The sequence below is a fragment of the Neltuma alba genome, unplaced genomic scaffold (assembly GCF_004799145.2).
Source record: "Neltuma alba isolate B1F8T4 unplaced genomic scaffold, ASM479914v2 tig00012615_pilon, whole genome shotgun sequence".
In the NCBI taxonomy this organism is placed as follows: domain Eukaryota; kingdom Viridiplantae; phylum Streptophyta; class Magnoliopsida; order Fabales; family Fabaceae; genus Neltuma; species Neltuma alba.
The window spans coordinates 116,195-259,860 of record NW_021637057.1 but is presented as its reverse complement, the minus strand read 5'-3'; the positions used below and the strand labels follow the sequence as shown (position 1 = coordinate 259,860).

Genomic DNA, 143,666 nt, shown 5'->3' with positions numbered 1-143,666 from the left:
ACCTTTCCCCAAATCCTATAAGATTTGTGTGCGCTTTGAGATTGAAAGTTCCTGAAATTTCCATTGTTGCTGGCAAAACATTGCAGTTAAAAAATTAATTCTATTATCCAGAAACAATAATCCCCAAATCGCTGCCATGTTTCTTTTGGCTCTTGATTCCAATGCCCAATGATCAATACGTTCCATATGGTTTTTGGGATTAGCGTTTGGTCAACTTGAACATTTTTCTTCCCATGTGATGTGTGATTATCTTTGGAATGTTTGAGGGGGAAAGAAAATTATGGCTTAAACTATTGATGATTGATCACGATTTTGATTTTGAATCTTTCAAAACAAAATTATGAGTTAAACAATTGATGATTGATTTCAATTTTGGTTTTGAATCTTTTTGGTATTGATTCTATCAACTTAGTTTGATTTTTTTGATTTTTATCTTTTATGGGTTTTGGTTTGTATTTCAGATTCAGATTTTTCATCACATTATTATTGTTAATAATCAATTACTGATATATTGTCGTAGCTATTCAATTTCATCTATTCATAATCAATCAAATTTATTACTCTTAAAATTTGCTATTCAACCTTACTTGTTCATAATTTAACTTTCAGTTTAATGACTCTTAAAATTTATGCCCTTCTTAATTGTAACATCTGGGTAGAATAATTGTAGCTTCCTTCTTGAATGTACAAGATGGACATATGAAATAATTTAATTCAATTCAATTATTATGTTATGTAATTACATTATGTAAATGGTATACTAATAAAATAATTAATAATCAATAATTGATAATTGATTTATAATTAGTTTTTATTTAGTGCTCATGGACATTCATTTCACCATGTTTAAATATTGCATGATGTACTTGACAGTGCAGTTTTGTTACATTCACATTTAGCATCAGGTAATAATTTCATTTTCCTAAGCTCCATTTTAGCTTTAGATATGTTTACATTTTGCCAACAGTAATCAAGGCAATTGTTGTGCTTTTCTTCTTTAGTGGGTGATGAAAAGATCATTGTCATAATATGGCTAGCATTACGTAGGATCACATCAAAGATATCGACAACAGTAAAGATAGATGGGCTATTGTTGCTCGTGTTCTCAAAAAGTGGATTGCCTATAAGAAGACTCCATCATACGCTCCCTGGAGGATTGACTTGCTTTTTGTGGATGAGCATGTGAGCTAGAGATTGGCATTGCTTAACTATCTAAGATTTACTACTATAAATCGACCCTACACAATTTGTATAGGGTTATAGGATAGAAGGTTTTGTAACACAAAGAGGACTATTTGAGTGTTACAAAAATGAACCCAAAGAGGGTGGAGTATACGGCTTCGAAAACATTGAGGTTGTTGACAATGGAGATCAATATAGAGTTATAGCACATTCTTGGAGGCTTAATTTTCATACTACTACATGCTTTGAAGAATTAGGTTTGCCAATTCTTAGTGAGGCATACAACTTCGTCCTCATAAAAGATATTGTTGAATTCGCCACAAAGAATGAAGGGCTAATTGGTTAGTATTCCCTTCCATTTCAATCATGTGCTAAACAATTTATGTGCAGATATGATGGGCTCCCTCCAAGGATTTGGCACCTTTGCAAGACTAGAAGAATGAGTTTGGAATTTCTAAAAGACTAAACCTCATTCTTGCTAACAAAAAGTAAGAACCACTCCTGGAAATATTTTTAAAATTATTCCATTTTACATATACATTTAATTTAACTAGAACACTCACACACACTTCTGTATCGGTTCATAGAAGATCACGCAATATTGTAATTTATTTGTATAAATGCCACATTTTTATGCATATTTGTTTCTAATGGTATGTAAAACTCACTGTAGAGTCTCTGTTAATGTGTACACCTCAACAACATTTTCTATTTTTCTCCTTCAAGAACATTTTAAAAAAGTCAGATTCCTCACATGATGTTTAATTTATAGGTCAAGTCACATAGTGTAATACTATTAAAAAAACACTTAAAAATCATTGTTTATAACTGCATACATAAAATTCTTAATCAATTTGAGAATTGGATAGAAATACATATTAGATATAGAGCACAAGAAAAAGCCTTATATATGTTGGATAAGATTTTAATATATATCTATATATATTTTTAATATGTGAGATTCTACATATATTTGGAAATAAATGCAAAATAGTTCTATTTTCCTTGGGTTTGAGTGTTCAAATTTACATATTTTGTGTATATTCAATGAGATTTCAATATGTAAGATTCGGCATATACTTAGAATTATATGCAACACATACTTTTATTTGCTTTGGATGCTATTAGTATCAAGTGCCATTTGTATATATGTGTGGGCCATGTTAAAAAAACATTGAAATTTAGCATTGAAAATCAAGTGACAATACTTTTTCAGTGGTGAAATTATATTGCTGAGAGGCTAAAGGCAGTGGATTTTCTCTCTTGCTGTGTCATATTGTTCTTTGTTACAAAGCCAGAGGTGAACTTAGCCAGAGATTTGGGATAATTTCTATCATATCGATCATTAGACTTACTATGATACGTTTGTAATTAACTCTCCAGCCACCATGGTTTTTGTCATTTCTCTTCTCCTCACTTAAGTAGCCAAATGTGACCCGCATTGAGCGCACAATGAATGTGGTGCTATTCAATACTTGCGCAGTCAACACATTTAATAGCAAGGGTCATGAACTCCAACCCCCCATTGTTTTGATGGTCAGGTTTGGCAACCTTAACAAACCTACAAGTAAAGAATTTTGTCTTTAAGACATTTTTAATGTCAATGTCTGTACTCCCTATTTATTAGTAATAATATGTGTCATTATTAGCACATGGCCACATTACCAATGTATTTGAAGCAACCAAGGTTCAATCCTAACATTCCAAAGGCTCAAATTCTACTCCAAAGGTTACATTTAATGAAAATCTAATTACGCATTATAAAATTGCTATTCATTTAAATTTATTTATCTAGGAAAAAAAATTAATAATCTATATTAATGTTATTGCTAGCCTTGATGAAACACTTGGAGGGAGCCAACATTTCTCTCAAGTAAAAAATGCTGATAATAAGCTTCTTGACAATAAGTCCTTGTTAACTTTCCCAACAAGGATACATGTGATTAAACTCTCTAAAATTGACAAGGTTAGAACATATCTCCATTTATATAATCGTTCTGTTGATCCCAACAAGGATACATGTGGCTAAACTCTCCAAAATTGACAAGGTTAGAACATATCTCTATTTATATAATCATTCCGTTGAGACATTTTAGAATTGGAATATTTCAAAACATGTTTTATAATACTAAATTTAGATTCTCATATGAAACCGTTGAGCTACTTTGCCATCAAGGACTTACTTTTATTTGGGTAAAATATTGAAGGAGCAAAGTTAAACTGTTTGGTTCTTAAACATAAAATTATGCGATATTCAAATGTAATTTGCCCTTTAGTTATTCCTTAAGCACATAATTGTCATCATAAAATATTTATTAACACCATTCTCTCCTTGATAATAGGCATCTAAGGTTGTGACCAAGGTTTTTGTTCAGAAAATTGAGATCGCTTATGGCTGGACCTACAATGGATGCGCGTGTGACAGTAAACTCTCACATGAAAATGACAAACTTAAATACAAAAGTTGTAGCAATGACGTTTTGGTCACTAAACCTAAGTATGGTTCTTTGTTATTTTCTATCTACAACAACCACACTTGTGTCTCATTTATTTGAAGCCTATTAATGAAAAATGAAAATCGAACTGAAACACTATATCATATCAATTCACAGATTTAAGGTCCATTACAAGGTGTTTGATTTAACGGGCAAATGTTTGGTCATATTTTTCAATCATCTTGCTTCTAATCTCATTGGCTTCTCAGTTGAGGAGCCGAAGAAAAAGTTAGCAGAGGTTTAACTCCATAATCACACTAAATTTCCAACTCATTGGCAATATTCTAAAATTCTCACTGTTTGTTTCTATTTCAGGAGGAAAAAAAAGGTTCTTTTCCTGAAGAACTAAGCAACTGCATTGGTAAAGAAATACCTATCAAGCTTAGAATCAAAGAAAACAACATCAAGTTTCAAAAAAGCAGTATAGGAGTAACCCAGTACACTACTAATAAGAAGTTGCTACATGAGTTTGCTCACTCTGACATCAAGGCATGAGGACAATTCTCCCTTATATCTTGCCCCTAAATGTTTCAATCTAACGTGTCAAAACTACTGTGCACAATTATGTGGGGAAGCCAACTTTACATAACTAATAATGTTACTCTTGAGCAATCCACAATTGAATCTTCTATCTCACAGCAACTGACAACATCATCGTCAAGTGGCATAATGAGTGAGGATGGTGATGCTCCAGTATCACAGTTGCCTGGCTCTCCTAATTTATTGTGTAAGTGTTAAAAAAAAAAAAACACACACACACACACAACTGATTCCTCTACTGATGTCAATGAGACGAGATTGTATGACTACTCAACTCTAAACTCCAGCTATATGAAGCCATTAAAGAACATTAAAAGGGAAAAATGAAGTTCAAGACTGATTTCTGACCTTTCAATCGACACCGTTGTCAATTGCTTATCTTATGGGATTTATGACTCGTGGTTTAATAAGGTGTTTTAGTGTTTTGATTATGTATTCATGGATTTATATTTTTATGACTGGTTTTCCCTTTCTAATTTAATTTAACAGTTTTATAAGATTTTAATTTAATTGTTAAATTTGTTTAGGAAAGCTAGAATGCATTTTGCTCTGTCTAATGAATTAAAATAATAAAAATCAATACTAATTTAATAAATTTAGATATTGTTTATATCTATCTAATTTATATATTACTCAATAAATTAATTAATTTTTTACAATTTGTTACTATTACTATTACTCATTAATAATTAATTTACAAGTTGGAACATATCATTTTTTAAATATTAATAATAATTAATTGATTAATAATGTATTTAGAAAAAAAAAAAACTATTAGACTGTTTGTAGATTGTATCTTGTGGTCTCTTATTTGCGTAATAAACTATTTATTTGAACAATGCTTATTTTTCACTAATTTGATTAGGGAAAAAAAATCCTATTCTTTATGTCCTTGATATAAAATTCAATTAACTAATTTAAGCATATCAACGATCTTAGTTAAATTATTAGTTAATATAATATATTTTTTTTCCTAAAACAAGCCAAACATCTTTAATTTCCTCCCTCTTTCTCCCAATTGAAAAGGAAGATAAAGATTGATTTCTTAGCTCTCTTGGTGTTGACATTGTCAACTACGAACACTTGTGTTATTAAAGGCATTCCATTGCAAACATTAGTTACAAGGTATGATTTAATTTAACAATTTTATTAAGGGAAAATTGCAAAAAGACCACCAAAAATTACAAATAAGGACCCATTATAATATTAGTATAGGTTTTGACAACAATTTTTGTGAACGAATCTTTGTGTGTAATTTCTTTAATTTGGGCGGTCTTTTTTTTACAATTTTTCCTTTTATTAATAGGTTGATAGTAAAATTGGTTTACAAAACTAACAGCAAATGAATTAAGGAATTCCAAGGTTAAAAAAAATCGGATCAGACTGGCCAATTCAACTGAAAAACCAGTAAACTGGACTAAAGTCCGGTTTGGTTTGCTTGTTAAACCAGATGTGAAATGAGCTAATAGCAAACCGATTAAACCGGTAAAAACCGATTCTAAACTAGATAACTGCCAGTTAGAATGGGTTACCAATTTATTTTTTTGGTCTCCCAATGGAGGAAGAAGAGGCAAAAGAAGAGCCATAAAGAAAACATATCAGATCTGAAGGAAGAAGGATGTTGAGGAGGAAAAGGAACAGTGCAGAGTTTGAAGAAAGACAGTAGAAGAAGAAAAAAATGAAATAGAAAAATTGAAAAACAAAAGAGGAGAAAGAGACGAATTGTACTTTGTCTTGAAACAACAAAATAAAAAGCTAGTCTAAAGTATTATGACCCTATCTATAGACTCTATTTTGTAAGCTTAGCATAATTTTTTTTTATTTTTCTTTTTTCAAGACCTCATATCTGATTTGATTTTTTTTTATCTCTCATGATATGTTCCAAAAAATAAGTAAAAGGAACGTTTGACAAGAAGAAGAGGTGAATGGAGTTTTTTTAATTATATTACACGTGCAATACTTTTATTATTTAAGGATATTTTTAGATATTATTTTGATTAAAAAATTCATATAACTAGCTAAAAATTTTCATATCAAATATAATATTTTGAATTTTAGTGATTGAAAGATTACAAGGATGAATATTTTTGATATTGTTGTATTTTGTTGCAAGTTGTAATTAAATTATTATTATGTTTTTTTATATTTTGTTATAAGGATTATTAATGTTATTATGTTTTATTATCATCAATTAAATTGTATTATTTTAATATAATAAGTCTGACCTTAGTTTGATTTCAGTCTAACCACTAACTCTTAAACTACTTTCTTAACCAGTTTAATATACGGTTCAGTTTTTTTTTTTTTGCCTTGAGGAATTCTAATAACCAAGGTGCAAAGTATTATGATTTACGTATAGCACACGTGAAAACCAAAAATCAAAACATTTTCAACTGTTGGACATATATTTTAGGCTAAATTATACTTTTAGTTTTTTAACTAATAAGGTTTTATTTTGATCTCTTAAATTTAAAAAGTAAACTTTGTTAGGATTATAGTTTTGATGATAACAAAGTCAGAATATCAAGATTAAGTATTTTGATCGATCAACTGATCGATCAATCGTTTATCGCTAAGGTTTCAGATAATTGCTCAAATGTAAATCAGGTTAATAGTAGGTATTCGGATCGAAGAACTATTCGATAAGCAATTAATCGATAAAGTGATAGATTATCGCTAATGTGAAAATCACATAAGAGTATGGTTAATTATCGATAAACTGATCGATAATATCAGATAATCAACCGAGTTACTGATAAGAGAACCAAATCTGAAGTGTATTTATCGATCAAGTGATCGATAAATCAGTCATCAATAACGACTTCGATAGAAGGTAACACAATCTACTTGTTCTGCACATTAATTCTGTTACCAATTTATCGATCATATTCTCGATCATTTGTTTATCGATTACATGTTCGAACTTTATGCTCTAACTCTCTGAATGCAGGTAATCAACTTCACTGATGGATCGATAACCTTATTGATCATAAAATTATCGATCACATGATCGATAATCAATGCCTTTATCTACTCTTATTCAGTTTTTCCTACAACCAAATTATCGATAACATTATCGATAAATTTAACTTGTTTGCTTAAATAACTTTTCACATAACATGATCGATAAAGAGTCTAAGGATTGCTATATTCGCATTAAGTTATGGTGAACTATTTTTCGATCACCTAATCGATCACTGGTTTTTCGATAATATGATCGATCATTCAATTCCCTGGAACTCATGTTTTCACAAAACGTGATCGATAATCATTTTCTTTGTCTTACAAGGTTAAATTCTCTTCTTACTTTATTCGATCATTTGTTCGATTGTTCATTGATCGATCAACTGTTCGATCACTTCAGATAGCCTGTGTCTTTCATTGAATATATACATACCCATAGTTTATCGATGACATTATCCATCATATATTTATCGATAAGATGTTCGATCATCAATGACTGAAGCTTCATTTCAATAACATTTGAATTATCGATAATCTGTTCGATCAAACAAGTGTTCGATCACTTGTTCGATCATGGAACAATTTCCTCTTGCTATGATAATTCTTAGAGTCAATGATCCAACACTTGATCGATAATATTGGTGATCTAATTCGAAAAGTCTTCATTCTGTTTATCGATAACTTGATCTATCATCAAGTAATCGATCATCTTTTCGATCAAACTAAACCAGAATGACTTTCTGTTCTTCTTACTGATAAATGATTTCGTCACAAATCTTTGAATGATAAATTTGTTTTCTCTCTTCGTTCAAGATTAAAGTATTCACCGCAAGACTCTCATTTGTTCAAAGCTTAAAATATGCAGATTAATGAAAACGAGTGCAACGGCTCTTCAACGGGATTACGTAGACTGCAACCTACAGTGTCAGAAGCTCAGACGCATTAATGGCGGAGCCGTTAAAACCAGCAAAACACGCAAACGGAGTCACAACGGCTAGAAGCTCTTCCGTCTAACGGCTACTTAACGATATCAACTATAAAAGGCGCGAAGAAGCATTAATGAAGAGATTGAATACCGGAACTACCACCTGCGATTATTTAGTTTAGCATTCAATACTCTGTTTTTACGTTACTACCGAGCATCAGTGTTTATCATTAAATTCACTCTGTAAGAGAGCCAATTACTACTCTTATTAAAAACCTGAGTGACACTCAAGAGTGTGGACTCTTGAGAGGGGTTGTATCCTTACGGGAGTAAGGGGGAGTGATTGAGCGATTCAATTACTGTACCGAGGCACCAAGAGCCCTGTCGATCTTGGAAAATAGTGAAATACTCAGAGGTGTTCTGGGGACTGGAAGTAGGTCACGTGGTTTAGACCGAACCAGTATAAATCTTGTGTCTCCTCTCTGCGGTTAAATTTCTCCATACTCTGACTCTCTGTTTTTATTCAATACTGACACGTTTTTTATTGTAAATTTTTGTAACTCACCCAATTCACCCCCCTCTTGGGTGAGATTATTTCTAACAAACTTTTAATCCTCTAATCCTGGAACCGTTAACCAAAAACGATAATATTGAGCTCTTAAATGTTGATAAAACATTACTTATTGCTATAATAGTGAATTTAATTTTCAAAATAATCATTATTGTTACAAGAAATCATCATTTAAAACTAACAATTTTAGGATTAAAGGACTAAAAGTATACTTTTTAAAGTCAAGGGAACAAACTGAAATCTTACATAAAGTTAAAAGACTAAATATATACTTTAGCCTATATTTTAATGTTATTCCATATACTCATTAAATTTTTGGAATAGTCTTTACCATCAAATTATTTATCAATTTTTTTATCTATTTAGATGTTCTACAGAATACTTACATAAATTCATATATGCATTCATCTACTTTACAATTAATTAATTTGAAATTTATTATTATTTCAATTTAGATTATAGTTAATTAAATTATAATATAATTTTTTATATCTAATTTCATGTTTTCCAAGACTTTTTAAGTTTTAATAAATTCATATATGCATTCATCTACTTTACAATTAATTAATTAATTAATTTGAAATTTATTATTATTTCAATTTAGATTATAGTTAATTAAATTATAATATAATTTTTTATATCTAATTTCATGTTTTCCAAGACTTTTTAAGTTTTAATAAATTCCTAACACTAAATTTAGCAGCAAAATTTATATACGTACCAAATAGTATGAAGTTTAGATAAATTCCAAAAACAGAACAAAACTACCTCCCAGTAAATAGACGTATATTTTATAAAAATGACAAACAAATTAAACCAACAAGCAAACATCTATATTGATTGACAATTAACTTATTACAATGAAGAAGATGGAATGCATTTTCCTATAGGCGACTGTTACCCCCTTTGAATCAAATATTCTTTGTGCGCCGACTAATGAAGTAAACAGTTTGGGAAAGCTACATTTAACAGTTTTAGTAAGAATTTAATTTAATAGTTAAATTTGTGTGGGAAAGCTAGATTGCATTTTGCTCCAACTAATGAATTAAAATAACAAAATCAATAATAATTTAATAAAATATACAAAATTAGATATTGTTCATATCTATCTAATTTATATATTACTCAATAAATTAATTAAATTTTTACAAATTGTTACTATTACCATTGCTCATTAATCATTAATTTATAAGTAAAAAAAGATCATTTGTTAATATATTAATTATTAGGCAAATAAGAAACCACAGTATACAATCTACAATCTACAAACAGTCTAGTAGTTTCTTCTCCCCTAAATACATTATTAATAATTATACAATCTACAAACAGTCTAATAGTTTCTTCTCCCCTCAATACACTAATTAGTTTATTAATAATGTATTGAAGGGAGAAGAAACTATTAGTCTGTTTGTAGATTGTATATTGTGGTTTCTTATTTGCATAATAAACTATTTTATTTGAACAATGCTTATATTTCACTAATCTGATTAAAAAAAATCCTATTCTTTAAATCCTTAATATAAGACCCAATTAACTCATTTGAATATATTAACAATCTTAGTTAAATTATTGGTCAATATAATATGTTTTTTTTCCTCCCTAAAACAGTCCAAGCATTTCCTTTAATTTTTTGGTAAGCATCACTTTGGATTTATCTAATCATCCTACACATTTTCTCTATTTTTACCCCTAATTAGTTACATTTTTCCATCATCTCTTTTTCTCTGCTCTTTCCATTAAAATTTTTAGACATATTTTGGTTTTTTCTGATTACATTGAGGATTTAATTTGTTGAATATGGACTATGATTATGCACACGCTTTTAGGAAAGATAAAGCGAGATTACTGATGTGTACATATTGCCAGGTTGTAACCAACTATACCCTCACAACTGATAATCCTATGGCTGACTAGCTTGCCAAGCCTTCTCACATTTTACTATTAGAAGGGAATAATTGCTTCTTTTTTCTTCTTTTTTAAATCACGCTGCATCTTTTCTTTCCTCCCGGCAATTTTTTTTCCGTGTTCTCGGATTGTAAATTAATGATATTTAGTTTTTATTAAAAAAAAAACTTTAGAAGTTATTAGTAATCAGCAACTCAAGTTCAATACAATGGTCCCCATTATGCAGCACAAATATTGCAATGGCATGAATAACAAAATATTTGTTGAGTCCCATGTTGAGAAATCCCAAAAGTGAAATGTGGCTGGTAAATTTAAAGAGTTCTCTCCCTTCCAATAAGTTAGTATTTCGGAATAAGCTCTTTCTCTTGGATTTGGCATTATTTTACACAAGTCATGGATTGGTGGTTGGTACCCTTTCTAAACAAGCACAAAACATTCCTTGGCATAAAAGCAAACACAGGATGTCACAAGTCAGAACTAATAGACACGTGCATGTACAGATTTAACATACAAGTGATGTTACCAGATCCCATCAGTAAAAATTTCTGAGGCTTTGTTTGCCTCAGCTACTCGCATTCTAGATTTGCTTATGATGAAACCCAAGCTTAAAGCGAATACTAAAACCTGAAAGAATCTGGCAGTGTAGCTCTAACCAGAAAAGCTAAAAAGAAAATAAGGGGAAAAATAACAGAGAACTCACACAGTATAGTCCCTGGTTCTTACTCTTGGCTCATTAGTTATTCATCGGCTTGCGTGGCAACGAATTGACAGCTTCAGTTTCTTTTACAAAATCGAAAGAGTTAATTACAACATAATAGGCACCTAAACTTTTGGAAGATAGCTGTGCAAGTTATTCCACTGCTTCAGGGAAGAAGAAATGTAGTTCAGTACCTCACAATGCCCACATACGTGAATCAACTACGGGTCTTTAAGGAGATGGAACTTGGAAGCTTTTTACTCCTTGTCCTTGGATTAGCATCTTCTAACTGCTTGATGACATCTCTCATTGTGGGTCTCATGTGCGGATTCTTCTCCGTGCAACTCAAAGCCAGCAAAAGCACTATGGTAACTCGTTCAAGTACATCTGACTTCAAAACCTCCTCTGCAAGGCTTGAATCAACAATTGTATTAATGTCTCCTGTTTCCCTCCATTGAGTTCTGACCCAAATTCCTATCTCAGTTCCATTCATAAATGATGGATCTACTGCCTTCTTTCTAGTTATCAACTGAAGCAAAACTATCCCATAACTGTAAACATCAAACTCCCTGGTATTTGCTGTTGTATATGTGCTCTCTGCCACGGTTTAATGGGAACATGTTATTTTATGCAAGCGTTCAGAAATAAGAAAGAGAGAGAGAAGCTTCACCATGAGTAAAATGAGTACCTGGTGTTATATACCCTTGTGTGCCTGGAACTGGTAAAGATGATGTTGAAGAAGAAGACTGATCCAAAAGCTTGGCAACACCAAAATTAGCAATACGAGGATCCATATCAGAATCCAGAAGTATATTTTTAGGTTTGATGGCACAGTGCACTATGGCAGGATGACAAACATAATGGAGATAAGCCAACCCATGAGCAATTCCAAGAGCAATCCTATACCGGACATTCCACTCTAGGCATGGCGGTGGATTCTTTTCATGCAAAACATCATGAAGGTTTCCATTTGGCATGTAATTGTACAAGATCAGACAGCAGTCCTTTATGAACAAAAAGTCTAGCAATCTGCCCAGATTTCGGTGCCTAATCTTTGCAATGATTTCAATTTCTCTAGCTATCTTTACAATCTTTCTTTTGTTACCAGCAAATGAAACCTTCTTTACAGCATAAACTAGGGATGCTCCTAGTGAATATTTATATACAACACCATGAGCTCCTCTGCCAATAATATTTGAATTGTTCAAATCACGCGCCATCAGCTTGTGAATAATTGGGTAAGAACCTCTATTGGCAGTGATCTTGACTTCCTCCTTGGAGATTGGACATAGGAGCATAGAAAACGTTTAGAATAAAAAGGAAGAATGGTAGCAACTCAGAATTTAAGGATGCTTAATGAAGAAGATGAACGAGTAAAAGAAAGAAAGAGCACTCAACAATGGCTTTTGATGTTCTAACATAATTGGTATTACCAAAACAATTACTCCCTCTAGTCCTTATTACAAGACTTTCTAGAAGAAACTTTCAGTCCTTTTTATAAGATCCTATGCTAGTTTCAATGAGCATTAAATTTTTTCCCCCCCATGTATGCCCATATTTAACAAGGGTAGTGAGAAGGTAGAAATTTATATGATGTTGGAATTTAGTGTAGTTAATGAGGGTGATATTGGAAATCATTTAAATTTAGTGACAAATTTAATGCTTTTAAATGTTTTATTAGTATGTGTGAATTGCTTAGCAATCTCTTATATTAAGGAGCAGAGGGAGTGTAAGCTTCACAATGACCTCAGACTCTTACGCTCAGCCTATTCTTTTTGTTCCCAATAAGGTCTTCTCAAAATAATGCTATTCAAGAGCAAAGCTGGTTTTGCAAAACTATTTTCAACCTAATCCTCGCACACCAAAACCCTACTAATTTGAAGAGGAAGTATTTCTTGGACATTTTGAATTCATCTGCAAGCAGTAAATTAAGATAAATAATGTGAATTTATTATGGGCTTATGAGCAGTTGTTACTTGTCTAAATCAATTTACCTGAAAAAATATAGAGGCTGCTGCATTCGCAAGAGAACAACCTAGATGAAATGCTCTGTCATGCTGAATGAAAATTCCTGCACAAATTTGACGAGCATAAGACCACGGCCCTTTCAACAGCTGGAATTTCAAGCCAAGATTTCAATTCCTTAAATAAAACGAAGTCATGTTTCATGACCAGTTCAGTTGAAAACAGAAAGAGAACGTGTAATGACAAAAATATAGCAGAAAGGAAGCCTGATCACTGAAAAACTAGAGAATATAGATGAAGAAGAAAATTTTTGTGCCTAGAATCATATAACTTGGAAGAGATAAAGATATGATATTTAAACTTAAATTACATATATCTTATCCTATTAACTAACTAGATAGTGGTCAAATAATAAATTAGATAATAGCAGTTGTACCAGCTGCAGCAATCACTTCTGTGATTTCCTTTCAGAACTACCAATTTGTGTGATGAAATGAAACTAAGCCTTTGGGTAACATGCCATGTCAATTAAACTATGGCCCCGTTTGGTACGAAGCATTAAAAATGAGGGATTGAGATTGGAATTGCAATTGAAAAAATCTATTAAAAGAGTGTTTAGTATGAGTAATTGCTTATTATGTGAGACTAGACAAATATAGAGGTAGGAGTGGAGAATACTACTTCCTCCCATGGTATTCTCCAATCTCACATACATGGGTTTGGCTAGTCCCACATAATAAACAATTTCTTATGCTAAACACTTTTTTAATAGATTTTCTCAATTGCAATCCCAATCCTAATCTCTCATTTTCAATACTTCCTACCAAGCGCAACCTGTGTGTCATACATACCAGAATCTGAAATAATATGAACAAGGATCCGCACTGTCATGTATTAGAATTTAATACTTTGTTTTAAGTATGATGTTAATGACACTTGTCCTTGTCAATTGAACACAACTCCTACCTGGATCAGTGGGCGTTTCAAAGAATTCGATGACATCCCTCATTTTCAGTCTCTTTCCTGGATCTGTCTCGGTACAAATTAGAGCCACCAAAAGCACTTTGTTGACCTGCACCTTTACGTCTAAACCTGAAAGCTCCCTTACAAGGGATGAATCAACAATCTCTTCAAGTTCATTCGTTCTCCTCCATACAGATTTAAACCACCCTACCAAAGTGGTTTCCTCTTCCAAAAATGAGGAGTCTAATACTTTCTTTCTAGTTATCAGCTCAAGCAAAACTACCCCATAACTATATACATCAAGCTCACAGCTGGGCACTACCACACATGCAATCTCTGTCACAAGACAATGGAAGCATGTTAAATTATAAAGAAATTATCCTTCTGATCTATTTTCATTTGCTTTCCTATCTTGTTGATTCATCATCTGGATATATATGTTCTTATAGGATGAAAACTATCTCAGTTTTATTAAACATGTTAGAAATAGAAAATTAATCCACTGAGTGCAGAAGAAGAGCAATTACCTGGTGCCATAAATCCACGAGTACCTGCATGATATATTGACCGTATCCGCACCATAGTAGAGGGCTGATTCAAAGCAATCGAAATACCAAAATCAATAATACAAGGTTGCATATCAGAATCAAGGAGTATATGCTTTGGTTTGATGTCTCTGCGCAATATGGGGGATCACAATCATGACGGAGGTATGCTAGCCCTTTTGCAATTCCAATAGCTAGTTTATAGCGGACATTCCATGCTAAATTGGGTAGTGGAACATTTTCATGTAGAACATCTTGAAGGCTTCCATTTTCCATGTACCTGCTAATGGTTAGACCATATTCCTCACCAATCCGGGAGCCTAGGCATCTTGCCACATTTTGATGCCTAATCTTCCTGGTCATTTGAATTTCCCTGATCATGTTTGGTTTCCTCCTATTGCTTTGTGCAAATTTAACCTTCTTAATAGCAAAAACTCCAATATCAAGTTCGGCTTTATAAACAATTCCTTGCCCTCCTTCACCAATTATATGTTGATCATGTAGCTTTTCCGTAGCATCTAGTAGGTTAAAAATTCTAGAAAATCCTTCATCGTTTGAAAACAAAGCCTCTTGTTCTTCATGGTCAATATTGACCTCCCCATTAGATATTTGAGTAAACCAGCGGATTTGAGTGACAGATGAGGGGCAAATTACAAATGACAAGCAAATGACAAGCACTATGAATCCAAGTGCTATAAAAACAATTGATTTTTTACTGGCCATATCACCCGGTTTGTTTTTGCAACCTGAGACATCCGAAGCTGAACAACGGACATAGAGGCCAGGATTTCCCAAGAAAGATGATGGAGATACTGTTATCCCTTCTGGTAAAGGACCAGAAAATGAGTTGTATGATATATTGAATTTTGCTAATGATAAAAATCTGCCAAGGGCTTGTATGTTTCCTGTCAAATTGTTCAGGGATAAATCTAGGCTTTCAAGCATTAACAAGTGAACGAATGTACTAGGGATCACACCTGTTAATTTATTAGAACTCAGATTCAACTCATATAAGTGAATCAATGATCCAATTGATGCGGGAATTACTCCTTCAAACATATTTCCACCAAGTTGTAATTCGAGAAGCTGGGTATAATCTGAGAAGAAAAATGGGGCAACGCCACTGAAATGATTATCCATTAAAATTAATCTGCCTAAAGCTGTCCAGCTCCTCATGCTTGATGGGAATGAACCATTAAGAAAATTGAATCCCACATCAAATGTAAACATTTTGGTACAGTACGACAGATGTAGTGGCAAAGTGCCTCCTAGTTTATTGTAAGCAAGATTCAAAACCTGAAGATTCACAAGCTTTCCTAACTCTGAGGGTAGAGGCCCTGTAATGTTATTTGTGGACAAAATTAAACCAATGAGATTTGTGCAGTTTCCCAAACTTGATGGAATTGCCCCACTGATGTTGTTCTTGCTCATGTCCATGTATATGAGATCATTATTCCCTTCAAACTTAGGAATAGGCCCTGAAAGATTATTGTCACTGAGATCCAACCTTGCAAGAGTTGCACATCTTCCCAAATCTGGAGGTATGCCCCCTTGAAATTGATTAAGACCTAAACTCAGAGTGCGCAGTTGCTTACCAAAACAAAGATTTGGAGGGATGTCACCGGTAAACTTATTATTCATCAAGTCCAGCTTCACTAAACTGCCATTGATTCCCAAGCTTTGAGGAATTGGTTGTCAAACAATGAGATATTTTTCAGATGCTTGAGTTCTGTCATCTCTGAAGGTAGTTTCCCCGAAAGGCTATTATTATGAAGAAGGACATGCTTAAGACTCTGAATCTTCCAAATGGCAACTGGAATTTCACCTGTCAAGTGGTTGACATACAATTTAAGGTCCTCCAATTTACTTAGTCTTCCCAATTCATTTGGAATAGCTCCCTCTAGTTGATTGGAATATAATTGTAAAGACTTCAAAGATTTGCAATTACCAATTTCTGAAGGTATATATCCTGACAAATGATTCTCAGAAAGATCAACATACTCAAGCAGACTACAATTACATAACTCTGGGGGTATTGTACCCGAGAAACCATTTGTGGCCAACCAAAGTTTCTGCAAGTGAGTCAGCTGTCCAATTTCTGGCCCAAGGTGACCAAAAATCTGAGATGCAGTGAGCTTTAGAAAGACCACATTCTGGTAACGGTCACATTGTATCCCTGTCCATGAGCAAGGGGTGGAATCAGAGGACTTCCAGTTTGACTTTAAGGAAGGAGGCACAGAAGTCCAGCGGTTGAGAAGAGACAATAGAGTTAACCCATCTGAACTCAAGGCAGAAGCAACATATAAAGGGGCAAACAAGCATAAGAGTAGAAACTGGAGCTTCATATGAAGAGGGAAATCTCTCTTTTGGAACAAAAAAAAAAGGGGGAATTTTCTACGAAAACACAGGAAAGGTTTAAGAGAAGCAAAAAGCGCTCACCTTGTTGCAACTTAGAACAAGTTAAAGCAACTGGAGGTGGTTGCATAGGTATTTGCGCACTGTTAAGGAGGAAGCTGACTAAATGCAAAGGAGAGGAAGTTTTAGAGTGCTGGGGTAATGAGACTACTAACAATCATTCAACACTTGTTATTTTCTGGGAGATGGAGGGGCAAACTAGAAGCAGATCTCAAAAAGTTAAGATTAAAGGAGCCACACAACTCAGTACTTCAAGAATGAAAGCAGAGTCAACTCATCAGAGCTCAAAGCAGAAGCCACAAATAAGTGAGTTAGAGAAGCATGGGATCAATAATTGGAGTTTCACTGAGAGCACAACAACATGCTTTAGCTGAAAGTAGAAGTTGATGAAAAATGAAATCAAAGTATTCAAAGGACTAAAAAGCAAGGTACTGAAAACTGGACCGGCAATTGAACCGTTTAAGATAATGGGTCAAAGGTCAGTGGGTCAGACCGGAGTCAAAATGGAGGATCAAACCGGTAAGTAATAAAAAAAATAATTTAAATTTTCACTAAGAACTAGATATCTTGAATCACTAGTAAAATAATCACATCCTTACAATTTATTATAATATCATACTACTAAAATCACTAAATATTTATCCCAACAAAATATGAAAATAGATATATGATAACAAAATATTCCCCCCCATAAGTATTCAACCATTGAATCCTAATTATCAACAGCTTTTAAAAAAAATCATCAAAATATTTTTTGTTTAAAAAAAAAAAGGGACCCGGGTTAACCCACCAAACCAGGCAGGCTACCCGAGTCATTACCAGGTCACACCGGGTCACTGTGAACCCGATTCACAGCCTCAACTGGACCGGTTTCCTGGCTGGTTCACCGGTTTCTAGTCTGATTTTCAATACCATGCTAAAAAGTGCTTATTTTGTGGCAGCTTGAAAGAAGGGTCACTTCTTTCGTTTTTCTCCACTTCAACAACCCCTTTCTCGTTTTTTTTTTTTTTAACTTAACTGGTAAAATTTCTATTCGTTTTGTTCTCCAAATTATTTTCATACAAAAAGGTTACCAAATGACCAGCATGGCTTGGAGTTAGGTTTTTCCTTTTTGTTTCCCCGTTTTGGGAGAGCTCTTCTTGTTAGAATCTTGCAAAAGTTTGAGTTAGATGGTGCATTGTGAGTCATGGGGTAAATCAAGCAACCCAAATAGGCCTGATACTACACTCATACTTATAGAAATGCGGCAATTTGGGGAATGAAGTTGCCTACAAATATTTTGTTTCCGACATAGGTAAAGAGTAGAAAGATTAACCCCACTGCCACTTCCATCAATAAAGTTGCGGGGGCTGAAGGTTGTTCATGGTCGTTGGCTGTGTTTTTACGGTGCCTGTGACTTTGGGGGCTGTTTTTTTAGCCCCACTTCTACTTCTATAATTTCTTATTTTATATTTGTAATTTTCCGTTTGGAATTTATAATTTTTTATTTTCAACTTGTAATTTTCTATTTAACACTTGTAAGAATATCATTATAGGCCAATAGAATGTTGTTAAATCCACATAATAAACTTGTAAATTTCAATTCAACATTTGTTACTTCACAATAACTAAGTTTTAATACAAATTGGTATTATTTTCATAATTTAGTTGCCAATAACAAGTTTAGGACGAGAAATAACAAATATTAAAAAGCTATTTATAATAACTTAAGTTTTAACAGAAATTAGCATTATTTCCACAATTCAGTTGTCAATAACAAGTCTAGTGTAAAAAATAACAGGTATTAAAAAATTATTTACAATAATTGAAATTTTAGTAGAAATTGGTATTATTTTTATAATTTAGTTGCTAGTGATAAGTTCTACATACTAAAAACAAGTTATAAATGCAAAATTACAACAATGTTAGTACCAATAACAAAAACCAGTTTGTTTGACAACAATTTTTTGCAATATTTAGTGACAAGTGTACATTAAGATCTATCTACTTAATAATGTTTCCTTTTCACTAAACATATTACTTATGAAAATTGTTGTGCATATCTACTAAAGACCCTTCTCTCAAAAAAATCTAGAACGGTAAGCCTGTATACACCAAATTAAAATTAGTTGTCCCGTACGTATATAAATGAATTTTCAGAGCTTAACCCATTATTGCAATTTATTTTTCATAATAACATGCAACAAGAGAATTTACCTTTAAATAATATATTAGCCTCAATATAATTTTATTTCATCAATTCAATTATAACAACTTCACTTAGTTGAAATAAGAAGTCTTATGTTAGAAATAACAACATTCTTATGACCAATAACCAAAAAAAAAAAACATTATGACTATGATAGCAACTATTTTTTAAAGTTAATTTTTTTTAATTATCAATTACTTAAATCAACATACTCAACCAGTTATTTTCAAATAAAAAATTATTATTTTAACAAATTTGTTATTTCTAATTATAAATTTATTCATTAACATTTTACCTTAGATGGAATAACAGATTTTTACTTGAAAGTAACAACATTCATTGTTAAATTTATGAGATATTCCGACACACAAGCGATCGCAGTTGCCCTCCGCCACAGAACTGACCCAATTCAAAGGCACGTTGAAAATTCAGTGTCAAATGTAACACGGCAAAAAAGATGATTTGAATGAAATAAACGATACACACTAAAACAAGTGCATTAATTCTCACTGCAATCACCTTGTCACAGCCACACTAATAAATGATACACACTAAAACAACTGCCACAGCCGAATCCACACATGGGAATGGCCCATATGCATAGACATGCAAACTAGAATAGAGGTGATGTAGCTGTGCAGAACGTAACAAAGAAATGAACATAAAACCAAGTGGTGCAGAGAAAATGCAACACTCAAGCCAAAATAAGAAAGGAAAATGATAAGGAAATACGCTCCATCACACAGGATTATTCTCCTAGAATATTAAAAACATACAAATGGAAAATAATCCTTTCACTCAGGGGAAAAAAAAAAGTCGAGAGAAACAAGCTTTTTTCTCTCCTAATAGTGAGAGAAAGGAAGAAAAGGAAGCACTCCTCCGATCCTTAATATAAGACCTATTTAACTAATTTAATTAGATTAAGAAAGTTAGGTAAGTTAGTTAATTATAAGAAATATGGCATGTTTTTTCTAAAACTATAATCATCTTTCTTAATATTCTCTCTCCTTCTTCTATTTGATTATGGTTGACGAAGTATCTATGGGTAATTTAAGAAAAATTGATAAATATGAGAAATAGGTCTTATATTTAGGACTAAAATCAACTTAATAATTAGATCCTATATTAAAGACCAAAAGAATACTTTATTAGACCAGCCAAATCCTCCGCAGAGGGCGCATTCCTTCCATAACACATTCCTTGCAAAACACCTTCCAGAATTGCTATCACATCTATGTCAAAAAGGAGGAGGAAAGAGAGGAGGACAAAGAGAGGGAGAGGAAGGAAAGAAGGAAAGAGAGGGAGAGGATAGGATAAAGGAAGAGAAGAAAATAGGGTACTTTGATCTTTCAACCATCTTTTCATAGAACCAGTCTCTTTAAACAATCATGTTAATTCAAAAGCCTATTTTACTATTCCATATTTTTAATGGTCTTTTTTTCCCCCTATTTTTTCCTAACATTTATTTAACAGTGACAACAAGAAGATAAACAAAAGGAAAGGTAATTATACGACTATCAAAGCATCCTTATATGGTAATCTAAAGATAAAAAGGCGCCTAATATTACTTCCGATCCTTAATATAAGATTCTGTTTGATTTTTATTTTGGTCCTAAATATAAGACTCCAATCTACTTTGTCTCTCATATTTAGATATTTTTTTCTAAGATAGTCCTTCTAATAATTGTAGTCCTAGTTAATATAATTAATTAGTAAGGATATTTTAGGAAAAACAACACATATTTATTATAAATAACTAACTTAACTTCTTTCCTTAATCCCCTCAAATTAGTCAACTGGGTCTTATAATTAGGATCGGAGGTAATATAATATTTTAACCAAACAAACAAGGACACAAGACTTTCAACCAAAGGCTAAAGTTTGTCATCACGAAAGCTTCAGGAAGTTTAGTCATAATAAACAAGCTAGGTTAGCAGTTTAGAACCTAGATTCATCAAAGGCGGTGGTTTGGTGGTTACTAGTACCCTTTCTTTCTCCAAATGGATTCTTTCGGTATCTCCCAAGAAGCCAAGAAAAGCACAAAATATTACATGCCATATATAGAAGCAGACATAAAACGTACTCAGAACTCAGAAGTCACAACCAATATATACAAGAGTTAGAACTCAGAATGGAATTGATCCCAATCGCCAGAAATGAAAGATCTGATTTCCATAATCTCCCTACTCAGAGGATGTGTCACTCCACAGTCATTCATCGCCTACTGGAGAGCTTCTGTTTCAATTTCCTTCCTCTCCTCTGCTATTTCTGCTGCGTCAAAGTATTTCCAGTGATTTGTATGCGTATACCTGTGAACTAGCTAGACACTGTACCCGCGCTAATAATTTTATGGGAAAAAGACAGAAAAATGCAACTTTAACTTTAGAATCCCAAAACGTCTGCCGAATTCAAGAAATCCCATTTTGGTACCATGAGACCAAATTGGGATTATTATGTGAAAGGAAAAGATCAAATTGCCCTTCATTTTAAATATTATTTTTAAAATATCACAACCCCTACTGGCTAGCCAGTCACCGGAGCTCCAGCGGCGGTGGTCATCAGAGCTCTGGCGACCAGCCGACAATTGGTCACCGGAGCTCCGTCGGTTGGAAATTGTTTTTTTTGAAAATTTTTACAACTTCAATATAACGGTTAACAACTTTTGTAATGCTATTAACAACTTCAGTATAGCAATTAACAACAGCTTTTCTGGGAAATTCAACAAACTCCGGCAACTGGAAACAAATTTTTTTAAAATTTTTACAATTTCAATATAACGGTTAACAACTTTTGTAATGCTATTAACAACTTCAGTATAGCAATTAACAACAGGTTTTCTGGGAAATTCAATAAATTCCGCCGACTGTTTTGAAAATTTTTATAACTTTAATATAACGGTTAACAACTTTTGTAATGCGATTAACAACTTCAGTATAGCAATTAACAACAGCTTTTCTGGGATTGCTATACTGAAGTTGTTAATGGCATTACAAAAGTTGTTAATCGTTATATTGAAGTTGTAAAAAATTTCAAAACGGTCGCCGGAGTTTATTGAATTTCCCAGAAAACCTGTTGTTAATTGCTATACTGAAATTGTTAATGGCGTTACAAAAGTTGTTAACGGTTATATTGAAGTTGTAAAAATTTTCAAAAAAATTTGTTTCCAGTCGCCGGAGTTTGTTGAATTTCCCAGAAAAGCTGTTGTTAATTGCTATACTGAAATTGTTAATAGCATTACAAAAGTTGTTAACCGTTATATTGAAGTTGTAAAAATTTTTTTAAAAAAATTTCCGACCGACGGAGCTCCGGTGACCGCCGCCGCCGGAGGTCCGGTGACCGGCCGGCCAGTAGGGGCTGTGATATTTTAAAAATAATATTTAAAATGAAGGGCAATTTGGTCTTTTCCTTTCACATAATAATCCCAATTTGGTCTCATGGTACCAAAATGGGATTTCTTGAATTGGGCGGACGTTTTGGGGATTCTGAAGTTAAAGTTGCATTTTTCTATCTTTTTCCCTAATTTTATTGTAAATTTCAATATCGAAATGCCAAATTAATATTACATCAGAAATTAAATTTTAAATTTTGTCAAGAAGTGAAATGATATAGTAGTGAATTGATGACAGGCTCTATATATATATATATATATATATATATATATATATATTTTGCCAACATATATAAGGGCAATGCTCAGCAATTCAAAGGATCTCAAATGCCCCTTGATTAGAATAGTATTTAATAAATTCTTATGAGTAAAAATCGTTAAATTTTAAATCCCTTAAAAAATTGGGATAATCTGAATTTCAACAAACCACCTAATTAAAAAACTAATAAATTGCTAAATATTAGGTTATTATCATTTAATTACTATGTGAAACTGGATAATTACAAGGGTTAAAGTCAGCATCCTAAAATATTTTTCAAAGTACATTTAACATTTAAAAAATACTAGTAGTGCACCTCCTGTTATATTAAAAATTGATCAATCCCACCCCAAGGCACTAATTGCCCAGCATCTCGTTCAACCAAAAAAAAAAAATATCACAACACACGTGTAAATAAGGGAAATATGGTATAATCCTGATTGGAATTTGTGAGAACCTTTTAGTAGTCGCAATCTTGTCTGATACTCTCCTGGTTTTATTTATAATGTAAAGAGAAAATATATTTTTTAATCATATTTATAGGTAGTGAGAAAATTTTTTTATATGGATGTATAATTTTACTCTTCATTTATTATTATGTTGATTTTATTTACATGATATATAATATATATTAAATAAGAATAAAATAAAAAAGTTATTGAATTTTAAATAAGAGTTAATAAAATTTGAGATTTTTCTTGCTCCGTGTGAAATATGTTAAAAGTAATTTGTAAATAGGACCAGAAGAGTATCATTCAATTAATAAGTTGTTTAGGAAAAAATTTTCCCAATAAATAAAGACTTAGAATAAAATAAAAATGTATTGAAGCTAGTATATAATATAATGTATTTACAATAGTTCCAACATAAAATGTTGAGCTGCCCCTGTAAATGCCAAAATAACGTTTGAAACAAATAACTTTAGACGACTAAATATAAGCGAAGAATGCCCAATAATGATCCCTTTAAATAGGTTTTACAACAAAAAAAACCAAAACAAAGAATTTGTAAATGGATTTTTAATTGTTATCAACAAAAATTAAAATTAATGTATAATTTGAATTGGTTTAGTCCAACGGAATACATTTAGATAATTATTTTTTCAAAAAGAATTTGAGAGACACAAATCATCACACGTTACGACTCACCAAAAAAAAAATACAAAGAGACCCTTCCAACTCATCATCCAAGTATATTTATAGATCAATAACTAAAATCATTAATATTTTTTCTCTATACAATACTCTTTTTAATTTTTAAATAAACTTGGAAAAGGCAAAATGGTATGTTAAATAATAATAATAGAGTTCTAACAGTACATGAAAAAAAAATTGGAAAAATAAAAGAAGACACATAAAAAAAAAAAAAGGAAAGAAAAGGCATGAATAGCTCTAACAATTACAGAAGAAATGTGACAAAACAACTTGAAGGTATCTCTATCTAGAATAACTTTAGAAGATGCCACTTTAGATGAAAAGTGAATGAAGCAACACAAAGTATTTCCAAATTAGGCTTGAACTTGTGATTGGAAAAATCTACCCTTTCTATCCAATTGCTTTGAAGACTTATCTGTGCACAATTAATTACATATTAATAATATCTTTTCAATTTCAGTTCCACACGCTTCATCTGATGCAATTTTATATTAACCAAATACAATGTATACAATAGAAGATCCACAGATAAGCACATATCATCATGACACTCGAATGCATTAAAATGAAGAATTCTAAAAGACGAGAAATAAATTTTTTGTTTTTATTAAAAAAAACCACAGAGACCAAAGGGGAAAAGCTTAAACAGTGACGAATCCAAAAGGAAGGGAAGTGAGATCCTTTGGAAAAAATAAAACTGGAAATAAAACTCTAATTGAAAAATCCAAATATAAGCAGGATAATAAGCAATTAAATTTTGAATCATCTAATGAATCGTGATAACTACTCAATTTATGGAGCAAATTTAAATTTAATCAATGAATCAATAAAAAAAATAATAAATATAAAGAATAAACAAAATAAGCGCAATATTTTTTTTCATTTTTCTATGCATTAATTCATTAAAAAAAGGAAATTCTCCCCTAGAAGATAATTTCATTTCATAAAAACCAACCAATTAATAAAATGATAATCTCGATAATTAATTTTAGGTTAAGCACATAAATATCAAAGAATGCTCTTGAAGTAATGGCTGATTTTATCTATTATTATTATTATTATTATTATTATTATTATTATTATTATTATTATTATAAACATTTATGGCTTGAATCTCCAAAAAAATCGCAATAGATCGGCCACTGTGAGCATTTATTTATTTACTTTATGAAACACGATAATTACAACATTTATCTCAACACAATAATTAATCACCAGATTAATACACAAAATAATTAATAATGACTTCACTTCTTAGGCTCCAAACTTTGGCTTACTAGGCATTAAATCAAATTAATAACTTAGTTAGAAAATAAATTGATTAAAAAAAAAGATCAAATATTTGATCACCTTTTAACTTTAAAAAAAAAAAATTCCTCGAACATCCCCACCAATATCGAATGATGCTCTTCAAAGAAATGCCTATTTTATTTACTACCTCCGGTCCTATTTATAAGAGCTAGTTAATTAATTTGAGGAGATTAAGAAAAGAAGTTAAGTTAGTTATTTGTAATAAATATGTGTTGTCTTTCCTAAAATATCCTTACTAATCAAGTGTATTGGCTAGAATTATTATTGTTAGAAGGACTATCTTGGAAAAAAAAGACATAAATATGAAATACAAAGTGGATTAAAATCTTATATTTAGAATCAAAATAAAAATTAAATAAGGTCTTATATGAAAGATCGGAGGTGGTATTATTGTAAGAATTTAAATTTTGAATGCTCCGACAAATTGCAATGACTCCTCCATTTGGTAGTGCTCTTCAAGGGGGATCGTATAAGCTCCTCGATTGGAAGTGAAATTTGGCCCTCCTCTCTTCCAGCATGATTTTAATGACTCTTAACAATCAGCTCGCTATTCATTTCTTCTAAGCGCTGCTCCATAATCATTGCTACAGTAAGAACCCCAAAAAAAAAGAAACATAAGGCAGTGGAAAGAGAACAGCACACCAACCAACAGTCTATTTGGATTCACTTAAAAATGACCTGTAAGGCGGACAGAGAGATTCAACAGGATGCAAGTTGCCCGTTCAGATGCAACCAACCGGAACCACCTATGCACCTTCTTTGTGAGTGTGTTAATGCTAAGGAGAGGTGGAAATCGGTGATCAGACCTTCAATGTGGAATGTATTCCTAGCCAAGCAAGGAGCGGATTGGGTTACTTGGAATCTCACTAAGGAGGGGGGAAAGGACCAAACTAAGAAAATCCCATGGCCTACACTCTTCAACTATATTTGTTGGGGTATCTGAGTGGCTAGGTGCAATCATCTGTTCAATACACCTAGCACAAATAACTCTAACAATGGGTTTTCTAGTTTCTTCAAAGCTTGCCTAGACCATGACCTCTCAAAACAATGCAGTTTTTACAATCTTAATGGAACAAGGGAGGGACAAAGCAGAGGGATAGCAGAAAGTGGAGTCAAGTTGGCAGTAGATGGCTCTGTTTTACAGGATGGGCAAAGCAGATGCGGTGGGGTAATATAGGACAGAGCGGATAATTGGATCTGTGGATTGAACTATAAGCTCAGCAATGCACCACCTACGATTATGAAAATGATTGGGATTATTTATGGTCTTCACTTGTGTTGGAGCAAGAACTTTAAGGATGTCTCACTCTACTCAGACAGCCTAGAAGCCATCAACCTATTTACTAGGGGTTGTGATGGTCAACATGCTTTCAAGGATATTATTGATGATGCTAGATTGATTTTAAACAGGAACTAGATGGTCAATATTTACCATGTGTATAGGGATGAAAATCACTTAGCTCACTATCTTGCTAAAATGTCGCATAGTCTTGATAGGCCCTCTTTTTATCCTTGATCAACCTCCTCCCCTTTTCCAAGAGGCGGAATGTGATGATGAAGTTTAACCTTTCTCTCTCTCTTTTGTTTTGTTAGGGTCTGTTTAGGTGACACCCCAAACCATGGTTTGGGGACTCAAACCATGGTTTGAGGATTTAGTCACCCAAACACCCCCTCCAAAAACCAAAACCATGGTTTTGACTCCAAAACCATGGTTTTAGAAAAAGCAAAATTTTTTTGCTTTTGGAGAAAAAAGGGAGAGTGTGAGGGCCTATATGATATGTATCTTGTTATTTTTTTTATAAACATATTTTTTATAAATATATTTAATCTTATATTTTATAAATATATATACACATTAATTATTTATTAATTATATTATCTTATGTATTATTAATTATGTTGGTAAAAAACATATTATTAACAATTTTATTCCTTCAAATTAAAATATATCATAAAATCTATTTTTTCTGTAATTATCATATTAACTTATATCTTTTTTTTAGTAATTTGTATATATAAAAAGTGCTTTTGATAACAACTATCCAAACACTCTCACTTCTCAGAATCACTTTTTTACAAAATCTATTCTTCATAGAATCTATTTTTCCCAGAATCTATTCTTCAGAATCACTTTTCCAAACCACGGTTTGGTTTCATCCAAACACACCCTTAGTCTAGCTTTTGTATCCATCTTTACACTAAAAAAAAAGAAAAAGACCTATAAGCTTCTTATGGATCACAAGCTAGATTGAACAATTTTTATTGTGTTTGGTTTCACTTTTGGTCCATCTTACTTTTGAGTCAAAAGTTACTTATTTTTCATGATTAGCACAGGCTGATAAAAGCTACTTCTGACTTTTAAAATTATGCCAATTAGTTTGTAAAAGAAAAAGCAAGTGAAAATAGAATGGCATCTCAACCACTAGTTTGTTTGGATTCACTTAAAAATGACCTATAAGCTTTTTATGGACCAAAAGCCAGATTGAACAATTTTTGTTGTATTTGGTTTCACTTTTAGCCCATGTTATTTTTAAGCAACTTATTTTTCATAATTAGCACAAGCTAATAAAAGTTACTTTTGACTTTTAAAATTGTGCTGATTGGTTTGTAAAAGAAAAAGCGAGTGAGAGGGTGATGGAGAACATCTAGACGTGGAGGGAAAAAATAGCCAAACTAGCATGAGAAGATGAAAATGAGACTTCTTAAATTAATCAAACTCTTTTAATTAATGTTTTTTTTATCAAGAATAATTTTAATTTTAATATTTTCCAATAAATAATGTCTAACTTGTTAGAGTTATTTTTCATTTTATGTTTACATAAATAGTTTCTCATAATATTTCAAATTTTTTCAATATATTTCATTCATTAAATACAAAAACACTTAAAATTTATTTATGACTTATGTAAAAACAGCTTCTTAAAATTAAAAAATAATTTTGGCCTTGTATTTACATTGTTGTTATGCGTTTTTTTTTATATATATTATCTGTACTTTCCAATTACTTTTTAGTTATTTACATGAATCGTGTTTATGACATAATTAGAAACTAAATTGCCATAGCTTATCAGTTAATTAATTATGTAATATTATTTCATTTAACTTGTCACAATACTATGAATTTTAATTTAAAATTATTTTATCTATTAAAATTATGTTTTGCTTTATATTTGCAATAATTTTTTATGATATCTCCAATATTTTGAAGTATATTTCAGTCATGAAATTTTGTTTCTTTATATTAAAATAATTTAAATTCATTGTATTATGTAAACTCATTTTTTAATCATTTACCATTATTTAATAAAAACTCATACTCAATTAGGTAATTTTACAAGCTAAACTTACCAATTTAAATTCATTGTACTCCTCCGATCCTTAATATAGGACCCAATTCTTGAGTTGGTTTTGGTCCTAAATATAAGAGCCATTTCTCATATTTATCAATTTTCTCTAAATTACCCCTATGAATACTCCTTCAACCATAATCAAGTAAAAGAGGGAGGGGGTATTAAAAAAGATGATTATAATATGGTGTTTTAGGAAAAATGTGTCACTTTTCTTATAATTAACTAACTTACCTAACTTCCTTAATCTAATCAAATTAGTTAAATGGGTCTTATATTAAGGACCGGAGGAGTATTATGTAAATTTATTTCTTTATTATTTTTTATTATCTAATAAAATTCATACCCATTTTGGTAATTATACAAACTTAACTTCTTTTTATTCAATTATAATCCAAACAACATTCTATCTATTCTAACTTTTACAAACTAACTTTTATAAAATTTTGTCCAAACACAATTTATATCATCCAATTTAAATTTTACTCAATTTAATTGAGTAAAAGTTAAATTGATAATATGGTATTTTTCTAATTGTTAATCCAAACAAAGCCCAAATACGTGAAGTAAAATATTGAGAGAGGGCCTGTAAGATGGGGAAATCAATACAAGGAACAAAATGTGGAAACAAAAAGATCACTGTCATGATTGGGATAGGTCAACTCTCGAAGAACCGCAAAGAAGAGTCTTCCATAACAAATAGTAAAAATTATCTCATTATGTACCCAGATAACTCACCAAAAAGAATTAAACAAACTTCCACTATTTACAATCGGGTTGTCTAGATTGAACACCAAGAAGCATCTGTAACACCTGGCAAGAGAAAACAAAGTATTGAATAGACAAGAAAAGTGAAAGAAGCAGAAAAATAATGGAATAAAAAGGGTTATCAAAGCGGAGAAAAAGCCACGTTCTGCCAAGAGCTGCAGCAGAGCCTCATAATCAGCAACACTGCCATAATCTCGAGTTCCTAAAAAATCAATTCGAGTGAGCCAATTGAACTGTTGAAGGTTGAGCCAAAGAGATCAAAGACGAGAAGACTTCAAATAAGAAAGAGAAACAATGGGGAAGAGACCATAAAGTGAAATCAGAGAAAGAGCGGACAGAGAATACCTATTCCTGCGCCATCAATCTCCAAAGATTAGCATGAGGGAATTATGATATGAAAAGAAAGGGCAAAAATCGAAGAACCATTGCAGAAATCGATCCATTGAAAAAAGGGCAGAAGTTGAAGAACCGTGTGGATACATTTTTTCTTGGTTTACGAGGAATTCGATACGTTTTGGATGCTCTTGCTTGATCCCATGAGACACACAAGCGAAGCACATGTGGACGGCTAATACTCGGTGAACCAATAAATAATAGAAGCAGAAGACAAATACATGCATCAATAATTAAATGACATGGATCAATAGATGAGGACCGCATGGACCAATCACAAAATAGCTCCAAAGTTTATAGATTATATAGATGATTGGTATCCACAAGATTTTTAACATGATTTTCAAACACTATCTTAAAAACTTTAAGGAAAGGGCTATAAATGTACAATATTTTATAAAAGAAATTGAAAAGATAAACGTTACAATACAGCAAAAAATACATTATTTTATAGTTAGACTGAAATGATAAATAAAATTAAAAAAATTTAAAATAATAAGTAAGTAAAATTTATTTATTAAATGATAATTACAATAACATAAACTTTGGAGGAAAAAAAGGATTAATATAATTTTGGGTCTCTTAAATTTGTCCTCATTTTGGTTTTGGTCTCTCAAGCTTCAAACCATAGGTTTTAGTCCATCAAGTTTCTTTCTATTTAAAACATTGATTCTTATAATTCAATAAATACTTAGACTATTTTGTACCTGGAAGGACTTAAGCCTATGGTTTCAAAATTGAGGGACCAAAGACAAACTTAAAAAATCATAAATTATATTAATAATTAAAAAGAAAAGCTTGTACTCCTCAGTTAAAGGAGCCTGATGTAACATTTTAAACATGAAGAGGCTTTAAAATTTTAACCAAAGGTATACCTAAAAATTAACGACGATTTTAATTTTGTTTATTTAAAATCAATGTTATAAGACCTTAAAGTTGTCATCATTAAAACTTTTAGACGTATTTTCGTTTTTTCTGATTACATTGAGGATGTCAATTTGCTGAATATGGACTATGATTACGAACATCAATTTAGGGTCCGCGTAGATGAAGCGAGATTACTCATTTGTACATATTGGCAGGTTGTGACCAACTATACCCTTAAAGTTGACAACCCTATGGCTGACTAGCTTGCCGAGCATTCTCACATCTTACTATTAGAAGGGAATAATTGCTTCTTCTTTTTTTCCTTTTATCACGCGGCATCTTTTCTTTCTTGAGATAAATGATGACGACCGAAGCTTATTCCCGGCAATTTTTTTTTTTTGTGTTCTCCGATTGTAAATTAGTGATATTTAGTTTTCATTTAAAAAAACCTTTAGGAGTTATTAGTAATCAATAACTCAAGTTCAATACAATGGTCTCCATTATGTAGCACAAATATTGCAATGGCATGAACAACAAAATTATGAGTTCCATATTGAGAAATCTCAAAAGTGAAATGTGGCTTATAAATTGAAAGAGTTCTCTCCCTTCTAATAAGCTAGTATTTTGGAATAAGCTCTTTCTCTTGGATTTGGAATTATTTTACGCAAGTCATGGGTTGGCGGTTGGTACCCTTTCTAAACAAGCACAAAACATCCCTTAGTATAAAAGCAAACACAGAATGTCACAAGTCAAAACTACCCCTCTCGTCCTTAATATAAAATCTAATTGATAAGTTAATTTTAGTCCTAAATATAAGACTTATTTTTAAATTACCTTTATGAATACTCCCTCAACTACAATCAAATAAAAGAGGGATAAAGGATATTAAGAAAGATGATTATGGTGTTTTAAAAAAAACATGTCATATTTCTTATAATTAACTAACTTACCTAACTTTGTTGATCTAATTAAATTAATTAAATAAGTATTATGTTAAGGACCGGACGAGTAATATACATGTGCATGTACGGATTTAACATACAAGTGATGTTACCAAATCCCATCAGTAAAAATTTCTGAAGCTTTTTTTGCCTCAACTACTCGCATTCTAGATTTGCTTGTGATGAAACCCAAGCTTAAAGCGAATAATAAAACCAGAAAGAATCTGGCAGAGTGTAGCTTCAACCAGAAAAGCTACAAAGAAAATAAGGGTTTAGTCACTGTATAGTCACTGGTTCTTGCCCTTGGCCCATTAGCTATCCATCAGCTTGCAAGGCAACTAAAAACTTCAGTTTCTTTTACAAAATCGAAAGAGTTAATTACAGCATAATAGCCACCTAAACTTTTGGAAGATAGCCGTGCAACTTATTCCACTGCTTCAGTGAAGAAGCAATGTAGTTCAGTAACTCACAATGCTCACATATGTGAATCAATCTTTAAGGCGTTGGAACTTGGAAGCTTTTTACTCCTTGTCCTTGGATTAGCATCTTCTAACTGCTTGATAACATCTCTCATTGTGGGTCTCTTGTGTGGATTCTTCTCTGTGCAACTCAAAGCCAGCAAAAGCACTATGGTAACTCGTCCAAGTGCATCTGACTTCAAAACCTCCTTTGCAAGGCTTGAATCAACAATTGTACTAACGGCTCCTGTTTCCCTCCATTGAGTTCTGACCCACATTCCTATCTCAGTTCCATTCATAAATGATGGATCTACTGCCTTCTTTCTAGTTATCAACTGAAGCAAAACTATCCCATAACTGTAAACATCAAACTCCCTAGTATTTGCTGTTGTATGTGTACTCTCTGCCACGGTTTAATAGGAACATGTTATTTTATGCAAGCGTTCAGAAGTAAGAAAGAGAAAGAGAAGCTTCACCATGAGTAAAATAAGTACCTGGTGTTATATACCCTTGTGTTCCTAGAACTGGTAAAGATGGTGTTGAAGAAGACTGATCCAAAAGCTTGGCAATACCAAAATTAGCAATGAAGGGATCCATATCAGAATCCAGAAGTACATTTTTAGGTTTGATGGCACAGTGCACTATGGCAGGATGACAATCGTAATGGAGATAAGCCAACCCATGAGCAATTCCAACAGCAATCCTATACCGAACATTCCACTCTAGGCATGGCAGTGGATTCATTTCATGCAAAACATCATGAAGGTTTCCATTTGGCATGTAATTGTACAAGATCAGACAGTAGTCCTTTTTAAACAAAAAGTCCAGCAATCTGACTAGATTTCGGTGCCTAATCTTTGCAATGATTTCAATTTCTCTAGCTATCTTTACAATCTTTCTTTCGTTACCAGCAAATGCAACCTTCTTTACAGCATAAACAAGGGATGCTCCTAGTGAATATTTATAGACAATACCATGAGCTCCTCTGCCAATAATATTTGAATTGTTCAATTTTTCATTACACGCCATCATTTTGTGAATAATTGGGTAAGAACCTTTGTTGGCAGTGATCTTAACTTCCTCCTTGGAGATTGGAAATAGGAGCATAGAAAACGTTTAGAATAAAAAGGAAGAATGGTAGCAACTCAGAATTTAAGGATGGTTAGTGAAGAAGATGAACGAGTAAAAGAAAGAGAAAGCATTCAACAATGGCTTTTGATGTTCTAACATAATTGGTATTACCAAAACAATTACTCCCTCCAGTTTTTATTATGAGACTCTTTCTAGAAGAAATTTTTGGTCCTTTTTATAAGACCCTATGCTAGTTTCAATGAGCATTAAATATTTTTTTCCAATATATGCCCATATTTAACAAGGGTAGTGAGAAGGTAGAAATTAATATGATGTTGGAATTTAGTGTAGTTAATGAGGGTAATACCTCAGACTCTTATGCTCAGCCTATTCTTTTTGTTCCTTGTAAGGTCTTCTCAAAATAATGCTATTCAAGAGTAAAGCTGGTTTTGCAAAACTATTTTCAACATAATCCTCCCACACCAAAACCCTACTAATTTGAAGAGGAAGTATTTATTGGACACTTTGAATTCATCTGCAAGCAGTAACATTAAGACAAATAATGTGAATTTATTATGGGCTTATGAGCAGTTGTTGCCTGTCTAAATCAATTTACCTGGAAAAATATAGAGGCTGCTGCAGCAGCAAGAGAACCCCCTAGATGAAACGCTCTGTCATGCTGAATGAAAATTCCTGTACCAATTAGACAAACATAAGACCACAGCCCTTTCAACAGCTTGAATTTCAAGCCAAGATTTCAATTCCTTAAATAAGACGAAGTCATGTTTCATGACCAGTTCAGTTGAGAGCAGAAACCTAACTGGATCAAAAATATAACAGAAAGGAATCTTGATCGCTGAAAAACTAGAGAATATATATGACACTTTGGACACAACTCGTACCTGGATCAGTGGGCGTTTCAAAGAATTCGATGACATCTCTCATTTTCAGTCTCTTTCCTGGATCTGTCTCAGTACAAATTAGAGCCACCAAAAGCACTTTGATGACTTGCACCTTTACGTCTAAACCTGAAAGCTCCCTTACAAGGGATGAATCAACAATCTCTTCAAGTTCATTCGTTCTCCTCCATACAGATTTAAACCAACCCACCAAAGTGGTTTCCTCTTCCAAAAATGAGGAGTCTAATACTTTCTTTCTAGTTATCAGCTCAAGCAAAACTACCCCATAGCTATATACATCAAGCTCACAGCTGGGCACTACCACACATGCAGTCTCTGTCATAAGGCAATGGAAGCATGTTAAATTATGAAGAAATTATACTTCTGATCTATTTTCATTTGCTTTCCTTTGTTGTTAATTCATCATCTGGTTAGATATATTCTTCGTATAGGATGAAAACTATCCCAGTTTTATTAAACATGATAGAAATAGAAAATTAATCCACTGAGTGCAGAAAAAGAGCAATTACCTGGTGCCATGAAGCCACGAGTACCTATATGATATGTTGACCGTAGCCGCACCGTAGAAGAGGATTGATTCAAAGCAATCGAAATACCAAAATCAGTAATACAAGGTTGCATATCAGAATCAAGGAGTATATTCTTTGGTTTGATGTCTCGGTGCAATATGGGTGGATCACAATCATGATGGAGGTATGCTAGTCCTTTTGCAATTCCAATAGCAATTTTGTAGCGGACATTCCATGCTAAGTAGGGTAGCGGAACATTTTCATGTAAAACATCATGAAGGCTTCCATTTTCCATGTACCTGCTAATGTTTAGACCATATTCCTTACCAATCCGGGAGCCTAGGCATCTTGCCACATTTTGATGCCTCATCTTCCTAGTCATTTCAATTTCCCTGATCATGTTTGGTTTCCTCCTATTGCTTTGTGCAAATTTAACCTTCTTAACAGCAAAAACTCCAATATCAAGTTCGGCTTTATAAACAATTCCTTGCCCTCCTTCACCAATTATATGTTGATCATGTAGCTGTTCTGTAGCATCTAGTAGGTTAAAAATTCTAGAAAATCCTTCATCGTTTGAAAACAAATCCTCTTGTTCTTCATGGTCAACATTGACCTCCCCATTAGATATTTGCATAAACCAGCAGATGCGAGTGACAGATGAGAGGCAGATTACAAATGACAAGCAAATGACAAGCACTATAAATAAAATTGGTTTTTTACTGCCTTTGGGGCCAGTTGATCCTAATTGGTATTCACAACCCGAGACATCCGAGGTTGAACAACGAACATAGAGGCCAGGATTTCCCAAGAAAGATGATGGAGATCCCGTTACCCCTTCTGGTAAAGGACCAAAAAATGAGTTGTAAGATATATTGAATTTTGTTAATGAAAAAAATATGCCAAGAGCTTGTATGCTTCCTGTCAAATTGTTCAGGGATAAATCCAGGCTTTCGAGCATCCACAAGCTATTGAATGTACCAGGGATCACACCTGTTAATTTATTAGAACTCAGATTCAACTCATATAAGTTAATCAATGATCCAATTGATTCGGGAATTACTCCTTCAAACATATTTCCACCAAGTTGTAATTCGAGAAGCTGGGTATAATCTGAGAAGAAAAATGGGGCAACCCCACTGAAATGATTATCCCTTAAAATTAATCTGCCTATAACTGTCCAGCTCCTCATGCTTGATGGGAATGAACCATTAAGAAAATTGAATCCCACGTCAAATGCAAACATTTTGGTACAGTACGACAGTTGCAGCGGCAAAGTACCGACTAGATTATTGTGAGCAAGATTCAGAACCTGAAGGTTCAAAAGGTTTCCTAACTCTGAGGGTATAAGCCCTGTGATGTTATTTGTGGACAGAATTAAACCAATGAGATTTGTGCAGCTTCCCAAAGTAGATGGAATTTCTCCACTGATGTTGTTCTTGCTCATGTCCATGTACATGAGATCATTATTACCTTCAAATTTAGTAATAGGCCCAGAAAGATTATTGTCACTGAGATCCAACCTTGCAAGAGTTGCACATCTTCCCAAATCTGGAGGTATGCCCCCTTGAAATTGATTATGACCTAAAAGCAGTGTGCGGAGTTGCTTTCCAAAACAAAGATTTGGGGGGATGCCACCAGTAAACTTATTATTCATCATGTCCAGCTTCACTAAACTGCTATTGATTCCCAGGCTTTGAGGAATTGGTCCAGAGAATCGGTTGTCAAGCAATGAGATATTTTTCAGATGCTTGAGCTCTGTCATCTCTGAAGGTAATTTCCCTGAAAGGCTATTATTATGAAGAAGGATATGCTTAAGACTCTGAATCTTCCAAATGGCAAGTGGAATTTCACCTGTCAAGTGGTTGAAATACAATTTAATGTCCTCCAATTTACTTAGGCTTCCCAATTCATTTGGAATGGCTCCTCCGAGTTGATTGGAATATAATTGTAACGACTTCAAAGATTTGCAATTACCAATTTCTGAAGGTATATTTCCTGACAAATGATTCTCAGAAAGATCAACATACTCAAGCAGACGACAATTACATAACTCTGGGGGTATTGTACCTGAGAAACCATTTGTGGCCAACAAAAGTTTCTGCAAGTGAGTCAGCTGTCCAATTTCTGGCCCAAGGTGACCAAAAATCTGAGATGCGGTGAGGTTTAGAGAGACCACATTCTGGTAACGGTCACATTGTATCCCTGGCCATGAACAAGGGGTAGAATCAGAGGACTTCCATCTTGAATTTAAGGAAGGAGGCACGGAAGTCCAGCGTTTCAGTAGTGATAATAGAGTCAACCCATCCAAACTCAAGGTAGAAGTACCATAGAAAGAAGGAGAAAAGCATAGGATAAATAATAGCAGCTTCATTGAGACTGAGATAGCAAAGGTTAAGGGAGAACAAAAAGTGCTTACTTTGCTGCAGCTTAGAACAAGTGCAAGTAATCGCAGAGGTGATGAAATGCGGAGCAGAGCAGGTTTCAGAGTAAAATCGTTGCTGGGGTCTTCTTTTCATCCATCACTCTTTGTTCCCCCTTGTTTTTGGGAGATTCTATATCAATGATATTTCTTTTTCTTGTTTCTGCAACATGCCCCATCTTCCACGCTTATCATTCTAGCTACCAATCGAAGGGTGCCAAGCCTGTTTCCTTGAACTTTCGCGGGAGGAATGCACACAGATACTCACACGCATGCATGCACCCATGAATATGTATGTGTTTTATTATCTAAATAAAATGAAAGATAAATTTTACAATACAGTCTTTTATAGCTAGAATGATATGAGAAATAGAAACAAAGTAGTTTTGAAGATAAAAAAGTATAATCTATTTTACATGGGAAAAAAATAAAAATATCATCAAGTAATAACTACATTAACCTATAAATGAAAAATGATTGTACTCCCCACAAAAAATCCTAATATACTCTTGTGGTCCTATTTAAAAGGTAAAGAGAGATTTTTTTTTTTTGTCTTATTTATAAGTTACCTAATTAAATTTTTAACATGAATGTATTGTTTTGTCATTCATTTATTATAGCATAGATAATTATTTTTTTAAAGATGTATTTATTAAATAGAGATAGAATTGGAAAGTTGTCATATTTTAAAGAGAGTTAATTCAGTTTAAGATTTTTTTTAATATATATTAAAATATACTAAAAATACCCCATAAATAAGATCAGAGGAGCAACATTTAAACAAGCAAGGGTGTAAAAATTTTTAACCAAAGGCATAGAACCTTAAAGTTGGGGGAATTTGGAGGAAAAGTGTAATATTTTGTCCTGTTCTACCTCATATATCCATAATTATCTTTATTATTTCCAAATTACCCATCCTATTCCTTTCTTAGTTACCTTTGTCCTACTGCCTGTTCTCACTGCCCATACTCTAACTCCATTGCCCTCAACCTGCGGGGGGAGAGATTAATACATTTTCCCCCTTTTTTTTGGCTCAAAGGAAGAGATTAATAATAAAACAAATCAAAAGAGTAAATAAAAAAAATTGAAAATTTTGTTCACGAAAATAAGTTCAAGAGATAGAGAGAGTTTTCTTATGCATGTAGCGTTTGGTACTTGACTTTTATGAGAGAAAGAAGAGATGAATTTGACCAATTTAATAATTATAAAATTATAATTTTATATATTAAATATTACTATAATTTATTTATTAAATATTTTACGAGTATGAAAAATACAATTTAAGTAGAATAAGAGTGAAATTATCTATATAAAAATATTTTCTCTCCCCTCTCCCCCTAACCAAAGAAGATGACATCAAATCCCTCCCCTCCTCTCTAATTAATTCAAACAAGATAATATTAAAACATAATGAACTAAGGTTTAAATTCCCATTGGAAAAGATACTCACATTTAGTACCCGACAGTACCTCTAATAGGATTGTCTCTAATAGGAGGATACCTATGCTTTAGTTTTAAAAAAAAAAAAATTATCTTCCCTCCTCTCACCTCCCCTCTCAAATCTCACCTATTAAAATCCCTCCCGTGCCCATCCCTTGATAAACAAGATTTCTCTAATAAGTCACTTAGTTTCTTTTTCTCCAAGTCAAACAGACTCTTCGGAGTTTAGCTGGTCATAATAAGTAGAACCCAGAGTTCACACAGACGGTCCCTACTATAGTGACTGACGTGGAAAAGAGGAAGCTTTCACATTGGATTGTTGACTACTTGGTTGATGTGGATTAAAATAGATATCCCTGTCAATGTCTCTCCATTTGCCTTCCTCAATCTGAAAATTTTAAAGTGACATCCCAGTCTTCTAATAGGGCTGCCCTTACCCCACTGATCAATATATTACCAATTTTCCCCATCCCGTGTCCTTGCGTAGTTGGAGACCCTTTTTTTTTTTTTTTTTTGTACTGGTTGATTCAAAAATTATATATTAATTTATAAGAGTGGTGGATTAATTTGGAGAAAAGATAGATATAAACACTTTGAGATAATTTATTAAATATCAGAGATAGTATATAAAGAAAATATACACGTGCGTTGGGGGTGCATGCATATTTCTTGGGTCCTTGTACAACTGCAAATAGCTACTCCTCCGGTCCTTATTATAAGACCCAATTTGACTTTTTATTTGGTCCTAATTATAAGACCCAATCCATTTTCTCTCTTATATTTATGCATTTTTTTCCAAGATAATCCTTCTAATAATGATAGTTTTAGCCAATATACTTAATTAGCAAAGATATTTTAGAAATAACAACACTTATTTATTATAAATAACCAACTTAACTTACTTTCTTAATCTCCTCAAATAAGTCAATTGGGTCTTATAATTAGGACCGGATGAGTATTACTTTATCCACCATTCATGTATTTGTTAAATATCTCGTGATTTCCCCTATTTGTTTTATTTGTTCTTTATCTTTCTTTCTTTTCTCCCAGCTAAGATTTTATGTACCAAATGAACCCTAATTCTATCCATTGGATTATTTCCCCCTAAATTTTATCTAGCCAAAATAAACGAACAGCAAAACATAGAGTGAAAACTAACTCTGAAATGGCCAAGGATACTTCACATGATTCTTAGATGCCTAACTTTAGAATAAGGATCAGAAAGGTACAATAACAAAAAATATATTCTTTTGAAATTAAAAATAAAACAAAACAAGTGATTTTATGGATAAAAAATTATTTTTTCCCCTAAAAAAACAATATATTTATTGAACAATGAGAGAAACAACATTATAAACGGGAAAAAAATATTCCTATTGTTATCAAAGGAGCTTAAATTAGCATTTCTGACAGACAAGGACAGAAAATTTCCAACGAGAAGGCATAGAGCATACAAGAACTTTGAACTAGTCACCAAAACTACCGAGACTGTCGTCATAATAAAACAGAGTAATTTAGATCCTCTGCTCAACAAAGATTTGCCCTGTTATGTAGTGATGTTGCAAGAGCATAAATAACAGAGATATCCCTTTCAAGCTACTGATAGGTCATGGTGGGTAGTCCCTTTCTTTTCCCAAAATGGTTCTTTGAATATCTCCTAAGAAGTCAAGAAAAAGGCACAAAACATTCCCCATCATAGAAGCAGACATATCAAGTCCCAACCTATATATACAAGCAATGTTATCTCACCAATCCTAGTGCATGTGTGAATCAATTGCGCATTAAGTAGTTTGGAACTTGGAAGCTTTTCACATCTTGAGATAGCCATCCATGTCTTTTTTTTTTTCGTTCTTTTTATTTTCAGACTCTGTTAATTCCTTCGTACTTTTGAATTTGAATTCAAAACCGACTAATTTATTGATAACATCATTCATAGTGGGTCTCATTTGTCGATCCACCTCGGTGCAGCTCAAAGCCAAGGAAAGCACTTCAGTGACCTGTTTGAGTACATTGGAATTTGATTTCAAAACCTCCTCTGCAAGGCTTGAATTAACAATTTTAAGAATATCTCCTGTCTCCTCCCACAGACTTCTGACCCAAACCCCTATCTCAGTTCCCCCCATAAACGATGAGTCTATTGCCTTCTTTCTGGTTGTCAGCTGAAGCAAAACAATCCCATAACTGTACACATCAAACTCCCTAGTGATTGTTGTTGCATACAGCTTTTTGGTCCCTGGCCGATATATGGAAAGATGTTACTCCTCCGGTCCTTAATATAAGATTCATTTGACTAATTTGATTAGATTAAGGAAGTTAGGTAAGTTAGTTAATTATAAGAAATGTGACATGTTTTTCCTAAAACACCATGATCATCTTTCTTAATACCTTTCTTCCTCTTCTACTTAATAATGGTTTAGAGAATATCTATAGGGGTAATTTAGAGAAAATTGATAAATATAAGAAATGGGTCTTATATTTAGGACCAAAACCAACTCAACAATTGGGTCCTATATTAAGGACCGGAGGAGTATTTTATATAAGCATTTGGAAATGGAAAAGAGAGAGAACGTTCATAATAAGTACCTGGTGTGCCTAGGATAGATGAGGATGGCGTTGTAAAAGATTGAAATAAAAGTTTGGCAGCACCAAAATCAGCAATACGAGGCTCCATATCAGAATCCAGAAATATATTTTTTGGCGTGATGGCACAGTGCACTACGGGAGGATCACAATCATGGAGATATGCCAAACCTCGAGCAATGCCAGTAGCTATCTTATAACAGACACCCCACTTCAGGAACGAGGGGGGTTTCTTCTCATGCAAAACATCATGTAAGCTTCCAATTGATGGCAAGAACTCGTCGGAGTCTGTACTCACGTCTTCCACGCTCCAACTCTGAACTATATTTCGGTGCTTAGATGACCCTTGCATTTTTTGCTTCTCTCTCTACACTCAAGATACTGCCCAAGTTCCTAGCAAACATCACGTTTTTTATAGCAATGTCTAAATCTAAAGGTTCGTCCATTGTGAAATCAAAATAATAATAATTATACCTAATTAATTAAAATTAAAATAATTTTTAAAAAAATTAATTTATTTTTATTTCATTTCTAATTTATAATTATAATATAATAATTATTATAACTATATGTTATATGATAATTAATCATAATAAAAAAGAGACAAATGGTCGGTGAGCCTGACGTTGCAACTGAGGACTCTGGGCTAAGGAAAGGGTGAAGGCGTGAAGCGAACCGTGGGCCAGGGAAGATAATTCTGTAAAATGTGATTTCCTCCCCAGAAGCTCTACGCTGTTGTGGAGCAAATTTGGAGAGAAAAATACATGGGACCCACACTATTTTTTCTTCTCATCTTTTTTCTTTTTTCTTTTTTTTTTTTTAAAATTAAAGACTGAGTTGTTTACAAAATAACAAATAAAATAACAAGACTTAGGGCCACTTATAGGCACATTCCAAATAAGTTGAGATAAAACTCATATCACACGCTTACATCGTATCGCATAAATCACAATTGAAAAGCTACTTATAAACTGTTTTAAACAGGGCCTTAGTTTCCTCTATCAACCTCTCCCTCAACAATTAAAGATGGTTGATCTAGAATACAAAAGTTATCCTCCATGAAATAAGAGAGTTTAGCTAAGTGATTAGCAGTAGGGATAAACTCCCTACGAGTATGAACAGTACAACCATCCGATTCCTATGAAATAAGACTCTAGCATCATCAAACAAGGAAAAATCTGTTTTTCTATTCATTTTTTCTTAACACTAAATGTGGATACCCTCGAGGATTCGAACCTTGATTCATTATACTGTGACAAACTCAATTCTCATTTGTGATTTATAAAATGTTTTAATGGGTTAAAATATATTAAGCATCTTAAAATATTTTTTCAGGTGTATCCAAAACTTTAAAATATTTTGGGGTGCCAATTTTGCCCCTAACATTTCTTTTTTGTTAAAAGATCAAAATGCATTAAAAATCATAAGCTTTAATGTAAACAACCATAAGAGACCGGGCAAGATGAGAGGGGTGATGAGTTGAGGAGAGAAGTGTCTTCTGCGGCAAAGAAATTAACAATACTAAATTTCCTAAGAAGAAGAGCAATATCACTTGATATAGCTGAAGAATTGCCTGAAAGCCCCTGAATAAAAAGAAGTCTTCAAACAAAAGAATTGCAACCGAAGGTTCTGTGCCTCATCCGACAGAGAAGAATTAATGATCCATAAAAGTGCAGCTCTGAAGAACAAAATCCAGAAATTGCTAGTGTCTGCATTGGGGACATTCTTCCAGATGAATTTTTGCAAAGATTGTCCTTTAAATCCAATCCAAGTTATGCAGGTGGAAACTGGTTTTTCTTTCTTTTTTAACATGATGATTGCCCAGCCGTCTCCTGCAAAAAAAAAAAAAAAGGATAGTAGCCCATTTTCGATATATGATGGATTTGATCAGTTGTGCGCACATGTATGAAAGGCATATCGTTGAACGAGGAAATGCTTTTAACTTACTCTATAACAGAACTCGGAGGCAATTTTTTTTGCTCCATAGGTTGCATCATTCCTGGGTTTCCATAGCATATTAATTAGAATAATGATCTGAAGAGCAGTTTGAACCAAACCATCCGATTTCAAATCTACGAGAACCCTCATTAACCATGTTCCAAAGTCCTGGAAAGACTGGCTGTCGAGTTTAATTGATAATGCTCCAAACCAGATTGCCTTTGTAAAAGGGCAAGAGAGAAAGAGATGTTCTAAAGATTCCTGAGTCTAGCACCCAAAAGCACATAGAGATGAGGTATTTAGATGATGTTTAACCAGTATATCACTACAGGGGATTGCCTCATGAAGAAGTTTCCAGATGAACAATAAACATTTAGGCGGTAATGAAAGAGACCAAAGAAACTGCCAAAATATCTCCGGCTGAGAGCTAGAATTCTCTGCAAAGTAAAAATTTAAACCCATCTTTGACAAGGTACTGACCAGAAGCATTTCCCTTCCATGTCAACTTATCGGGAGGACTGAGAAATGAGAGGGGAATGCTGAGTATCTTAAAAGCAAACGATGGAGGATAAACTTCAAGGATTAGCTTCTTATTCCATTAAACTGGTTGTATTCTGGAGGAAGAATGCTGAAAGAGATCTGCCACTGTTTGAGGTGGATGCACTGTAACAGACTCTAATCTGTCTAAAGTTTAAATTAGATCAATTTCACCACCGTAATCGAACACCCACCTGACGTCCGTTTGAAACCCACTCTCCCCCTCTCATCCTCCCTGAACCAGCCGAAACTTTAGCCCCTGCCTCTCCTCGCATCAGTCCCTCTCCATCTCCATTCGTGACCCGTTGTTGAAATACATATATGTGTATACGATAGATGTGTTCAGTGCTTCTGTATGATATGGGCCCAAAATGTACAGCCCATTAGTTTTGTGTTTTTGTATAGTTTACGGTTATGTACAGCTCCTGCGGTTAGTCTATAAATATTGGGTCCAAATAGGCCCAATGTGTGTGTAATTCGTTTTCAATTCAATGAAGTATCCAGTTTTGTGAGTTCAGAACTGTTCGTTTTGGGGTGTTGAGTTAGGGCATCCCATTCAACATGGCATAAGAGCTACAGGTCGCCGTCTAGGATTGCCGGAAGAGCCCATCGAAACCAACTCACCCAAATCTCACATAGAAACCCTACGCACCAACCTCCATGGGAGAAGAAAAGATTGCAGTGGAGAGTATCCCTTTCTCGCATCCTCTGTTCCTGCATCCATCGAACACTCAGGGAATGGCCATCATTCCACATATCCTCACCAGTACCGAAAACTACACCGTCTGGTCCTGAGCAATGAGAATCACGCTCTTAGGCAAACATAAACTTGGCTTTGTCGACGGTTCTTGCAAGAAGGCCGACCAAGAAGCAAGCCTACAACCGCAGTGGGAGAGATGCAATGCCGTGGTTCTTTCTTGGCTAATCAACTCCATTTCTAAGGAATTGGCCAGTGGAATCATTTACTTCCAAGATACACACGGTGTCTGGGTTGAACTGAAGGAGCGATTCGACAAGAAAAGTGGATCGAGAATCTTCGCACTGCACCATGAAATCAATTCCCTCCGTCAAGGTTCGAATTCGGTCACAATCTATTTTTCAAAACTGAAAGAACTATGGGAGGAGCAGGCGGCCCTTGTCGCGATTCTGTCTTGCAATTGTGCCACAGCTAAAGCCTACTCAGACGCTATTCAGGAGCAGAAGCTTCTGCAATTCCTAATGGGACTTAACAAAAATTTTACACCAGCAAGGGGCCAGATATTGCTCATGTCCCCTCTCCTCTCTGTTAATGAGGCGTATGCCATGATCGTCCAAGATGAAACCCAGCATTCCATATCCTACGGTGACGAGAACATTCCCACTGTCACAAGAAAGGCCACCTCAAAGAGAATTGTTATCAGATTGTTGGTTATCCGATGACCTTCAAAGGCAATAGAGGGAGACCGCAGAGGGATTTTCAGCAAGGGGGAGTTGACCCAATCAAGGACATTGATCCTCAAGGGCATGCTGCAACGACGGTCGCCCCAACATTCACGCAGGAACAATATCAAAAGATTCTGGAATTGTTGAAGAAAGACACTGAACCTACAGTGCATGCTTTAACGGGTACAGGTTTGACCTCTCCTACTTCTAATGTTCAAATTCACACACACTGGATACTGGATTCTGGGGCCACTACTCATATGGCTGGTAAACTGGAATTATTCGATGATTATAAATCGTATAATGGACCAATTAATTCAATTAAAAGACCAAATGGGGATAGGTTGACTGTCACTCACACTGATTCCATTACTATAGCTGATAATATTGTCATCCGTGATGTTCTGTATGCCCCCCATTTGGAATTCAACCTCATATCTATCTCTAGATTTACAAAGGAAAACAATTGCATGCCAGCCTTCTTTCCTGATCTCTGTATACTGCAGGGCCTTCAGGATGAGAGGATTGGGATGACTGGTAGAGAGTATAAGGGATTATATGTGCTAAAAGTCACCAACAATAGTGTCTCGGCAAATGTTATTCAAAAAGAGAAAATATTGAAGAAAGATTGTGATATCCAGTTATGGCATAGAAGGCTAGGACATGCACCTTTATTTGTGATTAAGCATTTGGATCATATATGTACTGATGGTTCCGAACTGAATAAAACTTTCCATTCTTGTGATATTTGTATTCAGTCTAAACAGACTAAGTTTCCCTTTAATTCTAGTGTCATCAAATCTAAAAGGTATTTTGATTTAATTCATGTTGATGTCTGGGGCCCATATAGGAACCCCACACATCAAGGTTTTCAATTTTTTCTAACCTTGGTAGATGATTTTTCAAGGGGAACTTGGATTTTTTTAATGAGACACAAGAATGAGGCTGAATCTCACATTAGAAATTTTGTGGCCTATGTTTCAACACAATTTTCTTTCACTGTGAAAAAGATTAGGAGCGATAATGGTACTGAATTTACCAACAGTCAATTAAGAACTAATTTTCAACAAAGGGGCATAGTACATCAAACAACCTGTCCATATACTCCAGAACAAAATGGGGTAGTTGAGAGGAAACATAAGACTATTATGCAGGTTACTAGGAGTCTTATTTTGCAATTTGGAATTCCTATTAAGTACTAGGGAGAGTGTGTTAAAATGGCTGTTTATATCATAAATAGGGTTCCTTCTAAGATAATTGATTATCAGACGCCCTATGAACGAATTTATGGGAGTAAACCGGATTTCAGCAATCTGAGAACTTTTGGGTCTCTTGCTTATGCTACTGATTTAAGGATTAACGACAAATTACAACCTAGGTCTATTCCTAGCATTTTCTTAGGTTATCCTGATAATCAAAAGGGTTTTCTGCTTCTTAATCTAAAAGAAAATAATTTCTTTGTGAGTAAGCATGTAAACTTCATTGAGGACAAATTTCCCTTTAAGGATGTTAGAGATAGCTATCAAAGGGGAGTAAGTAGTGACATAAAATCCATGTTTTGGTTTGATTCTGACAGCCTTGTAAATCAAATCATACAAATGACTAAAGAATCTGAATCAATCAATAATAATGATCACAATAACTCCTCCAGAGAAAGAATAAATAGTGAACGAAGTAGTGAAGGTAATAGCAATGAAAGTGACATTAATAACTCGAATGAACATCTTAATCAAAGGTCTACACGTACAAGAAGACCTCCTATCTAGGCAAATGATTATGTTTGTTCTCTGTTGCAATTTGATTCAGATTGTCCAGTAAAGAATAACTATAAATATCCCATTGATAATTACCTTTCTTATGCTCATATGTCTCCTGATCACATGTGTTTTCTAACATCTCTTGATTCTAACAGTGAACCATGCTCCTATGAGGAGGCTATACAGAATCCAAACTGGGTTAAGGCCATGGAGGCCAAAATGATTGCCTTAGAAAATAACAAAACTTGGACCATAGTGCTTTTGCCTAAGGGTAAAAGACCTATTGGTTGCAAGTGGGTATATAAAATCAAGTATAATGCTGATGGTAGTATAGAAAAGTTTAAGGCTAGACTAGTGGCAAAATGCTACAGCCAAAGAGAAGGAATAGATTATCATGAGACCTTCTCTCTTGTTGTAAAAATGTTCACTGTTAGAGTTGTCTTAAAACTTGCTGCTGTCAATAAATGGAATCTTTATCAAATGGACGTCCATAATGCTTTTCTGCAGGGTGATTTAGATGAGGAGGTTTATATGAAAATACCTCAAGGTTTTGAGAGAAAGGGGGAGCAAATGGTTTGCAAACTAAATAAATCTCTTTATGGTTTAAAGCAGGTTTCAAGACAATTGAATCAAAAGTTGTCTGAAGCACTGCAAAAGGGAGGTTTTACTCAAAGTAAATCTAACTACTCTCTTTTTCTCAAGCATTATGATCATGGGATTGTTCTTATTTTGGTGTATGTTGACGATTTGTTAATAACTAGGAGCACTAAAGTTGGTATTGCTGAAACTAAGGAATTTTTGCACAGTCATTTTAAAATTAAAGATCTTGGCTTAATGAAATACTTCCTTGGAATATAAATTGCTAAGTATGAGAAAGGAATCATTTTATCACAGAGAAAGTATGTATTAGATTTGTTGTTTGAGACTGGTATGACAGGTTGCAAGCCTTTGGGAATTCCAATGGCACAAAGCTTGAAGCTATTTGCCTATGATGGGAAGAAGAATAGGAAAGAGGATCTGTTAAAGGAGCCTGGAAAGTACAGGCGGTTAATTGGTAAGTTGATTTATTTGACTATGACAAGACCTGACATATCTTATTCTGTGCAGACATTAAGCCAATTCATGCAAATGCCAACCAAGGCACATATGGCACCAGCAAGAAGTGTCCTACACTACCTTAAAGGGACTCCTGGTTTAGGAATTTTCATCAGCTCAGAAGGGAAACCAGAGTTGGAATCCTACTATAATTTAGACTGGGCAGCATGTCCAATGACCAGAAGATCTGTTTTGGGCTACTTATTAAAATTGGGGGGATCAATTGTAATGTGGAAGACTAAGAAACAGAACACTGTTTCTAAGTCTTCTGTAGAGGCAGAATATAGGGCATTGAGTATGGCTACATCAGAGGTAGTATGGGCCCTCGATTTACTGAAGGATTTAGGGATAGATCATGGAGGCCCAGTGAGAGTATACTGTGATAGCAAAGCTACAATACATATTACAGCCAACCCAGTATTTCATGAGCGAACAAAGCACATAGAGATAGATTGCCATTTTGTCAGAGAGAAATGGGAGTCAAAGCTGATTGATCTACAGCATGTCAGAAGCAATAGTCAATAAGCAGATCTACTAACCAAGGCTGTTGGAGGAAGTGTGCAAAAGAATCTTCTGAGCAAGCTAGGAGCTACAGATAGCTTTAGGCCCCTAACTTGAGGGGGAGTGTTGAAATACATATATGCGTATACGATAGATGTGTTCAATGCTTCTGTACGATATGGGCCCAAAATGTACAGCCCATTAGTTTTGTGTTTTTGTATAGTTTACGGTTATGTACAGCTCCTGCGGTTAGTCTATAAATATTGGGTCCACATAGGCCCAATGTATGTGTAATCTGTTTTCAATTCAATGAAGTATCCAGTTTTGTGAGTTCAGAACTGTTCGTTTGGGGGTGTTGAGATAGGGCATCCAGTTAAACACCCGTCTTTCCCTTTTTTCAATTATGAGTGAGAATGGAATAATTATGAGCAGCAACAAGAGCACCGAATGGGATATTACAGGAGGGTTTGGTACAGAGGGATTCCCTTAATGGATATGAGAAATCCCAGATAATGGTGAAACGATGACGGCGGCCGCAAGGACTTGGTATTACTGATGTCCTTTTGGAGCAAATGATGGTGGCGGTGGATGATTAGAGTTTGGCAGCAGAATGAAGAAGAAGAAAAGGTAGAAGTTGGAAAGTAATATCATGAATATTGGAGGAGATAGAGGTCGAATGAGTAATGATTATGTTGATGAATTGCATTTAGGCATGGATGAGTTTGCGGAGTCCGAAGCTCTCTTCCAGAATTCCAAATCAATGCCGTCACCATTATGCTCCAATTTGAAGTAGTGAGGGCTGATTTGCAGTGACAAATTCAGCTATGCTGGGAATAATAGCTCCATCCAAATATATGCACACTTAACTTTATATCTTCCAGTGAGTCCACTGAAAATTTGGAATTGAGAGGGAGAGAGAGTGAAGAGCTTGGCTTCGACAGATTCGCAGGGACACAATGCGAGGAAGGAAAGGGCGAAGGTTTGAAGGTTTCAAACGGACAGTAGGTAGGCGTTAGGTTATGGCGACATTGAACCATTTTAAATATGTTAGGTGCAAAATTCAACCCCAAACTACGATATGCATCTAAAAAATATTTCAAATGTTTAATGTACCTTAATCCTATTTTAATTTGTGAATACACAATTTTTAGGAAAATTAAATTAATTTTTTTTGTATTTAGACCCAAACATTTTCAAATCCTTACTTAAGATTAATGTAAGATGCACTAAGAGAAAACAATATATACCATTGGTAATAAAAAAAATTACATAAAAAGATGAGAAGGGAACCTTGATTAATAATGTATATAAATATACTATTATCAGCGGGGGTTAAATCTAATAGAAGAAGTTAGTCTCTCACAATGTGATGAATCAAGGTTCAAATCTCCACTAGGAGAAGTGTCATTATTTAGTGCCAATAATACCTCAAATAATAATGTCTCTGATAAAAGAATATCTGTGCCTAAAAAAAATTGTACATGCTATTGGTATTTAGAGCTCCCGATCATCGTCTGTTAAGCCTGTGTCAAATTATTCTGTACTAGTGCTTAGAAATTGTTCCTCTAGACCCATAAGCCTCACCTATTACTTGTCCTTCTCATAGCTGAAGAAACTATTTTCCTTTGATCATACGAGTTTCTACTTTTTTGGTTCGAGGATATCTTCTGATTTGTCTTTCATGTTCTTCCAAGTTCTGACCAATGACTTTCGAATAGTCCTTAGTTGTTTTCTGGTCAAAAAAAGAATTGTCCTTAGTTGTTCATTGCTCTTGGATTTTTCTGGAAGACAGATTTAAATTGTTCTATGGTACCCAATACTTATGAAGGAGGTTAGACACTAGACGCTCATTGGCATCTCAAAGTTTATATGAACATACCTGAAATCAGAAAATAGATAATTAAAGAACGTAGCTAAGAAGTTTCATATGCTCTAAAAACTTTGATGAAAGAGTAATGTAATGTTCAAAATTAACCTCCTAATTTTGTACTCATTGATTATTTCTATTTTATTTTTACTTCATATATTTATATATATATATATATATATATATATCCACAGACACATAATTTAAGAACAAGTTTATAATTCAGCAGGTAGGCGCCAAAAGCCATCATTGAGTTCGTGGGCATGCCAAATTTAACTAAAGATCAGGTTTTGAATCATCCTAGGGTGAGATTCCATTGTTATATATTAGATACTAACATGTTGTTTCAAGATTTTCTTTTCACCAGCCACATATTTTATTACCCTCATAAGCAAAAAGACTATCTAAAGCAAAAACTAAATACCTCACAGATGATGCTTCCATGGAAGCCGCCAGCCTGATCAGTGAGAAGAGCATCCACTGGAGGAACAACAGCACTGTGTGTGCATAACTACCCTACCTTATGGTTCATGGAAGAGTTGGTTGCTTGCAATAAAGCCCTATCCTTTGTCCCTCTTTTCCCTGGTTATCATATCATTATTGAGATGGACTACTCCTCTCTCCTTGAAACTAATTGAAGAGCTAATTGAAGATTCAATTTGGTTCTAAATATAAAACTATGATCTACATTATGTCTCATATTTTTTTTATTTTTCTCCAAAATAGTTCAAATGTTCAAAAAACCGGGCCGAACTGGCCAGTTCAGACCGGAAACCGGTGAACCGGCCACTTGTCCTGTCTGGTTCATGCTATGAACCGGGAACCGGTTCGAACCGTAGTGACTCAGTAATAACCCGGTCAACTCGCTGGGTTAGATGGGTTAACTGGGTCACTCTGTTTTAAAAAATAAAAACCAAAAATTAGAAGTTTGAGGAGAAAAAGAAAGAGGAGGAGGGTGGAAGAGACAGCGGCGAGAAGGAGGAAGAATGGAGAAAAAGGTAGGGAAGAGGAAAGCAACTTGCCAAACTTTTCTTGGAAGCATAGAGCGCATATGCTGGAGTGTTGATTTTGCAAGCATCATTGCTGCCATGTCCAGCCTGTTTCTGCTTAGGAGGAGGAGTTGAGGAGGAGAACAAAAGTATATTCAAACTTAAGAGAAAGATGAACGAGAACCGATGGAGAAAAATAAGTGAAGGGAAGAAAGGCATAAGTTCTGGAGTTCTAAGTCAAATCAAAACACTGCAGAGAGTTTTTTTTTTTTTTTAAAAAAAGATATTGTATGGGCAGACTATTCGCTGAGGACTTGCAGGCTATGGCACAACTTTTTTCCTTCTTTTTCGTTCTTCAAAGCATAGATGTGATTTTTCATTCATCTCATCTTTATTTTTTTTAACCAGACATTTCTCCCATTAATCCATATATATATATATATATATATATATCAATTATATATAAATAAATACTATAACTTTGAGATAGTGGAGGGAAGGCTGGTTAAAAAGAAAATCAAGGAGAGCTACTTGGGTGTAATACATACTATTTAATAAAACATTCTTAATGTTATTACAACTAAATTATTATTATATTTCTTAATTTTTTGGTTGGCAGCAATTATTATTATTGTTGTATTTTTTTTATCTTTAATTAAATTGTATTATTTTAATATTACCGGTTTGATTCAAGTTGACCCCGGTCTGACTCACTAACCCTTGAACCACTACCTTAACCGGTTTAGTGTCCGGTCTGGTTTTTTATTCCTTACTTATAGCACATGTTAAAGGATTTCTATTATAATGTATATGATTAACGAAAGTATTTTAGGAAGAACAACACTTATTGATAGCACGTATTTATTACAAATAACTAACTTAACTAATTTTTTAATATTTACAAATTAATTATCTAGCTCTTATATTAAAAATTGAAGTTAGTATTTCACATTTTTTTCCTAAAGTATTCCCTTATGGCACATGTCAAAGGATTTCTATTATAACGTATATGATTAACAGAAGAATTTTAGGTTGGCAAAAAAAAAAAAGAGTACTAGTATTTTAGAAAAAACAATACCTATTAACAATACATATTTATTACAAATAACTAATTTAACTAATTTTTTTAATATATACAAATTAATTATTTAGCTCTCATATTAAGAATTAAAGTTAGTATTTCACATAGGCCATTTCACAAATGCAATTGAAGATGTTTAGTACAAGCATAAGTCCAAAAAGAAAATCCATCTCAAAAAACTAATCTATTGGGTAAAGGAGTTTTTTAAACTTGTGAACCCAATTTTTTTGTCAGGTTACTCAATATGAGACTCATAAAAATATCATGGCCTTGTTAATAATCTTGTGCATTATCTTGGTAATGTCTGGACGTAAATTTTCGGCAAACTACTAAGCTCTTATATATGCCACCCTCCACTAACTAACGTGAAAAATATTCTGTGACCAACATAGAATTCTAGTCCTGCTTACAGTAATGTCTTTTTGCCCATGCTCCTCGTGAGGGTAATTTCGCAGCTGATCCTCATGTGTACCTTGTGGATCAGCAGAATGATATGAGGTTTATTGCATGAGAAGATACAGGAATAATCTGCTAAGTTTAACCTGTTTTATCTCATATGTCCTTTATTTTTCTGTTTCTTTCTTCCATGTCAGCTTCTTGTACTCTTGTAGTTTTAACTAATACACTTCCTCAGTTTTCATGGCTAGAAAAAGGAATGAACAAGACTTCTGTTAGATTTCATAGATATAAACAAAATATGTTGTATGTACCACAATCAGGAAAGCAAATCAATTCAATGTTAATACAAAGCAATAGCAATTCAGTTCCTTTGTTCAGTTTACAAAGGCACCATAATGCATTACCCGTAAAGCCAATTCATTGCATGAAATATCAACATCTATATGAGAAACAGGTTTATATAAGCAAATCATAAAGCTTCATATTTATACTCACAAAACCAGATTTATATACTAAACAACACTACAAATAGTCACAAAAGCCTATGTATCTTCTCTAAAATCAAAGAGCAACTCAGCTTTTCTTCCATTTAAAAAAAAACATACGTATTGAATTAGCTTAACCATCAACATTGATCAATAGCCTGGTAAGATGAAAAGGATCGGGGTTAAAAAAAAAAAAAAAAACACAGAAACAATGCCGTACTAGGTGTTAAAACATGTTTGAATTGCGAACACTTCGCATCCATAGAAAATTGCTAATGTAAAAGCTTCGTTGGGACTGTCTATGATTTTATCGAACAGAAAGAGAGAAACAATGGGTAGTGAACAAGCTGCAAACTTGAAGAGGCTAATGATAACCATTTAGGAAAGACACTTAAATTAAATAATGGTATAGAATAATTCGGGTCACAAAATGTGGAGACTGTCGTAAATCTTAGGAGACTCTAATTCCTCATAGGATTTTGAATTTTCTTAGGATTTGATACACTTTTGATGCACAATGTCAACGACATTGGTAACCCCACCAAAATTTGAGGCAACACCCTCTATTTGCCTTCAGCTACTCACATTCTGAAATTGCTTACATGGCAAGTACTTGACATTTTCAGTTTCATCTGGGGGGAAAATTGAAACTATAAATCATATTTCGAAGCTGGAAGTGCCAAAACCATCAATGGGCATTTCCAATTGATAAACAAAACATCTGGGAATTTGCTGTGTAACTAGGGTACTTCACTACTTGAGAGAAGAAGAAACTAATATACTTCTGATTCTTATAATGCATAGATCAACTACGGATTAAGAAGCTGGAACTTGGAAGCTTTTTACTCCTTGTCCTTGGATTAGCATCTTCTAATAGCTTGATAACATCTCTCATCGTGGGTCTCACGCGTGGATCCTTCTCAGTGCATTTCAGAGCCACCAAAAGCACTTTGGTAGCTTGTTCAAGAACATTTGAATCCAGAAACTGCCCAGCAAGACTTGAATCAGCAATTTTATGAACATCTTTTGTTCCGTCCCACAGAGCTCTGACCCACACCACTACATCAACTCCCTCCATAAATGATGGATCCACTGCCTTCTTTCTGGTTATCAACTCAAGTAAAACTACCCCATAACTGTAAACATCAGATTCTCTATTGTTTGCTGTTGAATATGCATTCTCTGTCATAGGCCAGAGTAAATATGTTAGTTATCAGTACAGGATTTGTGCAAATAAAAGAACAAGCAGATTCATGATAGCAGGAGTAGAAGTACCTGGTGCAATATAACCTACTGTGCCACGGACAGACATAGATGACGCTGAAACAGAAGATTGATCCAAGAGCTTGGCGATACCAAAATCAGCAATGTGAGGCTCCATATCAGAATCTATGAGTATGTTTTTTGGTTTGATGTCACGATGTACTATGGGGGGATCACAATCATAATGGAGATAGGCCAATCCATGAGCAATGCCAATGGCTATCTTATATCGCACATTCCACTCTAAGGATGGCGGTGGACGCTTTTCATGCAAAACTTCATGAAGGCTTCCATTTGGCATGTAGGTGTACAAGATCAGACCAAAGTCTTTTCTCAACCAGAAGTCTTCCAATTTGACCAGATTTCGGTGCCTAATCTTTCCAGCGGTTTGAATTTCTCTAACCATGCTTTTGCTCTTGCCTTTGTTCCCAGAAAATGCAAGCTTCTTCACAGCAAAAACCTGGCCTGGATCTACTGAAGCTTTATAAACTACTCCATGCGCTCCTTTACCGATGATAAACCGGTCACTCAGGTTAGCAGTAGCCTCCATCACTTTGTTAAGAAGTGAGGAAGTGCCTTCTTTGTCAGAAATCTGGACTCCCTGCTTAGGTTTTCTGCCACAGACACACATATAGACTACTCCCAGCAGCAAAAGAACAAAAAATATTGACGATCCAAGTGCTATCATTGCTACTTGTACTTTACTAAGCCCTTTCTGGTTTGTCAATCTATCATCACATAGCTTTAGATGGCTGCTCTGATTGCAATCCGATCTGTTTGATGATAAACAACTGACACACAGGCCAGGATTCCCCAAAAATGAAGAAGGATCAGAATTAAGCAGCTTCATCAGCATCTTTGGTACAGGACCATCAAAGGAATTGTATGAAACATTGACTTTAAGTAATGAAGAAAGGTCAGCAAGAACTCGTATGCTTCCAGTCAAATTGTTCCCAGATAGATCCAGAGTTAGCAGATTTGATAATTTTCCCATCTCTGGAGGAATTTCACCAATCAGCCCATTAGCACTTAGATTCAACCCATAGCGCAGATTCTGCAACACCCCAAGTGATCCTGGAATTTTTCCTCCAAGCATATTTCCACCAAGCTGTAGCTCAGAGAGCTTGTTAAATTCTGACAAGAAATCCGGGATACCCCCATGGAAACGATTCTCTCTCAGAATTAACGTGGTTAGCACCATCCAGCTCCTCAAACTTGGTGGAAATGGACCGTTCAGGAAATTGGATCCCACATCAAAACTGTCCATTTTAGTACATTTTGACAGCTCATGTGGCAAAGGACCTTCTAGGTGGTTGTGAGCAAGATGCAGAGTCTTCAGGTTTGCAAGGTGACCTAGCTCTGGGGGTATATGCCCCTCCAAGTTGTTATTGGACAAAATTAAATCAGTGACATTTGAGCAGTTTCCCAAACTCGGTGGGATTGAGCCATTGATATTGTTTCCACTGATATCCATGAACGTGAGATTTGGATTATATTCAAAATCAGGTAAGGGCCCTGTAAAATTATTCTCCTTCAGAATCAACCTTTTGAGAGTTGTACACCTTCCTACATCTGGAGGTATGCTACCTTGAAGCTGGTTAAGGCCCAAATTCAGCAGAGTTAACTTCTTTCCAGAACAAAGATTCGGTGGGATGTTACCGGTGAACTTATTATCCGTGAAATCCAACTGTAATAAACGGCTTCTGATTCCCAAAGTTTGAGGTATGACTCCAGAGAAGTGGTTGTTAAACAATGAGATATTCTTAAGATGGTTGAGCTCTGTCATCTCCAAAGGTAGCTCCCCAGACAGGCTATTATTGTACACAAGGATATACTCAAGACTTTGAATCTTCCAGACACTTAGAGGAATTTCACCAGTCAAATGGTTGGAAAACAGTTCAAGATCCTGTAATTCACTCAACTCTCCCAGCTCACTCGGAATTTCTCCCTCAAGTTGATTGGAATACAAATGCAACTGTGTCAAAGACTTACAGTTGCCAATCTCCGGAGGAATTTTTCCGGACAAATGATTCACAGGAAGCCATAAAAGGGAAAGCTTGCGAAGCAGACCAATGGAGGATGGAATACTGCCAGTTAAGCCACTGCTAACCGCAGAAAATTCTGTTAAGCCACTACAATTTCCCAAGCTTGAAGGAATACCTCCACTGAATAAATTGTATGACAGATCCAATAAAAACAAATTTTTACAACTGCCAGAACCCAACGGAATAGTACCCCTAAGATCATTATTAGCAAAGCCCAGATAAACAATATCATGGAGATTGTTCAGTGTCTCTGGAAGAGTCCCTTGAATGTGATTCACATTCAAGAACAATTCCTGCAATTTACTGCAATTCCCAATTGAGGAAGGAATTTCACCAGACAACTGATTATTTTGCAGATACAGGATCAAAAGCTCGCTCATGTTCCCTATACCTGAAGGAAGTGGACCGTTGAGAGAGTTATTAGACATGTCAACATGTTGCAGGTGAGGGATTTGAGTGATAACTTCTGGGATTTGACCAGTGAGTTGGTTATAAGAAAGGTTGATATTCTTCAAATTCTTCAAGTTTTTGAAGGTCATAGGCATTTGTCCACTCAAGTGGTTTCCAGAAAGGTCTAAATACTCTAGCAGACTACAGTTCCCTAACTCAGGAGGAATTGTTCCAGAGAAAACATTATTCATCAATACAAAGCTCTTCAAGTGACTCAAAAGTCCAATCTCAGGCCCTACTTGACCCTCAATCCCATACTCAGTGAGGTTAAGGGAGATCACATTGTGGGCATGGTCGCAATGGATTCCAACCCAAGAGCAAGGAGTGGAATCTGAGAGATTCCAGGAGGACTTCACAGGATGAGGTACAGAAGTCCAGTGCCTCAAGAGTGACAATAGGGTCACCCCATCAGAGCTCAAAGCAGAAACAGAGCATAGCAAGGAAGACAAGCATAGAGGAAGAAGCACCCAGAGACGCATCATTGGCAAATAAGACAAGAGACCCGACAAGACACCAACCAAGGTTGGAACTTTGGAGGCTTACTTACGAGGAACAAAAAGCACGTACCTTGGTGCCTTGTAGCAGTTGTTTACAAGAACAAGTCCCCATGGGATTGACATTCTTCTGAACAATGAGCTTGAAACGGGGTTGAACTTCGGAAGAAAGGCAGAGGAGAAAAACGCGGTGAGGGCAGTGTGAAAAGAGGACAAGAGAGAAGAAGCTAGAATGGCTGTGTCAGAAGCTCGTTCATCATAAAATAGAATCATGAGAGCGATTCATTTATTGCATCGATGTGCTGCTCTACCGCCCCGCTGCCTCCTGCCCGAGCGGTGATATATATACGCACGCACACAGAGTCACACACAATTGTACACACGCGTGGAGAGAGATACATGCAGGTCAAAAAAAAAGGTCTTTCTATATTATTCCGGTAAAAAAAAAAAAAAGTCTTTCTATATTAATTACTAGACCGATTTTTAATATAAAATTTATTTAACTAATTTAATTGAATTAAAAAATTTAAGTGAGTTAGTTAATTATAAGAAATATAATATATTTTTCTTAAAATACCATAATTATCTTTCTTACTATCTTCTATCTTTCACTTACTTGATTATAGTTGAGAGAATATCTGTATATATAATTTAGAAAATTTTGATAAATATGAGAAATAGGTATTATATTTAGATCAAAATTAACTTAACAGTTAGCTCATATATTAAGAACGAAAGGAATGTTAAATTACTCAGTGTTCTATTCATAACAAACTTTTAACATATGTAAATAAAAAAAAATAAAACTAGATTAACTCTAATTAAAATATAATAACTTTTTAATTTTATTCATATTTAATATATATACCTTAAAAAAATAATGTTTAATACAAACGCTTGGCAGTGGCAGTTGGCTGGTGTGAAACCCGAATGGAGTCCACATGTAATGTTTTAATTAATGTTATCCCCTGCTTTTGGCGCGTTTGGTTTGGGACGCTTCCATAAATAAGCAAACAATTCTTTTGTTTGTCAACAAACCATTCTTTTGTTTGCAGAAAACAAGCGTCAACTCCAGAAATGAAGAAAAAATACAGAACAAGAGCGCGAAGGCTAAGTGGAATCTTCTGTTTTTGACTGAAAGAAAAGAAGTCTCAAGCTTGAGTTCAAACGACTTTAGAATCTGGGCGTGTATTTGTCTAGTCATCGCGATGTTTCGTCTTGAAGGGAGGGATTTAGGGGGTGTTTGGATAGAAACCAAACCATGGTTTCAGAAGTGCTTTTACGGATTACGAAGTAAATATGTGGAGGAGGTTACCTTGTTTTGCGGAAAAGTGATTCTGAAACTTAAGTTTTGGTTTTACCAAACACCCCCTTAGTTAAGATTCAAGTGTCCTATTTTACAAATTCCAGCCAAAAGAATATTATAATCCTAAATAAATATTCCTCTGATCCTAAATATAGAATATATTTTATAGTATAATTTATACTACTAAATAGGTCTTCTATTTAGAACCAGAGAAGTATAATAATAACTTAACCTAAAACTTAGTAGGCTATCACTAAAAAATTCTTAATAATTTTTATTTTAGAAATAATTATAATTTTGAAAGTTTTATTTTAAAGTTTTTAAATTTTAAGGCTTTAAAAATTGTCGGAAAATGACTGTACAGAAATAATAAAAGCTACTTTGTTTACATATGATACACAATTAGTATTTCCTTTCACATTCACTGACCATTTACCAAGACTTCATAGATAATATGGAGTAGGTATTGATTGATTATTCTTATATGTTAAGCAAATATATTTCCTCCGATCTACAGTTATGAGTTATGAATAGAAAGGACTATCAAATTTCATATTTAAACAAAAGGTCACATCATTGATCATTCTGGCAAATTCATGTAATGTTAACTTAAAGTATTTCATGAAAGTGCAGGTTAATGCTCTCTCTAATCTTTAATGGGATTTAAATAAACCAAATTACGTAAATATAAAATTAGTTAAAATTAATTGAAGATAATGATATATAAAGTGCAACATGTTTTTTGAAAATACCCTTATAAAGTGGTTGAGACTGAATGAATGAGACTAACCAATAATCAATGCAGTGATATTACTGAGTACGAATAAATAGCTAATGAGAAGAAAAAAAAGTTAAAAATGGCTTTTTTCTATTTTTTAAATAAAGGGACAATATTATTCAACCCAAGTAAAAAAATTACTTAAAAATGAAAAATGACTTTTCCGCTGTGAGGAAGAAAAACGCAATGTGGCCATGTGGGCAATGTGAAGGGTAGAAAAGAGGAGAGGCTAGCTGTGACCTGTGAGGAAAGAAAAAGCAATGAGAGCAGTGTGAATGAATGGCCGAGTCTTTGCGTATTAATTACTCCCTCCCATTTGTTTCATATTATTCAAATAACAAAATTGAGAAATTTCTCTTGTAACTTTAGTTTAAAATAATAAATATATAAGAAATATATTTTTTTAAAAAAAATGACCCCATTTATAAGAGAGTAAGGGTTGGTTTGGTATGAGAAAAATGGAAGGAAAGAAAAGAGGGAGGAATTTTAATGAATTCAATTTAAAAAATTAGAAAAATGGGTTTAAAAGATTTTAACCCCGCTTCTTCAATTTTTTAAATTGAGTTCATTAAAAAAAATTTTCCTCTCTTCCCTCCATTTCCCTTGCACCAAAGAGTATCTAAGTGAGAAAAAGAAATAGTGAGGAAAAAAAATAAAAGAGAATGTATGAGGAAAAAAGATAATGCAGTTAATTAACTGTAAAATTAGTAAGAATACATTTACTATTTGGACAATTCCAAACTAAGGCTTACAAAAAAAGGACTAATTAAAAATTTTGAATATTATGAAAAGAATGGGAGGATTTGGAATAGCAATTGGAGAATAAAAATTATTTTTTTAATTATAATTTATTCAATACAAAATAAGTATATAAAAAAATTTGTTTTAACAGGAAAGTGTTTATAAATGCTTATATAAACAAGTACAAAATATACACAACTTTTAGCAGGTTTGGGAGCCCTTTTATTATTAAACAAACAATTCTTTTGCGTTTTGTTTTTTGGGATCAACAAACAACTCTATTGTTTGGAGTTAGTAGAAAACAAGAGTCAAGTCTAGAAAAGAAAAGGGGGAGAATTTGAGGGTGAAGGCCACCAAGTGGGATCTTGCCTTTTTGATTCAAAGCAAAACGTCTCAAGCTTGAGTTCATTAAGACAACTCTATAATGTTTGGGTCCCCTTTTTTTAAAAAAAAAAAAATTGGTTATGTGGAGTTATCTCCATGCATGTTTTGTCTTGAGTCAAGGATTTAGTTAAAATTCAACTATCTTGTTTTAAAAATTCTTTCAAAAGAATATTAGAGGTAGTCTTAAACAAATGTATTAATAACTTAAAATTTAGTTGTCTATCACCGGAAAAAATTGTTAATAATCTTTATTTTAGAAAATAATTATAAATTAAAACATTTTAAATGGTATGGACTTAAAAATTGTTGGAAAATGACTACACACAAATAATAAAAAGCTATTAATTTCCTTACATTTCACCAACACTTAGTATTTCATTTCACATTCACTAACCATTTACCAAGACTTTGGAATATTTAGGTAAAAATCAAATCATGATTTTAAAATTAATTTTACGATATACTGTATGAAAAGAGTTTGGTTTTAACTTGCATGAAAATACTTTTTAGAAATAACCCAAACACCCTCGAATCATAGATAAACATGAAGTGATTATTTAATATTCTTATATTTTGATCAAATATACAATGTTTCATATTCAAACAAAATATGACATCATTAATCATTCCAACAAATGTTGCTTTAACTTACAAGGATACCACTTATAGTATTTCATAAAAATGTAGGTTTGAATCCCACAATTAATGTAAGAATTTGTTGATAAATAATCCCTCTCATCTTTTTATAAGATATAAAAAAAAACTAAATTGCTGGCCAAAAAAACTAAGTTATATACATTAAAAGTTAGTTAAAGATAATAAATATATAAAAAATGCAACTTATGTATTTCAAAAGTACTCTTATTTGTGGAGAGTGTATGGGCGTGGAGTAAGGCTAGCCAATAATTAATGCAATAATGTTATTAAGTACTAACTAATATATAATATGAATAAAAATAAAAAAATGATAAGAAAATGTTATTCTTAAAAAATTATATAGAGAACCGAAAACACCTTTAAACATTTTTTTCAAGATATGAAGCTTGCTTTAATTTTGATAAGTTCCTTGAACCTAATTTGTTTACATTTTTTTATACTATGAAAATATCACATCAATTGTAAAAACAAATATATTACTACCTCCCGTCTTCAATACAAGAAATGAATAATTAATTCATAAAAATTAAAAAATTAGTTAAGTTAAATTATTATAATAAATGAGTATTATCTTTTCTAAAATGTTTTAATTAATCATTTGGATTGAAACTACTCCTTAATAAATAAATATTTAAGATAATATAGATTGAAATATTATATATGATCAAAATTAAGTTTCTAACTAGCTTTTATATAAAAAAACGAAGTCACTACCAGATTGTTTGAAGAATTAATAGATGTTTACATTATAAACTAATGGGAACGTTCGTGGATTGTGTCTTGACTCTTGACTCTTGAGGTCATCATTAAAACTCAAAAGAAAAATTCTCTTGAGAATTTTCTCGAGACATGTCATGTCAGCATAATTCATGGAAATTCTGGTCCGAAAAAGTTGTGGGGAAAATGCTTCTTGAAAATTTCATATGAAGCAAGCAGAAAATGAGCTTAGATATACGGGCAATCAAATAACTGTCACAAAATAGTTTATGTTGAACAAAAAAAGAAAATTCCAAAATACCTAATTAAACCTGTGTATTAATTCAAAAGTAATTCTGTTAACCAACACCATCTCGTGCCAAAATGCGTGTATAATAAACACGTGGTTACTTTCATAAAATACCTTTATTAATATATGTATTAAATTGATGGAACCCCTTAACAGATGCGATCAATAAGGATATTTATAAGAGAAAATTAAAAGTTCAGAAGATAAAGTGAATTAAAATTTTATATTTAGAATCAAAATCAACATCTTGCTGTATTTTATTATTTTGTAAAATTTGTTTAGTTTTTTAATTTTTTTAACCGGATCAAATGAAAGCCTAGTCTGACCAAGACAGAGAAAAAAAAAAAAAAGGACTTTTCCACTGTGAGTAAGAAAAACTCAATGTGGCCAATGTGAAAGAGTACGAGGGAGAAGAGGGTAGCTGCGACCTGTGAGAGAAGAAAAAAACAACGAAAGCAATGTGAAAGGAGTACCAGAGGGGATATGCTAAAATGGTAATGTCAGAAGCTCATTAATCATAAAATAAATAGAATGTATTGCTTTTACTTCTTGTTTGAATAAAATTGATGTTTTATGGGAAAATAAATGAATAGAATGAGAGATATTTATGAATGAATGAATGGCCAAGCCTTTGTGTATTAATTACTCCCTCCCATTTGTTTTTATAAGATTCAAATAACAAAATTAAGAGATCTATTATGACTTTAATTAGTTAAAAATAATAAATATGTAAAGAGAGTGAGTAAGAGAAAGAAATAGTGAGAAAAAAATGAAAGGAAAAAAAAAAATATATATATATATATATAAAGATAATGCAGTTGATTAAGGGTACAATTGGTAAGAATACATTTAACTTTTAGACAATTACAAACCGAGTCTTATAAAAAATGGACTAATTAAAAAACTTGAATATTATAAAAAGAATGGGAGGATTTGGAATGAGAATTGAAGCCTTTAAAAGAAATTTTTTTAATCATAATTTATTAAATACAAAAAAAAAGTTTTTTTGTCTCAATTTATATGAAAGTATTTATAAATACATATATTAAACAATTCCGAATAAGTACGAAATATACACAACTTTTACTAGGTCTGGTTTGGAGCCCTTTTATCATTAAACAAACAATTCTTTTGCTTTCTGTTTTTCGGATCAACAAACAACTCTATTGTTTGGAGTTAGTAGAAAACGAGAGTCAGGTCTAGAAAAGAAAAGGTGAAGAACTTGAGAGTGAATGCTACCAGTTGACTAATTTTTAAAATTCAACTATCTTGGTTTAAAAATTCTTTCAAAAGAATATTACAGGTAGAAGGAAAACTTATCATGTTATAAAATTTATTATGTAAAAACTAAATGCCCAATAGCTCAACAAAAGGTTTGAGCATATTAAATGTATTAAGTGAAATTATATATCATATATTAAAACGTATTAATTTTAAAAATTAAAAAATGAAAAAACTTATATTTTTTCAACATACTACCTTCAATCTTTAATATAAGACCCTGTTTGACTTTTATTTTGATCATAAATATAAGACCACAATCCACTTTGTCTCTCATATTTATATATTTTTTTTTCAAAGTAACCCTTCTAACAATGATAGTTATAATTAATACACTTGATTAGCAAGGATATTTTAGGAAAGACAACACCAATTTAGGACAAATAACTAACTCAACTTACTCCCTTAATCTCTTTAAATTAGTCAACTAGCTCTTATAATTAGGATCGGAAGTAGTATTTTATATGTCACTGTATACTAAAAATTTGAATAAAAAATTTATAGATCTTCAAATTTTCTTAGAAAAATATATCAACATATAAAGGCATAAATTCTTTACAGTTATCATTACAACGAATGCTGTTCAAATTTTATAATGAATATGTGGGTCTTTAAATAATTGTGCAAAAAGAAACTCAACATATGCAGTATGAAATTATATATTGTAAACATTACACTTTCTTTATCATAAATGGTCGACAGTATTAACCAACAATTAATACCACCATAACTGTGATGCTAACTGCCACTAAGATGTTCCGAAAAACAAGACCTGGTAGCGACGGATTACGATTAAACCTTCATATTTGGGGGAAGTTGGAAACATGAGAGGAAGGATAAGAAATGACAGAAAGGATGTGAGTCTGTTAAGGTAATAGAGTGCAGGAAAACGTTACACTATGTGCTTGGATGGAGGGAAAATGGAGGGGATAACAAACGTGAAGAGGTAAATTATTTCTTCTTGTGTTTGGATTGAGGGGGGAAAAGAGAAGGAAAAGAAAATGCATTTGACATTTACAAAGACAATATTATTCTTATTTAATTTTTAACCCATTTTTTAAAAGTAATGCTATGAAAAAATAAATTCAAATAAAAAATTAGTCTAGTTAAAATGAAATGATTTTCTATATTTTATTTGAAATCAAAATAATAATTATACCTAATTTATTAAAATTAAAATAATTTTAAAAATTAATTTTTTTTATTTCTTTGCTAATTCATAATTATAATATAATAATTTGTCATAATAAAAAGGAGACAAACGCGCAGTGAGCCTGACGTTGCAAGTAAGGACTGTTTGAGCTAAGGAAAGGGCGAAGGCATGAAGCGAATCGCGGGCCAGGGAGGATGCTTCTGTAAAAATGTGATTTTCTCGCCAGAAGCTCTTTGCCGTTGGAGAGGAAATTTGGAGAGAAAAATATATGGGACCCACACTATTTTTTCTTCTTTTTTTTGGGTTAAATTAAAGACTGAGTTGTTTACAAAATAAAAAATAAAATAACAAGACTTAGTTTCCTCTGTCAACTTCTCCCTCAATAATAGAAGGTAGTTGATCTAGAAAACAAAAGTTATCTTCCATGAAATGAGAGAATTTAGCTAAGTGATTAGTAGTGGGGATAGACTCCTTAAAATTATGAACTAATACAACTATCCGATTCCTATGAAATAAGAATCTAGCATCATCAAATAAGTCTTTCTCGTCATTTTTTTAGAACACTAAATACGGATACTTTTGAAGATCCGAACCTAGATTTGTTATATTATAAGGGACTCAATCCCCATTTGTGATTTATAGAATATTTTAATGGGCTAAGATATATTAAGCATCTTAAAATATTTTTTTAGATGCATCGAAAACTTTAAAACATTTTGGAGTGCCAATTTTACCCCTAACATTTCTTTTTTTTTTGTTAAAAAGATAAAAATGCATTAAAAATCAAAATTTTTAATATATACTCATCCGGTCCTTAATATAAAACCTATTTAACTAATTTAATTAGATTAAAGAAATTAGGTAAGTCAGCTAATTGTAAAAAATATGACATGTTTTTCTTAAAATACCATAATCATCTTTCTTAATATCCTCTCTCTCTCTCTTCTATTTGATTATGGTTGAAGGAGTATCATAAGAGTAATTTAGGAAAAAATAATAAATATGAGAAATAGGTTTTATATTTAGGATCAAAATGAATTCAACAATTAGGTCCTATATTAAGGACTAGACGAGCAAAACCATAAGAGACCGGGTAAGATGAGAAGGGGGACGAGTTGAGGTAACAATACTAAATTTCCTAAGAAGAAGAGCAATATTACTTGATATAGCTGAAGAATTGCCTGAAAGCCCCTGAATTTAAGGAGGGAAAAAAAAAAAAAAGGTGTCTTTAAACTTGCAACCGAAGGTTCTGCGCCTCATCCAACAGAGAAGAATTAATGATCTATAAAAGTGCAGCTCTGAAGCACAAAATCCAGAAATTGCTAGTGTCTACATTAGGGACATTCGTCAAGATGAATGTTTGCAAAGATTTTCTTTTAAACCCAATCCAAGTTATGCAGGTGGAAACTGGCTTTTCTTTCTTTTTTAACATGATGATTGCCCAGCCTTCTCCTGCAAAAAAAGGATAGCAGCCCATTTTCGATATATGATGGATTTGATGAGTTGTGCGCATATGCATGAAAGGCATATCATTGAATGAGGAATTCCTTTTAACTTACTCTATAACAGAACTCGGAGGCAATTTTTTTTGCCCGACAGATTGCATCGTCCCTGGATTTCCATAGCATGTTAATTAGAATAATGATCTGAAGAGCAGTTTGAACCAAACCATCCGATTTCAAATCTATGTGAACTCTCATTAACCATGTTCCAAAGTCCCAGAAAGAGTGGCTGTCTATTTTAATTGATAATGCTCCAAACCAGATTGCCTTTGAGAAAGGGCAAGAGAGAAAGAGATGTTCTAAAGATTCCTGAGTCTGGCATCCAAAAGCACAAAGAGATGAGGTATTTAGATTATGTTTAACCAGTATATCACTGCAGGGTATTGCCTCATGAAGAAGTTTCCAGATGATCAACAAATATTTAGGCGGTAATGAAAGAGACCAAAGAAACTGCCAAAATTTCTCCGGCTGAGAGCTAGAATTCTCTGCAAGTAAAATTTTAAACCCATCTTTGACAAGGTACTGACCACAAGCATTTCCCTTCCATGTCAACTTACCGGGAGGGCTGAGAAATGAGAGAGGAATGCTGAGTATCTTAAAAGCAACCGATGGAGGATAAACTTCAAGGATTAGCTTCTTATTCCATTAAACCGGTTGTATTCTAGAGGAAGAATGCTGAAAGAGATCTGCCACTGTTTGAGGTAGATGCACTGTAACAGACTCTAATCTTTCTAAAGTTTAAAATAGATCAATTTCACCATCATAATCTATGCTCACCTAACGTCCGTTTGAAACCCACTCTCCCCTCTTAAACGGACCGGCCCGTTTAAGCTCTCGGCCCTACAGGGGTTTTCTATTTATAGGGAAAAATTTCAAGCCCGGCCCTCATAATTTTCGGGCCTAAACGGGCCAACCCAACAGGCTTGGCCTGTTTTCTCAGCTACGTGGTGAATCAATATTCAAATCTTTATTGGGAAAGGTGTCTTCATTTAGTGCGTGAGAATGTCTTAAATAGTGCCTCCAATAAAAGAATATCCGTGCCTTTAAAAAAAATATTGCACACACTAGTGGTACTTATAGCTCCCAATCATAGTCTGTCAAGCTTGTGTCAAATTACTCTATACTGGTGCTTAGAAATTGTTCATCTAGGCCCATAAGCTTCACTTATTTCTTGTCCTTCAAATAGCTGAAGAAACTATTTTCCTTTGATCATATGAGTTTCTTCTTTTCTTGTTAGATGATATGTTCTGTTTTGTCTTTCATCTACTTCCAAGTTCTGACAAATGACTTTGGAATAGTCCTTAGTTGTTCATTGCTCTTGGATTTTATTGTAAGACAGATTTAAATAGTTCTATAGTATCCAACACTTATTAAGGAGGTTAGACACTAGACGCTCATTAGCTTCTCAAAGTTTATACGAACATAACTGAAATCAGAAAATAGATAATTAAAGAACGTAACTAACAAGATCTATATGCTCTAAAAACTTTGATGAAAGAGTAATATAATGTTGCATAATTAACCTCCTAATTTTGTACTTATTTATTATTTCTATTTTATTTTTACTTCATATATATATATATATCCACACACACATAATTTAAGAACAAGTTTATAATTCAGGAGCTAGGCGCCAAAAGCCATCAATGAGTTCATGGGCATGCCAAATTTAACTAAAAGACCAGGTTTTGAATCATTGAGATTCCATTCTTATATATTAGATACTAACATTTTGTTTCAAGATTTTCTTTTCACCAGCCACATATTTTTATTACCCTTATAGGCATAAAGACAATATCTAAAGCAAAATCTAAATACCTCACAGATGATGCTTCCATGGAAGCCGCCAGACTGATCAGTGCCAAGAGCATCCACTGGAGGAACAACAGCACTGCGTGTGCATAACTACCCACCTTATGGTTCATGTAAGAGTCGCTTGCTTGCAATAAAGCCTTATCCTTTGTCCCTCTTTTCCCTAATTATCATATCATTATTGAGATGGACTACTTCCCTCTCCTTGAAATTATTACCTCTAGCTCTAAATACAAGTTCTAATTGAATATTCAATTTGGTTCTAAATACAAAACTCCAATCTATTTTGTCTCCCATATTTATTTATTTTTCTCCAAAGTAGTCTCTTATAGCACATGTTAAAGGATTTCTATTATAATGTATATGATTAATAGGAATATTTTAAGAAAGACAATACTTATTGATAGCACGTATTTATTACAATAATTAATTTAACTAATTTTTTTAATATTTATAAATTAATTATCTAGCTCTTATATTAAGAATTGAAGCTAGTATTTCACATAGGTCTCTACGCAAATGCAATTGAAGATGTCTAGTACAAGCATAAGTCCAAAAGGAAATTCTATCTCAAAAGACTAATCTACCGGGTGAATCGTAAGCCCAATTTTTTTTTGAGGTTGCTCAATATAAGGCTCATAACAATATCGTGGCCTTCTTAATAATCTTGTGCACTATCTTGGTAATGTCTAGACGTAAATTTTCGGCAAACTACTAAGCTCTTGTATATGCTACCTTCCACTAACTGACGTGAAAAATATTCTCTGACCAACATAGAATTCTAGTCCTGCCTTCAGTAATGTCTTTTTTCCCATGCTCCTCGTGAGGGTAATGTCGCAGCTGATCCTCTTGTGTACCTCGCGGATCAGCAGAATGATATGAGGTTTATTGCATGAGAAGATACAGGAATAATCTGCTAAGTTTAACCTATTTAATCTCATATGTCCTTTATTTTTCTGTTCCTTTCTTCCATGTCAGCTTCTTATACTCTTGCAGCTTTAACTAATACATTTCCTCAGTTTTCATGGCTAGAAAAAGAATGAATAAGACTTCTATTAGATATCATAGATATAAACAAAATATGTTGTAGGTACCACAATCAGGAAAGCAAATCAATTCAAAATCTGTTATGTATAAAGCAATAGCAATTCAGTTTCTTTGTTCAGTTTACAAAGGCACCATAATACCAATTCATTGTATGAAATATCCACAACAGCTATATGAGAAACAGATTTATATAAGCAAATCATAAAGCTTCATATTTATACACACAAAACCAGATTTATATACTATACAAACAGTCACAAAAGCTTATGAATCTTCTCTAAAATCAGAGAGCAACTCAGCTTTTCTTCCATTAAAAAACCAAAACATATTGAATTAGCTTAACTATCAACATTGATCAATAGCCAGGTAAGATGAAATGGATTAGGGAAAAGAAAACACAGAAACAATACCGTACTTGATGTTAATAAACATGTTTGAATTGTGAACGCTTGGCATCCAAAGAAAATTGCTAATGTGAAAGCTTCGTTGGGACTGTTTATGATTTTATCTAACAGAAAGAGAGAAACAATGGGTACCGAACAAGCTGCAAACTTGAAGAGGCTAATGATAACTTTTTGGAAGGACATCTAAATTAAATAATAGTATAAGATAATTGGGGTCACAAAATTTGGAAACTGTCGTAAATCTTAGGAAACTCTAATTCCTTAGAGGATTTTGAATTTTCTTAGGATTTGATACACTTTTGATGCACAATGTCAACGACATTGGTAACACCTGCGGAATTTGAGGCAATGCCTCCATTTGGCTTCAGCTGCTCACATTCTGAAATTGCTTACATGGCAAGTACTCGACATTTTCAGTTTCATCTGGGGGAAAAATTGAAACTACTAATCATGTTTTGAAGTTGGAACTGCCAAAACCATCAATAGGCATTTCCAATTGATAACCAAAACATCTGGGAATTTGCTGCCTAACTAGGCTATTTCACTACTTGAGAGAAGAAAAAACAATATACTTCTGACTCTTATAATGCATAGATCAACTACGGATTAAGGAGCTGGAACTTGGACGCTTTTTACTCCTTGTCCTTGGATTAGCATCTTCTAATTGCTTGATAACATCTCTCATTGTCGGTCTCATGCGTGGATCGATCTCCGTGCATTTCAGAGCCACCAAAAGCACTTTGGTAGCTTGTTCAAGAACATTTGAATCCAGAAACTGCCCCGCAAGACTTGAATCAGCAATTTTATGAACATCTTCTGTTCCAGCCCACAGAGTTCTGACCCAGCTCATTATATCAACTCCCCCCATAAATGATGGATCCACTGCCTTCTTTCTGGTTATCAACTCAAGTAAAACTACCCCATAACTGTAAACATCAGATTCTCTATTATTTGCCGTCGAATATGCATTCTCTGTCATAGGCCAAAGTAAATATGTTAGTTATCAGTACAAGATTTGTGCAAATAAAAGAACAAGCAGATTCATGATAGCAGCAGTAGAAGTACCTGGTGCAATATAACCTATTGTGCCAGCGACAGATATAGATGATGCTGAAACAGAAGATTGATCCAATAGCTTGGCGATACCAAAATCAGCAATGTGAGGCTCCATATCAGAATCTAGGAGTATGTTTTTTGGTTTGATGTCACGATGTACTATGGGAGGATCACAATCATAATGGAGATAGGCCAATCCATGAGCAATGCCAATGGCTATCTTATATCGCACATTCCACTCTACAGATGGCGGTGGGTGCTTTTCATGCAAAACTTCATGAAGGCTTCCATTTGGCATGTAGGTGTACAAGATCAGACCAAAGTCTTTTTTCAACCAGAAGTCTTCCAATTTGACCAGATTTCGGTGCCTAATCTTTCCAACGCTTTGAATTTCTCTAACCATGCTTTTGCTCTTGCCTTTGTTCCCAGAAAATGCAAGCTTCTTCACAGCAAAAACTTGGCCTGGATCTACTGAAGCTTTATAAACTACTCCATGAGCCCCTTTACCGATGATAAACCGGTCACTCAGGTTAGCAGTAGCCTCCATCACTTTGTTAAGAAGTGAGGAAGTGCCTTCTTTGTCAGAAATCTGGACTTCCTGCTTAGGTTTTCTGCAACGGACACACATATAGACTACTCCCAGCAGCAAAAGAACAAAAAATATTGATGATCCAAGTGCTATCATTGCTACTTGTAATTTACTAAGCCCTTTCTGGCTTGTCAATCTATCATCACATGGCTTTAGATGGCTGCTCTGATTGCAATCCGATCTGTTTGATGATAAACAACTGACACACAGGCCAGGATTCCCCAAAAATGAAGAAGGATCAGAATTAAGCAGCTTCATCAGCATCTTTGGTACAGGACCATCAAAGGAATTGTATGAAACATTGACTTTAAGTAATGAAGAAAGGTCAGCAAGAACTCGTATGCTTCCAGTCAAATTGTTCCCAGATAGATCCAGAGTTAGCAGATTTGATAATTTTCCCATCTCTGGAGGAATGTCGCCAATCAGCCCATTAGCACTTAGATTCAACCCATAGCGCAGATTCTGCAACGCCCCAATTGATCCTGGAATTTGTCCTCCAAACATATTTCCACCAAGCTGTAGCTCAGAGAGCTCATTAAATTCTGACAAGAAATCCGGGATACCCCCATGGAAACGATTCTCTCTCAGAATTAATGTGGTTAGCACCGTCCAGCTCCTCAAGCTTGGTGGAAATGCACCATTTAGGAAATTGAATCCCACATCAAAACTGTCCATTTTAGTACATTTTGACAGCTCATGTGGCAAGCGACCTTCTAGGTGGTTGTGAGCGAGATGCAGAGTCTCCAGGTTTGCAAGGTGACCTAGCTCTGGGGGTATATGCCCCTCAAAGTTGTTATTGGACAAAATTAAATCAGTGACATTTGAGCAGTTTCCCAAACTGGGTGGGATTGAGCCATTGATATTGTTCCCACTGATATCCATGAACGTGAGATTTGGATTATATTCAAAATCAGGTAAGGGCCCTGTAAAATTATTCTCTTTGAGAATCAACCTTTTAAGAGATGTACACCTTCCTACATCTGGAGGTATGCCACCCTGAAGCTGATTAAGGCCCAAATTCAGCACAGTTAACTTCTTTCCAGAGCAAAGATTTGGCGGGATGTTACCAGTGAATTTATTATCCGTAAAGTCCAGCTGTAATAAACGGCTTTTGATCCCCAAAGTTTGAGGTATGACTCCAGCGAAGTGGTTGTTAAACAATGAAATATTCTTCAGATGCCTCAGCTCTGTCATCTCCAAAGGTAGCTCCCCAGAGAGGCTATTATTGTACACAAGGATATACTCAAGACTTTGAATCTTCCAGACACTGAGAGGAATTTCGCCAGTGAGATGGTTGCAAAACAATTCAAGATCCTGTAAGTCACTCAACTTTCCCAGCTCACTCGGAATTTCTCCCTCAAGTTGATTGGAATACAAATGCAACTGTGTCAAAGACTTGCAGTTGCCAATCTCCGGAGGAATTTTTCCAGACAAATGATTCACAGGAAGGCTTAAAAGGGAAAGCTTGCGAAGCAGACCAATGGACGATGGAATACTGCCACTTAAGCCACTGCTAACAGCAATAAATTCTGTTAAGCCACTACAATTTCCCAATCTTGAAGGAATACCCCCACTGAATTCATTGTATGACAGATCCAAGAAAATCAAATTTTCACAACTGCCAGAACCCAATGGAATAGTACCCCTAAGATTATTATTAGCAAAGCCCAGATAAACAATATCATGGAGATTGTTGAGTGTCTCTGGAAGAGTCCCTTGAATGTGATTCTCATTCAAGAACAATTCCTGCAATTTACTGCAATTCCCAATTGAGGAAGGAATTTCACCAGACAACTGATTATTCTGCAGATACAGGAGCAAAAGCTCGCTCATGTTCCCTATACCTGAAGGAATTGGACCGTTGAGAGAGTTATTAGACATGTCAACATGTTGCAGTTGAGGGATTTGAGTGATGAATTCTGGGATTTGGCCAGTGAGTTGATTCAAAGTTAGGTTGATATACTTCAAATACTGCAAGTTTTTGAAGCTCATAGGTATTTGTCCTTTCAAGTGGTTTTCAGAAAGGTCCAAGTACTCTAGCATACTACAATTCCCTAACTCAGGAGGAATTGTTCCAGAGAAGCCATTGTTCAGCAATACAAAGCTCTTCAAGTGACTCAAAAGTCCAATCTCAGGTCCTACTTGACCCTCAATCCCATACTCAGTGAGGTTAAGGGAGATCACATTGTGGGCATGGTCGCAATGGATTCCAACCCAAGAGCAAGGAGTGGAATCTGTGAGATTCCAGGAGGACTTTACAGGATGAGGTACAGAAGTCCAGTGCCTCAAGAGTGACAATAGGGTCACCCCATCAGAGCTCAAAGCAGAAACAGAGCATAACAAGGAAGAAAAGCATAGAGGAAGAAGCACCCAGAGACGCATCATTGGTAAATAAGACAAGAGACCCGACAAAACACCAACCAAGGTTGGAACTTGGAAGGCATACTTACGAGGAACAAAAAGCACGTACCTTGGTGCCTTGTAGCGGTTGTTTACAAGAACAAGTCTGACGGGATTGACATTCTTCTGAACAATAAGCTTGAAACAGGGTTGATATTCGGAAGAAAGAGAGAGGAGAAGAACGCGGTGAAGGCAGTGTGAAAAGAGGAGATAAAAGAAGCTAGAATGGCTGCGTCAGAAGCTCGTTGATCATAAAATACACGAATGAGAGTGATTCGTTTGTTACATCGATGTGCTGCTCTACCGCCCCGCTGCCTCTTGCCCGATGAGTGATATATATACACCCACAGTCCCACACAATGGTACACACACATGGGGAGAGATACATACAATGATGAATATAAATGAATGTCCAAGTCTTTCTGTATTAATTACTCTTCATATTCTTAATATAACACCTATTTAACTAATTTAATTAGATTAAAAAAGTTAAGTAAATTAGTTAATTATAAGAAATATAATATGTTTTTTCTAAAATACCATAATAATCTTTCTTAACATCCTCCATCCCTCACTTAGTTGATTTGTTTGAGGTAGTATCCATATAGATAATTTAGAAAAATTTGATAAATATGATAAATAAATCTTATATTTAGGATCAAAATTAAATTAACAATTATGTTTTATATTAAGAATTGAAAGAATATTTAATTACTCAGTGCTCTATTATAACAAACTTTTAATAACATATGTAGATCAAGAAAAAGATGAAACTGGATTAACTCTAATTAAAATATAATAACTTTCTAATTTTACCTCTATTTAATATATATCCCTTGGAAAAATAAATATTACAAATGTTTGGCAGTGGCAGTTGGCTGGTGTGAAAGCCGAATGGTTTTGGGACCCTTCCATGAGTAAGCAAACAATTCTTTTGTTTTTTGTTTTGTCAACAAACAATTCTTTTGTTTGTAGATTGTTTGTAGAAAACAAGCGTCAACTCCAGAAAGCAAGAAAAAGTACAGAACAAGAGCGTGAAGATGAGTGGAATCTTCTGTTTTTGACTGGAAGAAAAGAAGTCTCAAGCTTGAGTTCAAACGACTTCAGAATCTGGGCGATGTTTTGTCTTGGATGGAGGGATTTAGTTAAGATTCAACTATCTTATTTTACAAATTCTAGCCAAAAGAATATTATAATCCTAAACAAATATAATAATATCTTAACATAAAACTTAGTAGGCTATCACTAAAAATTTGTTAATAGTTTTTATTCTAGAAATAATTATAACTTTGAAAGTTTTATTTTAAAGTTCTTAAATATTAAGCTTTAAAAATTGTTGGAAAATGACTGTGCATAAATAATAAAAGCTACTTTGTTTGCATATGATAAACAATTGCTATTCCATTTCACACTCACCAACCATTCATCAAGACTTCATAGATAAATACGGAGTAGTTAGTGATTGATTATTTTTACATATTAATCAAATATATTTCCTCCAAGGAGCATCAAATTTCATATTTAAACAAAAGATCACATCATTGATCATTCTGACAAATTCATGTAATATTATAGTATTTCACGAAAATGCAGGTTTGAATCGCACAATTAATGTAAGAATTTGTTGATAAATACTCTCTCTACTTTTTAATGGGATTTAAATAACCCAATTACGTAAATAAAAAAATTAGTTAAAATTAATTGAAGATAATGAATTCATAAAAGTGCAACTTGTTTTTTTTTAAAATACGCTTATAAAGTGGGTGAGACTAAATGAACAAGACTAACCAATAATCAATGCAGTGATATTACTGAGTACTAATAAATAGCTAATGAGAAAAAAAAAGGTTAAAAATGACTTTTTTCTATTTTTAAATAGAGGGACAATATTATTCAACCCAAATAAAAAAAATTACATAAAAATGAAAAATGATTTTTACGCTATGAGGAAGAAAAACGCAAAGTGGGCAATGTGAAAGGAGTACAAGAAAGAAGAGGCTGGCAGTGACCTGAGAAGGAAGAAAAAAGCAATGAGAGCAATGTGAATGAATGGCCAAGTCTTTGCGTATTAATTACCCCATCCCATTTGTTTTTACATTATTCAACTAACAAAGTTGAGAAATTTCTTGTGACTTTAGTTAAAAATAATAAATATATAAGAAATATATTTTGTAAAAATATGACCCTATTTATAATAAAGTAAAGGTTGGTTTGGTATGAGAAAAATGCAAGGAAAGGAAGGGGAGGGAAGGAAAAATTTTAATCAATTCGATTTTAAAAGAAATTAGAAAAGTAGGGTTAAAAGATTTTATTATTAGTTAAAAGTTTTTAACTCTGCTTCTTTAATTTTTTAAATTGAACTCACTAAAATTTTTTCTCCTCTATTTCCCTCATACCAAATAGTATCTTAGTGAGAGAAAGAAATAGTGACCAAAAAAATGTATGAGAAAAAAAAGATAATGCAGTTAATTAACAGTAAAATTAGTAAGAATACATTTAATATTTAGACAATTTTAAACCGAGTCTTATAAAAAAAAATGGACTAATTAAAAATTTTGAATATTATGAAAAGAATTGGGAGTTTGGAATAGCAATTGGAGACTACAAAAACAATTTTTTAATTATAATTTATTAAATACAAAATAAGCGTATAAAAAAATTTCGTCTTGACCTAAAAGTGTTTGTAAATTCTGTACAAAATATACACATATTTTAGCAGGTTTGGCTTGGAGCCCTTTTATTATTAAACATTTTCTTTTTTGGAATCAATAAACAACTCTATTGTTTGGAGTTGGTAGAAAACAAGAGTTAAGTCTAGAAAAGAAAAGGCAAAGAACTTGAGAGTGAAGGCCACCGAGTGGGACCTTCCCTTTTTGATTCAAAGCAAAACGTCTCAAGTTTGAGTTCGTTCAAACAACCTTATGATCTTTGGGTCCCTTTTTTTTTTTTTTTGTAAATTTTGGTTATGTCGAGTTATCTCCATACATGTTTTGTCTTGAATCAAGGATTTAGTTAAAATTCAACTATCTTGTTTAACAAATTCTTTCAAAAGAATATTATGTATAGTCTTAAACAAGTATGTTAATAACCTAAAATTTAGTAGTCTCTCACCACAAAAATTGTTAATAATCTTTATTTTAGAAAATAATTATATATTAAAACATTTTAAATTGTAAGGACTCAAAAGTTGTTGGAAAATGACTGCACACAAATAATAAAAAGCTATTACTTTAATACTTTGTTTACATTTGATCAACACTTGGTATTCCATTTCACATTCACCAACTATTTACCAAAACTTCGAGCTATGGTGGAAACCAAATTATAATTTTAAAAGTAATTTTACAATATATAAAATAACTATATAAGAGAAATTTAGTTTTAACTTACGTAAAAACACTTTTTCAAAGTGTTTTTTTTATTAACTTAAACATCCACGAATCATAAAGAAACATGGGGTGGTTATTTAATATTATTTAATATTCTTATATGTTGGTCAAATATACCATGTTTCATGTTCAAACAAAATATGACATCATTAATCATTCTAACAAATGTTGCTTTAACTTACAAGGATACCACTTATAGTATTTCATAAAAATGTCGGTTTGAATCCCATAATTAATGTAAGAATTTGTTGACAAATAATCCCTCTCATCTTTTTATAAGATATTAAAAAAACTAAATTAATACATTAAAAAAATTAATTAAAGATAATAAATATATAAAAAAAAATGTGACTTTTCTTTTTTCCAAAGTACTCTTATCTGTGGAGAGTGTATGAGCGTGGAGTAAGACAAACCAATAATTAATGCAATAATATTATTAAGGACTAACTAAAAAATAATAAGAATAAAAATAAAAAAATGATAAGAAAAAGTTATTCTTAAAAAAATTATATAGAGAACCGAAAACACCTTTAAACATTTTTTCAAGATATGAAGCTTGCTTTAGTTTTGATAAGTTCCTTGAACCTAGTTTGTTCACATTTTTTAGACTATGAAAATATCAAATCAATTGTAAAAAATATATATTACTAGGTCCTGTTTCTAATATAAGAGATGAATAATTAATTCATAAAAATTAAAAAAAATTAGTTAAGTTAATTAGTTGTAATAAACGAGTATTGTATTTTCTAAAATGTTCTTATTAATTACGTGCATTGAAGCTACTCTTTGATAAATAAATGTTTGAGATAATATAGATTGAAGTATTATATATATGATCAAAATTGAGTCTCTAACTAATTTTTATATTAAGAAAAAAGCCAATGCTAGGTTGTTTGAAGAATTAATAGATGTTTTTTTTTTGTCAAAAAGAATTAATAGATGTTTATATTATGAACTAATGGGAACGTTCTTGTATTGACTCTTGACCCTTGAGGTCATCATCAAAACTCAAAAGAAAATTTTCTCCGGACATGTCAGCATAATTCATCGAAATTCTGGTCCAAAAAAGTTGTGGGGAAAATGTTTTGTGAAAATTTTATACTCCTCCGATCTTAAATATAAAACTCTTATACATACTAATATAAGGGTTTTATATTTAAGATCGAAGGAGTACGAAAGGAAGCAGAAAATAAGCTTAGATATACAAGCAATCAAATAACTGTCACAAAATCGTTTATGTTCAACCGAAAAAAAAATCCAAAATACCTAATTAAACTTCTGTATTAATTCAAAAGTAATTCTGTTAACCAACACCATCTCGTGCCAAAATGCTTAGCAAATAAATAAATTCAAGGAAATACATTGTAAATGAAGAGAGTTGTATCTTTATTTTGATGGCAAAAAAAAAATTATTGATTCTTAATATAAGAGATCAATATCTAATTTGAGAATATTAAAAAAATTAGTATTAGTTAAGTTAATTATTTGTAATAGATGTATGTTTACTTTTCGAGAATACCCTTATCAACATATACATTAAAATTATTCATTGACGATGGCATCACTAAACATATGCAATCAGTAAAGGTATTTTCAAGAGAAAATTATAAATTTAAAAAACAAGATGAATTGAGGTCTTATATCTATGATCAAAATTAACCTCTTGTTTATCTCTTATATTAAGGTTATTATTTTGTAAAAATTTTAACAATTTTTTCACCGGATCGGATCAGAACTAGTCAGACCAAGCCAACACCAACTCATCCCTCTCCTTGGACGCAAGCTGCTATCTAATATGTTTCTCGAATAATATGGTTAGGTCTTGGTTACTTGAGAATATTATTATATGGTATAATGTTAATTATCTGATATGGTTAAGATATGTTTTGAACCTTATATGATACTTGTTCTTGCAACACTAATAAGAATTGAAAAAAATGACATGGCTTAATTGATTTAACACTCAACGGAGGCATTTGTAATGAAGACTAATATACATATATTACTATGTGGTTTGTCTCCATAACACGTAATATGATTGGTTTCTTGGAGAGGGCAATATTTCCTTAATTGTGACAATTCAAGAGTATCTCAGGGTAATATTCCCTGAGAGCAACATCCCTGCAAGGATATTGGGCAATAAATCCATTATGACAGCATCCTCATTTCCTAAAGGAACCCATAGCCTGCATGTGTTCTATCGACTTTGGCCAGTCTACATCACACATACGGGAAGCTTGTGAAAGTCACTAGTTATATGATTAGAACCTAGGCCATGGATTCAAGTTAGCAGATATAAGGAGAATATAAGAAGTGAATTGAATTATTAATAATGAATAATAAAGGACGATTAAAGCGTGTATCTATGCTGATGTTTCTTTTGGCTTACATGTTTGTAATGTTTTTTGACTTGTTATGTGATAGTACTGTGTTTAGTGATTATTTAAATAGTTAGTCCGACTTGGCACATCTTAGGGATGTTGGTAAGTGAGGTGAGTAGGAGTTTTCGTTACTGAAACCATAATCTCACTCCATTACGTCTACCACTTTTAGGTAAGAATAGTAAGGGAGCCATGGATGAAAAAAAATTAGAGGTGTGAAGTCATCTTCATGAGTGATTGCATCACAAATTCTAGCTATGTTTAGTCATTAGTTATTTACTACCTAAAACATCATTATGTATTTCTATATATATATATATATATATATATATATATTCTTCATGTTGAAAATATTTATATGTCCTTAATTATAAATTTTTTGTTGAAAGCCCTGAAGGGCCATGGATCTACAATTGAACATTTTTTAGAATTTTTCTTTTTTGGAATAAGTTAAATTTAGTTTGTTATATTACTTGTTATAAATTGTGTCAATCAGGTATATGGAAGGTTTTTTATAACCTCGTTAGGAGTACAATTACAGTTATGCACAATAGGTAAGTAGTATTCTTTTATAATCATGATATGTTGTACTACTGACTGATTGTCTTATCCTTTTATATCATACTTATGTGACAAAGAGTAAGGAAATCTGAAACAATTTTTATAACCGTAATAATAGTGTTGTCATTCTTTAATTGTGTTAAGTTTGACAAGTTTTTAGATCAGGTATTACAAGATAGATTGGGGTATTATGTATAATTAGTGTCTAATTAACTTTTATATTAAGAAACGGAGTAAGTGCCAAGTTGTTTGAAGAATTAATAGATGTTTACATTATGAACTACTGGGAACGTTCTTGTATTGACCCTCGACCCTTGAGGTCATCATTAAAACTCAAAAGAAAAAGTCTCTTGAGAATTTTCTCCGGACATGTCATTCAGTGTAATTCATGGAAATTCTGATCCGAAAAAGTTGTGGGGAAAATGCTTCGTGAAAATTTCATATGAAGGAAGCAGAAAATGCGCTTAGATATATAGGCAATCAAATAACTGTCACAAGTAGTCTATGTTCAACAAAAAAAAGAAAATTCCAAAATACCGAATTAAACTTCTGTATTAATTCAAAAGTAATTCTGTTAACCAACACCATCTCGTGCCAAAATGCTTAACAAATAAATAAATTCAAGGAAATACATTGTAAATGAACAGAGTTGTATCTTTATTAATGAATACGATAATAGTACTTTATTATTTTGATGGCAAGAAAATATTATTGATTCTTAATATAAGAAATCAATATCTAATTTAAGAATATTAAACAAATTAATATTAATTAAGTTAATTATTTGTAATAGATGTATGTTTATTTTTTGAAAATATCCTCATCAACATGCATTAAAATTAGTCATTGACAATGGCATCACTAAACATATGCAATCAGTAAAAGTATTTTCAAGAGAAAATTATAAATTTAGGAGACAAGATAAATTAAAACCTTATATCTAGGATCAACATCAACCTCTTGTTTATCTCTAATATTAAGTTATTATTTTCTAAAATTTTTAATTTTTTTCAATTTTTTCATCGGATCGAATCAAACATAGTCAAACCAAGAGGATATTTGAATGAAAATGAAACCATGATTTTAAAAATAATTTTATAGTATACCAAATAAATATGTAGAAGAGTTTGCCTGATTTACAAAAATGTACTTTTTTAAAAGGACTTCTATGTTTATCCAAACACCCCCCAAGTTAGCACCAACCCGTCCCTCTCCCTTCGACTCGGAGCTACGGTCAAGTCAAGACACAAGCTGCTATGTAGTGTTGGGATGGACATCCTTTGGGCCGAAATCGAATGATATTAAACTTTCTTTTGTATAAGAGGGGCCCAATTTTTTTTTTTAACCAGCAAAAGAGAAATTCATTGAAACAAAAGAACAAGGAGGTTCAACAAAGAAAAGGCAAAAACATAACCAACAAAATAACAAGGAGACAAAAAAAGCCAATAGGCTAGCCAATTCCCTCCCTTTCAGCATTTAAGGTTTGCTGGTCAGGATTCACAGTGTCGTCAATCTGTGCTTCACAAAGGATGATGGTAGCTAGAGGAGGTGGAGATTCTATTATCAGACTATTAGGTCCCACCTCCCTTGAAGCCAAAGCAGCCAAATAGTCAGCTGCAAAGTTACCCTCACGAGGAATGAGAGAAAAGGAGACAAATCTTCGTTTTTGCACCAGATCAATGATTTCTGTCAGCAAGCCATGAAGACTCCATGGGTAGTGACAAAAAGAACAAATGGTTACTGCTTTATAAAGGTCTTGACACTCCATCACAATGATTACAGGTTGCAAGTCTCATTCATAAGCTAGATGGACAGCCTTACCTACGACCAGCATCTCTGTGTGAAAAGCAAAATAGGCATACACTTTTTCAGCCCAGCCTTTGATCAACAATCCATCTGAGTTTCTGCAAACAATTCCAACACTCGCTTTCCATTCTTCTTACAGAAAGAACTATCACAGTTTATTTTGATTGTATTGCTTTGCGATTTCCTCCACTTGTAGCTCATTTTGGTTACTGTAAAGTTGGGTGCCTTTGGGCACAAAGAGTTCACTTCCCAAAATTCCTTCATGGATCTATTAGTCATCTCTATGGCTTCTGAAGGATTCGAAACCACTTGTTCAAAGGTCATTCGGCATGCCAGCTTCCAGATAGTCCATAGCATAGAGGCAATATAAGCTTTACTGTAATCAAAGTCCGGATCATTGATCATCAGAAACTCTTCTAGCTAGAGCCCCATGCTTCTAATTTTTGGAAGAGATAAGTAAATGCCCATAGAGCAGCCAAACCAAGCAACTTTGACCCAATCACATAGCAAAAATAAGTGTTCAAGGGATTCAGTTTCATCCCCACAGACAGGGCATAGGGGGTTAGGAGCACATCTTCTCCTATATAAGGCTTCTTTTGAGGCCAGTGCTTTGTTTAAAACACGCCAAATAAAGTTCTGTATCTTGGGCATGACTTTTAGTTTCCAAACTGCGGACCAAATTCTACTGTCCACTTTCTTTGATGGAGAAGCTCAATTTAGGGTGTGTTTGGCAAGCATCCCAAACCATGGTTTGGGAAAAATGTTAGCCAAACACCCTTAAAAAAATCAAAACCATGGTTTGGGTTCAAAACCATGGTTTTGACTCCAAAACCATGGTTTTGAGAAAAGCAGAAATTTTTTACTTTTGGAGGAAAAGGGGGAGAGTGTGAGAGCCTATAGGATATGTATCTTGTTGTTTTTTTTATAAACATATTTTTTATAAATATATTTAATCTTATATCTTATAAATATATATACATATTAATTATTTATTAATTATATTATCTTATATATTATTAATATATGTTAATAAAAAATATATTATTAACAATTTTATTCCTTCAAATTAAAATATATCATAAAATATATTTTTTCTATAATTATCATATTAATTTATGCCAATTTGTATATATAAAAAGTACTTCTAATAACAACTATCCAAACATTCACACTTCTCAAAATCACTTTTTCACAAAATCTATTTTTCTCAAAATCTATTTTTTTCAGAATCTATTCTCCAGAAGCTATTCTCCAAACCATGGTTTGGTTTCATCCAAACATACCTTTAATCCAATTCTACCTTCGGTAGCAGAATTTTTTGCTCTATACCCAGCTTTAACACTATAGTTCCCACCTTTAGCAGGTGCCCAAATCATCTTGTCATCTTGCAGAGAGGTTGTAAGAGGGAATTTAATGATCAAGTCCAGATACTGATTATCTATTTCTTGATCAATGGGTTGCAGGTTCCACCTCCTTTCTTGGATAAGATTAGCCACAACCATATCTTGGTTAATTGAGGAGTTGCTATTGACAGGTATTCGAAATTGCATAGCCCCAGGGACCCAAGGATCTTTAAAAACATCAATATAGTGCCCAGTCCCTACCTGCCAACAGAGGTTTTCCTTTAAAAAATCTCACTGAGCCAGTATACTATCCCAGACCCAAGAAGCTTTAAACCCTTTAGCAGCCTTCATAAAAAAAGTGTTTGGAAAGTAAATGCTCTCTAGCACGTGGACCCACAAGCTGTCAGGATTATGTAGAATACGCCAAGTAATTTTAGCTAATAAGGCACTATTGAATTCCATAAAATCCTTGAATCCCAAGCCCCCCTCTTTCTTAGATTTTGATAGTTTTTTCCAATCAGACCAATAAATTTTACTAGATCCTTTTGAGTTACTCCAGAAGAAATTTGAGACTAAGCTATCCAGAGCCATACACATATTCTTTGGGAATTTAAAACAAGACATAGGATAGATGGGGATAGCACTTACAATTGCTTTGATCATGATTTCACGCCCTGCAAAGGATAAGCATTTCTTTTTCTAGCCTTGCACTTTCCTTCCCATCTTGTCTCTCACATAAGCTAGGACAGCATTTTTTGACCTTCCCCACAGAATTGGGAGGCCAAGGTATCTCCTTGGATCTTCTACTTTTGCAATATTTAGGCACTCCACAATCTTTGCCTTCACATCGTCCAGAGTGTTCCTTGAAAAGAAAAGGCTAGATTTCTGATAGTTAACTTGTTGACCCGAGACATTACAATAATCCTGTAGAGACTTCATGAAAAGGTTGCAGTTATCAATGTGAGCATTCAAGAAGATAATAGCATTATCCGCAAAAAGACTATGTGTTAACATAGGGCCCAAGGGGGCCCAATTACTCTTTCCATGGGAACATGGGGTATTATTGCTCAAGGATCTTCATCTTTAAGAGGTGACTTGTACTATCAACAAAAGCTGGTCCAGTTGGTAAGGAGTCAGCTCATAACCTACAAGATCGTGAGTTCAAATCCTGCTGCCGATGTGAGGACCTTGTTGGTGGACGATCTGCAAATACCTCTGTAAGCGCTCTCTGAGTGTGGAGACATGCGCTGGCTCTAGTGAGCCCCGGAACGCAACTCACCTAAACTTTTTTGTACCAAAAAAAAAAGAGGTGACTTGTACTTTTCACAACTGTACACAGCTTACACACTAGATGATTAGTTGACTTTGTGACTTTGCTTTTGTCTTTTTTACTGCCATGCATAATCTTTCACGGCCAACTTTCACCCTCTTGGTCATCCTAGCAATGGTTATTTTGGTTATGTTTTGCTTATTTTCTTCTTTTCTCTATTATATATATTTAATTAATTATCTATAATGTGTGTTTAAATTTTTTTGAGAACAAATATTTTATTTTCTAATTTCACAAATAAACTATTTTTATTTTATCATAATAATTTTAGGTATTTTTTTAATTATTATCACATTAATAACATAAAATATCAAATACTACTATTTAATAAAGTCTATACTCTTTTCAGTCATTTTACTATCAAACTAATTTTTCTATTAATCATCCAAATAATTTTTAACTTTTTCAATTAATTTTTTATAAGCACCTATCCAAACATAAATCACATTATATTAACTGATTTTTATTTTAATTTCAGTTATTAAAATCAGTTAGAATAAAAATCAGTTTTGTCTACCGCCAATCCAAATACACCATAATGGGTTTTTTGTTTTTTTTTTTATTCCCTGTGGTGGCGTCCTCTCATATTCTTACCCTCCGAGACTCAGCAATTTTATGTTTGGTGGTATTGTTTCTGGTTTAATATGGGACTTAAGTTTTGGTTGGCCTATGAAGTGCTGACTGCCTTTTAAGCCTATTAGTTGAAGCTTCATGTCATTTTTTTTTTTATTTGTTTCCCATTCTGCTGGCTTACCATTCACGATAGTTTTGTCGTAACGTGTCTTTTTTTTTTTCAAAAAAAAAGATTTTAGGCCTCTAATCTAGTCTTGACCCCAAAAAAAAAAAAAAAGAAGGCAGCGGAATAAGTTATTATTAGAGTTTTTTATAAAAAAAAAAAAAAGCTTTGCAATTTTTTTGAGAAGGGTCCGAGCAAGCCCCTAAACATATGATAAGACTCTTCATGTATTAGGAAATAAAAGATATGATACTAACTATCATATTATAATTATAACATAAATTCATATATATGTATGTACACACAATATATACACACACAGATATATAATATGCTGGAATACTGAAAAGGAAAAATTTAAGGAGGGATAACACTAGTTCAAAATTGAACAAATGTCACAATGTAAATTGTTTTTATTAAGGAGAACGAATTTCTAGCACTAAATATGGACAAATTTTTTAATAAGAATATAAATCTTAATTTATTATGTGGGAAGGGATTAGTCTTTTTTACTGGACCCAATCTCAATTGGATCTCATATAAGTCTTATTTTTTGTTTATATTTGGGATTGCTTTAAGTTTTCATACTATAATGTACTATAGTAATCCAATTTTATATGTATCATTTTATTTTACTTGTGTTCTTGTATTAAGAAAATAAAAGTAATATATTTTATAATTTATAATAAAAATATATTTTATATTTATAATTTCAAATAAAAATAAGAAATAATAAACTCAAAATCCCCACATCTGAAAACTAAAAAGTAATTTCACCAAAACACGAAAACGTAAATTAATTGTGCAACGCCAAAAAGTAAATTAATTGTGAAAGCTTGTTGGGTTAAAAAAGGTGACGACGACAATAATTTGAGCGCAAAGGAGGCCATTCACCCCGTTCTCGTTGGTTTAGGGTTTTGCTTGGCTTGGTTTGAGTTGTGCCGGAGGGTTTCGATTTCTTTCCCAGAAAACTCTCTTTGCCCTTCTCGGCGCCGAAACCAGTAGCGATAGCAGCCATGGCGAGCACCAAGGTTCAGAGGATTATGACCCAACCCATTGTAAGTTCATTTACTCTTTTCGCTGTTTACTAAATTGTGTCGATTATATTTCCTCATTCACCACTAATTTCCTCTATTTTGATTTCCCTTTTCTTCAGAATCTGATCTTCAGGTTTCTTCAAAGTGTAAGTGAAATTCCCTTTTCGGTTTCGGATTTTGGTTTGTCCTGAGGTCTTCTGGGTGTATCGGACTTTTTTTACTGCTGCTGAAGTGAGAAACTTTTTGTGAATCGTGTTTTTGTGTGATTTTCTTTGTTGCAGAAAGCGCGCATTCAAATTTGGCTTTTTGAGCAGAAAGATTTGCGAATTGAAGGCCGTATAATTGTAAGTTTGCTGTCATCATCGTCTTGTTGTGTGCAAAATTTACAATTTGAAACCTGTTACTCCGCCTTTGCATTTCTTCTTTTTTTCTTAGGATCACTTGGATATGATCTTTGTTCTGAAGCTTTACTTGTCTGTCGAATTAAACAGAATATAAAAACTGGTTTATATGTTGGCGTTTGATAGTAGTATTGAAACGAAACTGTACCGCAGCTGAGTCCAGATTTTGAGTTTGTTTTATTTTATCCTTTGCTTTACAACAGTAGACTGCTTCCGCTGGCAGATATCGCAAGCACAGAATGAACGTAGTTTGCATATTTTCTACTATTTCAACCCTCAATTCAAACCCTTTAAACTGTCTTGGAACTTCCAGATGTTTGCTTTGGTTTATAAACTTGTTGACATTAGCTTGGAGATCAGTAGACTTCTTACACATGACCCAGGGATTAAATTTTCTTTGTGGAGCACAATCATGGAGTGATATTTTGTATGTGTTCCTTTTGTTGCCGCAGCCTAATGTCCTGCTTCAGCACTTCCTATTAGTTCTTTGACTGTCTAAACTTGTTTTTGGGTGGTTTCTTGGGCTCTAATTAATTTTTCTGAATATTATAACTTTATTCATATGTGCGTGGCATGTGTATATTGGACTGGTATTGTGTCTTAAACCTAATATTTTGAAGAATATGTCTATTCACTATCTTTGGTTGAAGGCCAAATTAAATTGTATGTTCCATTTGCTGATCAGGGTTTCGATGAATACATGAACTTGGTTCTGGATGATGCTGAAGAAGTAAACGTTAAGAAGAAGAGCAGAAAATCCCTAGGTAAGTTGTGAGACAGTGTTGCATCGTTCTGTTTTTTATGTCATGGATTTTTCTTACTAGTTTCATTTTTTTTCCAAAACTTCAGGTAGGATTTTATTGAAAGGAGACAACATAACACTGATGATGAACACGTAAGCAATGCTTTCTCTTTGCTACTTGCATGTGTGTTGATGGCAACTTTTAGTAAACTAGTTTTCTACTAACTCCTTGTATTGTCTTGTTCAGGGGAAAATGATGGGGGAACAGCACCCTCTTGAATCACATTTTGGGGGTGTCTTTTTTGGGAGGTCAACCAAAGAGATGCCTTTAAGACTTGTAGCCTTTTATCATATCTTTGATAATATTTCAGCATCTCAGTAGAAGAATTATGTGTTGATCAAACTTTTTTTTTATTAAACCCTTGTAGGTTTTCTATTTTATAATGTCATCTAATTTCCTGTGGATACTCCTACTCCGTTTGTTTTTGCCTTTTGTTTTCTTGTTCTTGATGCAAAGGGCGGTTTTATGAAGCTCCCCTTATGCTTGCTCCTTCAATTCGAAAAAAAGGGGATGGTCACAGCAGGCATTAAAGTTTTCTATAGAAACTCCTGCCATCACTCAAAATGTGACTGTAACAGTGTGATGAAGGCGTGAAACGTGATCAACATGACCTCGAGGGGACCTGTAAAGCTAGTGCAAGGGGTAGCTGTATTGTGAAAACATCTTGTCTCAATAATAACACTTGCGTGTCCTTTAACTCCTTTTTCTTGGTTTGGATAGGAGGGAGAGAAATGGAGATTAAAGAATATTGGGAAGAAAAACTGCAAAAAATGGTTTAGGAAAGGTCTTATTTTTAATGTTCCCACTTTCCTTCGGCCATGTCACGTCTTTAGGTTGGCAAAAAATAAAATCAAGCCTTTAGCAAGTGTTCCCCCTACCTGTAACCACTTGAAATTTTTTCTTCTTCTTAATTTTCGTGGGTAACAAAATAAGACTTTAATTACTTAAATTAAGCCTCCAAAAATTGCGTGAGATCTCAGCAGTTCTAGTCGCTTTCATGGGGTCAGCACTCACCAAGTGGCTTAAAACAAAAATCAACTTTGTGAAATTAATATGCTGACCAGATGTGGAGCTCTATTGAACAAGGATCTCCTCCATTCTAAGGCAATCTTCTCTGGTTGCTTCAACAAATAATAACATATAGTGCGTAAGTTGACTCGAAGCCCTTGGAAGTAGTATTCCCATCCCATCCACAATATTTGATATGTGGTTAGGAATTAGCAACTAACATTGTTAGATCATTGTTGATAAGATATTGGCAACTAACAGACATTTCACCATTCACAATTATTTGATATGAAACCATATTTACACGCTACTCTCTCTGGTTCTATTTGTAAGTGTCAGATTTGAAAGTGTATGATCCATTTTATAAATTTCAACTTAGATTTGTCTTAATATTTAATATATATTTTTAATTTTTTTATTATTTATTCTCTCTCTCTCTCAACAAATTTTCCATGTATTTTCTTTTATCATTTTTCTTATTGTCAGAGCATATTTAGAAATAAAAATATATTTTTTAAGTTTTAACCTATTTATTGATTTTAAGTAATTGTTCGTTATCCGTGAACTAAGTTATTTAAAGCTTACCGAAGAGAGTACATAATAATTTGATGTGAATCCCATATATTGCACAATCGTGTGAAAACTTCCCAAGTCACTTTAAACATAAGCTTTTTTTTGTGAAGTCCACTCTGAAAGCACACCAACCCACCTTCGCTCCGGTTTTCGCTTATCCATCTTGCAGGAAGACAAGCATCTTGGTTTGGTGTATAAGAATGATCAACAATTTGTGAATCATCTCTAATAAATACCCCTTATTATAGGTATATATCGCCATAGCAATAATATCATCTCATAAAATATTCCAGGAGGCTAGAAAAGATTTAACATCGTACTCCTGCACCTTTTGTTGCTGAATCTTTGCCTTTCTTTTTTAAAAGATTACCATGCAATCTCACGTTTTCTTTCACGAGCCAAATGATTAAATGGCAAGTTTCTTGGCATCATTCCTGGGCCAATTGAATATAATTACACTGAGGAAATTTCCAATGAGCATAAAAATAGCACAACTTACAAGACAAAACAACTACGATGATTCAAAAAGGGAAAAAAAAAAAAAAACAGACAAAGAAAAAGAAAGAGGAAAAATGGAAAAACATTCACAAGGGCTGTTTGTAGTTCAGCTAGTTTGATTCCCAACTTATACAATACCAGACACCTTATGATACACATCAATCTTTCTATACCACACTAAAGCACCTTATGTCCTGAACCATATTGTATGAACTATAGGTTAAGAAACACAAACTCTTCGACAGCAGGCACAGACCCTATCTTGTTAAGAGTCTCAGTGTTTGGTTCTTCATCAACACCAATAGCCATAATGGCCTTCCTTCCCCTTGAAGTTCTTCCCACACTCATGAAGTTCACATTCACATTCTCATTACCCAGTATGTTCCCAACTTGGCCAATCATGCCTGGTTGATCTACCTGACGACACAATATTAAGTTTCCCTCCAAGCTCACATCCACATCAAATGATCCAACCTTTATGAGATGGGGCACCCCAGATTTCACTTTGCCTTCAATGCTTATCACTCCATTCTCAGATACAGCACTTGCAAACTTGGATTCTACGTTTGATATCAGTACCTGAATGGAATCCACTGGGAGCTCTGGAGATGAATTGACCACAACTCTTTCCTCACTGATCCGGAGACCCTTCTGCTTTGCTATGAAATCTGCATTCACAAGGTTGATGATTGAATCCGATATAGGTTCAATGATGCCTTTTGTGATCATAGCTCGCAGAAGCCTTGTGTCCAAGTCATCTGGGTCTCTGGCTGATCGATAAACCACTTTTACAGATTTAATACCACTTCCTCCAGACACCAACTGTACAGCTAGCCTGCCTAGCTTCTCGGCTAGCTCGACAAAAGGAGCCAGTTCAGACATCACCTGATGACAGGAGCCATGTTTCAGTTCAGTTGCTTCAACAATATAGTAATACCAAGTCAGAGGTTGTGATCAGTCATATTGTTTACCTCAGGAGCAACCATAGGAGCATTAACCGCGGTTGCAGAAAGTTCCCCTTTCAAAGCTCCAAGCACAGCCTCTGCTATTTCAATGGCTACACCCTCCTGGTGAGCCAGAATTTGACGCAGGTAACTTGGTCAACCCTAAAGAAGAGAATTGAAACAGGAAGCTGAAGGATAAACCAGCAAGTCAGAGGGTAAACCAACACAAACCTGTGCCTCTTTCGTGCTAGCTCCAAGATGAGGCGTGACAGTGACATTCGCATGTTGAACTAACTTACTCCCTGGAGACGGAGGCTCCTCGGTGAAGACATCAAGTGCAGCCTATTCCCCATCATATGAATATATATATATATATATATATATATATAAAATAAAAAATTATAACAAGTAGCACAGTTCACAACTCAGAGACCATATAATACACGGGAAAAGAATTCAGCAAACACGTAAAACAAAAGGGTTGTTCATATTCATACCTGAGCGACAATTCCACTATCAAGGGCTCTGACTAATGCATCTTCATCTATAACTCCACCTCTAGCGACGTTGATGATGCGGACTCCCTTCTTCATATTGGAGAAAGTATGGTCATTGAAGATCTTGTTAGTGGTGGGGGTGAGAGGCATGTGGAGGGAGATAAAATCTGCAGTGGATATGGCCTGTTCAAATGACACCAGATCGACTCCGACTGCACGAGCCCGGTCTGCAGGTGCATATGGGTCATGAGCAATCACGTTCATACCCAAACCTTTTGCACGCCTAGCCACTTCAGATCCTACTTTACCAAATCCCATTATTGCTATTGTCTTCCCCACCAGTGAAACCCCTACATATTTGCTTCTTTCCCATTTTCCTGCAAAATTGTATTGTATCTTGTCATATCCTCAGTAGATATATCTCTACATGTATAGTTTGAATAAAAAAGATTTTGGAGCAAAATAATTTTTGTCTTTTCCGGTCAGCTTTTGGTTCTTGGCCTTGCAATGGATTTACCAAATATTGACCTAGAAAGACGCTATGGAGACTTCTCACTTTTGAGTTTCATTTCCTCATCAGCTAAGGAAAAATAGAATCTTACCGAATTTCAAGTACTTATGACAAGTTTCTATGTGAAATTAGACATACCCCTTGATAGATCCACAAATAGTAATGGTCAAATCTAATTATTGCCGCATTTGGTCAGCCAAAAAAATGCAAACAAGGGCAGAACTACTGAAGGACGTTTACTCTTTCTCTGTTTAATGTTTTCTCCTCTGTTTTTGGCTTCTGTTATGTTTTTCTAGTGGGAAAAATAGAATGGTTTTGCTTCTCTCTTTGACGAAGTCAACGCTGAAAGTTAATCCAGAATCCATTTCTTACCAGCTTTCATGGAGGCGTCAGCCTGAGCAACATTTCTTGCCATGGCAGCGATCAGAGCGATCCCATGCTCTGCCGCAGCAATAGTATTGGCCGTCGGAGCATTAACGACCAGACACCCAAACTCCGTCGCAGCTTGCAGATCTACATTATCAATACCCACTCCAGCTCTTCCCACAACCTTCAACTTCCCCTTTGCAGCCTCAAACACCTGCCTCGTCACCTTTGTACCACTCCGTACAATCAAAGCGTCAAAGGAAGCGATCTTCGAGCAGAGCTCTTCCGGCGACAGGTTGTACGCACACTCAACGTGACCAAACTCTCTCAACACCTGAAGACCAGAGTCTCCGAGCTTCTCGGAAACCAAAATCGTGGGTTTGGTACCCAAGGAGGTAAGTTCTAGATCGACGTTGGGGGTTAAGACAGAGGACTGAGAAGGGTCAAGCGTCTTCAAAACATTGTTGATGAGGAGAGAGAAGCGTCGAGAATGGCGTGGGAGCTTCAGAGAGGTGATGGGTATGGAGGAAGCAGATGTGTTGTGGATGAAGGAAAGAACAGAGGATTTTGAGTTCAACTGTGAAGAAGAAGAAGAAGAGAGGAAGGCGGGCTTGGCAAAAGAAACAGAAGAGGAAGCCATGGAAGAGAGATAGAGAGAGAGAAATTTTGTTCAGTTATTTTGAGGGGTGTGCTTCAATGAGAGAGAGAGAGTGAGTTCTCACATGTTTTTGGAGGGCCTCTTATGGAAGAAGGAAGCAAGGCAGGCGAGCGGCAAATTCAACTCTTTCTTCCCCACATTCATTGATTGTGATTTTTGTGAAACTGACCCCTTTTAAAATTCTTGAATTCTGTAATAAATGGTACTCCTCCGGTCTTTAATATAGGACTCAATTGGTGAGTTGGTTTTAGTCCTAAATATAATACTCATTTTTTATATTTATTAATTTTCTCTAAATTACCCCTATAGATACTCCTTCAACCATAATCAAGTAGAAGAGAAGAATATGGTATTGAAAAAGATGATTAAGGCATTTTAGGAAAAACATGTCACATTTCTTATAATTAACTAACTTACCTAACTTTCTTAATCTAATCAAATTAGTTAAATGGGTCTTATATTAAGGACGGAGGAGTATGTTTTTTATTTTCAAATAAGGTTGTCAGAAATATTTTAATTGGACTTGACCATACTAAAATTTGACCCATATATTAGATATATCAAATAATTATTTACAAGATAAATTAGGTAATTTTTTCCTGAAATGATAATAAAATTGTAAAGAAACATGATATCATTACAACACTTATTTGAGTTTGGATTAACTAGCATTATTATTAACATTAATAATACTTTCTCGAGTGAAATATTAATAATACTTTTTATAACAAGTATTTGTCAAATTTTCTTATTTTGTGAAGATTGTACCATAAAAGAATATAGATAATTTATCATATATTAATCCACGTAACATTAATCACATAGTGTAATCAACAACTTAACATAAATGTGGGCAAAAAATTTTGGGTTTAGATAGAAATTTGTTTGGAAAGTTGTTGTTCGGGAACATTGTTGTCTTGAAAAAAATTTTTGGCTTAAAGTTGATCCTAAAAGTTTGCAATTTGTTTTCACCCCGTTGAAATACTAAAGTGAACTATTAAAAAATTAATTTTGACCCTAATATTTTTATTGATAAATGGGAACAATGCTCCATTTTAACACTTTCAAATAATTTTAAACCTAAAAAAACTTCCCAAGCAATATTCTTCCTAGATGAAAACTTTCAGAACAAATTTGTCTATTAACTTAAAAATTTTAGTTATATAATTTTTGGCTAAATTATATAGATTTCCTTAAACTTTAATCCATGTGCAAATATTAAATAACTCTCCTAATCTCTAAAACTTAACAATGAGTCATTTTAAATTTTAAGGTTTGTGCAGATAACCCTTGCTAATAATTATTTTGTTATTTCACTGATAAATTATAATATGTTATTGACAAAGTAACCTCTTCAATTTTGCTTTCAAATAATCTCCTCAATCTTTGATGTATGTGTATGTAAGGTTCCTATACAAGAGTTATTGACTAGTTCATGAAAGTTAATGAAATCTAATAAGTTACTCTTTTAGTCTTATTTATAAGGTACTTATAACATATTTTACATATACCAAGAAAAATTTTAAAATGCATTAACTCTCCATTAAAATATAACAATGTTTTAACTTTACCCATATTTAATATATACACTTCTTAAAAGAAATAACTACCTACAGTATAATAAATGAAGGACAAAATAGTACATTCACGTTGAAAATGTAATTAAGTGACTTATAAATAGGATCAAAAAATCTTCTCTCTCTGCCCTATAAATATGACCAGAGGAGTAATTATTTGTAAGAAAAATGTGTTAGATTTCTTAAAATATTCATCCTTTTGAAGATTTATATTGGAGTATATTACAATAGGTTATACATCATACAAAAGTTTATTTATGTAATAATTGGAAAAATATAAAAAATATGATAAATGAAAGAGATTGGAATGTGTTATGAAATTAACCAACAATGAAAGTAGATTGGAGAAGAGAAGTAGACAAGAAAATGAGAGAATGATATTGTATTCCTTGCTTTGCTTCACTTGCCTCACAATACAATGACATGCCTTATTTATAGGCATAGTCTCACACATAAGTTACATTTGTACTTAAATGATAGATAGTGGACAATAAACCATATGAATATGAGTGGGGGGAGTTACAAGATTAAAGACATAGTGGAAAGGTAATGGAGTAGTGGAAGATTAATGCCTAGTGGAAGTAGTGGGAGTTGATGATGAAGTTGAGAGGAAGAGGAAGAGGAAGAGGAGGATATGGACATCCACATATTATAATATTCATAACACTCCCCCTTGGATGTCCATTATCTAAGATATGTGCCTCATTAAAAAACTTCAACTAGGAAAAACTCTGTGGGATAAAAACCTAGTAGAAGAAAAAGAGTACACATTCATTGATACACTATTCGATGCTGCCTCATTAAAAACCTTGCTAGGAAAACCCAGTGGGAAAAAATCATAGACAAGGAAAAAAGAGTACAGCATGTATTAACTCCCCCTCTTGATAACATCAATTGATATCCTTGAGTCTATGACATCTGATATCATGAACAAACTTTGCAAATATTGTAATAGGAAGTGACTTGGTGAACAAATCTGCTATATTTTTATTTGAATGAATTTGCTGGATATATATTTCACCATCTTTTGGATACATTGTGAGGTAAATACTCCATTTGGAATTACCAGCATGTGAATCAAAAAAGAATCTAGAATTCTATTCCAATGTCTTTGGTGAAGAACTATATCTTATCAGTAAGTTAACAGCAAATGATATGTGACATCATGCATGACTGATAAGATATGATATGGTACTTCTGGACCTATGATTTGGTACTTCTAGACCAAATAGTTCTTCATCAAATTCTCAAAATCTAAAAGGTTCTTTATTCACCTCCACAAATCTCACAACCATCAAAGTATATAATGGATATGATTTATCCATATAAAAATACTTTAAGGCTTTTTCTTGTATCAATTATTTGATACACAAAAATCTTCATTTCTCAAGTATTCAATTGCCAATTCGCAGCAAAACTTTGTTCTTTTCAAGCCCTTCATTTCAAATTCTTTCTCATAGCTTTTGTAAGCTCTTCAAGAGTTCCAATAATATTTATATCATCAGCATAAACAATTATAGCAAACTCACTTTCAGATCTTTTCATAAAAATACATGGGCAAATTGGATCATTTTTATATCATTTCTTCAACCGATATTTACGTAGTCGGTTATACCACATACGCCCTGATTGCTTCTGGCAACTTATTTAACTTCATCATTGTGCTCAAGAACTTAAATTGTATGCTTCTGGCAAGTGAAATTCTTTAGGGAATTTCATATATTTTGATTCAAAACTATAAAATGGATCATACATACTGAAATTATTTTAATCTTCATAATATTTTATATACTGAAAGATTTTCTTATATATGCTCCTGGCATATTTTTGAATCCTTCAAAGATTATCATGTAAATTTTACTATTTAATGATCCTCATCCAGGGGTCATCTAGCAGGCACATTTCATAATGCCAGACTATTCAAATATGCAAAATGATATCCACCACAAAGTAATATGTCTCATCATAATCATTTGTGAAAATCTATATTTTCACATAAACATCTATCTATTCTATAAAAACTTTATATTTTATGTGTTCGGACTGCAGGCCTATTTTCACATATCGAAACAATATTTCCATCACGTATTTTCCTTTTTACTTTTCTTCTTGGCCAAATTTATCTCTACTTTGCATGATAGATCTATGTGTAAGATCCTCTTTTTATCACGTGATATTCTTATGAAAAATCATTGTCGACAACTTTACCTTTTTCGGTTCCATTTTTTTCTTTTGTGACATAACTTGTTGAGATCTCTTTCTTCCTTTTCAAGTACTTGAACCTCTTCTGGAGTTTTACAATTAGTTATGTCTTGACACTCTTCTAGAGTATATGCCTCCTCAATATAACTTCTAAGTTTTATGTTCCTCTTTATTCAAAATATTTATATTGGAACCGATTAACCTCCCATGCTTCTGGCATGTCTTAATATTTAAAATAATTGGAGCATTTTTAGCTAGAATAAGAGATTTAAAAATTTTCACTCAAGTCAGTAAAATATTTTGTAGTATTTCATGAATGCAATTTTGATGAACTTCTAGTCCATACTAATATATTTGAGGATCTATATTTAATAGTAATAATGCATTCCATGCATTCTCTTTTCCAGCTACTCAATTTCTCCCCCTCATGTTAGGAAAACTTTGTCGAATAACAGTCAACTAATTATGTAGTATAAGTCTCCTAAATCCATTTGCTTCTTTTAGGAACATTATTTTGTTCCATTTAAAAACAAACAAGAAGAAGGAGGTTCTTACCCAACATATGTCCCAACTTTCTTTAAATATCCATCTATGTCCTTTTAGTTATCAGTTCCACTGATAGAATGTGATCATACTCTTTATCACTCTTATGAATATATTTTTCGCTTTCAATAGCACACCATCAATTTTCTCAAATATTAGTCTTCCAGACTGTAACAAAATTTTCAGAACTACAAAGTTCTTTTGTATCGTTTCATTTTTAGCCATTAATCTTCAAGACTTTGATATAGATTATCAAATTGTGACAATTTTGTCATGCTATCTGTTACTACCACAAGATAGTCTGTTATCAAATAATCATCAAAACGTGATGTGGCTTCTGGCTATCTAATCACAAAATCAAGAATATAATGATAGTAGAATCATGAAAATATAAGAAAAGTAAGAAATAAAAATAAAAATTTTCATATCTCAATATGATGAATAAAATATTCGATTGCCACTGAATCAATATGGTTAATATGCAAAACAATCATTTGCTTTAAATAAATTGGAGAAATCTTACTAAACTGTTTGGATCAAGCTATCTTCAAAACATCAACGTGCATCAACTAGGAGCCATGAACTCTGATGGTAGAGTCTCGTGCTGATAACGTGTTATGAAATTAACCAACAATGAAAGTAGATTGGAGAAGAGAAGTAGACAAGAAAATGAGAGAATGATATTGTATTCCTTGCTTTGCTTCACTTGCCTCACAATACAATGACATGCCTTATTTATAGGCATAGTCTCACACATAAGTTACATTTGTACTTAAATGATAGATAGTGGACAATAAACCATATGAATATGAGTGGGGGGAGTTACAAGATTAAAGACATAGTGGAAAGGTAATGGAGTAGTGGAAGATTAATGCCTAGTGGAAGTAGTGGGAGTTGATGATGAAGTTGAGAGGAAGAGGAGGATATGGACATCCACATATTATAATATTCATAACAGAATGTTATATTTACTTTTTTTTTTTAATTAAGAGGAGCATGCACAAACGATATAATATTACAAATTGGACCTACAACCTTCCACTTACTACAATGTCACCAATCGAAATCTTATATTTAAAATTAAAATAAACACTTCAGTTAATTCCTGCATTAAAAATGGTAAAGAGTATTATATTATTTTAGTGATATAATGGACAAATTAGTGACATTAGAGTTATTTGCATAAAAATAAAATTCATAAGAACTTGAGGTTATATAAAATTCAGCCCATTTTCTATAGATAATTGAAGAACATATATATATATATATATATATATATCTTGAATTCGGAATTCTCCATATATCATTGTTTCTTATTTGCCAACTATATATCATTGTTATTGAATACTTTATTGAGAAAATCACAAACAAAAAAATCTTCAAAATAGAAAAATTGTGAATAAGAACCCATTACAACATTAGCATAAGTTTTGACAACAATTAATAAGCAAATGACAACAATTTTTGTAAATAGGTCTCTATATGTAATTTTTCAATTTTAATGTCTTTTTTTTTAAATTTTCTCTACTTTATTTTTTCCAATTATGAAAATATAGCTCAAGTCAATTTTTCATTTTATGCCTGCCTAAAATTTAACATTAAATCTATCAATTATTCAGACAGTGCTAACTTAACTTATTTACCACTATTATCAGCACACAATTTTTGACATATTAATTAAATTAGTTAAAAGAATCCGCATATATTAATATTAATGTCCACTGCTCACATTTGGCATTTATAAATAGTGAGCATGTGCACTTAGATTTGGTGTTTCCCTTCCTCCCATGTTCAATGACACTAATAAGAGTGGAAATAAAATAAAAGTTTATTCTATTTGGTTGGATAATTGATTAACGATTAATGGTTAACTCAATTATATATAATAAACAAGTGGATTGAAAAAAGACAAATGATCGGCTTCTTTTTTCTTTCGGATGCTAAAACAATAATTGATATGACATAAAGTAACCAATAAGTGGAAATATAAAGAGCAACATGTAGGGTCATGCTCATAACCTCAAAAGAGTGCATAGCCAAAAGTGATTCAATTACTTTTGATATAATTATTATCATTATTACTCCCTCTGGTTATTATTGTAAGATTCAAATAATTAATTTATAGATAATAAATAATTATTTAAAAATAATAATAGATTAAATATATATTTTTAAAAACACTCTTGTAATAAATGAGAAAAAGGATAAAAAATGTGTAGGAAGGGTAATATTAAAAAAAAATACATTAAGTATTAAAACAAACCTAAATTGAATCTTATAAAATAGACCATACTTGTTTTTAAATTTGAACCTTCTAAATAGGATTGAAGGGAGTATATGCCAAAATGCACATTATTATTATTATTATTATTATTATTATTATTATTATTATTGCAAAGAGCAACATGTATTGCATAAATTTGGTTTTTTTTTTTGTACTATAACTTTTTGACATCTAGTTTTAACGAGTTAAATTTGAATGATATCAGGATTAATTTGGGACAACTCTTTCAAAAGCATTTTTGACGTCTGCCCAGACTCAAATTCAATACCTTATGCTTAAATGGCTATTAGAGGGGGGGAACCAGATCAAAATGGTCGGTTCAACTGAAAAACTAATAAACTAGCCAGTGGTCTGGTTTGGTTTTGTTGTTGAACCAGTGTCGGCAAAAACCGGCAAAAACCAGTGATGAACCGATTTGGATAATTATGTTACTATTGGTTATATTCTTTTTCATTTAGCCCTTAATGTCTCACTCAACATAGATTTAAATGGATTTTAATGATAATTTTGATATCAATGATTATTAATTTTAGTTATTTATTAATCTTAAATATCAAAATTCTCAATATTGTTATACTTTATTATTATTGCAATCAAACTATTGTTATATTTCCTTATATTTTGTTATTAATAATTATTAACGTTGTTATATTTTAGTGTTTTTATTAAATTATATTATTTTAATATGACTGGTTTGACTCTAAATTAATCTCAGTCTAACCAACTGACTCTTGAACCACTCCTCACTTGCTTAGTGTCCGGTTTGGTTTGTTGTTCCTTGATGGCTATAGGGTATAACTGTTTATATTAAGACCAACACTTAGTAGATTTAAAATTTGAAAAGGTGAAATAATGAAATAACTATAAATAGAAAAAATCTAAACAACTTTAAAAATTTAGGAGCATTCATTTTCATTTTTTTAACTAAAACTCACATAATTATTATTACTCCTATAAAGTTTTAAAGAAAAAAATATTTGATGTCATTAGTTACAAGATCCCAACATTTTTTTTCAATATTTTGAAGATAAAAATTTGAGTTAGTATAAATTTTGGTCTCTCAAATTCGAGCCAATTTTAATATTATCCCTAAAACATTAAACATATGGTATTAGTTTCTAAATTTTTTACCATTACAAAATGTTAGTTCCTAGTACCTTCACACTATTAACTTCATCTGAGATGGTACTAACATCTTGATAAGGCGAACATATAAATTGACACATATGGAATACAATAACTTCGAAATAAAGTTTGGGGGGGGGGGGAGCAATGTGAAAAGAGTATTATTGCAATGTTGCTGCTTCGAGTGAATCAGTGAGAGAGGTCAACAACGTACTTGCCATCTCCATTTCTATTATTCTTACTGTGTGCATGAGTCTTATGTAACTATTGCCTCTTTTTTTCTTTTTTAACTTTTTTTTTAGGAGGTTTTCCCCAGGGTATCCTCATAGCCGGTGGCCATGAAACTAATCCCTCGTCCCTACGGTGGCGCACGAAACGGTAGGGGACTGGCCACGATATGTTTTTCATTCATAAGAGTTGGGAATCGAACCCCCAACTACTTGCTTAAGGGATGAGATGCCGAGCCATAACTTTATTTCAAGTTATTAAGTCACATATGTGCCAGCTTATGTCTACTCATCAAGTTAACTATGTGAGTGATATCTTCGACGAAGTTAACAGTAGGAAAGCATTGAGGACTAACGTTTTGTAATAGCCAATATTTTAGTGACCACTATGATGCCTTTAAAATTTCAGAGACCAATACTAAAATTGGCTCAAATTTGACTCTAAAAATTATCTACACAGCCTCAATGTCAGTTAAACTTGGTCATTGAAATTTATGAAAATTTTGGGGGTTGGTGGGAAAATTACATATTCGAATTGAACATGTGCGCTTAAGATGTGATTTTATTTTTTGTCCACTTTCATTGTAAAATCCGTCGGATTACCTGCATGGCGTGATTCCCTCGGTTGCCGGGCTGAAAAAAGAATTGGGGTCAGATCTTGGCCCCAGTGTCCTTTGTTGTTTTTTAATTCTCCAAAGCACATGCTCCTTTTTCTCTGTTGGCCCCACTTGTCATTTTTCTATTAAATAATTAAAAAACAAGTAGTAAAAGTCATTATTTTATACTTTGAAACTTGTTATTACAGGTTATTATGTTGTTATTAAAAAATTTTAGTAATTATTTTTTTTTTGAAATCTCATTATAATTCTTTCTATTATATTTTTAGTTGCCTTCAACACTTTAATCCTAAGATATATGATGTTGGATGTATCTAAAAAGTAATATAAAGTGTTGGATACTATATTACCTAAAAAATATTTTTTATATTATATTTTTAATCATATCGTATTAACATGTATGTACGTATGCTTTTTTCTTGAAAAATTTCAGAAAAAACCCTAAAATTAGTTTTTTTTAATTCAGGCGCTAACATTTTAAAATGACAGAAAAGGAAGTAAACCCAAATTAGATTTTTCAAATGCAAGAAAAGTGACAAAAATGCCCTTTGTTAATTCAATTAAAAAATGTGTTGTTAATCCTAAATCGAGATTTGTGATTTCACAATTATAACTTGTTATTTCTAGATGAATTGTTATCATTTTTAATTGATTCACATCTTATTTCACATGTTATGTATAAGAAAAAAAAGTGTTGTTAATCCCTATAATTTCATAATTAAGACTTGTTATTTTCATATGAATTATTGTTATTTTTAATTGATTTATATGTTATTTCACATGTATATATTGGGAAAAAACGTGTTATTAATTCCAAATCGAAACTTGTTATTTTCAGATAAATTGTTATTCATAGAGGGGTATTTTTGTTATTTTTTGAATTTTAAAATTTCAATTTGGGTTTATTCCATTCTCTATCATTTTGAAGTGTCAAGTGCCTAAATTGAAAGATACTAATTTTAAGATTTTTTTGGTTGAAATTTTTCCTTTTTTTCTTTTACTAATCTAGTTTTTAAATTAACCTTTAATTTTAGCAGGAGCAATAGGCTTTGAAATAATACTAAGTGTTTGCATTTTTAAGTATGCCAATAATAACAAATTGTAAAAAAAGTTATTATTATAATTTAGAGAAATTCATTTTACAGGTGCCTATACTTCTTAATTTTTTTAATTTAGTACCTTCGTAATTTTCTCTTTTAATTAAATTTTTTTATTGCTCTATTAGAATTATTATTATGCATGTGCAGAGAAGGTCATTAAAAGCACCGGCAAGAAGGATATATCACATAACTCGGAGTTTTATAAAAAAGGGTAAAAGAAGATCAAGGAGAATACTCAATTATGTTATTAAATGAGACTTTTTAGTCAATAATATATCTAAAGACTTGGTTGTTAACAGAGGATGATAACACGAAACGAGGTTACTGTTGTTTATAATTTTGCTACGTTAGCACTACTAAAAGTTAACGGTTTTAATAGAGGAGAACTAATATAGATACTAAATTAAAAATTTATTTATATTATCCTTAATATTTACAGGGAAGTCACTATATTCATGTGGGTCCCATGATTTGGAGTCATGTTTGGTATTCAGAACTGCTGCCGCCAGTGAACACAGAAACTTGCTGGTCCCAAGTTGAAATTTTGTTTCCTTCTGCTAAAAAATTTTGAGTTTTGACTCACCAACCATTCTGACGGAAAAAGTCACATTTTATGAAATTGGATTTGTTTTCCCTCTTTTCTTCAAGTATAATAATTAAATATGTATCACAAACATCAATTACGATTAATAGCTCAAAAGGATTTGATTACTTTAAAACAAAATTGAAAGCTCAAATGCTATGAACTAATAAAAAAGAAAAAAAATATCTTACCAAAAAAAAAAAATATCGTGAACTTATATTGTGAACCGAAGGGAAGGGAACAGAAATCATTGACTTACAAAATATTGACATTTTTTTTTTTACCAAATACAAAATATTGACACTGAACTTTGGGGAGTGGGATATGTATTATTGTAATTAAGTGTACCAATTATTGTAAGTCTTGTTATCGCAGTATTTAATAATTTTGGAGGATAAGAAAAAACAATGATGGCATTCCTCCTTATGTTAAGATTGTCAAAGATAACAAATTATAATGACGTAAGGTGACCGCAAGTTCCAGTTTTTACTTTTAATTTTAATAACCGGAATGGGTTTGATCAAAGTCTTCCATAATATTAAAACCTAACTCCAATTGATTGGTTAGTTAGACCAGTAAATTGCTGAGTTAGTTTTTTTAGGTCAAAATATCCCAAGTCAGTTGGATTTTAAAATAATCTCGGTCAGAAATATTAAAATTAGATCATTTCAATAAGTGTGGTTTTAGAATTTGAATTTATGTTGTCCTCTGTATAAAATTGAGACCGCTTACCATCACAATCAACAAGTTAGGTTATCTTTATGCTTTAAGAGCTCTCTTCGAATGGTTTATGTATGAGTCTTCCATATCCTTTTTTTTTTAAATTAATACCCTTTTTATTTAAATATTATTTTTTTGAGTTATATACCAATATTTTTATATATATTTTAATTAAATTAATTATTTTAATTGTGATTAGGCTAATCTTGACAAGGAACAAAAAACTAGATCGGACACTAAATCGGTTGAGGTAGTAGTTTAAGGGTTAGTTGACCAGATCAGGGTCAACTCGGAATTAAATCGATCATATTAAAATAAAATAATTTAATTGAAAATAACAAAATACAATAACATTAATAATCACTAATAACAAAATACAAGAAAAGATAATAATAGTTTAATTGTAACAACAACAAAGTATAATAACATTGAAAATTTTGAGTTTTACAATTCATTAATAACAAAAATTAATAATCATTAATATCAAAATCATTACTAAAATTCATTTAAATCTATAATAACATAATCATTCAAATTGGTCCATCATCGTTTTTACTGTTTCACATCGGTTTGACTGATTCAATATCGGTTCAACTATTGACTGGTTCAATGTCTAAACCAAACCGGACCACTTGCCGATTCATCAATTTTTCAGTTGAATGGACTAGTTTGGTCTGATTTTTTAATCCTTGAATCTTGATTCAATTAGGATTAGATCATTAACTTTTGAATTGATCATAACTTATCTGCTGTTTAGTATTCTCTCAGGTTCAAAATATAAGATAAACTTTATCTATTTATGTTTATTAAGAAATTAGTTAAAATTAGTTTAAAACAATAAATATACAAAGCTAGGGGTGTTCATGGGGTCGGAATAGGCCCGTCCTAGTGAACAAGGAGGGGACAAGATTTCTGTCCCATGTCCCATCCCATGGATGTTCTGTTTCCCCTTTTTTTAAAAAAAAAACACTATAAATTTTTGTATGAATTTTTTTTAATGTTATAATGCTTATTTTTTATTGGGCTTCTAAAGATAAAAATATTATAAAAAATATTATTTAGAAAGCTCAATTATATATTATAAAAAAGGTGTAAAAATAATATTGTAAAAAAAAAATAGAATAAACACTATATAATGACTTTATGAATTATTTTATTGAGGAATGAGATTTTGTTAAGATAATACTACAACTTAAGAGCTAAAAATCATTACAAAAATAATTATTATTATTAATAAGTAAATTGAATAATCTAATAATCATTATTAATCTCGTTCTGTCCGTACTTGTCCCATCTTGAAATTTTTTTTGTCTCGTCCCGTCCCAGTCTCGGTTCTGAACTCACCGGGATCGACACGGGAGGGACGAGACGACCGGGATGGACAAATTGAGCACTCCTATATAAGGCATGCATCCCCCCCCCCCAAAATATGTGCTTATTAATGAAAAAAGAGAGTAAAAGATGCAAAAAAAATGAATAAAAGAGGATAGAAAATATATGGGGGGAAAATTTAAAAAAAAACTCATTAAATAGTTAGACAAAAATAAACATTAGCTTATAAAAAAATAAGCCCCTCTAACAAAGTTTATCTTATATTTGAATGGAAGGGAGTATGTTGAATCCAACAAATATGTTATGATTATGTTTTAACTTAGGAAAAAGATGTATCTTATTTCTAAGATCTACTGAACATTCTAATTTTTTTAGTAGTGTAATTTTATTTTTAATTTTTTTGTGCGATTTTTCTCAGAATCTTATTTTTTGGGTGCAATTTTACCTTTGAGTTATTGGTTACACTTAAAAAATAAGATTAGGGCTGAATTTGTACTTTTACCTTTTAACTTATTAATGATATAATTTTTTTATTCATTATGTATATATTAGCAGTTAATGAATTGCGTGGAAAGCGGAAGGAAGGGGCTGTGGTCCCAGAACCAAAAAAGAAAGTAACAATTTAATTTAATTACACAAACTTTTCAATAATTGTCTTAAAGAAAAGAGCTGTCACTGTTTAAAATATCTTCCAAATCTTAAAAAATAATAATGAGGGGGCATGTGATAACATTTTATGCTAAAGGAAAACAAAACTGCTCCCACGAAAAAGGAATTAAAAATTTTATGAAGAATAAGAGTTAGGTGGCGGGTCGCACAAATAATAAAAATAAAAGGTCACAAGGAGCATGACATTAATGATGATAAGTTATTTATAAAAACAATTTGTTCCTAAATATAAGTAATTTGTACGGTAGTTACAATTTTTTTTAATTTTATCATTGTTGACTTAATAAATGCACAAAGACATAAAATAAATAGGTGAAAGAAAATATAAAATATAGTTTTAATACCCTTTCTTTAATAAGGTCGCATGTGAAAAAATTCATCAATTTAATATATTTTTTAATTTGCTGGTTAAAATGCAAGTATAAATAAAAGGGAAAATTCTAATTAAATCTATTTGAAATAGAAAAATCCTAATTTAAGTCTACATTTTTAACAAATTCTTAATTAGGCCAAGAGGCCTAATTAGAGATTTCTAAATGTTGCTAAAAGACCAAAATGCCCTCTGTAATTAAAAAGCCTAATTTTAGTTTTAATTCTTTTAATTGAATTTAACTAACATGTTTTTTCTTTAAATATTATCATATGAAAATTTGGCCAAAAATATTATCATATAAAAAAAATAAAAATCACGATTATGACCAATAAAAAAAATTGAAGAGTCAAGATAAAAAAAATACATAATTTCTAGATATCCATATAATTACAAAAATATGGGAACTAATAAAAATTTTACGATTTCAAATGTCAAAGATTAACAAGATCAAAGTTTTTTTTTTGTGAGAAAAAATCAAATAAAAGATTCATGAAATTCTTGAATATCTATCAAAATTAATTTTACTGTTTCAAAAATTATATCGAGACTCATCAATTCATCTTCAATTTTTCGGTCTCCAAGATTTATTCAATATCAAATTTTTATTATATAAAAAATAACTAAAAGGCCATAAATTCTAGAGTTAACATAACATTCACAAGTACGAAACACAACTTTGACATAAAGTCTAAGAAAGACCACATCCTCATTAGTAAATCTACTAGAATAATTAAAACTAAAATTAGGCTTACACCTACATTCAATTTTCCTTTTTGATTACAAAGAGGCATTTTGGTCTTTTAGCAACATTTGAAAATCCCTAATTAGGTCTCTTGTCCTAATTAGGAATTTGTTAAAAGTATAAGCCTTAATTAGAATTTCATTATTTCATATGGATTTAATTGGGATTTTCCCTAAATAAAAATGGAATGGCGTGTATCTATGTGCATGCATATGCATATTGATGACAGTATTTTGGCTGGGGTTGTCTCTTATCTTAGTGCGTGACAGTGACGAGACCTTGCTCCAAAATACTCGTCGTCGTTTATTTGTATTCATATTTGCTTTTTGGAGCTGCTCATTATAAATATGTTCACATAAATCAAAATAAAATTTGTTTTATACAAAAAGAAATTTCAGTATAAAGCACCTAATGTTGCGTCTCACTCTCACGTAGGAAAAACTTGATAGATTTTGTTTTTGCTATATATAAGTATTTTCTTATTGAAAACAATTATATTCGAAGTACTATCAGTATTGAATATAGACACTCCTCTCAAACCTTAGCTTGATAAATTTTAAATCTCAAATATTAGTTCAATTTCATATTTATATTTTTGGATTATGCTTTTTGTTTACATTCACCTCCCTCATTTGGATGTTTATTTGTTTCCAACTAGATTTTTGTGCGTGTTAATTATTTTTTACTAATAATTTTGGTAGTGTGATATTGAATATAGATCAATACAAGGACCTTGATACTCTTTATGGCCACTCTTTTGGATACTCCTTATGTATAAAAATTCACAACAAGTGGCATTGTTTATAAGTAATAAATACTACCTCCTATCCATAATAAACTAGATAACTAATTTAGAAAGATTAAAATATTGGTTAAATTAGTTAATTGTAATAAACGTGTGTTGGTTTTCTTTTCCTTGTATCCAAAAAAAAAAGTGTGTTAATTTACCTAAACTACTATAGTTTATTATATTCATTGAAACTATTCATTGACAGGAACCTTAACAATCAATAAGGATATTTTAAATAAAACATTATAAATTTAGAAAACAAAATAAATTGAGGTATTATATTTTTAACAAAATCAAATACCTCCATTAACTCTTATGTTAAGGAATGGAGGTAGTAGTGTGGTTTGTGTGAGATTAGGAAAATGTTTAATAAGACTAGTTAATTTGGAATTATTAGGATACACTATGAATAAGTTCAAATTAGTCAATAACTTTAGAGCCACGTGGTCCAATTCCATTCTAAGTTTGAAATGGTAAAGTACTACTTCCGGTTCTAATTATAAGATCTTATTTATAGTATGCAAATGATATCCTATAATTAGGACCGGAAGTAGTATCAGATTACCAAAAAAAAAAGTGTGCCAACAAGAGTTGGTCTAATTGTTTAGAAGTTAACTCATAATTCATAAAGTTGTGAGTTCGAATCTCATTACTCTTAAACCCAACTCACTTAAACTTTTCAGTTAAAAAAAGAGGAGAATATTTGGTTACTCTTTGGCATGTAAATAGAATTTATCATGATAACAATGATTATAAAAAATTTGATAATTTCCATTCATACTCGTTATCGCCCACTGGAATTTCGATCTGAGCTTTTCTCACTATTTTTAAATCTTTTTGTTTTTTCTCCTTTTCGTGATTGTGATGGGAAAATTTTATTCCAATATAAATGAATGGATGAAATCTATCTCTTTGTTCTTCTGCTACCGAGGAGAGAGGGAAATCCTTTTGCCTTCCTGTTTTTTGATCTATTGATAAGAATACAATCTTAATTTCAGTTCTTTTTTATTTTTGTGCATATTTAATTAAATCTAAAAACTAACTAATCCCTCAAAACAAAGGTAACAAACCTATGTATAATAATTAAGATCGTATTACATAACATTGTATTCATAGCATTACCATAACAAAAGGAACTGTAATTGAACCAAAAGTACACTTGGTTTCTTCCCTTTTATTCAACTTTTATGGTAGTAACTTTATGAATATCTAACAGAATTCTAATAGAATTTTATAAGCACGGTTATGAAATCTTTATTGATATATGCTTAATTTGTAGTCTATAGATATAAAATTTATTTTAACCTTAATTAATTTTGAGACTCATCTTATGAACATTTTTATAAGAAAAATATTAATAGATTTGCTGAATGATAAAATTATTTTTTTCAATCTTTTCCTCTCCACAATAAAGAATAGGAAGAAAAAAACATATATTATTTGGGTAGAATGCACAATCTCATCATTTGCATATGAGGCGCAATGTGCAAACTAAAGAGGGGGGGGGGGGTGGAGGGAGAAGAAAAAGGGTGTAATTGAAGTAGAGTAGTTGAGTGAAGAAGTGAATGAATGAAAGTGAGAAAATAATGGCCAACCTTATTGGGTCTCTTTGGATGAAAGCTACATAATTATTATGAAGAAGGGAAAAAAAAAGTAGGTGGAGGAAGTGATTGGTTTGAATATGGCCAAAGAAAAAAAAAGCAAAAGAAGCCATCAAATATATTACTTTTCTTATCTTAATTATAAGTTACTTTTATTATATTTTACTAAAACTGATAAAAATCTTAAATCTCATTAGCTCTATCTTAAAATTTAAAAATTTTCAAATATTATCTTTGTTTAATATTTATAATTTTTTTAAGAAAATAACAATTTACATAATAATAAATTAAGAGTAAATTAATACATTCATACTAAAAATTTAATAATACAACTTACAAATAGAATCAAAAAATTATTTCTCTCCTTAATAAATGAGAGCAAGGGGTGACTTCAAATACTTCATCCCATCATTTTCATAAAATATAAATAATCAAGTTTTATATATGCAATTTAATTTTTAGAAACATCCTTATTGGTGGAGGGGGGAAGATTAATCAATGTTTGATGTATGTATGTATATGTGTGTGTGTATGAATAAATATATAAAATGATACTAAAAACTTCAGACATGCTTTTAGTAAATGAATCTCTTATAAACATAAACAAGCTAAAAGAATTCTCTTATATTTTTAAAATTCTCTTATATATTACTTATGGTCTTAATTATAAGAGCTAGTTGACTAATTTCAGGAGATTAAGGAAAGAAGTTAAGTTAATTATTTGTAATAAATATGTGTTGTCTTCCCTAAAATATCCTTACTAATTAAGTGTATTGGCTATAACTACCATTATTAAGAGGATTATCTTAGAAAAAAATACATAAATATGAGAGACAAAGTAGATTGGATTCTTATATTTAGGACCAAAATAAAAATCAAATAAGGTGTTATATTAAGAACCGGAGGTAGTATATAATGTCTCTGATTTTATTTATAAGACCTCGTTTTAGAATATAAACGAGATCTTATAAATAAAACCGTATGTAGCATATGTTAGCAGGGAATATTGGGGGGGGGGATCTCAAGCACCCCATTCCTCTCTTGTTATCAACCCCCGGGGGGGGGTCTCAAGCACCCTATTCCTCTCTTGTTATCAAAAGAGCACAGCAGCATATGGAATGTGGGATACACAAGTAGCATTTCATTGGTTAAATGCCGATAACATTGCATAGTCGCGAACCCGCATCACAATTATTTTGTGCGATCTTCAATCAAAAAATTTCTTTTTATCTCTCATCCCATTTATGTCATTTCTAAAATGTAATTAATTGATGAGACATGGTGCGTTAGTGCACCTCTTTCTGCAACCGTGCAGCGATTAGCAAGCTGGATATCATTTGCATTCAAAACAGTTCATTCCCATTGGAATCTCAAAGTCGGCTCAACTTGAAATCACTAGTCCAGGTATATTTTCTTTGCTAAATTTGTTTTCTTCTGTTTGAGTTACTTCCAATCACTTTAGCTTTTTTCAACACTTGTTATGGCTTATTTAAAATGGTTTATAAGTAGTTTTTTAATCGTACTTTACGTAATATGAGATAAGTATGTGAGAAGAGTTTTTTTTCTATTTATGTGAATGTACTGATTGATCATGAATCCAAACAAACCTGTAATCTTTCTTTTTGTTCGTTTGCTTAAGTTGTCCTTTAAATTCTTTTTTTCTTTCATATAATATCTCCGGTCTTATTTATAAGACTTCATTTATAGTTTACAAGTGATGTGTTATAATTAGGGCCAGAAGTATCATTATTGTGTCTTTTTATTAAAAAGAACAATGTGATTAATTGAGGTCACGTTTAGTATGATTGAACGATTTTTAGGGAAATAAGAATTGAGATGGGAAAGGAAAAATGGGCCTTCTTCTACAAAACCAATTTTGCATATCTGATGTGAATAAAAACATGGGAGAATTACAATGAGGTCCCAAGTAATTAAAAAACAAGTCCCAGAGATTGTCATTCTCACTGTAGGACTTGTTATTACAGGCTGTTCAGGTTGTTACTTGTGACTTTGTAGTGATTGTTTCTCTTATGTGGGACTTGAATGTAATTCTCCCTAAAAACATGTTAAAAATATAGAATTTAAAAAAACAGATTACACAAATATCTGTTTAAAAAAACAGAGAGAAATATTTAGTTTATCATTTCAATTAATGATCGGAAAACGCACTAAAGCTTTTTACCCTTTCCCCTTCCCCTTTTTCACCCCCTCAATTAATTAAACTTGTTTTTTACAGTCACTAAATCCAGCCTCTATTTTATGTGATATCTGTGAATCAAATATCACAATCTTCCTAAAACCTTCTTTGTATTCAATCCATGCACCCTCTCATGAGTCTATTAAAGGTATTGAAAATTAGACCCATCATTAAATTAATTAAGACGATGGTTCAAAAATTAAAGACTTAATTATGGTTGACCTGGGAGAAAAAAGAGACATAAAATTCAGGTTGATGGACTTGTTTCAAAACTCTTAACCGGATTATCCATAGAATCGGTTCACTAATCCCCTAATGTGATTAGTTTACCCGAGTTGGATTTTAATATCATGAGAAAATTAAAATTTCACTCACAGTAAACCAAACTACAAAAAAAAAATGAAAATAATGTGAAGCCCAATTAGTATAAAATCTCACTGTTCAAAGCAAATATATACAATAGTGCATTATTCTGTACTAAAAAAAAAAGGTACAAAATGTGGCCCAAAATAACAAAAAGAACCAAAGGCTCATTCTCAATGGAGGTTTCTCCGTAAGGTTATATCTTAAACCCAATCCAATCATTTGCTTATCGCCCTTTCTCTGATCATCTTCAACCCCATATACCTAATCATAACAAAAAACCCATTGTTGGCAAATATATATAACCCATTATTATCATCACGGCAATTAAAAAAAAAACATTTTTAAAAATAAATAGATTATAAAAATTTACCTTCCTAGCATCATTAAGGTGGCCTGAGGGTTTGTTCCTGGAGATACACCAAACACTGAACCATCCACAGTGCGAAGAGACTCAATCCCCATGACTCTGAGATCGCCGTCCACCACACTCCCCACCACGCATCCGCCGTGGTAGTGCCATATTGTGCTCACCGTCCGGCGACAGAAGTCCTCCATCTGACCAAAGTTGGCCTGATCCATCGGCAATGAGGGCCCCACGAACCTGAATTCTTGGCCCCCTAGCCAGTTTCTGAACTTGAAATCATTCATGGCTCTGCTTCTCAACACCTCGCCGATCTTCCTCGTCCCGTTCACACACCTTTCAACGTCAATAGGGTTGTTGAAGTAATTGAATCTGACGATCGGATTCCTCTTTACGTCCATCGAGGCCAGCCGGAGATGCCCACTTGATACTGGCCCTGCTATCTTCGTCACCAGTGAAGCCACCGTGATGAGAATCGGCGACAATGGCGCGCCGATGAACACAGAGTGAGGGAAAGAGGAAGTGAACGGGACGAGGTTCGAGGATGCTTCTATGTAAGCCCCTGAATCTGTGATTCCCACGACTTGTATCAGAGAGGACTCCAATGGAACCGAAGGGACAATGTTGATCCCATTTCGAGGATTATCGTAGAGATAATGTCCGACGAAGGGAAGATGATGAGCCACCGGAATTCCCCATGAAGATAGATAAGGTCTTGAACCGATCCCACTTAGCAGAAGAAGCTGAGGGCTTCCAATGGCACCGGCACAAAGAATCACCTCGCCATTGTCTCGAGTTATTGCATGGTGGAACCTGCACAGCGATGAAAATCTCAAGCTTCACGGACTGATTAGGTCGTTCTTGCATGATTTAGAAGATGGCGACGGGGTTAGTGTTAATTAATTACCTTCCTAATCGGTCACGGTAAATCACACCAATCGCAGTTTGCTTTGAATCGGCATAGGAAGAAGAAGATGAAGAGGCAAGAAGAACTCTCTCGACGCTTGCGTACACAGCGACTTTGATATTAGAAGCTTTGGCGTATGATAAAAGATCCGCAGAACTGTGTCTTCTTCCTGAGCTATCGAACGTTGATCCTCCGATTTTGGTTCCGATGGAGTGATCTAAACTGAAGCCATTGTAGGGATAAACGCCGGCTTCGAGCAACCCGTCGCGAACCGCCGATTGCCATGTCTTGAGCTGTGGTTTGAAGACAATGGCCTTCTCGACCCAATGGTATGATTCGTTGACGAGCTTGAGGTTCCAAGACAAGCCGGACTTGGCAAAGAAGTCGGCGTCAGCTCGGCTGTAGAAGCCGGCGTTTATGGCGCTACTTCCGCCAAGAACGCGGCCGCGGGCGTTGGGGACACCGTCTTCGGAGGTGAAGGATTCCGCAGGAGAGTCACGAGCGTTGGCGTCGTTAAGGGTAGTTAAGAAGCCGTCTTGGGTCATGACGTTGGGTTTGTCGTTGGGAATGCCGCCACGTTCGAGGACGAGGACGCGATATTTGTAAGACAGAGTGGCGGCGAGGGGGCAGCCGGCGGTACCGCCACCGACGATGATGTAGTCGTAGTAATCTTCCGGTGGGAAGTCGGTGGCGTTGGAGACGAAGCTCAGGTAACTGGGAGGTGGTTCTGACACCGATCAAAACAGAAAACAGTAAAGATCTCAGAAGCTAATTAAAGGTTGAAAAATTTTTCCCGAGAAAATGACAAGGAAAATGGATTACCTGGTTGAGATGATGGAGGTTCTTGAGCACAAGAAGTAAGGATTATCAAGAAAGGGAGATAGAGTAAGGTAATGGTGATACTGATACGTGAAGCCATTTTTCTCGAGAGAGAATTCTCTGAGAAGGAAGAAACAAGACGATGAGGAGAGAGAAAGGCTCTGTTTACAGTTAAATCAGCTGCCTATTGAGTCCAGTAAGCAAAATTCTTGATTTTTAACAAACTTTTTACTTATGATATTTTTTTTTTATCAATTTGTTTTTTTTGGCCAAATTTATCAATTTGTTTTGGAAAAACAGTATTTAGGGAAAAAGTTAATTCATATATTTTGTATATTCGTAAATATAGCATTATCATAAAATTATGTAATGTAAGTGTCTGTATTGTTCGCCTTCAAGAATGAACAATCATCATTTCCTCATTTTCATTATGGTTTTAAAATAGGGAAATGACCCAAAAAAAAAAAACTCATTGAAATTGAAAAAGACAAAATGATTATTCAAATAAGTAAAATGAGTAAGTAGGTATGGGGTATGAATTTGGGATTTGTAAGTTCTAGTAAAATGACTAAAATGCCCCTGAAATGAAAAGAAACAAGTAGGCAAGGGTTTTCATATACCAACACATTGACTAATAAAACATGTTACGAAACTTGTTATGCAAATAGTGACTTTCATTTTACAAGTTGTTATTCTTATTACATGTTTAGTAAAATGATATGCAAAATGATTAAAAATAATTACAAATAAATAAGTTGCAAATCACAAATGGTAAATTTTATTATGTAAGGATTCGTTTCTATTACTTGTTTTGTAATTGTTTGCAAATGGCATAAAATAAGTTGCAAAACTTGTTACAGAAATTGTCACTTTCATTTCGCAAGTTATTATTCCCATTACATTTTTAGTAAAATTGTGTGCAAAAAAATTTAAAATTATTGTAAATAAACAAGTTGCAAATCCCCTAAAGCAAATGGTAACTTTCATTATGCAAATTGTCATTCACATTAGTTGTTTTGTAAAACTATATGCAAATGGCTCAAAATAAGTTGCAAAACTCTTTATATAAATAGTCACTTTTATTTTGCAAGTTGTTGTTCTCGTTACATGTTTAGTAAAATTGTATACAAATGGTTTAGAAATGATTGCAAATAAAGAGGCTGCAAAACACATTATGAAAATTGTTATATTCATTTCAAAAGTTATCAATCACTTCGCAAATGTTGTCAAAAGCTATCTTCATTATATGACACCTAAAGGAAAACATAATTAGCACATGTTATCAATAACTATGCAATAATAATAATTTAATATATTTTTGTAAGCAAATTCCATCTACAATCGTAAGTCAAACATCATAACAATAGTTAGACAATGCATTTGTCTATACAAATGCTATTATCAAACTTCTTTCCCAACACAAAAATTCTTTTCAAAACAATATGTATCTATTCTTCACTTCTTCTCTTGACTCTCTTTTTAATACTGTTCTTTCTTCCTATAAAAAACACAATATCATAGTTATTCATTATGCTATATTTCCTTCACAATAATCTAGTCATTATTAAAAGAAATTAGTCAATTATATTAAGAAGTGTAGTAAATTTCATAACCCGCTGAACTTAATTTGCTTCACAACAGTGAGTCATTGACATAACAAATCTGGTAAGTTCCATTAACAAATGAATTCTATTCTAATAACAAGTCAACTTTCTTGGCTTTATAGAAAAATATCAATACAAAAATGATCATTCACATCCCAAGTGTTGTCATTTCACCACAAACCAACCAAGACTAGTTACTATTTAAGTGACAAAATTTACTGCTCTGGTGATAAAATTTATTATTCATTCTTGAATTATCAAAACAGAGTAGAAAATAAAGACTAACAAGATAACAGACTTTAAGAACAAAATTTTATTAGAAGATAGCAGAAAGTTAACTAATATAAATGAACCCCATTTATAGAGACAAGAAGTCATGGGAAAATGTCATGGAACTAGAAGATTGGTTCCTTAGTTTATTACATTAAAAACAATGAAAAAAATTGAAAGTAATAAATTTCAAAGAGATGCATCAGTGCATGCGCTTAGTATAAACAACATTTAGAAAAAATAGAAACAAAGAAAGTTACCTCTTTTCGTGATGATGGCTCAATGGTTGAAGTTTCTCACAGATGCTCTGCACATTTCTCACTGAAACTATCCTTGATGGTGGCAATGCAAGTGGATGACTTCAGAGAACAACAGCTTTGTAGTTTGGGTGAGTCGACGACTTAGGATAACGAGGGCTTTGCATATTGGGTGAATAGGAAAGTTAGGAGATCGACAGCTTCATAGTTCCGGCGAGACGACGACTTTGGCAATTTTGGAGAAGATGAGTTTAGGCGAGTGAGAAATTTGGCAAACTAGGATAATGAACACTTTCCTTTTCAAAACCTTTAAAAGGCTTTTTAGTCTTTCTACCAAAATTTGAGTATTCTAGATTCATACCTCGTACTCTTCTCATCATTTTATTTTTTTGGATGATCTTTTTGTCCTTTTCAATTTCAGTGAGTATTTTTTAGTCATTTTCCCTTTAAAATAGCTGCATGTCAAATTTTTTTATTTTAAACAAAGTTTATATTTTTCTGGCCACCAAGTAAGGTTCTATCTTTCTTTTCTTTTAATGATAGATAAAAAGTCATAACTAGATTATTAAAGTACCAAAACATATTTGAAATAATCTTCGTTTTCTATACTTAAATTTACCAAAGAAAAAACGAACAACACATTATACATACACAGGCAAGGGACAAGTAACATGAAGTCCTTCAAGTAGGGGTAGACAGGGTATGGAGTTGAAGTTTCAATATGCATTAATAAATTTGCAGATTTAATCATTCATTACATGGTTGGGCTGAAATAAGCTTTTACTAAATTCAATATTTAATATAAGAACTAGTTTAACTTTTAATTTGATTTTAAATATAAGACCATAAGTTATTTTGTCTTTTATATTTATCCATTTTTGTCAAAGTAGTCCTTATAGTAGTTGCACATATTAAATGTTCAATCAAATAGTAGTTTTAGCTAATATATATGATTAGTAAGGGTATTCTAGGAAAGATAAAAACTTATTTATTACAAAATAACTAACTTAACTAATTTTCTTAATATCTCTAAATTAGTCAACTAGATTTTATATTAAGGATTGGAGCTAGTACTATTTTGTTTTAATTGAAATTTAGATAACTTAAGAATTCGAGTTGATCTGACAATCAAGTTCAATTCAAATGGTCAGACTTGTTGTATTCTCATTGGGCAAACCACAAAATGACGTGGTGTATCTAAGAATTTATGATCCATGTGGTAAAATCTCTTTGCAAAATATGAGGTTGATCTTAATCTTTCAGAGGCACAATTGTTATAATTTAGGAAAATCAACCCTTGGGTCTAGTGGCGCCACTGAGGTCACAGGATCACATCTCTGTTTGTGTGTTAATATTTCTATGTATGCTCTTCATTTGACCCTTATAAAGGAAAAGAAAAAGGGAAGAAAATAATAATTTATTAAATTTAAATTTAAATAATTGTATACTTGTATGCAAGCCAATAAGCATAATGACTAATGTCTTACGGGGTGTTTGAAAATACCGAAAAAGTAGTTTTCTGCAAAACGAAACAAACTCCTCCATATATTTGCTTCGTATATTGTAAAAATGCTTTTAAAATTATAGTTTAGTTTTCATCTAAATACCTCTTTAATCAACTAATTGATTTTAAATTTAAATTTAAATAATTGTGAGTTCTATATCCCATTAGGCAAAATAGGGATGGGCGTATGGGCCTATGAAGTCTAGAGGTAAAAAAGAATCCATGATTTTTTTCCCTCATGGTATATCTAATTTCTGAATCAAAGTGGATTTTGTTCTTCTTTTGTTTTTTGTTATTTCCAATGTTTGTCCTTCTACAGAAGCTAGTCTTTCCCTTTTATTTATCTTATTTCTGCAAGAAATAACATAAATAGTTACACGAGCTTCGAGGTAAATTTTCGATGTTCAAATTTTATAATTATATGTTAACTATTTTTGTCACCTCACAAAAGTCAAATCCCAATACTAATTGAGATAAGAAAACGTATGTCTCCCTCTCGCTCCCGTAATTTGCATCATCAGTGAAATAAAGCATAGAATCATCGGATTGCGATCACATCTTCTAGCCGACCTATCATCGTCGAGGAGGTTTCAAGAAAGGAGGTGAGTGTCCCTCAATTCTCTTATCATCAATTTTAAAAATTTCACTTGGATGCATCGTTCTGTCTTACTAAAGCTTTTGATTATGAGGTTTTGAGATATAGCTGAGGATATTGTTGTCGGATTGAACTGGCTGTGTAGAATTCATCAATCCCTCAAACAAAAGAAAGCTGAGATATTGAATCGACGAAACTTTGTTCTATATATTGGGTGTCTGCGTTCTGGAACAAGACTATGCTCACTGATTCTAACATTTTAGTCCTTTTCATTTATCAAATCACACTAATGGGTTAAATTTTAGTGGGTTGAACTCTGACAAGCTGTTAAGGTTTAATACTTGATATTGTTTTTTAGAGGACTGCTAAGTACTCATTTTCAATATTTGTTTTGAAGCACTGATTCTTCACAGGGTTGGGGGGGGGGGGGACAAAGGAGCCAAATTGTGTACTCACATTAGACATGACATAACTAGCTCTTGATTAATGTATCACGTCTAATGTCCCAATATGTCTCGTCGCTTCTTAGATCACTATAGCTACCTGCTACCTCTTGTTGCTACAGTCTGAGCTGCATGTTTGATTAAATGAAAATGTGGTATCTGAGGTTTAGTGGTGTAATAGTTTACTGTTTAGAGCGAATGTTGTTGTTTCACAATAATTTAAGTAGAGTTTATGATTCATGGCTTTGGTGACTATTGCTGGAGCAGGTTTAAGAACCTTTCTTAACTGTTGAGCATGAATCTTAATGATCTCAACAAGGTTTGGGAAATCAAACCCCTAAAGAGAATTGGAGAAGATGAAGCAAGGAAGATTCTTGAAAAGGTAGCTAAACAGGTGCAACCTATAATGAGGAAAAGAAACTGGAAAGTCAAAGTTCTTTCTGAATTCTGGTACTCTCATATCCACCTATCTTCATTTCTTTTAAAATAAAAAAAATTACACTTGCATATTGCTTCTTACTGTCTAAACTAAAGCATAAGAATGCAGTCCTGCCAATCCATCACTTCAAGGCCTGAATATAGGACCAGGTGCAGAGATAAAGCTAAGATTGCGGAGGCCTGACCGTGAATGGGATTTCTTCCCTTATGAACAGATTCTTGACACAATGTTACATGAACTTTGCCATAATGAACATGGTCCTCACAATGCTCAGTTTTATAACCTTTTGGATGAAATCAGGAAGGTAACCTATACTTTGTACTCTTTCTAAAAAGATTTGTTCCTGTCATAGAGATGCAGGGCGGAAGGATGTTGCTCAGATTTATGAAAGGGAATGGAAAGCTTTTTGAGCGGAAGAGTCCTGTCTCCTCTTTTGACTGAGGAGGATCTCTTCTCTTCTGTTTTTTTGTCCTATTCTCTTCTCATCAATAAACTAAATTTCCTTTTAAAAAAATTAATAAAATGAAGAAAAAAACAAACAAACAAACAAACAAACAGTTGGAAGTCATAAATCACAACTGCTGCGTATTTTTAATAGTACATACGAAGCTTAATATTACATGTGCTTAGCATGGGTATGTTTTGACCTTTATATAGTGTTTTATGTCAATAAAGATGCGAAGTATTTATGGCAATATATTTTTTTGCTGCTGTGCATGTATAAGATTTTGGCTGCCTCTCTACATATAGCTGATAAAATTAGTCCATTTTTGCAAGGGTGCATCCACAAACCCAAGCAACAAAAGCAGTTGGGGGAGGTGTGATGGTCCTGAGTTTGTTGTTGCTGCCTTGTGTCGTAAAATATTGTATTTAGTAGACATTACCAAAAAGTTCTTGGTTCCACAAATTATTAGTAACCTGATGCAATCACCAGGGAACTCGTATAGTTGTCTACTTGTCTCTTAATAATTGGTACTGGACACCTGTGTGTACTTAATGCAGATTCCACTATGTAGGAATGTGAAGAACTGATGGCGAAAGGGATTAGTGGTACTGGGCAAGGATTTGACCTTCCTGGGAGACGTTTGGGTGGATTTTCCCGTCAACCACCTTTACCATCACTTCGCCAGGCTGCATTGGCTGCAGCTGAAAGCCGAGCACGTCATGGAGCTTTGTTGCCTTCTGGACCTCAGCGTTTAGGTGGTAACAGTAGCATTAAGTCAGCTTTGAGTCCAGTTCAAGCAGCTGCTATGGCAGCAGAAAGGAGACTGCATGACGACATATGGTGTGGATCAAGGTCTGCGAACGGTGACACACATAACCATGATAATACGACTTTGATTGGACCTTCTGGGAGGCAAGGAATGTCCTGCAGTTCTGATAATGGATCCCTTCAATCTACAATGGACAGGGAAACAGCAGATGATGGAGCAAAATGGCAGTGCAATATCTGCACCTTATTAAATGAGGTCAGTTTGTTTATGTGTGTGTTCTATAAAGTTGTTGGAATGCATATAGTATTTGATGGTTTTAAATTGTTTTTTGAATTGATTTTGTGCTGTTTCTTAACGTTTCTTCTGCATTGTTCTGTGCTCAGTAACAAGGTTGACCCTGTTATTTGGATTTTTTCCATCTGGATCCTCCATCTAGTTTTAGTACACAAAAAGGGATCATGCAAATAAACGGCTCGTGCTTGGCCCTTGGTGCTAACAACGTATAACAAATCTGTCTGGTACTTGTAAAACTTGAGTACATACATTGATGATGGAATGCAGGCAAAGATGTATGCAGTTTATTGGTGGTAAACAAGTGAACAGATGCAGTTTTTTTTCCTGGGGGCTATCACTTGATTATCTCTTTCTTGTCAGATGAAAAAAATGAAAATAATTGATGATAAGAACTTAGAACTACAAAGGCAGCTTTTGAGGTTGGAGAACCTAACTTCTGATGTGAGCAGTCATGTTTCATATGTTGCAAGTGTGTCTCAACAATACATAAAGAATTCTTTCCACAAATTATTTCTATAAGATTGTCTGTTTCTCTTTCAGTTTTATAATGTATTGCTGAAAGACTTGATAGAAATGCAAGGGAGAGTCAGCCAATGTTGCTCACCCTAAAGCATAATTGGGAATGGAAGTTGCTGAGGATCTTTTCTATTCTCCCTCCCTCTCGCCACCCACACCATCATATTGACCAAATCAGTTGTAATTTTAGATGCTTCACCATAGTTTGTTCGATCCTAATCATATATTACCCATCTTTTCAGTTTTACCTCGCAAATTTCATTCCACAAAGCATTGCATTATGTGATTAGTAACAGTTCCTCTGTTGGAATATCTTTAGAAATCATCTTGTGCGTTTTCATGAATGCTGGCACTCTGCATCACTTTCATTGCATTCACAGAAATAAAGTATGATGATGTCTTGGTTTATTGCAGTCAATTGCTCTGGAATGTGAAGCCTGTGGAACACAGAGGAAGAAAAATATCGCCAAGTCCAAGATGTGGTCCTGCAAATTTTGTACACTTGAAAACACGGTTGAGATAGATAGATGCTTAGCTTGTGGAGAATGGAGATATTCATATGGCCCACCTGTCTCCATCCGCGGGCCATATGTTGGCACATGAGTCTGACTGGACATAAGGAAAGAAAGTCAAAGGAACCGATACAAATTATTTGCCTTTCATATGTACATAATTCTAGCATTGATACTCTAGCATATTGAAGAACTGTGTGAATGCAAGGATGTTATCTTAACTGTGTGTATATTGTGGCGACTGAAGCTGTTGGCAGAACATACAAACAATGCAAGTTGTCAAATTGAAATTTGTTCTAGTTGCTTGAGTGGAGTTAAAAGGACTAGTTGTTATCTTTTAGATTTTCTCCAGTCTTCATCTCAGGGATTTGAAGTTCATACGGTTTTAAGGGATTTCTGTTTTGCTTAGTCCCAGATTTCACTCATCAATTAATACAAGTATTGTCTTGTTCTTTTGTATTGTAGAGGAGATTAGTGAAATCCCTTGAACTATATGGAATTTCAACCTCATCTCAGTGGTTACATTTGTCTTGAGGTTCAGATTGAAATCTATTCTTTCCCCCCCCCCCCCATAGAGTCCAGGGTATTTACTGCTGGTAACAATGATTAATTCCCTTATATCATAGATTTCTCGATGGTGTTTTAGTATTGGCCACTAAATTCTCTCCGTACACACTCAGGGGAAGTACATCCTTATTCATATGAAAATGCACCGTGTCATTGAGTATATCATAATGCAAGTTTGAATCTTGGGGGACGAATGGAATAAAAGCTGAAGAAAAGACTGAGTTATTAAATGTAAAAGTCATACCCTTTGAAATGGCATTCTGTATGATTTTTTCAAATGGCATTAGAAATGTGAACGCGGAGGACAGGACGACAAAAGTTGACCTCAGTTTTTTTTTTCCTTTTTTCTTTTTGCCCCTTTCTTTGGCCAGGGTTGACTTGAGTTAAAGAAAAGCACAAGCAGGGGATAATTAATAAAAGTTGAAAGAAAGGTTTCAATCATCCAAATATTTTATTTAAGTATTTGTCTTTCTCTTTTGGAAAGCATGTTGACATGAAGGGTTAGGTCTTAGATAGGAAAATACTGAAAAGTCCCTTGAGGTTTATGTAATTTAAACCTCATCTTAGTGGTTAGATTTATGTTATGGTTCAGATGGAAAGCCATTATGTCATTGGAGGGCAGGTTTAAGTATGGATTATTGAAGGCAACTGGTTTGAGTCATTAAACGTAAAAGTCAAGTGCTTTGAAATGGTATTTTATCTGCTTTTCAAGTGTGAACGCAGAGGAAAAAGACGAAGACAGCTGACTTGGGGCAAAGCAAAGCAAAAAACGAGAATGAAAAATGACAATACCCTTGACCAAAAATATTTGGGCAATTCACACTTGGAGACCAAGTATGAGTAATGATGCTCTTTCTATTCCTAAATAAAAGATAAAATTTCATAGTACTAAAATACAGCCCGTGTGGATTGATCGTATCACTGAATCAATAATCCAATCTATTAATGATCCATTGAGAGTTTTGGGCAGGTTGGTTGAGTTAGATTTTTTTTTTTTACCTTCATTAAATCTAAACCAACATCGTTTTGAATTTAAAAATTAAGAAAAAAAATAGTAGTCCATCTCTATAAAACTTGTGCTTTAATGAGTTTATTTTGTTGAATTTTGTGTATTTTATATATAAATGTTTTATTTACTTGTGGACTAATATATTTTTTATTTAAATATTATTTTAATTATATTTGATTTGACCACAAATTGACCTTAATTTAAACCACTAACCTTTCAATCACTGTTTTTACTTTATTCATTGGTTTGGTTTTCAACATCTTGTAAAATGTCAAAAGTTCTTGAAAATTGCCTTCTAGAATTAATGTTACCCAGGGGTATAAAAAAGATCAATAAACAAAAAATTGACGTCCTTAAATTGCCTTTTAAAATTTTGGGTTTGAAAATTATCATTACCTTTTTTCTCCTTATTTTTGGGGAGACAAAATACTACCTTCAATTCATAATATAAGAACTAATTGGAGATTTAATTTGACATTAACTATAACATTTCAATTTATTTTGTCTTTGATATTTTTTTCATTTTGTTTCAAATAATCCCTATGATGATTGCACATGTTAATGAGTTTTCATAGAAGAGTAAGTTCAATTCATATGATTAATAGGGATATTTTAAGACAGACAACATCTATTTATTATAAAAAAAAAATCTATTTGCCTCTTTTCTATAAAAAAAATCTATTTAGCTCTAATAAATTATATGTCTCTTTCATTTCTTTTTTCTTTCGATTGTCTCTTATCTTTTTCCTTACTCATTCTTTCTCCTGCTCACCCTTTCTATAAGTAAGGGTATATATATTTTGAAAAAAAAAACATTTCTTATACATATATTGGTTTCAACCAATTTTAACCAACTTCTTAATTTACATAATTTAATTTTTTGTCCATATTGTCCTTCACCTAATGGAATGAACTATTGCACCCATCATATTCATGAAGGATCAAGCTCACAACCTCTAACATAAACCAAGGCTTCATAAGGGGGTATTTGGCATTAGTTAAGTCAAAAAGTTGCAACCTACATAATTCGATTATTTGTAACTTACAAAAAGCATCAAAGGAAATATTTTGGTTGAAAAATGTCAATTTTCTATAATATTTGCTTCTCCACGGGATAAGAAAGCGCAAGGAAGCAAACAAAAGGGCAAATATTGGAGGAAAAAAGCATCCATTTTGGTTGGCTCAGAGATGAACACATAAGATGGTTCGAATTAAGAGATTGACTCTTAGAATCATTCCATTCAACTAATGAAGCAAAGGGGAATGACATTTAAAGGAAAATTTGAGGCCAAATGAAAGGTCCACTCTTGTCATTTAGTAACAAAACCGCGGGAAAATGAAACATTCAACGCATGCATAACCAAATTCAACGTTTTCTTAGTTGGATTGAAAGGAATTTATTCCTAAACTATTTTCTCCATTTCTTTTCTAGGCACAGTTATTTTTTCACTAGTGACAATTCTATTTAAAACATTTTTGGATACTAAATATGGGTACTTTTTTTTAGCTCGGACTCAAATTTTAGTTTGTTACGTTATAAGGGACCAACTTCTTTCGTTTCTTAAAATTACAAATAAATGCTAAGGGAGTAACTATACAATATTTAAAGGATGCCCTCCATTAACTATACAATATTTAGACTATTATTTGACCAAAATATAATTATAAAAAAAGCCCCAAAATTATAAATAAGCACCCTAAGAGAATTAATATCAATTAAGTTCCAAAAATTACAAATAAATGCTAAGGGAGTAACGTTATATTTTATCCTTATATAATCATTATTGCGAGCAACAACATTGATAAGCAATTTAAAAAAATTTTATATTTGTTTTAATAATATTATCCGTAAAATATTAGTACTTACTTATTTAATAATTAAGTAAATAATGTGTGTGAATTTGTAAATAATAAAAATATTTAAATTATTAGTTACTCAAGTATTAATGTTTTATTAGACAATATTATTAAAATATATATAATATTTTTAAGGCAAAACTATTTTTTAGTCTTTTAATTTAATATAATGTTTCAGTTTAGTTTTGTTTTTTGTTGCCCACCCAGTCCACCAGAGATCTGCTCCAACTACATCTGGATTCGACCCGCATTGCGCACTTGACTGTGGTGGGTGAGTCTCCAAACGGGGATTTCTGCATACGCTGAGGCTTGAACTCGAGATCTTGCGTAAGCGGTACCAAACCGCTTACCACTTGAACCAACCCCCGTTGGTTCAGTTTAGTTTTTTTAAAACTTAAAAAGCATATTTTTAGTTAGTTAATCTTAATACTGTTAACAAAAAAAATAATGATATTAAAATTTTAAATGTTAATAAAATATTCTCAAATGCTAGCATATTAACTATAATTTTTAAAACAATAATAATTATTATAAAAAATTATTATTTAAGACTAATAATTTTCAATCATGATTATTATAAAAAAATTATTATTTAAGACTGATAATTTTAAGATTAAAATACTAAAAATATATTTTTAAAACTTAAGAATATTTTTTGCCAACTAAAGCTTAAGAAACTAAACTAAAATTTTATATAAAATTAAAAGACCAAATATATACTTTGGTGCTTTTAATTACTTACCAATGTTGTTCCTAATGACTATTCGATGGGTAACTAGTTAAAATGGTATTTAAGTCTTTTACAACGATAAAAAAAAGTAATAGTAATTTCTTGGCATTTATTTGTGAATTTTAAGACTTAATTTGTGTTAATTTTTATATGGTATTTATTTCTAATTTTCAGGGCTTGCAACATTTTTACATCTTTAGGAGTAACAGTGTAATCCTTGATAGTTTAGGATTCTAGTATCTTGAAAAAAAATACTACTTCCCACCTTTAATATAAAAGTTAATTAAATGTTAAATTTAACTTTAAATATGAGATTTTTATTTACTTTATTTCTCAAATTTATATTTTTTTCCTAAAAATATCTCTATTAATTCTACATAATAAGAGGGTTTTAGTAACATGTAATTTCAATGCATGATTTTTTTATCAGAAATTTCAATAACATTATTTAAAAAAGGTAATTTCAAAAAATTAATATATATTTATTGCAAATAATCACTTTAACTCATTTGTTGATATTTGTAAATTATTTATTTAGTTTTTGTATTAATAAACGAATGTAGTTATTTAATGATAAAAACATCTATTAACCCTTAATTCCTTGTGTTACAAGTTGCATATTTTATTTTCTTATATTGAATTATTGATTTAGTTTTGTGAGGTGACATCTAGGAGTAAAATAAACTACTCTTTTACCTTTATTTATAAGACATTTTTAATATATTTTATTATAATTAAGAAAAGTCTTAAACAGTATTTATCTTGCCTTAAAATTTAATAACTTTTCAAATTTTTCTCTTTTTAATATGCTCCATCTGGTTCAAATTATAAGCATCAAATTAACAAAATTATATAACTTAAAAAGTTAGTTAAAATGAGCTCAAGATAAAAATATGTAAAAAATATAATTTTTTTTTTGAACATCCTTAATTCGTTTTTTATGGAGAGTATAGGTATGAGAGAGAATAACTGGAAAAAGATATAAAAGAGAACATGTGAAAAATAGAAGAGGCATAATAAATTACGGATAAAAATAAAAAATACATTAAATAATTAGATAAATAATAAAAAAATTCAAACCATTCAAAGATTTTGATGCTTATATTTTTAAACAGTGGGAGTATTACTTTTAATGAGAAGTTGAAGATGATAACTGTACACAAAACAATACACTAAAAATAAAATTTTATGTTTATATAATAAATTTAATAAAATAATTTATACTAAAGACAATCATGTTGTGAATATAAGTGAGTGTGTCAAAAGTGAAGTCACATATTACTCAAGAGAGAGGAAGCTCACTTGTATATTTACTATCTTATATCATTGGACTAGTGAATAGGCCTAAAAAGAAGGAGGATCTCGCGCACGCAACAATGGCCTACTGGAGGGAAACGCATTGAAAACTGACAATTCCCCCTGCATGCGAGTTGAGATAGTACTGGGCACTTTTTATAAAAACACTTTTGCAAAAATAAATTATAAAATTATGTTAAGAGAGCTTATTAGAAAACCATTGTTTTATCAGTTTATCTTTTGAATTAGCCGGAGGTTTTTATTCCTCATTTAAACCGGGATTATCCTTCCATTAATCTTTAAACCGTTTTCCATGGATTAATGCTTGCCAACGTCTGAAATTCAATGTTTGAATGTGTCTAACGTTCATGACCAAAGGTGTAAATACAGTTTATTGTGTGAACGTATGAAATCGACGGTTTAATTGTGTTTATTATCATAAGTGTAGTGCTCAACGTTCAGATACTTTGTGGCCTATATAAAGCGGCTCAAGACAATGTGTTCAGGACACTGCTCTTCAGCTTTCGAGCTTCCATCTCCTCCTCTACTTCTCTCTCCACCTCCCCTTTCTATTACTGGGTTATATTCCTATATTTGCTGTTCTGTCACCCTATTTATTGTAGGAAGGGTTCGTTTAATCCTGAGAAGTGTAGCATCCACATTTACCTATGGTGGCGGAATAACTCTTAAAAATAGTATATCCCGGCACGACTCGAACTAGCTCATATACAGTTCCAGTTCACTCAACAAACCAAAAAAAGGGGAACTCTTAAAAAAAAACCAAATCCATTCAAAGACTTATGTTGTTTTATTGAGCCTCAAGTTTCAATAAAACGACAAAAATAAATGCATATGTATGTATGCTACTGGCAAACACCAAGAAAAAATCCTTAATTTTTTGCCTGATTTTTTGGGTTGAGTCTGAGAGTTACAAGGACATTTTTTTGTCCTTTTTTTTAAAATACTTTTTGTTTTTTTTCCTGACCATTTTTAATACCTTTTATTTCTTTGTATGAAAAGAGTAAAAACGGACAATAACAGAGAAATTCCTTTGCCGATTCTATGATTGGGCCTCCATGATAGTTCAGTTTCACAGTCACCTTTTGCTAAGATAAACTCAACAACTTTGGGAATATGGACAACTAAAAAGAAAGATATTATTCTCTTCTTTTTAAAGTTAACATCATTTTTTATTTTAATGAAATTGCTCAAGTTTCTATTCTTTATATACAATTATTTAAGTTAAATTCAAGCATTATTAATAGTAACCATTTCTTATTAATAGGCATTGATTATCATAAAAGGGATTTTAATTACTTAAGCACAAAATATTAGTTTAAATTCATGTAAACGCTTCTATGAGACCATCTCAATAAAATTTGATAATACTCAAATTTAACATAATAACACTATATATTAGATAAAATGTCAAATGATAAAATAGCTTTTTTTTAACCCCCCTTTTTTTTCAATTTCCAGAGTCCTTATTCTTTAATCTCATCAAAGACAAAAAAATTGCTTTTACTCATCCCTCATTATTGATAATTGCAGAAATTTCATCTTAACTAAAATTACACATATATCATTTTTATATTTTAAAATATACATACTTTTTAGTCAAAAATGACAAAGATTATTTGATAATATAGACCAATCTCGCGAAAAATAAGGAAAACTTGTGCTTTAAGAATAACTTGAAATCTATTGTATGATTTTAACAAAATTAACTAAATAGATTTTATATATTTTATATTTTATTTAAAAACGTATGTAATATTTTTTTTGAATCAGCATATTATCTTTTTCAAAAAAAGGTAAAAACGCCATTTCAACTTGGATGTGTCTCCAATGCACGCCCCACGGCAGGGCCCAGTGTCTTCTTTTATAGTGGCTAAATAAAGCAACAAATAAAAAGATCATAACTTTGGACCCACCCATATTGACACCATTTGCTTTTCTTTCTTTTTCTTTCCCATTTTATGGTCATTAATTTATATGCCTTTAATAATATAATAATAATAAATTAGTGATAATTACCATCATAACTATAAAGATCAGATTGTGATGGAAGCACCCACCCAATTAATAGAAGGTCAAAATAAGAACCCATCTAATATAATATAATCCCATTTACTTAAAGTCCCCACTGGCACTATTATCCCATATAAAAAAATATTTAAAATTAATTTTCCAAGTTATGATTAAACTTTGTTTTTTTGGATCTATGATTAGGATATTATGGTATACTGGTAAGATTAAGGTGGAAACATTACCTTAAAAACATAATTACCATTCTTCCATAGTCAAAAAGTGATATGTTATCAACAAATCTAGGTTTAATTTGCAATATTTTGTCTTATTAATATTGTAAAAGAATGAGTTTTGCGTTTATTCAATATTCATATGAGTGTTTTGTAAGCAAGTTATTTATAAGTATCTTCCAAGATTTTGTTTTAGATTAAAAAAAAAATCTTTCTTGACCTTAGCTAAATTTTATGGATGTACCTCACCAACATTTTTTGGAAAAAAAATGGTACTTTTTGTATTTTGTAGGAAAGATGACGGTAACAAATAAAAATCCTTTTCAACTCATTAACAAATAACAAATATCGAATCTAGTACAAAAAGTTAGCTCCTTGCGGCAGAACGAATTATGATTCAAATCCTTAAAATGTATGTCAACCTAATCCTATTTTGAACAATATTACTTTTAATGAGAGAATTAATTTATTTACTTTAAACAAATAAATTATCTTAACAAATACTATCTCCGATTCTTAATATAGGATCTTGTTTGATTTTTATTTTGGTCTTAAATATAAGACTTCAATCCATTTTGTCTATGATATTTATATTTTTTTTTCAAAGTAGTCCTTATAATAATGGTAATTCTAGCCAATACCCTTGATTAGTACGGATATTTTAAGAAAGACAACACCTATTTAAGACAAATAACTAAATCAATTTATTTTCTTAATCTCCTCAAATTAGTAAATTAACTCTTATAATTAAGATAAGAGGTAGGTAGTAGTACTTAAATAAAATCCACATATCTGATAGAAAATGTACTTAATGATTTGGCTAGAAGAGAAATGATGAACTTTGGCCTACCTCAAATCTATTAGCAAGAATTGAGGACTACATTAACATTTAGACCTATTTTAGCTTTCTTGATGTCGCTTGTCATTTCTCTGTTCTTATTATGTTAGTATTTTTGTTTTGTCTTTATTTATTTAAACTTTGTTCAAATTAACTGAATGTGACTGACTAGGGTAGGTTTTTTTTTTTTTTTTTTTTAAAAGGGAAGCATTTTTTTTTTTAAAAAAAAAGGTAATCTGAAGGATCTGTACAATTAAGTTTGAACATTTCAAATGGAGACAAGGGGGTAAAGAGTGCAATCAGATCCTGTGAGGATGCAACGATCTACGCTACACCTCGAAGCAGGGGAAAGAAACATCGCCGTCTGCGTTTGGACGCCACGGGAGCCCTTTGTTTAAAATTTCCACGGGATACAAATGCCTTGGAGTGGAGCGCTCAAATCAGGCACACGCATTTATTAATAGATCTATTTGGTTCAATTTTACCCAATTCTATTTGGCTGTCTTTTCATGGGGATTATGGAAATCTCAATTACCAAAATAATGATAATCTACGCTAATAGATCTCTAGGGTTGTTCGGATTTGCGTCAGTAAAATTAATTTTTATTCTAACGGATTTTTATAGGCTGAAATTAAAGTAAAAATCAATTAATATAATTTTTCTAATATTAAATATTACTTCCGATCCTAATTATAAGATTTTATTTATAAATTATAAATAAGATATTATAATTAAGACAAAAAAATAGTATAAGACATATTTTATATTACAATTATATTATACAATAAATTTTATATTTATAGCTGGAGAAGTATTATTCTATTTATTTCATCGTCCCAAGTGATTAAGCGGCAGAGGAAGGACAAATGACGTGGTGCTATGAAAGATGGATGACTAAGGGTAGAGAAGGAAACAAATTAACAGGGCAATGTGGTGAATATTATAAGTAAAAATTAAAAAAAAAAAAAAAAGGGTGCTTCACGGAACAAGTCAAATGAACATTCACCTCTCTAAATCTCCACGACTAGAGCTGGTAATACGGGCTGGGCCCGCGGGCCCAGCCCGCCAGCCCGCCAAAAATGGCGGGCTCGGGTTGGCAAAATGCCAGCCCGCCAAGGTGCGGGCTACTCCAGCCCGCACCGCTTTCAACCCGCTCCGCCGCGGGCTAGCCCGCCGATTGGCGGGCTAGCCCGCTTTTTTTTTTTTTTTAAATTTTAATTTTTATATAATTTCTAATATGTTATACAATATAATTGGAGGATTTTAACTCCCAAATTTCATATTTACATCTTCTCATCCATGTAATTGCATATGTAATACATACATAAAAGATCTACTTAATTAATTTGGATAGAAAAAATAGTCAAATTAATTATTTAGAAAAAAATATGTGTTAGTTTTTCTAAAATATCTTCTCAAATTATAAATTAATCCTCACATTATTTTATTATAACTTATTACTCAAATTTAAAACTCCAAGTCCAATTTTAACATTACAACTAAGCTCAAACTTATACAAATAATATTTTTTTAAAAAAAAAAAAAGTTAGGCGGGCCGGCGGGCTAGCCCGCCAGCCCGCCTTGGCGGGCTCGGCTGGCAAAATGCCAGCCCGCCAAAGTGCGGGCTACTTCAGCCCGCACCGCTTTTGGCCCGCACCGCTGCGGGCTGGCCCGTATCCGCACCGCCAGCCCGCATTCCCAGCTCTATCCACGACCCATTCTCCATCATCTCCATCACGTAAAGTTGATGACCTGTTCACTTGTTTTTTTTTTTTTTTTTGTCTTTTAATTTTGATATGGTAATACTAACCATATCTGTAGTGATATTTTCCTTTTGCCATCTTTCGCCCAAAGAAGTAATTCGCCCCATAGAAAATTGAATTTATAACCTCACCTTTAAAACAAAAAAAAAAATCACAAGAACACCAAGTAATTGAACCAAACCGACCCTAAAGATCACAGGTTGACAATCTACATTGCATCAGGAGCCTTTAGAGCCCAAAAAATGAGTCAAGTCTATTAAGCCAGACTGTTTATGCCTGAAAATTATGAAAGTCAAACTTGTGATTTTGTCTTTCAAATTGAAAATGGGTCTAAAAAGACCAGTTCTAATGGGCTAAGGCCTAAACAAATAAGTCTTGGAGGGTCAAAGATCAGCTCATTTAGGATTTTTTTAAAAAAATTATTTATATGATATTACTATGATTATTTTTCTATATTGTCAATGATATTTTAAATATTTAGTTAAATTTCATAAAATAGTTTGATTTATTTGGTTGTAGATAATGATTTGTTTGCTTGGTCAAAAAAAAAAAGATAATGATTTGTTTGATTAAATTTTAAAAAATGAGTTAATTTACACATTAAACAATAATTTGATTTATATAATATGTGTCAATATTTTAAACTATATACATATATTTAATAAGAGAGTATTTTTATATTTACATAATTTGTGATTCTATAACTTGAATTAAATATTTATGAGTTTTAGCTTTAATGCATCTCAAATGAAAATAAAATAATAACTAGATTACAAAACTTGAAAGTGAATTTTATTTAAAGAAAAAAATCTTGATGTTTAAAAAAAAAAGAACTACTCATAGTAAAGCAAAATCAAATATTATTAATATTAAAGATAAGATATTGATGACATTGCCATCATTTAGTGTTTAGTTTGTATTTTTTACAATGTTTAAGATAATAACTTAATTTGACTTAATTTTAAAAATTTAGATAACCATTTAGCATTTTGTTTTACTGATATTAATTATTGAAAGTTTGAATTTTATGAGGTTTATTGTTTTGTTTTTAAACAAATCAAAATATAATTAAAAAACAAAATATTTTAAACAGGTAAAAAACTCATGGGTCTATCTGAGCCTGATTATATAAGGATTGTGTTTTATAAAATATTCCTCTGGTCCTTAATATAGGATCTAATTATTGAGTTGGTTTTAATCCTAAATATAAAACCAATTTCTCATATTTATCAATTTTTTCTAAATTACCTCTATAGATACTTCTTCAACCATAACCGAGTAAAAGAGAAAGATGAAGTATTAAGAAAGATAATTATGATATTTTAGAAAAAATATATTATATTTCTTATAATTAATTAACTTATCTAATTTTTTAATCTAATTAAATTATTTAAATAAGTTTTATATTAAGAATTAGAAGAGTAAATACTTTTTCAAAGTGCGGGCCTAAACAAACCGGTCGGTTTAAGCGGGCAGACCGTGAAGCCCGTTTCCTCACAAGGGGAGCTGCTGCATCCTGATTGGGCCACGCTCCTCACGGCACCTTGAGGCGCGTGGACCCTCATTCGCCTTTTTAAATATCGATTACCCGATAGCATCCTCTTCTGACATTGTTACTTCAATCTCTCTCTCTCCAACCTTTCTCGCGATTTACAGAACGCATCCATTTCCTGTATCCTCTTGTTGCTGTTTCTTCCGTTTCGGTCTTCTCGGAACGACCTTCATCCTCCATTTCATGGACTGTTTGCACGAAATCCAGCACGGAATTAGTCTAACCTCTCTCTCGAACAAACCCATTTGATATTTAAAGGGGTTTCTACCTTTCGTTTTCTTTGAATCTCATCGTACATCGATTGGATTTCCCATACCCTTTTGTCTTGAAATCATGAGGCCAACTCAGCCACCTCTCGCTGCTGGAGCTCCCAATCGTGACCGTAAGCGGTTTGGCCGTAAAGACCTGACCTTGCCAATGCCGCCGCGTGACCATTCAAGAGCGGTGCCTCTTCCTCTTCCGCCGTCCAGCTCGGCGCCCTCGACCAGTCACCATGCCGGCCCTGTTCACCAGCTTATCCCCTTCTCCGAGCTCGAACGGCTCAACCGAATCGGTAGCGGGGCCGGCGGTACCGTATATAAGGTCGTCCACCGACCTACCGCTCGGGTTTTCGCGTTGAAGGTTATATACGGCCATCACGAGGACTCCGTGCGTCGACAGATCCATCGCGAAGTCCAGATCCTTCGGGACGTGGATGACCAGAACGTGGTCAAATGTTACGATATGTATGATCACAACGCTGAAATCCAAGTGCTTCTCGAGTTCATGGACGGTGGGTCCTTGGAAGGGCAACACATCCCCGACGAGCAGCGCCTTGCAGATCTAGCTCGTCAGATTCTCCGTGGCCTCGCCTACCTCCATCGCCGCCACATCGTTCACCGAGACATCAAGCCCTCGAATCTTCTGATCAACTCGCGCAACCAAGTCAAGATTGCGGACTTCGGTGTGGGTCGGATTCTCGCGCAAACTATGGATCCGTGTAATTCATCGGTGGGGACGATCGCATATATGAGCCCCGAGAGAATCAATACGGACATCAACGATGGACAATACGATGCGTATGCTGGCGATATATGGAGCCTTGGAGTGAGTATACTGGAATTTTACATGGGTAGATTTCCCTTTGCGGTCGGAAGGCAAGGGGATTGGGCCAGTTTGATGTGTGCGATTTGTATGTCTCAGCCGCCGGAGGCTCCAGCGACGGCGTCGACTGAATTTAGGGATTTCATATCGCGCTGTTTGCAGAGAGATCCGTCGCGGAGGTGGACGGCGACGAGATTGTTAGGGCATCCTTTTATAAATCCGGGAATTCGACAACAGAATCCAGTTCATCAGAATCTTCATCAACTGCTACCTCCTCCTCGCCCGCTTTCTTCCTAGTTCTCTTTTTTCTTCTTCCTTTTTAATCATAAAATGACTTCCTGTAATTTTTGAAAAGATGAGTTGGGATTTGATTCCTAGGGAAAAATTGTAGAATGGGGTGTCAGACTCAAATCGAATCAATCTTGTCTTGATAAGGTTTACGAGGGAAGGAAATATCTGTCACATTGGGTAGCTCAAGACTCATTGCATTCTTTCAGCTCTACATATTCAATGACAGATCAAACTTAAGAGAATGTTATGCAATTGGCATTTTGAAGCCCTCATACCTTCTGTTGTTGCCTTTTCTGTTCATACATAATTTGGTAATTTTGGGATTGACAATGAATGAATCTCTGATCCGTTTGATGTTTTGATTTTGCTCTTCCTGTAACAATTGCCCCCATTAATCTTGTATCTGACATCTTCGTCTGTTGGCCCTTCTCTTTTTTTGTGACGACAATGTTATCGTTGGCAATATCTGTTTTGTTTGCTTCATCTTGTTCTGATTTCAAGCAGGGATGGAAGAGATAAGCATGATAATGTTACATTGTAGGTGAAGAAGCTCAAGTCTCTTCATCAATGGATATATTCAATAATTTTGATAGGATAGGTCGGATAATAGTGGAGTCAAGAATATTTGTGAGGTCCCATTTTGGTTCAGTCATCTTTACATCACAGAAGATAAACTCTTTTTTAAGTCTCAATCTCAAACTTTAGCATCATTGATTACATGTAACAATAAGAATCACTTGTGGTGAAATCTGAAAAGTTAGAGTAGTGAATTCTTTTAAAAAAGTGAGGCAGCAACTCTTACTGAATTCTTGATGTAATATGTTATTCTGATTGCCTTGCTCTCTAGAGGAGTGAAATGGTTCAAAAAGGGGGGGGGGGGAATCTCATCTTGACCAAATGATCTATTTGGGGACGTTGCTTTTTTCTGTCTGCAAATAGAGATATGGTTATAGACTTGGCAATGACAGGATCATCCTCCAGTGTACATTCTCTCTGGAACAGTGAGTTTGTGAATGTTCTGTGTTCTCTTTTTCAAGATATGTAGGATTTGATTTGAGCCAGTTATGGAAGTTGCGTGAGCTAGAGCAGAGGAAAAGCATTACTGTATATGCCAATTTCTTGAAATGGAAGGTGGGGGCACGTATTTATTTGAGATTTGTGAGTGGGGCGTTGTATTGGAGCTCTGGGTTGTGATACATTCTCATATTCACTTTGTAGGTAGTTGTATCGATCATGTTACACATCAAGCCGTTGCTCAAAATTTCAGCCTTTACAAATGTAGCAGAAACCAGCTGTGAATTGAACGGCCAAGTTGATAATTCATTGAAGTTAAACCAAAACTACAACCAAAGGATCACTTAAATAGTAATGAATCAGCTACGTGCTTTTTTAGTATGAGTTGTGTTCTTACCTGCTTTACTTTAAGTTCAATGATTCGGCGAGTTGCCATGTTTATGTAGTTACTGTTTTGGCGAGCATTCGATTTTCATAAATGAAATAAGACGCACGAAAATTGTCACATGGGGCATTCTTGTTTTCTGTTTAAATACTGAATACTACCTTCAGATTCAAGCTGGTCTTAAATCTCTAGTGTTGGCTCATTTTTTTCCTTTCAAAATAGTTCTTATAGTAGTTACACATGTTATAAATTTCATCAAATAGTAGTTTTAACTAATACACTTAGTAAGAAAATTTTGGAGAATATAACACTTATTTATTATAAATAACTAATTTATTTAATTTTTAAATTTATTTAAATTAATTAGCTTGTTCTTATATTAAAGATCGGGTAGTATTGAACTAAACTTGTTTGGCCAAGTGTAAACGAAAGAGGTTGACGATTTCGATCATTATTAACAAAGTAATGTAACTAGAGGACTACAGGGGCAATGGCTATGTTAAATATTTATCGGAAGAACTCTTATCTTCCTGAGACTTCATATTTAAATTTGGCCAAACTTGGATATCTTTTAAAGTAATCGGTGATAGAAAATATATGTTTTTGTAATCAGGCAGCCATGCAATCGGAGAAAAAGTGACAGCTGACATGTTATACTCTTTCATTACTTTTTTTGATTTTCCCATCCTTTAATTTTGTGAAATTGGAAGATCCAGAGTCAGAGGGACAGGGCCAAGTTTCTTGATAATCCTTGATAGCCGTTTGGCTTCTTCAAGATAACTCTTGTAACAAGCCTTACTGGTCTACCTCTACCTTGAACAAGCTTCAAAATGTATGGTTCTGCTTAACACGGAAGACTGATAATATTAATATGCTGCCTAGTGATAATATGCTATATGTATATATATGTATGTATGTATGTATAGCTGATATACTAAGCTCCTTTTGAATGAATGTTAAAATCTAAAAGACAAATGTGTACGGCTGGATCATGTTATATTGTGAATGACACAGCTTTCTTGTTGAAATGGTGGTGTCAGATAAAATTCAACATCTGGGAAATTGACATATCGATGTGTGATCTTTACATGAAGTACCGGAGAAAAATAAAAAAGCACTACTTGATTCTGATTCTGATTCTCCTCTCTCTCTCTCTCTCTCTCTCTCAGTTTGTCACCATCTCACACCAAATTCTTTTTAACTTCTGCTCTCAAAAACTACATTCATCAGCAAGAAACAAACAAACAACACCGAACAGTCTGCTGTCAAAAGCACTTGTTTCGGGATCATGTTGGAGACATCTCTCTTGGCTGAAAATTTTTCAGAGATTTGAATATAAATATTAGCTTTAGAACCATGTGGGTTCTGGGATGAAAGATTTGTGGGCGTACGTGGAATCCCATGAATTATTTAGTATGCCTATGCAATGTAAAGTCACACCAAATGCATCAAGATAGTGATTTGGAATAGAGTTGATCAAGGGAAGAAGAGATAACTAAGAATAACCCAACACAAGATAACTAATACGACTTTGATTCCAATGAGAATCTATACTTGCGTTATAAGATAACAGATCAGAGCCAGAGATGTTGACTTGGTGGTTGGATTGATTAATCATTCATAGATTTCTACTCTCTTAATGATTATCTGGTAGACTAATAGTGTGAGGGATATCTACGTGTTGCTTTTTTGGCATAATTAGCAGACTACTATATATAATCATTCCTATGCCAGAAAGTTTTAACTTTGATAGTTGATATAAATACACACAGATACATGTATGCAAAGAAAGTTGCATTATTGGTAAAAAGTGGAACTATAATTCATCATTTCTAATTAGAGCTAATAATCTCGGCCTATTTCCCATGTGTATCTTTTTTAAACTCAATCTTAATCTTTTCATTACCAGTTAAAACTAGCAGTACTTTTCAAAGCTAAGATGTTCAAATGAATTTCAAGATTGTGGGATATTCAAAGTTTTGTTTGTGGGATATTCATCAGTATCTAAGATTGATATTTTTAATCATTCTTTTTGGCAGACACATAAAGTTGTAAAATCTCAAATTTTCCTTTTCTTATATTAATTATCGGTGACTTGGTTGAGGGGTAGAAGAGTGCGAAACTTGACAGAAAAATGGGAAGAAATAAAAGAAAAGGAAGAAAACATGATTTTCTTAGCTAGGGTTTGAGAATTTTGACTCTTGTGGAGTAGATCTAGGCTTCTAATTAATCACACTAGTAAGTGTTATAACTTGATTTTTACCCTGAAATCTCTGTTTTTTTTTTCATGGTTGATGGAAGATTTTGGTGTTTCATTTTTAGCACAAAAGAATTAGCAAGTACTCTCTCTAGTTCTTGTTCTTGAGACTATTAACGAATTCACACATACTGATAAAAAATAGTTAAAAGTATTAAATTTGTCATAAAATTTAAATGATTTTCAATATTACTTTTGTTAACTACATTAAATTCTAACATCACATTAATTTCTACTCTCTTATTACTCTTGATTCTCATTGAAATTAGCATACGATCTTATAAAAAAAATTAAAAGTTTTTTTCTAAAAGGGATCTTATAACAAGAATCAGAGTGAGCATTAACATGGTGAACTACCATTTTTAAGAATATGAATCTTTTTAGAAGCATTAAATTGACCCCATAAGGAAGCCGGAAAGGGGGAGAGGTCTTTTAACTTTCATTTCTCTCCATTTTTCTCAACTTTTCATTTTAACCGTAAAATTATAATTTGAATGGTTTGGATTTTATATTTTATAAAATTATGAATAAAATATTTAAATTTTTTTAAATATAAATAAATAAAGTTAAACTACTAAATTTAAGCCATGATAATTTAAAATAGTAATAAAAAATATTTTATAAAATTATTTTATATAGGAATTGATTGATTAAAATTATGGGACCAACCATAATCTATAATCAAGGGTAACCAAGAAAAAAAAAAAAAATTACTTTAATATAGATATAAAAATCCTAAAGATTTCTGAAAATGACATCATTGTTGCATTGATACATATAAATAAAATATATTTGAAATAATTAAAATTATATTTGAAGTGAAAATTTCATGTGTCTTTGTACATGGAAAAGCACTAAATCAAAATGCATTAGGTTCCTTACAACGAAAAGGTTATTAACTAAAGTAGGGATGGGTGGTGACCATACCTAATACTCCCAAAAAAAATAAAAAAGTGGTATATTGACTTTATTTTATAATATTTTAATTAATTAATTAATATGTTCTAAAACGACTGCTCAATTTTTGTCAACGTCTTTGAATTTTCATATTTATTTTCTCATGCTTCTATGTATTTTCTGGATATCGCTGACTTGTATATATGCCAAGTTGTGAATAGGTGTGAGTCACCCTATTTAATTGTTATATATGCTTTTTGTTTTTTCAATACCATCCTAAATTTTCAAATAATTTCTACCACAAAATTTCAGCAAATGATGTCAGAAAACACGCAGAAGAAGTTATAACAGATATATTATAATAAGCTGATTTAGAATTTTAGATCATAAGTGAATTAATTCAATTATGTTTATTGCGTGATATATTAAATTCGTTTTTATTTTCTCATAAAGTATATGCTTAATATGTTAATGTTTTTAAGATAACATAATCAATTATTATATGTATATAATTTTTAAAAAAATTTAAATAACGGTAACTGGGTCACTGTTATTAAACATTTTAATTTTAAAAAATGAGTGAATTATATATATAATCTATTTATTATGGTAGTGTATCTTAAATTTAATGGTTTAAACTAAACTTTTAACAAGGTCGAGTTATTCTACATTGAGTCAACGAATGTTGACTTTTTTTTTTTCCAAGATAAAAATGCAAGTCATAAGGACATAGTCAGCCTCATTGATTCAAAGGTTGTGAAGACGAACAGTCTTTAATAAACACTAAATCTAGATGCATGTATAAAATAAAATAAAATAAACAAGTTATATGGTGTATTTTGGAAGAAGCTTATGATATTTTCGCATCTTTACTTTAAAAAAAATATGTACCGGATTAAAATTTAAGGAAAAGCATAGGTATTTAGAAAATGATTTTTTTTCCAAAAAATATAATTCATTAATTAAAATTACCATTTGATGTAACATTCAATATGTGCAACTACTATAAGAATTACTTTTAAAAAATAGATAAATATAAGAGGTAAAGTAAATTGAGATATTATATTTAAAAAACAAATTGAATATCAAGCTAGTTTTTATATTAATACCGGTGGTGGAAATGGTATCCTGAAAATTTAAATTGTCTAGTCAATATTTAAATTGTGTATTCAGTAGCAACTCTATTGAGTAGTAATTAGATTATTCGGATACTAAATATAAGACCTATTTTATATTATAGTGTAATTTATATAATAAAATGGTGCAATTTATATTATAAAATGAGTTGTGTGTGTGTGTGTATGCATGTACGTAGGAGCGTAGGAGTATATTAGCACGGCACTGCAACTTTGCAAGTCACTCCCTGACGACTCACTACTTCTGCTCCGTCGCCGGAAATTGACGGACTCCGGCGTCTCACGATCCCTGGTGACTCACATTTTAGAGGAACTTGAAATATCTTCCAATTTGGAAGGTAATTTTCGTTTGATCGGATTTATTAGCCAATACGCTTGATTCCATTGCTGTATAGTTTCTGGTGTCATCTTTTAGCTTCTGATTTAAAAAATTATCTTACTCTTTGTACCCAAAAAAAAAAAAAATCTTACTCAACTCAATACTTTATTTGTTTGGGATGACAGTTTTCTGTGTTTCTCAATCATTATAGAATCTCGACACATTCATTTACGCTTAATTAATATAACTGGTTTGACCTGAGCTTGATAGATAGTTTGATAGACTAAATATCCCCCAAACATTTATTTCTTCTTCTTCTTCATCTTCACTTTTTGTGACGCTATCAGAGAAGATGCAGTGTGTTCCGTTTATTAAACTTGGCATGCTTGCAGATGATTTCTGTAGAGAAGCCGATAAACATTTTGGCTCTACAGAATTTGTGAGACATTTCTCTGCCCGCCGAAGCATATTGCGAAGGTCAATGACGATCTTATATGTCGTTATATTTAATGGAAAAATCTACCAGCTGCTACCTTTTGGTCCCTTGGCAGTATGGCTGCATTATCTTGCTGGATTACAAGTATGCAATGCAACTTTTCAGTTCTGGAACATTCTTATTGGTCCTTGCATGCTTTGATTTGTATAATAGGAAGACATTTAGAATGGCAGTGAGGCTTTTTTCTTTGGGACCTTAAACTCATGCTGTCTCATATGTTATTACAGAATATTGTGTTATATTTGGCCTTGATGGGCATGATTCCTGTGGACGATCGACTAAACTATGCTAGTAAGCAACTGTTGAATAATCTTACCTCTCTTAGTATGTTACTATGGAGCCAGTTTAATTGATGATTTTTCTTGTGCAGGCAGCTTGCTTTGTACGTTCAAACAATAGGTACAAGTCATTGGCGATTCATTTAATTACATCTCTTAGTATTGTTTGAAGCCCCCACTCCGAAACCTGCTAATTCTTCCCCACATTTTCTTTCTGATATCTATCTTAATATTTATGCATTTCTAAATGACATTTTAACTGTATGGCTGTACATGTTGGTCCATATGCAGTGAGGGTTTATCTGCTAGCCTTGTTTGGCAATGCAACTGACATGATTGTATCAATTCATGCTCTGAGAAAGGGAATGTTTATGAATCTTTACCGGGCTCTGTCTTGTCAAACATGCTTCTGATTCCTGGATGTGCTTTCTTTACCAGTGGGATCATCCACTCTAAAAAACATTATCTGATCTCCTAATTGCCCAAGCCAAAGATCTCAGGTTTTTGTTGGAGTTTTCTGCTGTCATCTGCTCCTGCCAAATCTGGGCTGCTCTTGATGGCTGTGATGGGAACAATGCTTCCTACTGTGCTGCACTCTGCTCACCCAGAAGCCTATTTTGCAAGATCACTCTTATCTCTATCCAGATTTAGTAGCTGGATAATGCTAGTGGCATATGCCAGTTACCTTCATTTTCAACTTCAAAATAAGCAGTGTTGATGATGTTCTTACAGATAAGGTTTGTTCTTTTCATTCCCCCCCCCCCGGGCGGGGGATGTACTGACATGGATTTTAAGGTTTTATATCTAGATGGTAATATGACAGCATGAAAACAACGTTTTCCTTTTAAGTTGGTTCACGTCTTAGAGAGGGATTTTCTTACACCTTCACCTGAATGTTATCGAAAATCAAAGATCTGATGATACGTTTTTACTTATTCAACTTTATTATCCCTGTTCTGTAATTAGGAAAGTGATGAAGAGGTAGAATGTGAATTAACCAAATGGGAAGCAATAGGCGGGTTGGCTCTATTAATAGCTTGGACATTTGTACTGACAAATCACCTTGTGCATGTGATCCAGGTAATGTATTGTTAATTAAATTTTGGGAAACACATTGTAATTTAGTGTCTTTGGATCATAACTGCTATAGATGAGAGGGTATTGTGGTTTGGGTCAACATCAGACTCAACAAACATACCAAAGGCTTTGATAACTGTTATTTTGCTTCCTCTCGTGGAACATGCAGCTGCCATCACGTTTGCCATTAAGGACAGGCTGGTAATTCAGTTTTTGGAAAGCCTACACTTCAAACCCTTTTTTTTCCTTCCTTTTTCGCTTTTACTGATGCCAGGATTTACTTGATTGATTTGGTGAATTTTCTTGCAGGATTTACCCTTGAAGATTCTATCGGATCATCTACACGACTAATCATGTTTGTGGTATGTTCATAAGTTCATTGCAGAGGCTGTCCGTTAAGTTAAGGTAACGAAAAAGGCATTGACAATTCATAATTTGGTGATAATTATATTGCAGATGCCCTTCAGCGTACTTGTTGGGCGGTCCATGGGACGAGATTTGGACTTGAATTTTTCACTTTTCCAGAGAGCTGTACTTCTTATATCTGTCGTGATGGTAGCTTATGTTCTGCAGGTATGAGATTTCCTTCACTGCTGCTTTGTCTTGTCTTAATTCAGCATTTCACTCTCTGGTTTTTATTATAAGGACCTATTAATGCTTTAGACATAGAGTGTTACATTAGGAACCATAAGGTCAAGGGGAAGTTTTTACACACCTCCCGCAATGCTTGAATAAGGTCCCCCACTCGAGTCAATTCATCTATCTATATATGATAAATATCAGAACAAGAAATTTAAAATTATCATCCCTGTTACTAATTGCTTCCGACTTAAATGTTCACCTCGAAAAGTCTGTAATCCCTATTATATTGTGTCTGTTTGGATCAGCGATTGGAAAAGCAGCTTATAGAAAAAATAGCTTATGGAAAAGTGAAGTTGGTAAAAGTTAAATTGGATAAGCTGAATTGTGTTTGGATTGGAGTTCAGAAAAGTTAGTTTAAAAAAATGAAATTGGTAAAAGCTTGTTTGGATTATAGTTGAGTAAAAGTAAGTTTGGCTGAAAAATTACTAAAATGAGTATGAGTTTTAATAAATAATGAAACATGATAAAAAATTGATTTCAAACAATACAATAAAATTAAAATAAATTAATGTGAAGAAATAAAATTTAATGAGTGGATTAAATTTTAAAATTTTTAAAAAATCATAAAAAATATTTGAAATATAAAGTGAAACATAAAAAAAAAATTGAGACAATATAATGAAAAAGTGAAATTTAATGAGTGAATTAAAATTGAAAACTTTAGAGAAATCAT

General features: G+C 32.9%; 9 protein-coding genes and 1 pseudogene across 11 annotated transcripts; 4 read left to right on the top strand and 6 right to left on the bottom strand.

The window, feature by feature from the left end:
* Positions 1-11,496: 11,496 nt before the first annotated feature.
* Positions 11,497-37,112, bottom strand: LOC114729225 (receptor-like protein kinase). The gene is made up of 6 exons (XM_028916211.1): positions 35,782-37,112; positions 34,742-35,715; positions 34,215-34,547; positions 33,929-34,005; positions 11,968-12,553; positions 11,497-11,876 (listed from the first exon to the last, which is right to left on the bottom strand). The coding sequence occupies exons 1-6, from the start codon at positions 37,110-37,112 to the stop codon at positions 11,497-11,499; spliced, it is 3,681 nt and encodes a 1,226-aa protein (XP_028772044.1).
* Positions 37,113-40,191: 3,079 nt separating this feature from the next.
* Positions 40,192-41,532, bottom strand: LOC114729224 (receptor-like protein kinase). The gene is made up of 3 exons (XM_028916210.1): positions 41,184-41,532; positions 40,559-40,833; positions 40,192-40,257 (listed from the first exon to the last, which is right to left on the bottom strand). The coding sequence occupies exons 1-3, from the start codon at positions 41,530-41,532 to the stop codon at positions 40,192-40,194; spliced, it is 690 nt and encodes a 229-aa protein (XP_028772043.1).
* A 12,266-nt stretch (positions 41,533-53,798) lies between these two features.
* Positions 53,799-57,635, bottom strand: LOC114729219 (receptor-like protein kinase). Of its 2 annotated transcripts, XM_028916205.1 has the most exons (3): positions 57,577-57,635; positions 54,527-56,950; positions 53,799-54,433 (listed from the first exon to the last, which is right to left on the bottom strand). In XM_028916205.1, exons 2-3 carry the CDS (start codon positions 56,937-56,939, stop codon positions 54,057-54,059), a joined length of 2,790 nt encoding a protein of 929 aa, XP_028772038.1. In that variant the 5' UTR covers positions 56,940-56,950; positions 57,577-57,635; the 3' UTR covers positions 53,799-54,056. The 2 variants fall into 2 exon arrangements, with proteins under 2 accessions (XP_028772038.1, XP_028772037.1); XM_028916204.1 differs by having other exon boundaries at positions 54,527-57,609.
* A 12,182-nt stretch (positions 57,636-69,817) lies between these two features.
* Positions 69,818-73,604, bottom strand: LOC114729220 (receptor-like protein kinase). Its single transcript, XM_028916206.1, has 2 exons — positions 70,640-73,604; positions 69,818-70,546 (listed from the first exon to the last, which is right to left on the bottom strand). The coding sequence occupies exons 1-2, from the start codon at positions 73,602-73,604 to the stop codon at positions 70,170-70,172; spliced, it is 3,342 nt and encodes a 1,113-aa protein (XP_028772039.1). The 3' UTR covers positions 69,818-70,169.
* Positions 73,605-86,055: 12,451 nt separating this feature from the next.
* Positions 86,056-88,103, top strand: LOC114729234 (small nuclear ribonucleoprotein E-like). Its single transcript, XM_028916221.1, has 6 exons — positions 86,056-86,223; positions 86,322-86,348; positions 86,484-86,546; positions 87,289-87,367; positions 87,453-87,498; positions 87,593-88,103. Exons 1-6 carry the CDS (start codon positions 86,182-86,184, stop codon positions 87,600-87,602), a joined length of 267 nt encoding a protein of 88 aa, XP_028772054.1. The 5' UTR covers positions 86,056-86,181; the 3' UTR covers positions 87,603-88,103.
* A 1,290-nt stretch (positions 88,104-89,393) lies between these two features.
* LOC114729207 (D-3-phosphoglycerate dehydrogenase 2, chloroplastic) lies at positions 89,394-92,516 on the bottom strand. Its single transcript, XM_028916189.1, has 5 exons — positions 91,810-92,516; positions 90,927-91,303; positions 90,661-90,771; positions 90,457-90,552; positions 89,394-90,370 (listed from the first exon to the last, which is right to left on the bottom strand). The coding sequence occupies exons 1-5, from the start codon at positions 92,441-92,443 to the stop codon at positions 89,699-89,701; spliced, it is 1,890 nt and encodes a 629-aa protein (XP_028772022.1). The 5' UTR covers positions 92,444-92,516; the 3' UTR covers positions 89,394-89,698.
* A 19,191-nt stretch (positions 92,517-111,707) lies between these two features.
* On the bottom strand, positions 111,708-113,696 carry LOC114729223 ((R)-mandelonitrile lyase-like). Its single transcript, XM_028916209.1, has 4 exons — positions 113,600-113,696; positions 112,778-113,504; positions 111,880-112,683; positions 111,708-111,770 (listed from the first exon to the last, which is right to left on the bottom strand). The coding sequence occupies exons 1-4, from the start codon at positions 113,694-113,696 to the stop codon at positions 111,725-111,727; spliced, it is 1,674 nt and encodes a 557-aa protein (XP_028772042.1). The 3' UTR covers positions 111,708-111,724.
* A 3,996-nt stretch (positions 113,697-117,692) lies between these two features.
* On the top strand, positions 117,693-121,584 carry LOC114729208 (DNA-dependent metalloprotease WSS1). Of its 2 annotated transcripts, none has more exons than XM_028916191.1 (5): positions 117,693-117,821; positions 118,514-118,719; positions 118,817-119,012; positions 119,725-120,177; positions 121,147-121,584. In XM_028916191.1, the coding sequence occupies exons 2-5, from the start codon at positions 118,565-118,567 to the stop codon at positions 121,333-121,335; spliced, it is 993 nt and encodes a 330-aa protein (XP_028772024.1). In that variant the 5' UTR covers positions 117,693-117,821; positions 118,514-118,564; the 3' UTR covers positions 121,336-121,584. The 2 variants fall into 2 exon arrangements, with proteins under 2 accessions (XP_028772024.1, XP_028772023.1); XM_028916190.1 differs by having other exon boundaries at positions 117,693-117,833; positions 118,537-118,719.
* Positions 121,585-133,173: 11,589 nt separating this feature from the next.
* On the top strand, positions 133,174-134,830 carry LOC114729190 (mitogen-activated protein kinase kinase 5-like). Its single transcript, XM_028916163.1, has one exon. It carries the CDS (start codon positions 133,452-133,454, stop codon positions 134,496-134,498), a length of 1,047 nt encoding a protein of 348 aa, XP_028771996.1. The 5' UTR covers positions 133,174-133,451; the 3' UTR covers positions 134,499-134,830.
* A 6,022-nt stretch (positions 134,831-140,852) lies between these two features.
* LOC114729222 (vacuolar cation/proton exchanger 2-like) overlaps positions 140,853-143,666 on the top strand; it is a 3,563-nt pseudogene continuing 749 nt past the window's right edge.

What these genes read in the sequence shown, in the direction of transcription:
- LOC114729225 (XM_028916211.1), bottom strand. Translation starts at nt 37,112, where the DNA reads ATGAAGCTGCTATTATTTATCCTATGCTTTTCTCCTTCTTTCTATGGT. An exon ending in CAGCCTCTATATTTTTCCAG is followed by an intron (nt 12,554 to 33,928) that starts GTAAATTGATTT and finishes CCAATCTCCAAG; the next exon opens with GAGGAAGTCAAGATCACTGC. An exon ending in ACAAGGGTATATAACACCAG is followed by an intron (nt 11,877 to 11,967) that starts GTACTCATTTTA and finishes AAACCGTGGCAG; the next exon opens with AGAGCACATATACAACAGCA.
- LOC114729224 (XM_028916210.1), bottom strand. Translation starts at nt 41,532, where the DNA reads ATGCAAGGGTCATCTAAGCACCGAAATATAGTTCAGAGTTGGAGCGTG. An exon ending in ATCTATCCTAGGCACACCAG is followed by an intron (nt 40,834 to 41,183) that starts GTACTTATTATG and finishes TATATCGGCCAG; the next exon opens with GGACCAAAAAGCTGTATGCA. An exon ending in TGGCTTTGAGCTGCACCGAG is followed by an intron (nt 40,258 to 40,558) that starts GTGGATCGACAA and finishes TTGACTTCTTAG; the next exon opens with GAGATATTCAAAGAACCATT.
- LOC114729219 (XM_028916204.1), bottom strand. Translation starts at nt 57,491, where the DNA reads ATGATGCGTCTCTGGGTGCTTCTTCCTCTATGCTTGTCTTCCTTGCTA. An exon ending in AGTAGGTTATATTGCACCAG is followed by an intron (nt 54,434 to 54,526) that starts GTACTTCTACTC and finishes GGCCTATGACAG; the next exon opens with AGAATGCATATTCAACAGCA.
- LOC114729220 (XM_028916206.1), bottom strand. Translation starts at nt 73,604, where the DNA reads ATGATGCGTCTCTGGGTGCTTCTTCCTCTATGCTTTTCTTCCTTGTTA. An exon ending in AATAGGTTATATTGCACCAG is followed by an intron (nt 70,547 to 70,639) that starts GTACTTCTACTG and finishes GGCCTATGACAG; the next exon opens with AGAATGCATATTCGACGGCA.
- LOC114729234 (XM_028916221.1), top strand. Translation starts at nt 86,182, where the DNA reads ATGGCGAGCACCAAGGTTCAGAGGATTATGACCCAACCCATT. An exon ending in GGATTATGACCCAACCCATT is followed by an intron (nt 86,224 to 86,321) that starts GTAAGTTCATTT and finishes CCTTTTCTTCAG; the next exon opens with AATCTGATCTTCAGGTTTCT. An exon ending in GAATTGAAGGCCGTATAATT is followed by an intron (nt 86,547 to 87,288) that starts GTAAGTTTGCTG and finishes TTTGCTGATCAG; the next exon opens with GGTTTCGATGAATACATGAA.
- LOC114729207 (XM_028916189.1), bottom strand. Translation starts at nt 92,443, where the DNA reads ATGGCTTCCTCTTCTGTTTCTTTTGCCAAGCCCGCCTTCCTCTCTTCT. An exon ending in ATAGTGGAATTGTCGCTCAG is followed by an intron (nt 90,772 to 90,926) that starts GTATGAATATGA and finishes GATGGGGAATAG; the next exon opens with GCTGCACTTGATGTCTTCAC. An exon ending in CTAGCACGAAAGAGGCACAG is followed by an intron (nt 90,553 to 90,660) that starts GTTTGTGTTGGT and finishes CTGGCTCACCAG; the next exon opens with GAGGGTGTAGCCATTGAAAT.
- LOC114729223 (XM_028916209.1), bottom strand. Translation starts at nt 113,696, where the DNA reads ATGGCTTCACGTATCAGTATCACCATTACCTTACTCTATCTCCCTTTC. An exon ending in ACCTCCATCATCTCAACCAG is followed by an intron (nt 113,505 to 113,599) that starts GTAATCCATTTT and finishes GATCGGTGTCAG; the next exon opens with AACCACCTCCCAGTTACCTG. An exon ending in TACCGTGACCGATTAGGAAG is followed by an intron (nt 112,684 to 112,777) that starts GTAATTAATTAA and finishes ATCGCTGTGCAG; the next exon opens with GTTCCACCATGCAATAACTC.
- LOC114729208 (XM_028916191.1), top strand. Translation starts at nt 118,565, where the DNA reads ATGAATCTTAATGATCTCAACAAGGTTTGGGAAATCAAACCCCTAAAG. An exon ending in TTTTGGATGAAATCAGGAAG is followed by an intron (nt 119,013 to 119,724) that starts GTAACCTATACT and finishes TCCACTATGTAG; the next exon opens with GAATGTGAAGAACTGATGGC. An exon ending in TCTGCACCTTATTAAATGAG is followed by an intron (nt 120,178 to 121,146) that starts GTCAGTTTGTTT and finishes GGTTTATTGCAG; the next exon opens with TCAATTGCTCTGGAATGTGA.
- LOC114729190 (XM_028916163.1), top strand. Translation starts at nt 133,452, where the DNA reads ATGAGGCCAACTCAGCCACCTCTCGCTGCTGGAGCTCCCAATCGTGAC.